This window comes from Cyprinus carpio, chromosome A2 (assembly GCF_018340385.1).
Source record: "Cyprinus carpio isolate SPL01 chromosome A2, ASM1834038v1, whole genome shotgun sequence".
NCBI lineage: Eukaryota > Metazoa > Chordata > Actinopteri > Cypriniformes > Cyprinidae > Cyprinus > Cyprinus carpio.
Genome location: NC_056573.1, coordinates 3,629,330 through 3,767,667, shown reverse-complemented (window position 1 = coordinate 3,767,667; position 138,338 = coordinate 3,629,330). Strand labels below are relative to the sequence as shown.

At 35.3% G+C, this 138,338-nt stretch overlaps 3 protein-coding genes across 3 annotated transcripts; 1 reads left to right on the top strand and 2 right to left on the bottom strand.

The window, feature by feature from the left end:
* Positions 1-4,060: 4,060 nt before the first annotated feature.
* aqp1a.1 (aquaporin 1a (Colton blood group), tandem duplicate 1) lies at positions 4,061-8,529 on the bottom strand. Its single transcript, XM_042769571.1, has 4 exons — positions 8,100-8,529; positions 6,417-6,581; positions 6,112-6,192; positions 4,061-4,591 (listed from the first exon to the last, which is right to left on the bottom strand). Exons 1-4 carry the CDS (start codon positions 8,454-8,456, stop codon positions 4,415-4,417), a joined length of 780 nt encoding a protein of 259 aa, XP_042625505.1. The 5' UTR covers positions 8,457-8,529; the 3' UTR covers positions 4,061-4,414.
* Positions 8,530-42,250: 33,721 nt separating this feature from the next.
* Positions 42,251-113,526, top strand: LOC109078967 (corticotropin-releasing factor receptor 2). The gene is made up of 12 exons (XM_042769564.1): positions 42,251-42,535; positions 42,626-42,745; positions 70,511-70,596; positions 72,458-72,564; positions 73,084-73,198; positions 73,869-74,022; positions 77,791-77,851; positions 78,705-78,777; positions 79,016-79,101; positions 90,336-90,471; positions 106,270-106,311; positions 112,647-113,526. The coding sequence occupies exons 1-12, from the start codon at positions 42,415-42,417 to the stop codon at positions 112,785-112,787; spliced, it is 1,242 nt and encodes a 413-aa protein (XP_042625498.1). The 5' UTR covers positions 42,251-42,414; the 3' UTR covers positions 112,788-113,526.
* Positions 113,527-124,794: 11,268 nt separating this feature from the next.
* Positions 124,795-129,968, bottom strand: LOC109109714 (myosin light chain 4-like). Its single transcript, XM_042769554.1, has 7 exons — positions 129,788-129,968; positions 128,082-128,109; positions 126,891-127,040; positions 126,584-126,757; positions 125,576-125,653; positions 125,256-125,288; positions 124,795-125,025 (listed from the first exon to the last, which is right to left on the bottom strand). Exons 1-6 carry the CDS (start codon positions 129,887-129,889, stop codon positions 125,260-125,262), a joined length of 561 nt encoding a protein of 186 aa, XP_042625488.1. The 5' UTR covers positions 129,890-129,968; the 3' UTR covers positions 124,795-125,025; positions 125,256-125,259.
* Between the last annotated feature and the right edge of the window lie 8,370 nt (positions 129,969-138,338).

The window sequence follows — 138,338 nt, the reverse complement described above, 5'->3', positions numbered from 1 at the left end:
AAAACATGTAAAAACATATTTGACTTCCTCTGTTGATGAGCAGTGTCAAACAGAAAGTTAGGTTGCACTTTATTTTACAGTACGTGCACTTACATGTACTTACAGTGTACTTACCTACATAAGAAAGCACTGGTAATATAAGGTGACTACATGGGGTAGACTTAGTTTAGGGGTTGTACCTAGTTATTACCTAGTTATTGTAATTACTATAATAAGTACATAGTATGTACATGAGTAACAGGACTGTAAAATAAAATGCTACCGAAGTTGTGGAACGTCAAATTTCTGTAAGTACCACCTACTGAGAGTGAATTTGCATTTTCATTCAGCCCATCTGCCATTTTTTATGCATTAGTCTGACACTGAACAGACAAAATTGCATGCAAAAATCAGACCGATTTTGCTGAACTTTTGTGTTGGAACAGGCCTTTAGGGTCAAGCCGACTTTTTATATACTTTCATTTTGGGTTGGTGTGCAATACGCTTGACATGCATATCATCATCAGAAGAGTGCACACATACTGTACGTGCACTGTCCAGTATTTGTAACCGCTTGCACAAGCGTTTTAAATGGTTTTTGCCTTACTTAGTTTGTCCACAAGGTGTCAACCCTGAACTGGACCACTGTTTAACTTGCAGAAGAGAAACGGAGGAGATGGAACAAGAACAACAACAAACTACTGAAGACGGCAAAACAATAGATGTCGCGTTGATGAGTTCATGTGTGAGGGGATTAAAAGACAGCCGCAACTTCTGCAGACACTGGTCAAGGACAAATCTCTATAATGCGCATGTGTCCACACATGCTGCAGTATACTTTGAAAAGCTGTGCATTCAATAGTGTGCATATGTAAAAAACATTTGCGTAATGAAATGTACTTTGAGCTTTAGGGTAACATGTAGGGTTAACCTTGGGAACATTTCTACACACTATTATTTTTAAAATAAGGTTTTGTTTCAGTGTCTGAGATTTTTTTTTATTTTGTCACAAAACAAGTCTTTTGTGCCAACCAGGAAAATTTTGAAAAAAATTGAATCCACCACACAAAGACTACCTCTATAGACACACACACACACACACACACACACACACACACACACACACACACACACACACACACACACACACACACACACACTCATGTTATAATTTGTAAATTGTGTGGACATTCCATAGGAATAATGGTTTTTATACTGTACAAACTGTATGTGTTATTGCCCTACACCAACACTACACCTAACACTACCCCTTACAGGAAACTTTGTGTATTTTTACTTTCTCAAAAAAACTCATTCTGTATGGTTTATAAGCGTTTTGAAAATTGGGGACATGGGTTATGTCCTCATAAGTCCCCCTTTCCTTGTGATACATGTGTCATACCCATGTTATAATACAAAGTTGTGTCCTGATATGTCACAAAAAACAGGCACACACACACACACACACACACACACACACACACACACACACACAGGTCTAGAGACTGATAAGAAACACAACAGCAGTAGTTTTGTAATTTTCCCAGAGATTGTTAGACACAACACAAGATTTGTCATGCACAGGTTTTTTCACACTTTCCAGGACAAAAAATTTGTTTTCTTTGCATGTCACATTTCTCAAGTATGCTCTTCACTGATACTGTTCTCCCCTCTGTAACCTACACTAACTTTTGATCAAAATGAAGTGTGATGGAAATGACAACTCTGATTGGCTGATGGCTGCACCTACTGCTGCATTTGAATCAAAAGTTGGAATATACAAGTTAATATTAACATTTATGCATTTGGCATACACTTTTATCCAAAGTGACTAACATTGCATTGAAGGTCTACTTTCCATCAGTACATGCATTCCCCAGGAACTGAACCCATGAGCGTGGCGTTGCTAGCACTGTGCTTTACTGGCGGAGCATCAGGAGTTGAAATGTCCCATGCATTCCTGTCAGTCACACCACAAGATGGCACCGTGACTCAACAAGAATATTTTATGTTCTGCAAAATCATAATTATAGCAACTGCCCCAAAATCAGTTTATTGTCATTTGCTATTGAAAACTTAAATATCTAATGCCAAAATATGGCTGCGCTTTAGTTTACAGTACGTGCACTTAGTGTATTTACTGAGTAATAACTACATGGGTGTACTGCAAAATTTAAAGGTAAGTACATGGTTATTACATTTATATCAAAAATATTACATAAAACTACAGTAAAAGTAAACTACATATGTTTACATGAAACTGCAAAATAAAGTGCTACCAAAATAATGGTATGAATTTACAAGGAAAACAGGTGCACTTTTTTTTTCTGTATTTACTAGCAGTTTATACTATTTTATAGCACTTACTGTTCAATTATATATTTGTATTATTAATTGTCATGTTTGATTTACTGTTTTAATTGTTTGAATTGAACTGATATATTCTCCTAACCAATCCATAAACACAACAATATCAGATCAATTTGAAATTTACAATTTAAATTTGTTTCAGCATATGCCAAAAAAACATCAGTTCAATTTAACTTTTATAATTTGTAATGAAAAGTATGCTTTTCTAAATTAAATGAGAAAAATACAAAATATTTTCACAAGTGGCCTCAGACTATAAATGTGCTCAATAAGTACACTCTAAGTGCACGTACTATAAACTAAAGCGTAGCCATTATTTGGCATTAGATATTTAAGTTTTCCTTTTGTTTACAGATTGTAAAATTTGGAATACAGCATTTTTATTATGCAAACAATGTATTTAATTGTTTATTATCGGGTTACCCATTCACACTGGTTTACACTGGTTTACACTGGGACTCTGGTTTACTATATGACCTTGGGAACAATAAGGAAAAAGAGATGTGACATTCCTTGGTGTGGAACAGGATACGTGACAGGATAAGATGCACAAAGAAGGGAGGTGGGCTTCCAGGCTTTATCCATGGGGTGGCTACTAGTCTATTAAACATCATTAAACACCGTCTCCAGAAGCACGTGATGGCCTATTCACCTGTATTAAATATTTCCGTACATGTGTGGACTGACGTTTTTGTTTATTGACTTTGAGATTCTTCACATCAGTCTCCAGTTTAAACACATGCAGCACTTTGCTTCCCTCTTAATTCTCAGAGAAACCAATCCGAAAGAATATGATGGTAAATCATTTCCAAACAATATCACCGCCAATGAAACTAGGACAATTTATACATAAATTGTATAAACAATTACATAATTTGAGTAATATTGTTATGCTTGTCTATAAATGTTTGATATTGTGAAATACAAGTTGGTCTTTGTGCATGTGCAAAAATAGGAAAATGAACATTGTTTGGTGTAAGCTGTTCAGGCAGTTCTTTGATAAGCGTCTATCATACACATTTCATATTGCTCTATGGCTTATGTCATGTGTTACACCAAGATATGCTTCAGAATTGCATCAAGTTCACCTACACACATATACAAACATATCCAGGTCACATTTCACTCCAAAATCCTCCCCAAAAAACGTCATTCAAATTGTGCACTTTTCTCACTTTCCTCAAAAACACATCAAATAATGCTTAATTTCAACATTTTGTACTCTCCCCATTAAGACCCGTGCAAGATTAAAGAAGGTTCAATGCATTTATTAATTTAACAGATACTTTTCAAGAAATTCTTGCACTACAGAAATATCAAAACAAGGCTTATCTTTGAAATTTGAAACATTGCTATTGTCAGGGTTCTGTGTCTTTAACGCTCTTGTTTTGTTATCTAGTCTCTCAGTTTGTAGTTGTAGTTCCTGTTTCCTTTCAGTGATTTCGTGATTGTTCTCATTTGTGTCTCGCTACCCTTATTAGCCTTATTTATAGCCCTCTTGTCCCTTTTAGTCCCTTGCCACACGGCAGGGTTGTTTGAAACATTATGGATACATCACCGCCCAAAAAACCCTATATTATCGATTCAAAAAAATGTGCTTGATTGATATGTGATGGTTAACATTTGCATATGTGCGAGTCAAAAACATCAACTAATATTTAACATTTTATCTTTGAATTTCATTTGTAATTTGAAGAGAAACACACATACCTTTAAGATTACACATCCTGAACTTTAATTACAAAAAACACTATCAATGTGTACACATAATACAATACAAAGTGAAAAAAGTTCTGTTGTACATTTTGAGAAAAAGTTGAAAATAGTGAAAACTGTATACATTTCCTGAGGTACATACCAATTCACTAAATAAGGGTAAAAACAATAATACTCTAAAAAAAAACTCTAATCAGTCAATACAAAATACCAGCTATCTATAAAGACGGTTTTACATTTGCAATTCCACACTGTCATATAGTCAATGAATGCTATTTCCCTGTGGAAAAACAGATATATTTACAGATGTCTTGTAGAATATCATACACTAAATACGCAGAGTATCATGTCACTTTGATGACATCTCGACAGCAGGGGGATCGTCAGTATTGACGTCGTAGTCTGTGGCCGGGCCGGACACCAGCACCCTCACGCGGTCAGGGAAGTCGTCCAGTTTAGGGTAGAGCAGGAAGTCATAGACCAGCGCAGCTGCCACACCTCCACACATAGGACCTACCCAATAGACCTGAAAACAGTAGAGAAATCATTAAAAAACACTGACCGGAAACAACAAATATATAGTATATTTGTACTTATAATGTCATCTAAAACATTTCTTGCCAGTGCTGAAATGTAACTCTTTAGAATAGGGAACACTATTAACTAAGAGTTTAATTGGCTGCTTATTAAGAGTTATTAGGTAGTTGTTATGTTTAGGTATGGGGTCAGATAAAGTGATCTAAAATATAGTCATGTAGAATAAGGCATCAATATTTGCTTTATAAGTACTAATAAATAGCCAATATGCTAGTAATATGCATGATAATAAGCAACTAGTTGATAATGAGAATTGGTGCTTAAAATAAAGTGTTACCAGCTTTTCCGAGTTGTTGTTAGTGCATGTACTTTAACGCTAAATTATAAATAAACTCTATAACTTACCATATCATTTTAATAATTTGTGAAAAAAATACTGTTTCTGTTTTTCTACTTTAACGTCTAATGTTTAATTCAGTGTGTTACTTGCCATTTCTTTGTAATGATTTGTGAAATTTACTAGCAATTTCTCAGTGAAAATTGTTTCTGCATCACATTTTGGTTCACTTTAGACATTCTGTTGATTGTAAGTAACTTTGCAAGTACATGCCAACTTATTCTACTAACCCTAACCCAAACCTAATGCAAGTACATGCCAACTTATTCTACTAACCCTAAACCAAACCTAACAGCCCCTTAATACTTTAATGAGAGTTAGTTGAGATGTAGTTGCAAATAAGTCATTCTCCAGTGTAAGTATGCAGTGTAATCAGATTTAATAGCTCATCTCTGTCTGTACCAAACATACTGAAGGTAAGGTATTTGTTCATATCACTAACTCCATCTCTGTGTCTTTGTGTACAAACATCTCATAAACATCTTAAACGACATTTTTGAAATGACTATTTAACACGCCGCATTGCAGGTGAGCAAAAAATACATCTACAGGATGAAAAGATGCACTTTAAAGGGACAGTTCATCTAAAAATGAAAATTCGGTCATCATTGACTCACCTTCAAGTTGTTTCAAATCTTGTTAGATTCTTTCACAAAAGAAGATATTTTGAAGAATATGGGTAACCAACCATGGTAGGGGAAAAAAAAATACTATGGAAGTCAATGGGGACCAGAAACTGTTTAGTACCCATATTCTTTAAAATATCATCTTTTGTATGATGAGTAAGTGATGAACGAATTTTAATTTTTTGGATGAACTGTCCCTTTAAATAGACATCTCTGCATGTGCTATCTGGGACACTATGTACACTAAGTAACCCTTAGCAAACAATACACAAACATGTGATTTAACTAAGTTAACTATAGATTATTCTTGACTAGGCATTCATTTAAGACAATATCATTGTTACTCATTAACTAAAAAAGTTCAACACGAGTCGATTCTGTCGTCTGATAAGATTCTGAATAGTTTATATTTAACATATTCCTTCTCTAGATATTTTCAGATATCATGTATTCATTTTTAAAGGAGAAACTGAAATGTAATTTTACCCAGTGGTTGGTAAAATCTCGAAGAATCACTGCAGGGCCGAAGGATCGGGCCGGATTTATTCCACATCCTGTGAAACTGATCTACACACAGAAAAACAACAGAGTCGTGGGTGAAATAAGCTTCCCATTTTTTAATTGCTTAGGCTACCTTATTTTTATTTCTCTTAAAGCAGAAACTAATTGACATAACTAAACATTGCTCTGTTCGTGTCATGTTGCTTTATGCATTCATATGGCAACCCTGGCAAAAGGTACAACAGTAACAGGAACGCTGATGCAGAAAAGAGTGAATGCTGATTACTCACGGCTGTCAAATGGCCCAGGCCTACGCTGAGGCCGATGGCCAGAGGGGCGGAGCCTGTCACGTCCCGCCTTCTTTTGTCTGTGGTTGCTATGACACATAACACTAGCTGGAAGGTAGCGAAGAGTTCAATACCAACACCTTGACCGGGAGATATATTACTGCTTATCTGTAAATAAAAAGATTTCATTTAGTTAGATTTTTGTGTAAATTCAAACTACTAATCAGTATTTCTAATCATTTATTTGCATGCATAAGCATCACAATCCATTTAAAGAAGAGGAAATGCTCTTGTTCTCTCTTAAAAAATGAAGTATAAGTAAGAATAATAAACATGTAAATTTAAATGCACCATCAAGGTAAAAAATGAAGAAACGATTTTGGGTTCAGCCGTCTGATGTCACGCAGCAATAACATGTTTACTGGCAAAGCAAACAAGTGCATTACGCCTTCTTGACATGTAAAGAAAACATAATCACTGGAAAGAACGCCACCTCTGAAGACGGATGATAAGAGTATCGTTAGCCCACACGCCCATTCACAGTGACTGATTCTGACGCACAGTCTTACTTCAGTTTCAGGAGCAACTATTATAGTTTTTGGTTAATATTTTAAATCAGTTTTTATTTTTTACATTTTCTGTTTTCATTTGAATTTTTGTTAAACTCTTAGTAATTCTGTTTTAAATGTCCATATAGATTTATTAATTTTAATTTTGTTAAAAAAAGTTAAAGTAAACGAAAATGATAAATGTTGCTGAAATCAGCTTCAGAATTTTTTTTTTATATATACTTTATATTTTAAAACTATAATTTTTTTATATATATATATATATTTAAGAAATATACTGTATGTTATGTTTTATATATTAAATATATTTATATATAATATAAAATAAAAGAATATAAATATATAAATGTATATACATGCAAATATTTTCAAAATATATAGTGTATGTGTGTATGTGTGTGTATTTATATATACATAATAAATATACAGTACACAAACATATATCATGTAAACAAAAACTTTTATTTTGGATGTCATTAATCATGATTAATCATTTGACAGTACTAATATATATATATATATTATATATATATATATATATATATATATATTAATGTTTTTTATATATCTATAATTTTTTATTTTTTTATATTTTTTAAAATATTTTTTTACAATTTTGCATATTTTTTTTTTTTATATAGTGTATATATTAATATAAAAATAACCCGGGCACTAGGTTTGTTTACCTTTTTTTATATTGTATTTTTAACCTTTTATCCCCAAGAGGTAAAACAAATATGAACAGTACCAGCATACCATAAAAAAGTAACATTTCAAAGCTGTTGATTTGTTCGTATTTTTGACTTACATAAAACCACATTTAAATTTGATATATTTTGTGCAAGTGCAGAAAAAGTCAGTATTTCTCCATCCTGCTTTGTAACTAATTATTAATTCATGAAATTTAACATGATCTATTTGCTAGACTTAAAATTGACATTCAATTGCAGATCGGCTTATTCCAGTTTGGAGATTGAAAAATTGAAAATTTTGAAAAACATTCATAATGATAATTTTAAAGTAGTAGGTAGACTGAATTGGAACTACGATAAGTGACTCAGTCGTGTAAACACAGCGGGGGTGACTCAGCAGAGAAACTGAAAATCAGCGTACTCACCGTATTCAGCCCCAGGGCATTCCCATCAGTGACGCCATACACGATGCCGCTCGCCAGCGCTGCACCAAACATCTGGGCCACAATGTACATCACAGCCTTCAGCAAGCTGATCTGACAGCTGGCCAGCAAGCCCAGCGTCACAGCTGGATTCAGATGGGCTCCGCTGATGTGACCCAGACTTTGGGCAAGAGTGGCGATGGACAACCCAAATGCAAGTGCCACCTTGACCTCTTGATCTGGTTTGTCATTGTTGGAGTTTCCAACTGCAGCTGTAATGCTGAGGAAGATGAAGAGGGTCATACCCACCAGCTCGGCCAAAACGGCCCTCCAGAACGCCTTGCTCTTCAGCTCCTTCATGACTGGCGGCTCTGGGCACGCGGATGTGTTAGTGTGGGGGTTTCTGAGGGCACTGAGTAAGTTTCTCTGCCAAAAGAGAGTATTTATAGGGCAGGTCCTGCTAATGAAACAGGGGGCGGGTTTCAGCTATAGGGGCAGAAAGAGTGAGTGAGAGAGAAGAGAAAAGGCAGGCAAAAGTAATGAGAAATCCTTAGTTTTTCTTCCCCTTTTTCAACTCTCATTTCTTTAACACTTTAAGTATATCAGAGAAGTGCCTAATCCGGCCTTATTTAAACATCGAGCTCTATTTGATTTGAACACTAAAGCAGCTTAACTTTTATTCTGTTCCAACAAACTAGTGCATTGTTACTATTTTTCACATTTTAGAATAATAGTAATTTCATCAACGCTAAGTTTGGAAACTATGTAGTGGCTTAAAATGTTACATAAATCAAAACTTTGACATTTTAGCTCACTTCGGAGTTTTCACTCTTTGCTGAGATTACTCTGAACTTTCAGGACCACGAGGTACATAAACTAATTCAGCTGTTACCAGACTTTTGGATGGACAGTTTGTAAAAGTCAAACAGAAAAAAGAAAAGTATACTGTATGTAATTTTCAGAAGCGTATAATATAAAGGGGACAATTCACATAAAGTTCACAACATGGGAGTGAAGGTGAGCTTAAATTATTTCCCTCTATTTCACACACACACACACACACACACGCACACACACACACACACACACACACACACACACACACACACACACACACACACACACACACACACACAAAGAGGATGGGTTTTATATGTTTAATGGGGACATTCAATAGGCGTAATGGTTTTTATACTGTCCAAATTCTCTATTTTCTATCCTCTTACCCTAACCCTAAACACCAAAAAGCTTAATTCTGGATGATTTATCACCAAAAATGTCCCCACAAGATCAAAATGACATTTGTGGACATTGTGGGGACATTTGGTCCTCATAATGTAGGCGATACCATGTACACACAGACACACAGAGTTTCCTCTTCACCTCAGACAACAGCAACTTTAACCAACTTTTATGAATATCATTGCATTATGGCATATGCATATGCATTATGGATCTTTTTCTGAGCTGCATTATGTTTATTTTTTGCTGTTTTCAAAGTCAACCAGTGACACCTAAACTTCACACACATTCTTACACATGCTGTATTAATGCTAACTGCACTCAACACCTGATTCTTATTGCCAAAATAAAGTCTTTAGAGGACATCTGCTATCAGAGCTTTGAGGATTTATCTGCTCCTGCTGCAAATGAACTTGTGTGTGCCTTTCCTCTGTAGAAGCACATGAACGTGTGTTTACATTGTTTGTTACAGTTTTGTACTCTCTGTACTAACTGTGAATTAAACTGCACCGGTACAGTTCCTGTCTAAATGGATGTTTTTTTGTCCTTTAAAATCACACTCTACTTCATTTTGAATATATCAATAAGAAACTAGCAATACTGAAACAAAGCCAAAGTGGTCATTTGTCTCTAACATACTGTAGCAGGCAATGAACTGTAATTTGCACAGACACATTTAACACAGATAAATACGGAGTATAAAGAAAGCCATATTCTGGCAGTCTTTGGTAATATAACTAGAGAACATCAGGATCTGCAGAAGACAAACATGTAATCAACGAATGACAGAGTGCTGGCTTTGTAGATATGTCTGACAGAGAACTGTTGATCCAGGGCCTGTGCCAATCAAGATATGACTCATTTGTAAATCACGTTATCTGCATCCTCATAATTATTTTCAAACTATTATCACTACTGTTTGGCTTGTTAAAATGACCTTATTTCAGCTTTATCTTTTCTTGTGAATTTTGGATTTGATTCTATTCTAGATAGATTTGATTCTGTTTTTTATGATTACTATCATAATACTCCTTATGTTCAGTTCTTATCTGAAATACAATTCTTGACCTATTTTCAGCTGTAAAATACTCTTGTCACAGATATTCTCAATTGTCCCTCTAGTTACAATATTTACACTGATATTGATAGCTTACATGAATCATACAGTGTCGCCCTTTCAGATATATGAAGCATAAACAAACCTGCACATCCTAACAACCATAAACTAGCTTTTAATTTTTATAATGCTGCTGACCTATATTATTATTATGTTTAGCAATGTGTCTTTTTTATCATTGCTGTTGGTTTGTACTTTGTGTTCTGCGGAAGGAGCTTGTATCAGCATTAACCAATCTGTAATTATTTTGACATTTTTCAAAGTGCGTTTAAAATCATTTGCGCAGAGTAATGATGTGCACTCAGCTGAGTGTGTTGCGTGAGCAAGAACTGATTAGCAAACATTAGCTCTGAAAACCTCTGTAAAAACTCACTCCCTCTGAGATATGTGTAGGATGAGCAATGGCTCTTTAATGGACTGTACAGGGCAGAAGTCAAAAGGCTCTTCATAAATCTCATGTCAAGCAATCAGAGACACTTGAGTCTCTTGGCTGTGTTCCATTAATCCAGACACTTTGCCTGTCAGATCACTATAAACATGCAAGTCATCATTTTACGATGTGAGGAACACGGCAACGAAGGCTCCGAGCACTGCATGATGATAAAAAATTCACAATCAGTATGCTTTGACTACTATACACTGCATTTTTTATAATCTTATTTTTTAAGGTTATAATGGAAGAATGCTTGCTTCATTAAAAGTCTAAACAACATTATATACAGTGTATTATATACAGTTCGACTCCTCCAGCAAAGAGCAGCTGAAAAATATTGTCTCTGAAGTGTGGCAGAACATCTGTCCAAAAACACTCATATCCTCCTCGCTGATGACTTCAGTGGACTGTACTGAAATAATAAATGATCACACACAGTGACACACAGTGCTTGGAATGCATAGAAGGCTGACATAAAACACACATGCACAAATCCAGACATATAGTGAGAAGATGCAAGCATGTACCAGCGAGTACCATTCACATGATAAGATGGAGAGAAGTAGATGAGATAAGAGCAAAGCATGGGATAGAGATTGTTAAGATGTAATTTATTAGCGGTATTTACTTTAAATAATCTCGTCAAAGATTGATGGTAAATATTAGAATATCTTAAACATAATAGATGGGTTTTGCATTGCATTTTTTTAAGTTTAATATATACTGATCCACTATGTATGAAATGATGTAAACTCATTACACAATAAGACCTGTCGCATAGGCGTAGTCAGATTAAATAGTGAGAGCCCTGAGAGCCATCCAGCCACAAAACACTGTGTGACAGAAAAAAAAAACCCCCTCAGTTCACTAATTGCTCACATGCACCTAATTGCTTCATATCGCCGCCAGGCAGAGGAATGCCTAAACAAAGGCTGAGATCCGTGACAGCTATTGTCTCCATGGGAAATGAAGACTATCCATTGAGAGCTTCAAAAGAGGAGGTTCGAGAGGAAACCAGGGGGTGGAAAAATAAGCATGTGTATTTCAAAGAAAAGAACTGAGAAATAAGGAAGCTGCAAGTGTCTTGATAAACATCCAGAAGGCATGAGCTTATAAACACGCTTTGAGAAAAAAACAAAAAGTTTGCAAAATTGGTAAAATGAGTGGTGCTATTTCTGCAAAAACTACTACCACAATGCTGGGGTGTCCTTGGTGGTTGTTCTATGGCGAGTTACTTTTTCAAATAAATAATAATGCCAGTTACTTTGTTTTTGCATGTATTAACTGACAGCTCTCCTGTCCTCATTTTGAGATAAAATCGGGAGTGTGTTGTGTGTCGAGAGGCGTCTGCGCTGTAGAAACATGATGTTATTGTAGTTCTAGACTAAATGCCAACATGCATCTACAAATCTCACTTGCATAAAAACAGATTCAGTATTCCTCATGAAAGAAAAAAAAAAAACTCCAACATGATGAAATGCAAAACTAAAAATATGACACAAACCTGCAATAGCTAAATATTTTAAATAACATAAATATCCTTTATCCTTTATTTCTTATGTATTAATTCCCATTTTATTAACCCGTGTCTGCTGCTGACCTTCGATGATCCAATTCAACCATCCTAATAAGCATAAATGAGCATCCTATTCTTCATGCAATCTAGAAAGGTTTGTTTGATCTGCGCCCTCTACTGTACAGACGAAAACAAACAAAACATTCAAAAAAAAGATTTTTTTTATATTAAAAACAAACAAAGGCCTTTAATATTTGTTAAAAATAGCACCTAAAAACAAACAAGCGAGTCCAGCCCAGATGAGAACAGTAATGCAAAAGTAACATAACGTATAAATTTCAATTAAAAGGTAAACTAAGCAATGCAATTATTTATTTTTTTTTTTTTTTTTTTGGGAGTAAGGCAGATTTGTAATGTATTACTTTTACTGTAAATTTTAAACCTTTAAAGACAGACCTGTTGTGAGCTTTGAGGTTGTTACTCAGTGGTATGTTTTTGCTGAAGCCATCTGTTCATATTATTTCAAAATATTTTTTAGAATGATCAAGTTTAACAGTGTAATTTGTGGTGGAAAACTACATTACCCATGATGCTATGCATAAAATTCCATCAATCAGACTGTAGAGTCGGTCTCCCCACGCTCTCAAAATACTTAAATATATGTATGCATATTTTGCAATAAACTTAAAATATATTGTGTTCCTAGATATAATCAACAACTATAAATAGCTTTTTATATTTCACCACCTTTTCAATTGTCAATAGGAAGTTTAAAACGTTTTTTATACACCTTGTAGTTGGTGGCTTGGTGGCATGGCTATATAAAACTACACTTAAGAATTTTTAAATTCCCATGGGAAAAAGAATAGGAAAAATTACTTCCCAAAACCACACAGCTGAAAAAGTGTGAAGGTACTAATTGACCCAAGTCAAAAAAAAAAAACAACAACAACAACAAAAATAAATGCGGGTACTAAATAAATAAATAAATAAATAAATAAATAAAAAATTCTTGGTCATTGATTTTAATATAAGGGATCTTTTAGCTTGTTTTGTTGTTAGCCAGGTGACAATGTTTGATTCTAATCATTGATTCATATGATTCAAGATATGATTCATGTTCACTGCACAGATGGTACAGTTATAACAAAGATTCATATGTAAGGTTAGGGATTTGAACTTTTAAATTCACTTTCTTTTTTTGAATTTATTCTTGATAAAAAATACTCACTATCCACTATACTCACTGTCAGCAGAGCACAAAGAATGTGAGCTGTTTATAAATACTGCCGTTCCTCATTGTTTAACGTCTGGATGCTTCAGTGTTCCCGCCACAAACTGAACCCTGTTGTTGTAACGAATGTGCTGGCTCTATCTCTCCAGGATCCTTTTCTCTCAAAGGGTCCCATTCAGCTCAGGATGACAGTGACATTAAACTCCAAATAGCTGTCACGAGGGCCTTCTCTAATGAGCATGAACTTGGCTCTCCACAGGAGCAAATCCTGCTGCCAGAATCATTATGTAATTTATCAGAACATCTGATTCGTTCATAAAGGAAAAAGTAATCTGAACTGACACCACGTCTACATGGTGTCACTCCTGTTATAATCAACAAAACTGTTTACATTGAACTCTAGCATTCTAGTGTTGCCATGTTATGTCACAAGCTCTCTGGGTGTGACACTGAAATGCTCAGATCTTCTTTGGCTAGATGCTGTCCTGTACCAAAACACATCCCATTGTCTAGATCAGGGTTCTCAAACTTTTTTTGGACTAGGCCTGTAAGTTTTTTTTCCCCCTTGGACTCCATTTTAATAGTTAAATTAAAATGTAATAAAAAGCATGTCTAATTATTTCAGATAAAAAACTTAAACAATTTAAAAACACCAAAAAATATTTTCAGGACCATATGAAATTTGTTTTATTTTTTTCTCAAATTCTGCTTTAATGTTCTCAAATGCAATATTTTTCATTTGAATTTTTGACATGTTGTCTGTTTTATTTTTACTGCATTTATAATTTAATACAAATGTATTATTAAAAACAGTGGTAATCAAATGAAGGCATAAAACATGAACAAAGTAATCTTTTAAAATGCAATCAAATTAAAATTTAAAAACTCCTTTTATTTTTTTTTGCCAAACAAAGTGCTGTACTGCAGAGGTTTACTGTAAAAATTAAAACGTGGAATAAAAATAGCATAATTATTCCTTTAAGAATATTTTATAGTTTTATATTTTTATTATTATTATTAAAATTAATGGGTTTTTATTATTATTATTATTACTTTAAAAAGTACATTCTACTGTGCAATAGTAATATATTTGTCACAATTTCAAGTTAAACTGAACTCTTAATTTAATGGGTTTTGACATTCCAAACTCTACAGAAAATTAAATTTTGACTGGATTCTATGATTCCATCCGCATCACAGAAATCATAGTGACCTAATTTTATTTCCCAGACTCCCTGACTATGGCTCGCAGACTCCACTCTGAGAACTCCTGGCCTAGATGAAAGATGTCACCCCAAAATTTTATTTCTTACGTATAAGAAAGCAGTTTTAAGGATTAAAGAGGTATCTGCACAAGGATGCACAGTCTCAAGCCCTTCAGTTCTGATTGTCCTGTCATGCTGAACTGACAAACCTTGATGCTGACAAATACATTAATGGATGAAACTTGCCACATTCATTTAATCACTGTGTACATATATTCTGCCAGATTTTACATTTGACCACCTACCTCAGTAACATTGGTCAGTAGCACTTTCTTTCCATGTCTTGTCATTGGAGCATGAAGTTAATTTTAGAATCTGAAGATCAGTGCAAGATCTTAAGACAGTGTTTAGTCTTACCGTCAGGGGCAGGAAACACTCTCATTCTTTTGAATGGTGTGCAGCTTTATTAGGCTTTTTAGTCTGCCATACTGCGGGCTGTTTATCTCATGTAATCAGTTCAGTAGGATATCCTCTGCTTTTGAATGAAATTAACTCAAATATAGAAAGAAGAAATACTTCAAGTGTTGGTTTAAAATTGTGGGTAGTCATTTCTGAAATACAGCCCCTGTGGTGTCAGTTTTCTGTGTGTTAGAAAACATGCCATCGTAAAAGGTCAGCAACTGCAGCTAAAAACTATTTAAAGGGGATTCATCAAAAAGATTAATTAAACATAATTGTAGCATTCTTGTCACTCAGCAGCATCATTATGTTACTACTGTATATGTGTTTGTCTGCTCATTTTGTTACTGTAGCTACTATCTCTACAAAGCCAACAAACTAGAGATAGTTTTAGGGTGGTTGCCACTTATTTTCTTAGAAAGAGTAGAAGGACTTATAACTTCTATTATTCGTGAATTAAATCATGTATGAACCAGATATCTGTGAATCAACGTTGCAGAATTAGAGTCTAAAATAAAAAAATAAAAAAAACATTTTTAACATACAAAAGCACTTGACTGTGAGCAGTGCTGGGTAGATTACAGTACATGCAAAGTGTAGTTTGTTACTGATTCCAAATTACACAACAAAAATTATAGTAACGTAATACTTTACATTACACATTTTGGTCAATATAATCAAACTACTTTTTGGTTACTTTTGACCTAACACGTTTATCACATTGATATAAATAGGAAAATCTTGTACCACACTGACATAAAAATACAAAGAGACAAAATATATTCCATTTGTTGCTATTAACAACATGAAGTGCATCATATATTCTGAAGTTTTCCCAAACTGAGGTCCATGAAGGAACTGCAGGGGGTTTATGAGTATAACGAGAAGCTAAATAATTTCAAGCACTGGTTCTGTAACTGTGTCCATGCCTACCTCCAATCACTTGTCTGTCAGCAGAAGAGTCATCAACCGCTGTAGCAGAACAGACAGAAGACCAGGGACATCGGAATCCATCTACTTCTCCATCTTCTAACCATGCTGGTTTCGTCTGGACCAGAGGAGAACTGACCCCCAACTGAGCCTGGTTTCTCCTAAGGTTTTGTTTTTTTCTCCATTTCTGTCATCGATGGAGTTTTGGTTCCTTGCCATGCACTGTCACCTTTGGCTTGCTTAGTTGGCAATACTGTTGACTTTTTTTCCCCCACAGACACTATTTGAAGAGACCTGAACTGAACTGAACAATGACATCACTGAATCAATGAACTTACTTTAACTGAAAATAGTCTGTTTACTATTGTCCTCTTTGTCAGAACTGAATTTTGTTTGCATTATTGGCACACTATTTAAAGCTGCTTTGACACAATCTGTATTATATAAAGTGCTGTATAAATTAAGGTGACTTGATTTGACTTGACAAGTTAAGTCCCATTTACACTGGTCCCTTCACTTTTACAGAGCAATAAATCCAGCCACTTACTATCTTCAATTATCTGTACATTATAAAATTGCACCACTTTTCCATGTGTCACTGCTCAAACCTCATCCTTCACTCTCTCAAGCTGGTGAGCTTTTGTGATCTTCCATCACTGCTCCTAGCAGACCGTTCTGTCTAAACCATGCTGGACTCTTTGCATCGTAGGGTTCATTCACTTTTCCCAGACTTCTAATCACATTCACATGCACACTCAATCACACTTGCAATTAAGGACTCAATATATACTCATTACAAACACTTACCATTGTTTAGACTTCCATGACTGTGCTGCCTTCCCAGTGGACATTCTTTGTCTTCTCCATGTCCAAGTCTCGCTACTCATATTTTGTACGTACAAAAATTGCGGCTACGCTCATCCATTGCTGTATACTCCACTGCTGTGGTTACCTGCCTGTCATCTGCACTCCTAATTGCCATTACCTGTTAATTTACTGGTTACAATAATTACCCCACAGCTAGGTTTGTACCACATCCCTGTGTCATTCACCTCCTGACACAGCACATGCTAAATGCTGTGCATACTCTGCTGTTGAAAATCAGCCATTCTGGCATTTCATTTCAAAAATATAAACAATTAATTTGTATCTTTTGCAAAGTTTGGCAGTTGGAATGCGACTGGACAAGGAGAATCTGTAAGAGATCAGTTGAACTACTATCCCGGTCACACACAATACTCTGCCTGATAATATTAGGTGTTTTCACCCTCCTAAACAGTTCGTGTATACACAAACCAGGCCATCCCACAACCAAAATGGCCCACCGGGAAAAGTCCTAGTACTCACGTAGGCCAATCCACACCTGTTTCTCAGTGAATATCACAGTTATAAGGTGACTGGAATGACATTGTTTCTTGAGGTATGTACTGTACTGCAATTAATGTGTAAAAATTCAGTCTCAGAAAAAACATGCAAAAATTGTACCTTCAGTAGTACAACAGGTCGTTTATATACAGTATATATTTAAATTACGTAAATATGTTCCTTGAGGTTCTCTTTTAATTAAGTGATGTACTTATAATGTAGTGTGAAGTTTTTCTTTAAGCAGCACAGTGGGGAAAAAAGTAGTGTTTTTGTTTGTATATTTCTTTATTTAACAGAGTAATCATAATTAACCACTTCTCTTCTCTTGATGTTAATGAAGCCATTTTTTCTCTCTGCTGCTCCCTAACTTTTTGCCTTGACAACTTTTACCCCTTTCACCAGACCCCCTAGCTCTTGGCTCTCAAATGCTCTTTGGAACAACTGAACCAAGCTCAGAGCTGCTGAGAGGAAAAGGCACAAGACAAAAGACCCAGCTGACATGGGCTAGTATCAGTTTGTCCTACTTCTCATCTAGTGTTTCTGCTGCCAAGGACTCTTGCTACCAAAACAAAATCAGCAACACCTCAGACTCCCAGAAACTGCCACATTCTCCTCTCTACTCCCACTCTATTTCCTCCCATTTCTTCTCTTACTGCCGATGACAGATGGCAGTCATCAGCAACCCATTCACTTACCCAAAACCAAATCTTCTTTCATCTTCTTTTCCTCTCCCCACATGGAACCAAGGTTCAGCATGCCATTTATCCTACAATCTGCTCCTTAAACCCAAAGCATTTCCACCTCCTACAGGAGACCCTCATCGGAGACTGTTCTGCTGTCCATAGCTGAAATACTTTCCTTTGCAAGAGTGAACTCCTAATGATCTGTCCTCATTCTAATCAGACGTTCTTTGACACAAAATAGTGCTAGGAAATCACCTGTAATTTAAACTGTGAATAAAATACAGAAACAAATCAAGATTGCTTCCTTTATAATCACTGAAACTGATGATATGATGCTTACTACACTGCACAGCGAATCTTATTTACATCATGTTTGCATTGTGTTTTGATTAAAGCATATGTAAGAATGCAGAAATTGAGTAATTATTATAATTTTAGATTACCAAAGTGATTACTTAGAATTTTAATGCCATTTAGTTTTGATATTAATGCCATTTATTTGGGAATTTTTAACCAAAGAGGCAATTGGTTATTCTCTGACTCTAACTGTTAAAAAAACAAACAAACAAGAACAAAAACAAACAAACAAAAAAACAATGCAGCCTATTCAGTTAGCAAAATGCATAATGCAGACCAGCTAGTCAGGACCAGGAAAAAAAAAATACTTACTGTATAAATGTGAAAAGGATGTAACATCAGTGGCTAAAAAACAAAAACAAAAAAACAACAAATCTCCTCTTAACTACTAAGGATTCATTTAATCTAAAAAAGCATTGTGTGTTAGGTTGATCTCGATCTTTGAAAACGATTGCAAATTTGATTTTATACAATTCAAAAACAAGGAGTTAATATCATATGTTTTAAACACAGTATTAGGCTAAAAACAGTATCTGTTTTTGCTGTATATCGCCAATGAAAATAGTTACAAATAAATCCACAGCAGAAGCATTACGAATCTCCAAGCAACACAGGTGTGCAGTTCCTAAATCAACTCTTGTTTCAAATGAATTATTAAATTAGCCAATTAAATTTTCAATGAAATCGGTTATTAATTCATTCCTGAATGAATCAGTACTTTTGAACAAATCAAATGGTTCAGCGAGTCATTCATTAAGACGGTGACCTGCTGCCATTAACTGGTAAGTTTAGTTTCATATTTAAAAATAATTTATTTGTTCTGATTTCATTTGATTGGTAACAGTCCTGTAGTCTCTTATTATTCTAATTAAATGTATATATTAAATATAGGAATCTTACCTGAAAAATTATGCATAAATGTAGAAAAATCTACTAAAATCTCTTTTTTTTTTTTTTGGTTAATCTGATGATGATCAATGATGAGAGAAAATTACTCTCTTGAGAGAAAATGACTATTTCTTGTGGTTATCTCAATACGATTTGATAGAGGGAAACAAGATACATTTCTAGTTTCAACATTATTGGTTCTTTGGGTATTGCTCATCAAAAGAAAAAAGTATCAGCTGTATCAGACCCCACATTTGGTTTTTGACCACTGAACATTTTTACAGTTTAACAGTTTACTCAAGGTGCCACATTGAAAACCCAATATCTCTTGAAATGAAACTTATAGTGCCTTAAAAATTAAGATGCCAGAAAAAAAGTTTTAAGACCCAAAATCTAAAAGGATGTTAAAGATATCTTTAATCCTTCGTGAGTTACAGGCCCAGAAACTACAGAAAAATCTTAAGTAAAATAAAAGTAAAAACATCAAGAAGAGCTTTTCCCATTTTTGAGTGATCACCACTGGAATATGATGCGACTAAGATTGCTAAAGTAACTGATTTTCACTAATAAACCTACCAATTTCTGTGTAAAAATAACATGATGCTGCCATTTTTCCAAAGTCATTTTTACCCCCTGGAATTTGGCTCAGAATGTAAGGTAAAAATTGTCATTTTGACCCCTCTCTATGAAAGTGGATTACTCAGTAAATATTCATCCTTGTCATTTCTTTCACTAGAAAAAAAAAGTAATAATAATAATTTTTACTCAAGGAGCTCTGGTTGAGTTGAGACGGACTGATCCTACTGTTTTAGAATTATGCAAAGTTTATTTCAGAGCTGTTTCAGCATTCTAGTGCATTCAAAATCTTGGTATTACAGATGTTTGGACCTCTTATTTAAATTTTCTCCATTATTCAGTTTTTTTTTTCCCAGAATATTTTGCAATAACAGCTATATTCCCAAAACAGTTATAATCAAGGAGATCTCTGGGAATGTTATTTTCAAAAGAAATTCAGAAGTCTTTTGTAGTTTATATGCAAACCATTTTGGTTCAGTCAGGAAAAGGTGTTGCCAGATAATCTTACAGCTGGGTCAATGGTTTTGTTTTCACAATGAATGTTTACAAACAAATGCAGCAATAAACAATAATGGCACCACTGAGGCGAGGTCATCACATTCACTCTCTGCCAACATTGTGATCCGGAGACCGAATTGATTTATTTATTTATTTTCTATAAAAATCTTCCTCAGAAGAATGACCTTTACACTTAGAGTTCAGTAAATCAATGAGTCAACCAGAGCTGTGCAAAGATATTTGGGTGGGCAGGTGCTCATATAAAATTGATAAAAAAATAAAGTTACAGACTATTGAAAATATGTTTATTAAAACTATATACTATACGGCCAGTCAAATTAAATCAGTATCAACAAAATTAATCTTTCCATTTTCAAAGTCCATTAGCACTGCATTACAATTGCATATGGCCTAAATAACGTTATGAGATTAATGTTTTAAAGTTAACATTTTGAATATAGAAATATGAAATGTTAGGAAAAACTAAATTATTCTATTATATATCAAATAAAACCACCAGTAGGTGGCAACATAAGTAATTCATAATATCATTTACGATATTATTGTAACGTGAGCTGTGAGCTGCTGTAAGCAGTTAAGAAATATTGCTGATGCAAATATAACTTACAAGAAATAACCCCCATATAGCATACAAGAATCACCTCACAGGAAATCTATACAGGTGGAGCTGGGGAAGATGGAGGGTTTCTGAAGCAAGCTGCAACTGCTACAGCAAGCACTAGTCATATATTTGAATGTTGAGCAGTGCCAGCTAGAGTTTCATGCCAGAACTCTGTATCTGTCCTAAATTTTTTATTTTAGCCATGATGACCTAAGAAATTTGTAACATTTAAGCATACAGTAATAATGAATATACTGCTGCATTAGTGTGGCCTCTTGTATTTTGAGAAATTAGCACTGCATTTTCTGACATCTTGCCAAAGAGGAAGCGTAATCTAACCATATGAGTTAAAGACAGCATATGTCTTGCGTACCCAGCCCAGGTTTCTTACGTAAAGTCTCACACCCTCATATTTCCCGACAATACGTCAAGACACAATGTATGGAAGTGGTTTGCATGTAACCGAGTCCTTCAATTTTGTGTCATTATAGTGTATCTGCTTTTCACATCAAAAACACGAGTCAGGAGACGTTCCCAGAAGAAAAATAACCAGCGTGTACCTTCTGATCAAGGACGAGTGCAATTGAATTTCAATTTCCTGTAAAATGGAAAAATACAATATTCTATAAATAAAACAATGGAAGACAAAATGTTGTGTGTACAAAACAGAAAATAAACTTTACACATCTTTATCAAACTACAAATAAACTTTAAATACATTCTACAAAAAATTTTTAAAATAGTTATAAATAAAAGAACTAATAAAATTCTACAAATGATTTTTAAATACATTTTAAAGAAAAGCATTAATATAGTGATGATTTAAAGAGCTGGGAAACAAAAACATTGATCTTTAAACCTAATGCATCAAGTTCAGTATCACACAGAATATTGCTCCGGTAAGTATAAATACTCACTTTCAATTTTACTTAATTAAAAATATAAAAGTACCTGATTTTAATGTACTTAACTATTAAGAGTACTTGTCAATAATTTACTATATATACAGTACAGTACTATTTTTAATGTTTTTGAAAGAAGTTTCTTCTGCTCATCAAGCCTGCATTTATTTGATCAAAAATACAGAAAAAAAATGTAATATTGTGAAATATTATTACAATTTAAAATAATTGTTTTTAAATTTATTATACTTTAAATTATCATTTATTTCTGTGATGCAAAGCTGAATTTTTAGGATCATTATCACATGATCCTTTAGAAATCATTCTAATATGATGATTCATTATCAAAGTTGGAAACAGTTCTGCTGCTTAATATTTTTTTCAGAACATGTGATACTTTTTAGTGATACTTTAGGATTTGATGAATAAAAACTAAAAAAAAAAAATAAAAAAAAAAGATTCTATGTTTTTAAAATATAAATATTTTGTAATAACAATATACACTACTGGTCAGTAATTTGGGGTCAGTAATTTTTTTTTCTTTCTTTCTTTTTTTAAATAAAATCAATACTTTTATTCAGCAAGGATGTGTTAAATTGATAAAAAGTGATAGTAAAGAAAATATATTATTAGAATATATATTATTATAAATTTGTATTTGAATAAATGCAGTTCTTTTTAACCTTTTATTCATCAAATATATTAGACAGCAGAACTGTTTCCAACACTCATAATAAATCAGAATATTAGAATGATTTCTAAATGATCATGTGATAGACTGGATGTTACATGTGACACTGAAGGCTGGAGTAATGATGCTGAAAATTCAGCTTTGCATCACAGGAATAAATTATTTTTTTTTAAAGTATATTCAAATAGAAAACTATTATTTTAAGTTGTAATAATATATCACAATATTACTGTTTTTTCTGTATTTTTTCAAATTTGAGTAAATTCTTTATGATCATAACATACTTATTTCAAAAACATTAAAAATAGTATGTTTAATGTTTCCAAACTTTTGACCTGTACTGTATATTCTTATACTAGTTCTATATCATTTGACACTGGGTTAGTAGTACAGATTCATGCTTACTTTTTATATTACAGATTGTATGTTTTATTACGAGTCACATTACATGATTTCTCATGAGATCAGGTTGGTTTATGCATGGGCATTAATAAGCATTATTATAAAGTTATTTAAAGTTTTTACCTAAATAAGCCTACCTCAGAGGTGGGTACAGTAACTAAATCTGTACTCAAGACTCAAGATTTTTATTTGTCACACATACAGTTATATACAGAATACAACCAGCAGCCACTCAGACTGTGCAAGTGTACGAGACTGGGGTAAGTGAGATTTGGCCATCAGAAAACGGAAGTGCTTGCCTGATGGCAGCAGACTGAACAGACAGTCAGCAGGATGTATAGGGTCCGTGATGATTTTAACAGCCCTGTTACTGCATCATCTGATGTACGTATCCTGTAGAGAGGACAGAGCAGTCCCTGCATGAGATGCTCTCGGCTATGCTGTTATGTAATGTTCCCATGCAGCATCAGCTGCTGATTTGACTGGTTACGTATGTGTCAATGCCACATTTATGTATATAGCGCTTTTTCTACAATACAGATCATTTCAAAGCAGCTTCACAGTAATAAATTGGAAAAGAACAGTGGCAATGATGCAAAATGCATCAATTATAAAACAGTTTCAGCTGTAAAGCATACAGAAGATAACAGTGTCATTATTCTGCTATATTTAGTAACCCTGGATCACAAAACCGACAGAGACATTTGTAGCAATAGACAAAAATACATTGTATGGGTCAAAATTATAGATTTTTCTTTTATGTCATTAGGATATTAAGTAAAGATCATGTTCCATGAAGATATTTTGTAAATTTCCTACCGTCAATATATCAAAACTTCATTTAAAATAAGTAATATGCATCACTAAAAACTTAATTTGGACAACTTTAAAGGTGATTTTCTCAATATTTAGATTTTTTTTTTGCTCCCTCAGATTCCAGATTTTCAAATAGTTGTAATATGTTCAAATATTGTCCTCCTAATAAACCATACATCAATGGAAAGCTTATAAAAACCAAATTAATATGATAAAAAAACCTCAATTTAAAAAAACTAAACATAATTACATTTTTTCAAAAAACAAATATGGTAATGCAGAATAAAACATTAATATATGTTTATAAGTACTAATAAACAGCCAATTTGCATGCTAGTTAAAAGTGAGAATTGCTCCTTAAAATAAAGTGTTACTGCTCGACTAATAGTATCATTATCCAGCTCAGTTCAGTTCAGGTTTTGCTCTCATTCAATAGTGTCAGTGCAGTCAAATCAATAATATTTCCTGTATAAGTGTGTAACCTTGGTTTTCTGAGTCACCTTTAACACGGTGCCAGAACTTGGCAGTTTTGGGAAATGCACCCCATCCTGACACACCATATTGGCTCAATAACTGGCACAAGTTTGGGAGGGACGAAATGTTTATCCAACCAACTGAATAAACAAAGATGGGAGAAACCTTTGGAGCAGTGGAGCAGAAATCACTTAACCTGTGAAATATTACTGGCAAAATATGTTCTGTACTGAAACTAAATTAAATGTCATCATTTGATATCAGCTGGCAATTTTATTTATATTCTGAACATGCTGAATAATCTAATGAGTCATAAAACATTGGGGCTTAGTTCTCAAGTGTTGGCAGACTAAATACAAGTTCAAAGGAAGAGAGAGAGAGAGACACAATGAATTTCCTCGAGAACATTCAAGTGATAAGGACCCACCAATAGATGAGAGCCTCCGATGGCTTCCCTTCCCATGCCTTCTGCTCCTGAAATATGATCAGAATTGAAATCTTCTAAACTACTTTTTCAGACTCCACATCTTCTAGTCACTTGTGTACATCATAAACGCAATTTCTCATCCTTTTGAACAAATTGCCAATGCTTTGGTACGTTCATACAACTGATTATGTATAATTGTCTGCTGTTTCTTACATTATCAGTTGCTTATGTCATGTTGATCAAAATATATTATAATGCTTCTCTGTTGCAGGTGAATCTTGAATTTCACTAATGATACAATGTAGCGTCCTGTGGATCACCTTCATGAGGCTGTCGGCAACTTCATCAGGTCCAAATTTCTCTGCAAAGGTAGAACAAGTAACACATTAAATTTAACCTGACGTTTTGAAATCAAATAAATCATATTTTCTTGTAAAACATGCTCCGATAATCTTTGTTTTATTTGCAACTTCATTTCACTTTTTTTCATGTCACTCTTGTCCAGTCTTTACATTTATATATGGTCTTAGCAATGATGTTCACTGCTTTGTTTTGCAAAATTAGCTGCCACACATGAGGCTTATAAAGATCTTCAAATCAGGCAATGTTCTGCCTTATTCACATGGTGCACCTGAATGGTTTAGCCACTTGCATGTTGGATGCCAGCTTAGAGTTCATAAATTCAAGTGCAAAGCAGACAGCGAGTGCTGGGACTACCGGTGAGAATATTCAGTCAATGAGAGGTGGATTCAATGATGTGACAACAGAAATAGATTAGGGGAATCTCACAAAGACCATCTCTAGGGAGATTGAATACTCCCTTTTCTCTTGCTTTGTGGCCATCAAGGGCTTTTCACGGGAAGGAAGCAATCTGGAAGCTACTTCCCTCAATTGTATATTTCTTCTTTAAGCAAACAGAAGATGCAGCAACAGTTAAGACCAAAGCCAAAACTGTGGCAATCCTTGGGTTCACCAGTTGTTCAGTTACATTACTGATACATTTATTGTGTTAGTCCATTCAGTCAACATTTTAAGGAACACAAACAAGCTGTTTAAAACAAAATATAAATATATATAACTGCATGCTACTTTTTTTTAGACAAATGATTTAATTCATTAATTTGGTTAATAATGATTCCTGATCAGTGAGAAGTCTCATTTTGTGTGTTTGTGGTGTTGGAGCAACATTATTTATAGTCTACACACAAGTTCTCAGGTTCACTCAATGGACAGCCAATAATGAGGACATTGTTTCACTAGTGAAAACCCAACTTATTCAGTTCTTCTTGGCAACAGAACTAGACAGGAAGAGCCAAATCAACATGAATGAAACCTTGATGTTAACCGACCATTTGCCTGCTATTTGTCAGCGATTCAAAGAGCTATCTTTCTGAACAGTACATGTCTTTGCAGAAATGACACACTAGAAACACAAAGGGAAACACAGGTGCAGACACAGGCTTTTGGGTAGAAATCATTGGAAGTATTTGTCAAAGCACATTGCTGTGACCATTAATGGTATTGTTTCTGAGTGAAAGCTAGCTGTAAACACCTTTGAATTCACTCCAGGCTTTTCACTATACAACAAACCACAGTCTTTCACTGCAAGGGTAAAAGCCAAGCCTTTTCACTTCCATCAGACAGAGTTTGCATCGGTAAAAGCATCTTTGTCATTTCTGTAATAAATTCTTTGATGTATTTTTCAGACATATAAATATAAATCTTCTAAATTGTTAATTTACAACAAACCTTTCACACAATTAATATTGAACCTCTTAACTGTCCCTAAAAAGTAAGACGAAATATTTTCAGTGGACTTTCAATATTTGGACTTCCAAAAACAAGAAAACAAAAAAATACAAGAAAAAATACATATACATAAAATATATATATATAGTATATGACTTCTGCATTAAATACAATGTGGTTTTTGGTAATCGAGATCTGGCAGCAACAGCACATTTTTTCCGCTTGGGTGAGCAATTCTTGGACAGTTTTCCTTGTGCATGAAATTACCCACGAGCCAACACACCAATGAGAACACCTCCATAACTAGCACAGATCTGCAGAATTACCATCGTTTGGAAAGTAAACGATTTACGATTTACAGTTACATGTGTATTCCCCATATTTTATTATGTAAGCTTTATGTTTCACCTCAGATGACGGGAATTTAATAAGCTAGTCCCCTAAACTCTCTCATATGGCTAGGGTTTTCAGTGCATTCACAGCTTACATGGACAGAACACCCCTGCACTACATTTCCCATAATCCTCCCTGGGCATCACCTGCACGCTCAGCTCAATCTTCACACCTGTTTGCCATCAACCTCATCAGTTTCCCTATATAAGCAAGCACCAAACACTCATTCGTTGTTTGGTTTTGTTGCTACTAAGACTGTTATATCGTCTTTTCCTAAGAACGGCTTACCGACGTTGTTTCATACGGAAGGATGTGTCTTGTGGACCTGTGTCTTCAGCGCTGGTCTTCCGCCTGTTCTTCAGCCATGCCAGCCAGTACCAAACATAAGGACTCTTGGTCACACTTTATTTTAAGGTTCAATTCTCGCTATTAATGAACCATTAGCTAATTGACAGTATAGAGCTTGCATGTGACATGCATTTTATTTAAATAATAAAAAATAAAAAAACTATCACAAAGCACTCTAAATGCTACAAAATTCTGTGGTTTGCTATTATTGGTAAGTAAGGTAATTAATGCACACTCTTCAGAGTAAACAGTGTTTCAGCTGCATGTACTGAAGCTGTTGAGTCAATCCTGTCAGCAGTATTGCGTCATTCTAATTTTTCTGAGGTTTTTTTTCCCCTACTGGAGCTCAAAAACAAGAGCTCTAAGAGCGGTTTCACTGAATGAGTTGAAAGAGGCTACCCTGAATTTAATCCTTTTAGCAAGGGGCACAGCGAGACCTTCCATCCCCCATCGCCCTGCAAGAGGAAATCAATGCATTTAACTGAGTGTGAACAATTGTTTCCAGAAACATGAATTCACGAAGGCCCAGCCAGTAATATTCAGAAAGCCGTGCCAAAGCCTTACACCTTAGAACACACCCATTTTATTTTTCAGTTAATTATACAATAGTGCTTTATCAGTTCTCTCATTAATCCTGCACTGGGCTTTGTTGTTTTAAATGCCAAGGACACTCTACGTCACACTGTTTTCTGAGCGCATTGTGTGGAGGAGAGATCTGACTGAATCCCCTCGGGAGCAGCCGCTGGTAGCTTCCTGATGTATAGGACACTGCATACAAAGATGCACGCAGAGGAACTTCTCATTTCCTTGGCTCTCTCATATCCATTGTGCCCTTCACATGTAACTACGTCATTAGAACTTATATGTTCCACCACCAGAGGAACCGCCAACTGTTGCACTACTCCTCCCCTGTTAGTCACTCTGGATGTGTTTGATTTGATTTCTTTCAGTGGAACGCGAAAGAATCACAGAATTCAAAACAACAAATTTTAAGAAAGTTTAAGACACTCATTTCTATAAGACCAAGCGCTCTACAAAAAACATCATAAATGCACCGTAAAAGTAGTCCATATGACTTGTGCAACAACAGAATGAAGCCATTTAGATGTGTTTGAGGAAGTTATTTTCTTATACTCAGGTGCTGTTTGGTTTAAAAAATCTTTTTTTTTTTTAAAGATTAAAAAAAAAAATTTTTTTTACCTTCATTGGAATGGTACGAAACTTGCTATGTGAACACACAAAAAATCATGGATGTAATTTGAAAAGTTTAAAGGGTCCCGAATAAACACACGTACTGCTCATGGTTAAAAATGATGCATTGGAAATGAATGGGAAGTGGAAATGTTTGGTACTGCACCCAAACAAAATCTTACTGAGATCTTACTCATTTTTTAATTATCAACCTCAAATTTGGAACACAACTTGTTTAGATTTGTGGCTTTGATTTTCTCACAGTTGTAGAGTAAAACTTGTTTAGGAAAATACATATTTCGTTTACCCTTTAGAATAGAGAACACATTCACTATAAAATGTTTTCCCTCAATAAATTGCTAATTTGCTGCTTAATATTTATTTAAGGGATCTAAAATATAGTCATAAAGCACATATTAATGCCTTATTCTGCATAAGTGCTAATAAACAGGCAACATGCTAGTAATATGAATGCTAATAAGCAGCTTGTTTATAGTGAGAATTTTCCTTAAAGTGTTACTTATATTTCATATAAAATGTAAAAATAGTAAACTTAACAGTAAACTTAAAATAGTAAAAATAACTTTAAATCAACCTAAAATTAAAACTATATTGAGAAGACATGACTTGTCTTTTTTTTCTGTCTTGCACACTTCAGACTGTGAACATTGTGTTAAAGAACATTTATTTGGGTATTTTAGAAATATGGCCCCTTGTACATTATTGCTTAAACATCAATGCATTATCAGATGAATTTAGTGTCTGTCTCAATTAACTCTACTAAATGATTAACAAAATAATTAGAATATGAAACATTTACATACAGTAAAAGTAATAGTTAGATAGTTCAAAGGCTCTAATACAACAATGCATATGAAATGATGTTAAACCTGAGAAGTACAAGTCAATCAAAAAACAAACAAACAAACAAACAAACAAAACAACAACAACAAAAAAACACTTGCAACCTATTGTTACAAGATCATGCAGTCAAATATCTATATCTTAGTCCATGTGGCATAACAGTCATTTGCAAAACAATGTTATACAACATAACATCACATCAGCAAAACCTCTTAAACTGAAATGAATTAAAACCTTTTAAAACTAAATGAAACAGGAAACAACCTTTAAAAAAAAAAAAGAGGAAACACCCCAACGACCACAACACAAAATCCAGTGTTGCTTTTAGCCAAACTACTAAAAAAAAGAAAAAAATGTTGAAGGAAGGTGTAGAACATAGATGTTGCTCTAACCCCATATCCTGTCATTGTAAGAATGGAACCACGGAGGCAGAGAGCAAAGACCATCAAGCACTTTGGCTGCCCACTAATCCAAATATGTGAGATACTCCTTAAACCCCAGTGAAGAAATAACTTCTCTACACCTGATAAGTGTTTGTCTCTATACGGCCTCTTAGCTTTCACCATGAGAGCATGTGGGCCTCCCAAACTTCTGCATAGGGTCTCAAGAGCAATTACCTGTCAATATATATCACTAACTTTAATTCTGAGAGATGCTTGAAACATATATGCATTTAAAAAAATCTTTGAATGTTTTTGATTACACTGTTAAATAGCCTATTTTCACTTATCAGAACATTCCTCACATTCATTTTCAGCCTATATTTAATGGAAAAGATGTTAAAAATGTTAGAATAAGGTATAAGGTTGCTTATTTATTTATTATTATTATTATTTTATATTTTGTAGCCAAGAATATATGTATCCATTGAGAAACTAACTTATAAAACTACCCTGAGAAATATTCCATAGTAAAATCTAGCATTTGTATCTCCCCAATGGCAAGTGTCTCCTAAATGAATAAATGTAAATATAAATAATATTTGCATTAATGCGTTATGATTAACTCACTTACTCACTCATTGGCACCTCACTCAAGGCACACTTTTAAAGCAAAAAACAAAAAACTCTAAATTGTTCCAAAATGCATTGATTGAGAGCACTCACTGTCAGAGCACCATCTGAACAAATAGGGCTATTGGTTTCTTGTTAAAGCTCTGAAAATATTAAGAGGGCCCCGTGTCCCATCAATCCACAAGTTTCCGTCTTACTACACTTCTCCATGTCTGACTGTTTAGATTCAAAACAAGGAACACAATATTTCCACACCACAGTGAATGATAAAGTGTTTTCCATCTTACTGCATGAGGGCTGAGTAAAGTTATACTTGGTATTTATTTATTTTTTTTAGCCTTATTTATTTACTCAGTCAGTCACACTTTAGTTTTGAATTTATCTCTCACCATTAACTAATTATTAACTGCGCCTTTCCCCTCATTAAACTCCTAATTTGCTGCTTATTAATAGTTAGTAAAGTAGTTGTAAAATTTAGGTATTGGTTAGGATCAATATGGTCATGCAGGATAAGACATTAATATGTGCCTAATAAGTACCAATAAACAGCCAATCTGCTAGTAATATGCATGCTAATGAACAACTAGTTAAACTAAAGTGTTTTTATTTATCTCCCTTTGAAACATACCCCCTTTTTAATTGTCTGCTGGAGGTGAGATCTTGGGTGGCTGACAATGTTTTTAACATTGAATGAGTCTAAAACTGAAATTGTAGTTTTTGGTTTGTAGTTTGTAGTTCTAAATGGGACTCTTTATCTGTGCATTCTCATGCATGTAAAAAAAACTTAAATGATTCGCAGCTTCCATCTTACCTCCCCCCTTTTTTTTGGCATTAAAAGTAATGCTTTGCACTGGATTTCATGCCCTGCTTATTTGAACAGTAAACCCCACCTACTTTGATTTGATTGGCCATCTCAATCATTTTAACATTGATGAGCGCTGAGGCAGACCAGGCTAAAGTTTAATTATAACTATAAAACACTTTTGTCATCTTAACAAACAGACCACTGCATAACAAGAGTGCAGTACAGCAGTGTAAGGCCCTGAACAGACAGAACACGTGTTTTTTTTAATTTTTTTTATTTTTTTTTAATTTTGCAGTGAGAGGTGCCTTTTTAAAATTGTTTTCTATTGGCAGTGAGCATTTTAGAAAATTGTGAATTTTTTAAATGACATATTTTTCGAAACAAGACCATTGGTCCAATTCACAGGAAAGGTGGTACCATCTGGAGACCCTCATGACAAAAATATATCAAAAGAATTTTGATATATCAAAGCATTGTGAAGATACAAACATTTTAAATGGTCAGGCATCACCCACTTTTGCAAATTGACCCATATTTGCCAAACACATGTCCGAACTCTGCAAAACTTGATAGACAGAGACGATAAGATATTCTGAGGACATGCGGCAAGTTCAAACTAATGTAACTCCGCAGCCATATTATCAACCTAGTTGAACATTTATAATCATGTTCTTTGGGTCAAATGCTGACGTTCTTCAAAAATCACTCAGACAATTCAACAAACATGGCCACCAGCAGACAATCAAATTTCAGCACCTGATAACATCCAATCATAACAGCAGATCATTATGAAAACTGACGTTTTGGTATATATTGTCAAAACCGTGCTGTCAACCACAAGGTGGCGCTATAATTAGTAACTTTACGTTTTTACGACTATCTCTGTGTCCATGCATGCTAAGTGGTATAATAGCAACAACAACAACAACAACAACAACAACAACAATAATAATCATTATAATCATCTCCATTTTTGATAATCCCAAATTGCTATGGTCTGTTTACACATTATACTCATGGCCATGAGAAAAGGATGTTGTTCCCTCAACACTGGATCTTGAAGGATGCTGTTACACTGATAAAATGATCTTGTAGCTTCAACATAATATGACATTCTCACAACTTAATATGTCATCGCCTTAACATGCTATGGCATTTCCATGAGTCAATATTTGAAATAAGTTATCTTTTTGGATACTGTTGGCAACATTTTGACATTTCCAAAATAGTACAGTTATCAATATATATATATATATATATTTTTTTTTTTCTACATCCTGTGTGAGTAAAATCAGCAGGTTTTTATCTAATGCAATAACATTAACTAGCATTTCAGGAAAAAAAAAATCCTCTCTGGGACAAAATGACTGGAATACTTGAGGGTTAAATTGGCCATTTAAATCAAGGTTGAAAAATTACCTTTAATTTTTAAACCTTACAGTTATTGTTGTTAAAATTCTATTATAAAAAAAAAAAAATGAAAAAAGAAAAAAAGAAATGCAATGCACCAGTCCTCATTCACTTTCTCAAAGGTACTAGATTGTGTTCTTTTTGTCTGAGCCAGAAGAGAACTGGCGTTACTAATCACAATCAAAGCCATATTTTATATTACTCAATGCATCACAATACAATCACTACTGACCGGATCTACATACAGTAAATACTTTCTGAGAACTTAGATCTTAAATACATCTGACCGCTCACGCAGACATGAAGAAGCTAAAGTACTTCAAAGTGAATGGAAATGTGTTTTCATATTATGACAGAATAATATATTTATATATATATATAAAAAAAAAATTGTTTTACAGTTTTATAATGTTGAATTGTTAAAATAATACAAGCATGCTCTAAAAAGAACATGGAAACCTAATGGTGGTTATATCTCTTCAAACCTGGTATTATTCAAAGCTTAGAGGGTTTTCTAAACCCTTCGTTCCTTTTAAACCTTTCTGATGGATTTAACGAATGGAGGTTCCAGAGCATCAACAACATAAAGTGAAAGTGATGTGACATACAGCCAAGTATGGTGACCCATACTCAGAATTCGTGCTCTGCATTTAACCCATCCTAAGTGCACACACACAGAAGTGAACACACACACACACACCCGTGAACACACACCCGAAGCAGTGGGCAGCCATTTATGCTGCGGTGTCCGAGGAGCAGTTGGGGGTTCAGTGCCTTGCTCAAGGACACCTCAGTCGTGGTGTTGCCAGCCCGAGACTCGAACCCACAACCTTAGGGTTAAGAGTCAAACTTCCCCATCTGATTGTTATCTGATTGTTATCTGAGCAAAAGTGCTGTTACCCAGCCCAGCTCCATCCTCCCATATGTCTGAGACACACAAACAGAAAAAATTACCGGATTTAACGCAGAGCAATTCACAGAATGCCTTGCATTTCTTCCCAGCAGGAAATACACAAAGGCTTGACCTTTGCTAAATGGTGCTTTGGGAATTACCACAGGGGTGTTCAAGCTCGTTCCCGCTACACAGAGCAGATGGTGAAGCTGCAGTTCAGACTTACACACAGCTACACCCGTAAGAGGATGATATGTGATTGCATGGATTACAAACAGCCTTTTCCAGCAAATCTTCAACTGGCCTGCCTGATAGAAAATTTATACAAACAATATGGATGTTTCAATTAATATTATTAGTTATTTTAAAAGAGATTGAAAAAAAAATTGTAACCTATAGGATTAGTTACTAGAACTAGGGAAAAATGAGATAAATAAACTGAAGATCATTGTAAGTGTCGGTTCCCCCCCCACCGTTTCTCAGCCATTTATTGCAATGAACTAGTGTCGGTTTCACAAAGGTGTCCAAGCAGAGTACAAGTGTAGTTCATCACATCATTAACTTTGGACATTTTTCACTAGGAACATCGCAAGTGTAAGAGGGAAACAACCCCAAATTAGCACATACATTATCCAATCAATCAATCAATCAATCAATCAATCAATCAATAAAAAAGAAGGGAATTGTGTCATGTAAGCAAAGTCAGTTGGTTTTAATGCTAGTTTAGTGCACTTTACAAAGTTAAACTACTTACAACCAGAATGTATGCCCTACAATTTTTCATCTCTATGGTAACACTTTAGTCCACTTTAGACATTTTACTAACTTTAAGTAACTTTGCAACTACATGTTTAATATCTGCTAACACTTTATATTGCTGCTCCCCTACTGACAAACCTGACATACAAAACTGATATTCTACTGACAATAAGAAACTTTGCAAGTACATGTGAAGTTGTTCTACTAACCCTAACCATAACCTAACAGTGGACGACAGATATGTTTTGGAGGTGCTTGGGATGATACACTATACTGCAGTGCAGCCTTGTGGAGAAACATAAGCATAATTGGGCAAGACACTGAAATATGGCAAACATAAGTTTCAGTTTTTGTAAAGTATTTTACATTAAACTGTGTAGTGCAATGTATATAAACAAACATATATATATATTTCTCTGGCACATAATGTATATAAACAAATACACTTACTAGAACTCCTCTTTAGTTGTACATATATTTAATATTTCTCTTTTTGTCTGCATTTCACCTCTGCTCTAACTTGATCTATCTTAGATTTTACATTTGGCATTGTTTGCTATGAATATTGTTGTCTCATCACAAATCGCTGGTGATGTTCCTCGTTGGTCAGTTGATTTGAATACAAGCATCTGCTAAAAGAATGAATGTGAAATTTTATATTAAAATGAACATCAATGAATAGACTATGTCAAAATTAAGACACTATCTATTTCTAACTTCTAATTCTAAATTCCCTAAAGCTAATTCTCATGTAAGCGTGAGTGCTCATTTGACTAATTAGATGCTTACCCATTTCAGGCACATCGTCCCTGTTATGGGAAGACGTGATTATTTTCTGCCATTACAGATCTCTGGAGTCACACTCTTGAAGATGAAGTTGATGAGTGCTGCCTCTACCTATGCAGAAGGATTAAGCAGAGCTATGGGAATTTAATAATCAGTGTGCTTTCCTTAATATAAATAGCTTATTGACCCGCTTGTCATTGGGCTTTAAGTTTTTTTTTTTTTGCTAATTAACATGCATAACACACACAAGTGTGCTTGAAAGAGCCATATTAATATCACAGAAACAAACACATCTTAAAGAAGCACTTTATACAACCTCCATCGCTCACAAAATATTCTGAACGGGTCAGTTGACTTTCAAGATGACATAATAGAAGAAAATGTGTAGTTAAATTCTTTAATGATAGGATGAACTACCTGTCTTGTGATTGTAAATGACATACAATATAAAACAGTATATAAGAAGACCAGTACCTTATAATAAAACCATCTTATGTTAAATTTAATGCAAAATTAGTTTTTGTGATTTGAAATGTTTCATTGGAGTGAACAATTGCTGTTTATCTTTTATTTCCATATTAAATGTGACTTCTCAGACTGTAAGGATCTCTTTCCGGTTCCTTCACAATGACACACATGCAACATTTTTATTTTAAACATATTCACTAAATATTAATATATATTTTACATATTCAAATGGTAATTTCACCTTTATGTTGTTATTATTCTACATCAGATTATTTCTTCATTGAACACAAAAGTAAAACAAACAAATAAAAAAAATTATACGGCTAAACTTAATTAATTTGTGTTGCACATTTTAGTCAACAGAAGCTACCACATTTCTAATAGCAAGCACTGAACAGGCACTGATTAATAACTGCTCCAATAAGTGTAAAATTCTTGTAAAAACACTTACTAATTAATAAATCTCTTCACTATGGTGAATACTATTTTAGTGCTCCCCACAATTTAGTTTAGATGTTAAAATATCTTGTTAGAGAATTAATCAGTAATTCCCAGTCACATGAATGGAAAATGACCAAAAAAAAATTATGTAATAATTTGAGAACAAGACTTCCGTGTCTCATTACAGTCACGAATGCACAAGACAATCTGTACCTTATGACTTCAAATGTATTTATAACCCTCGTGTTTCCCATCCAGCTTTGTTCATTGTAACTCTCTGTTGGTGAGTTTCTTCTGTTAAGGTTTTCGTAAGTCTTATTATCGTATGGTTCTATTTATTTTCAACTTCTCTTTTGAAATTCCTCTCTTTTGTTGAAAACAAATTTATAACCCATTCTCATTTCAAACTTGGGAAGATATTTGGTGTGTCTTGTATTTTGAAATGCTGGTTATAAGCGACTCAAACTCACAGCACTTACAGAGATGGAGCTCATGCGGAGCAGCATTTACTGTGAACGAGACACTGAAAACACACTTATCATGAGTGCCTCGTGAAAAGATTACACATCAGCACGTCAGATTACATACTTATGCAGTCTTTGCAATTTGATAATTGCGCTAAACCATTTCATGTTCTCTGGCATTGTTAGAATTAATTTTAAAAAGTTACCGGGCAACTGGTGAGTAACACCGTTTCATATATTTGCCAATGGCAATTTTTACTCACATTTAGTGCTTCGTGAGTGTTAATTTTAAGCCCTGTATGTATTACTGCAGTTATTTTTTTTAAACACTTTACTGTATTGCAGCAGTCAGAAAACAAACAATTGATGGAGCCTTGGCCAAAATGATTGTAAAAGATTACCAGCCATTTACAACTGTTGAAGATGCTTGTTGAAGACACCTTTGACCTCAGAAAATTACCACACAGGAAATTTACATCTTTGTGTATTGAGCCACTTCAATGAGACTTCAACAGAATTGTCAGAGGATAAGAGAGTGTCAGGGTCAAAGGTGACTGCTCTTATATGAATGCTGGGGTATGCAATCATCTCAAAGAGCACACAGGTTGATGATGAAGGCTTTACAATTGTGCAACAACCTCCGGAGGCTTCTTTTGGAGAAGATGTCTACATTACAAATAGCGTTATGAGCCTGGCAACACTACTTGATCCATGTTTAAAAACGGTTGTCAAATGCATAGACTGAATGTGCTGCAATCATACGAGCCGAGACAGTCTGAAACAAACAGACCATCCAAATCCTCTCCAATCACCTCATCACAAGCAGAGTCAACAGGAGCTACAGGCCGCCATGCAACACACTCAGGTCTGTTTGTGTTAGGGATGTCCCGAGATGAGACTGGAAAATTCCAGTTGAGGTTCAACAGTACCTCAGTGACCCAGATATTTCTCACACACACACACACACACACACACACAGCTTTACACTATGCTCTGCATTTCTGTACTATTCAAAAGGCTGTCTATCCACATCATCATTTTGTCCTGGAATATTTATGCACTCCTGCCTCCTCAGTCCTGTGTGAGAATATTTTCAAAAAGGCAGGGGGAAGTAATAGGAAGGAAGGAAGAAAAGAAAAGAAAAGAAATAGACTCAGCTCCCAAACTATTGAACACTTGGCCCCCTTTTGACATTTTGACTAGAAGTAACTTTGCAACTAACTCTAATTAGAGTATTACTAGTCTGTTAGTTTAGGGTTAGTAGAATAAGTTGACATATACTTGCAAAGTCAGTAGGATGTGTGTGTTAGGGGAGCATCAAAATAAAGTGTTAACATTAATCAGACAGTCTAATAATACTCTAATGACTAGTTGACAAGTAGTTACAAAGTTATTAGGTGTGTTCGACTTGAAGCACGGCTACAGACAACGGTCATTGACAGTAGCCGCTTGCAGTCCGGGCGGACTTGAAAACAGACACATCCCGACATTTTATCCTACCCGTCAGATTTTTCCTACCGGGGTTTACTTTTTCTCATGCTGAACAACATTTAATGTATCTGCATTACTGTAAGTGTAGGTTTAAAGTTGGGATAGGTGTAGACTTTAAGTTAGAAAAAACATATTTATTGTTGGTTTCCTGCAGCTGTACCCCTTCTAGCTACAACCGCGACCATAACACATAATTACTGTATTTGTATTACTGTAAGAGTAGGTTTAAGGTTGTGGTAGGTGAAGATGTTAATAAACCATAATTTTACAGGTAGCATTTTTCGTTGTTGAATTGTTCTACCCACTGTTTTAATGGGAGGTAGCAAAATCTGACAGGGTAGCACCACAGACTGTATAAAAACATGGACGTAGTGTCCAGGACGTCACCCGTAGACTCCTGAAAAGCGGTTTTGAAGCTCAAAGTGTGCAGAGCGGGCTGTTGCCATCTTGGCAGCACATCACCGCGCGACTCTCCCGGATAATCGAAAATGGGCAAAAAGGCGGGAGCTAGTTGCTGAAGCCACGCCCACCTAGTGCGACGGCAGTGTCAGCAGCAGCAATCCACCTGTCACTCAAGTGGCCACGCCCTTAATTATGCAGAACTTTAAGGCTTAATATAATTTAAACGGATGAGGTTATAAAAAAAAAAAAAAATCACCCCGTCACAGTTGTCATGAAGGGCAAAATTAGCTATATAGACAAAAAACATTTTTTGAACCAGGCTGTAAACATGTTTTTTGTTTCTACTGTAAAATTGAGCATTTTAACATAGGGAGTCTATAGGATTAACTCCCTTTTGCAGCCAGCCTCAAGCGGCCAGTCAATAAATTGCAGTTTTAGTCACTTCCTTGTTGGCTTCATGAAATATAACATCATGTTTCATCCCGGGTAACACAAGTCGACAGAACACCGTCTCAAGTCAAAATTTCTCATTTTGTCATTATACAAGCAGGATGGTTGGTCGCTATTTGTCCCACCCGTCCTCTATTTACGGCTGGGTAAATAGTGACAGTGACGAGCGCTGCATTTTACAGTTATCAACTAAAAAAAATTAAAATAAATAATAATAATAATAAAATAAATACAAAATGTAAAAAAAGAGGCCAAGGGCAAATGAAATTGTAATTATTATGGCAGTGCATCAAAATTCAGTGTCATAAGTTTGCCAAAAAGAACATAGAACATTTTACGCACCTTTTACACGTTGTAGGGAGCTGGTGTACATTTCTTTCATACCAGCTAACATTTTAAAAATACAAACATTTTCATGAATTCGAAAGTTTACGTCAGAACGGCTTTACAAATGATTTACAAAAAAATTTGTTCTGCTCGTGTTTCATGAATGAGGCCCAATGTGTAAAGGGACCATTAATTTAAAGTGTTACCATTAATTTTGGATTTTTTTTTATATATATATATATATATATATATGCCTGCATAAGCTTGCCTATGAAGAGGATTAGATCTAAAGCAAAAAGCTTGTGTGAAATAAGCTGCATGTGTTGATTAAAGCAGATTAAATCTAGCATTAAAGGGGTCATATGATGCTGCAAAAAATAACATTATGTTGTGTATTTGGTGTAATGAAATGTTTATGCGGTTTAAGGTTAAATAAAACACATTTTCCACATACTGTACATTATTGTTTCTCCTCTATGCCCCGCCTTCTGAAACACATCGATTTTTACAAAGCTCATGGCTCTGAAAAGCGAGGTGTGCTGTGATTGGCCAGCTATCCAGCGCGTTGTGATTGGCCGAATCCCTCAAGCGTGTGACAGAAATGTTAGGCCTCTTAACATACTGTGATGCCTTGTCCGGCCGGAGCGATGAAACATAAAACCCATTATAAACATGATTTCTAGTTGTGTCTTCTTTTGGAAGGCAAAAACAAAGTAGTTTCGCTTTCTCAACAAAACAGCGTCACACACCATGGCCTTGAGTGAGCAGAGGCGGGTGGCTTGAGAACGGTGCGGCCGGCGGATTCTACGAAAAGGAAAATTTTAATCATATGAATTTATCATATGACCCCTTTAACAATTAGGCAATTTGTTCCAGATTTTTTTTTGTTACAGCTGTAATCCTGATAGCAAATAGTATTTAAATAGAAAATATATCTTATATTTTCTGTGAGAGTGCAGACCATTAAAATGTTTGTCCAATCATTGCCTTTGGTCAGAATGCAATGATTGAATCTTCTACCTGCCCGTCAAGGGAACCTACTGTATGTATTTGCGTACCTCCGGCCAGCCAATAGCGAGAGTTTGAGGTATGGCAACTGTACCAGACTAAGCCAGAGGGTGTTTAGCTGGTGTGGAAAAATAAATTCAGATTTTGTTACAGAAATGTAAGCCAAAATTAGACGATTTACCAAACTTGTATAACTTACCAAAACACAGAGAGACAGACAACAGGCTAAAAGAAGGGTAAACATGCTTGACTTCAGTGGACATTCATCACAAAAACCAATAACAAAAACAAGAAGAATATAAACACACACATTCATCACAAAAACCATGACTGAAGACAGGAGGGCTATAAATACACATGAACTAATTAGTTCAAGTAACACCTGAAGGAAATTATGACAGGAAACAGGAACATCAGGGGCAGGAAACAGTGAACAAGAGTGAGGCTATGAAGATAAATGAACTTCAAAATAAGAGGCATGACATAAATTAAGGACATGAACCGAAAACATCAAAAGAAAAAAAAAAAAAAGCAGAAGGGGCAGCCTGTGGTTTCAGGGCACAAGAGTGAGAAAAGAACATGCTTTTACACACTGCTGCAGGGCTCTAAAAATGCTCTCTGATCACTTGTAGATTTGCAAGTGTTTGATCCCCTAAATTATGCGACACTGATGTAGCGTTCAATTTCTGTATCTCAGCTCTGGCTGCTTCTGCTCTTTGAGAACATGAGACTACATGCCGACTTCTGAAGTGTAAAAATACCAGGAGGAAACTGATTGCATGCCCTGGAACAAATGTAGTGGAATGACAGCATCTCTGATCATCAACCCATTCTCCAAATCTGACAATCATGTGATTCAAAGAAAGTCATTATTCATTGCATTAGAAGTCATTATTCATTGCATTAGACAAAAAGGACTTTCTGTTCAGCAATGCATTTTGACTAACACTCCAAGACATCACACACCCTGCTTAGTGATACTCTTTGAGAAGAGATTTCAATTACGTAACTAGGACCTGCTCGAGTTCATTAGGCTATAGCCTACTAAAGTAGATGTTATGCCATAAGGGCCTAAAAATAGTCTAGTTACAATAACTTCAGCCAAAATTACAAAAGAAACCCGTCTAGGAGTAGTTGTGTTGAGAGGAAACTTTTTAATAAAATTCACTGTTTGGTGCCCCTAGGTGTATGAGATGATGCCCCCCCAAGGTTTTGTTATTATATTTAATATGTATATATTATAATCTTAAATGTTACACTGATTAACCCACCAAAATGTACTACCTAACTGGGATCCCCAGGGGACAAGGTAATGGTGTTACAGGACTAGAAATTAGTGTTAGAAAACTGATCATTATTAAAGCTTGATCATAACTAGACTTTTAGAAACAATTAAGAGAAAGGAGGGACCTCTGTGGTTAGCTAAGAGGTTAAATTTTAAAGTGATTTGTCAGTCGCTGAAAGAGCTAAATTCTTTAGTTTTTGTTGCTTATAAAGGTAAACTGCACTATATATATATAGGTCTGCTTAACAAAACCAGACCAACTGGTACTTAAAACTAGCATTTCATGGGGAAATTGCTATCAAAATCATGTTCCAGAGGGTTCCGGTATGAAGGTAGCCCAATTCCGTAGAAAAACCATGGACTGGTCAACATTGAGCATATCAAATTTAATTTCAGATGTATAAATGTGTCAGATATGAGGGACAAAATTAATTCCCCCTTACAGTGTAAAACGCTTTATCTGTAGCACAGCCACTATATAAATGTAACTATGATAATATAACATCATTGATAGATAGACTATATTAATCTATCCTATATAGTATTGTGGTTAATACAGATTTTTAGTTATTAATCCTTCTCCAACTACTTTTGATAACACAATGTTCAGTGTACTGTACACGTGATGATTTATCTTAACATTTCAAACATTTGAATCAAATTGATAACAAAATATCTTACGACGTTAACGGGAAGCATAGAAGAAAATATTTTTAGAGCGGCCGCTTTGATCCTCGACATTTCATTATGACATCACCATCCTCCCGTCAATGAACGCGCGCACAAAACCATCCCCAGGTTTACTTGAATCGCGCGGTCACACGCGCGCCGGCAGCGTTTGTCATCAGTGAAGAACAGACGAAACTGTCTCAAGTTGACAGGGAGGCAGACTCATCGCTTCTTCTACACACTGAAGCCTTTACTTGCGCTTGATCATGGATGCGTCCCTCTTTCAGTTCTTCATAGAGGAATTCGGCGACACCAACTGTACTCTTATGGATGCTTTTCAGGACACTTTTTACGAGAATTCGTCTTTTGTGTCAATGAGTGTCGACGGTGAGGATTACAGTTTTTTGTTAGCGGCGCATGTGTTTTATTCAGCGCTTTTAATGCACATTAATCAACACAGGCTGTATTTTCCTCCAGGTCTCTATTGTAACGCCACTACAGATGAAATCGGAACTTGCTGGCCAAGAAGCAACTCTGGACGAATAATAGAGCGACCGTGTCCGGAGTTCATTAACGGCGTCAAATACAACACCAGTAGTAAGTGGCTCCTATTGGCTTTTCTTGTTCATTAAAAACGTCCGAGGATAAGGTTGCTGGATTCAGGTGCATAATTGTTAGTCTATTTATCTGATGTTCAGTCCTTCAGTCAGAGTTAATATAAAAGGGGCCCCACAAAGTGAGTCAGTGAATTTATAGATAGAGGCATACATTTAATATCTGTTTTTAGAACATTTAAGACTTATACGACTTCATGGACATGTATAGCTTTTGTTTTTTTTGTTTTTACAATTGTTCTTAATATAAATTACATGCTATATACATATATTAATAATTTACACAACTGTTTGCTCTCAAATGTGCTTCTGCAGACAATATTATCTGCCCAGCCACATTTTTTTCCTTTCATTATTAATGTGCAAAATTTAGCAGAACAGTGAAATTCTCCTCACACACACATCTGGTTTACTATCGCTGTGCATGGGGACTTACCATGCATAATGGATTTTATACTGTACAAAATTGCATTTTCTATTGCCCTACACCTAAATCTGCCCGTCACAGAAAATTCTGAAATTTTTACATTCTCAATTCTTTGTGTGTTTTTTAAAGCTTGTTTTCTGATGGGGAGCTCAATATAGGTGCCCACTGTGGCACCAGTCCCCATGAGTCAGTGTGCATTCAGGTTTAAGTTTGAACACACACACACACACACACACACACACACACACACACACACACACACACACACACACACACACACACACACACACACACACAGAGGACGGAAAAGCTGTCTATTTTGTTGCATGAATTTTTGTGAGATTTTTCATAAATGTGAGAAATATATGCAATTGTTATAGTTACATATTTGTAATATGTACAGGGGTGATATTTGCCCCTGAAAACCAATTCTGGGGCAAATCTCACCACTCACCACAAAAGAATACCTTTAGACTGTTACACTCTTGTGAAAGGAAGGTGCACAAAGATGAGGGTATAAGTCTTGTATGGTCCAGCGGGAGGAGGAATTCAGGATGGTGGGGAAACACAAGCAGCATACACAACTAATAACCAGCAACTGAGAGGACTAAACAAGAAGTATTTATACAAACATAAGAGAACAACTAATGACTTAATTAACAGGACACAGGTGAACAGAATGAACTCATCAAGGGAACCAAGGAAAACTAGGTCAAGGAACAAAACTAAACAGGAGAACAGGAAATGAAAGAAACACAACAAAAGTCCATAATCGTGACACTGACATATATTTAAGTAATTGTCACTCATGCTCATAATTATGTAATCATGACCTCATGATGTTCAGATCATGAAACATTACACTGTAATTCAAAACGCAGACATACAGTATTTGATACAATCTGATCTATAAGTAATCTCTGTAGCATTAGACATTTTCCAGCTGCAGTTTTATCATTGCATTTTAATATGACTTATGATAAAATCACTGAATACATATAAATGTGGATCTTCCAAATGTCTCTTATCTTCTGTAGTAGCTGGCAGTTATGATCACAAATCAGTATTTAGCGGTTCCCTCCTGTGAGCTCGCACAGCATGTAACTTTGTTCAGTGTATTGATGTGATTTTCACATTGGAGGATAATACAGGGCTCCTAGGCAAATTTAAGCCTTTCACTGCTGAGCTTTGAATGTATATTTTAAATAGTAAAATGTCTCTCTGTTTGCTCGTATATGGTTATATTGCAATCTTATTGACTCTTTTTTTTATTCACAAAACTGGCATCTTATGCACTGGCATCACTAACCCAGTTTACCACCTTGATGGGATAGCGCTGTGCCATTAGCACTCTTTTCTGCACAAACAGGCCTCCTTTCTGTGGTTTATAATTAGGTTTATTATGTGTTTGATTCACAAAGGTCTGCATGCCACGGTTAATGTTTCAGACGTTTATTAAAAAGGATGCTCATGCTCATTTTCTAGCCAACATGGCAGCAGTAATTTTAACAAATGATCAAATGATGAAGAAAAGCATCATAACCAGCAGATAATGTGTTTGTAGCGTTACCTGATTTACATGATTGCTTTAGTGTAGTGGGTGCTAAAAAAAACAAAACAAAACAACAACAACAAATGTAAACAATGCTATCACAGTGTGCACAGAGCATTACTAGAAAATTCCCAGCAGAATGCATTACCTAATTACGATCACATTATTAAGTTTGGTGGATGTAGAAGTTGTTTATCAATGAAATCATATTTGCTTTCACAGACGTAGCTTAAAATGATGAGTCAAACCTAACTGATAACTGGTGTCACTAAACCCTTCTGCTGTGTTGAGCCGCTGCCCGAGGCATTTTCGCCTAGCACTTGTGTCTAACCCTCCTGCTGGCAAGATCCATCCAGCTGTCTAGTGCTGTCTCTCGAAGTAATCCATTGGATCCTGACCACGGTAGCTAAAGGCACAGATACTCAGTGTTGGATTCTCCCTCTGCCTCACTTTCAGAACTGCATGCAACAAGGTTATTAATTTATAATAAAGTAAACTTAAAAGTCATTTAAAATTGTTTTGTCATTAACTAATCATTTACTAAACATTAATATAAATTTGTAGATAATCTTATTTACATAAGTGATATGTTAACATGTCACAAATGTTTTGTAAGTAATCTAAAAATGTTTTCGTAAATCATCACATGATCATAAATCATTAGTAAATGATTATTGATGAGTTATTTACTGATATATTCTGAACCACTTAATTTACAAATTTGTTGTAGTATCGTAATATTGCAAAACATGCAATTTTTTAACGAATAGTAAATTATTTGTTTATTCTTGTAGCTCAACCAGTAAAGCATGGCACTAGCAATGCCAATATGGTGAATAAAGTTTATTGAATATATGCAGGCAAATGTCAAATCTCAAATAAAAGCATTTTTTTTTCCATCAAAATTTTCAGTTTAAAAATATGGAAAAAATATTTATTCTTAAGATTCTGAAAATTTTTTATACTGTTTGAATTACAGTAACATACAAACCCGATTCCCAAAAAGTTGGGCCACTGTACAAATTGTAAGTAAAAAGGGAAAGGAATAATTTACAAATCTCATAAATTTATATTTTATTCACAATAGAATATAGATAACATATCAAGTGTTGAAAGTGAGACATTTTGAAATGTCATGCCAAATATTGGCTCATTTTGGATTTCATGAGAGCTACACATTCTAAAAAAAAGTTGGGACAGGTAGCAATAAGAGGCCGGAAAAGTTAAATGTACATATAAGGAACAGCTGGAGAAAAAAATCCCAACAGAGTGGCAATGTCTCTCAGAAGTATTGGGTATAAAATGAGCCTCTCAGAGTGGCAATGTCTCTCAGAAGTCAAGATGGACAGAGGATCACCAATCCCCCCAATGCTGAAACGAAAAATAGTGGAGCAATATCAGAAAGGAGTTTCTCAGAGAAAAATTGCAAAGAGTTTGAAGTTATCATCATCTACAGTGCATAATATCATCCAAAGATTCAGAGAATCTGGAACAATCTCTGTGCGTAAGGGTCAAGGCCGGAAAACCATACTGGATGCCCGTGATCTTCGGGCCCTTAGACGGCACTGCGTCACATACAGGAAAGCTACTGTAATGGAAATCCCAACATGGGCTCAGGAATACTTCCAGAAAACATTGTCGGTGAACACAATCCACCGTTCGCTGTTGCCGGCTAAAACTCTATAGGTCAAAAAAAGAAGCCATATCTAAACATGATCCAGAAGCACAGGTGTTTTCTCTGGGCCAAGGCTCATTTTAAAAGGACTGTGGCAAAGTGGAAAACTGTTCTGTGGTCAGATGAATCAAAATTTGAAGTTCTTTTTTGGAAAACTGGGACGCCATGTCATCCGGACTAAAGAGTACAAGGACAACCCAAGTTGTTATCAGCGCTCAGTTCAGAAGCCTGCATCTCTGATGGTATGGGGTTGCATGAGTGCATGTGGGATGGGCAGCTTACACATCTGGAAAGGCACCATCAGTGCTGAAAGGTATATCCAAGTTCTAGAACAACATATGCTCCCATCCAGACGTCGTCTCTTTCAGGGAAGACCTTTTTTATTTTCCAAAATGACAATGCCAGACCACATACTGCAACAATTACAACATCATGGCTGCGTAGAAGAAGGATCCGGGTACTGAAATGGCCAGCCTGCAGTCCAGATCTTTCACCCATAGAAAACATTTGGCGCATCATAAAGAGGAAGATGCGACAAAGAAGACCTAAGACAGTGTGAGCAACTAGAAGCCTGTATTAGACAAGAATGGGACAACATTCCTATTCCTAAACTTGAGCAACTTGTCTCCTCAGTCGCCAGACATTTGCAGACTGTTATAAAAAGAAGAGGGGATGCCACACAGTGTTAAAAATGGCCTTGTCCCAACTTTTTTGAGATGTGTTGATGCCATGAAATTTAAAATCAACTTATTTTTACCTTAAATTATACATTTTCTCAGTTTAAACATTTGATATGTCATCTATGTTGTATTCTGAATAAAATATTGAAATTTGAAACTTCCACATCATTGCATTCTGTTTTTATTTACAATTTGTACAATGTCCCAACTTTTTTGGAATCTGGTTTGTATTTTATTTTATGATATGCAATGGTTTCCATGAGAATAAATATGATTATCAGGTGCACACCAAACATAAAGAATATTAAAATGTTATATATCTAAAAAAACTAATCGTGTCATGTCAACAAATGGAAAAGTCATGGGATCCTGGGATCATGTGACCTGCCTTAGATTGTCTGCTATAAATAAAATGTCATATGCTTGGAATAATATGAATAAATTCATATTTAATAATATCCTATTTATTATTTGATTATTTCAATCACCAGTTTAAAAATAGGAAAATAGACACTTGTAGCATTATAAGTTAATGCAACCTCTTATTTACGTAGGGTAAACATAAAGCTGCTTGGTTTATATTTTTATGTATGTAATTGTGGGCCTATATAATACATATTTTAAAATGAAATTGCATACGTGTTGCTGTCATAATAATGACCCATTTCACATGTTTATGTGCTTTCCTTCTCTTTTGGGGTAACTCTTACCCTACCAGCGTTTTTTAAGAAAAGTTGTCAGCCTTTTTGACGATTTTTGCTAACATTTGCAGGACCGCTGAATATTTTCTTCTATGAATATATGAACATACTATACATCAAAATACAGATATGAGCCACTGCTCAACTACAACAACAAAATATTTTATCTTCATCTGTTCTTTCTTTATTATCACTTGAACATAGGAAGTTTAGTCAAAAATACAACATTCTGGACAAAAAGCGGAGAAAAAAAAGCATTTTTATCAAAGGAGTGCATTTTCAAGCAGAATACACTGTTTACACGCTCGTATGTGTATTTATGCACACTCACACAATGTTGGTAATATTGTTGACTTTGCTCCACAAAAAGTATTTGAAGAGAACTGAACTGAAAACCTCACTGAATCAACGATGAACCGACTGAAAAATAACTTATGAGAGATAATTCATAAATTCTGTCGCTATCAAACTAGCTGCGATTGAGCAAACAGCTGCTTACCTCCAGTTCGCATTGCAGAATGGACATGAGACGTCCGTGACCTTTCTGTGACATCATGTGCATCTCCCTCAGTGACTAAATCATCCTGATCAGATTCAGAATGATTAAATGATGAGTGATCAGACTCATCAGCACCTGATCAGCCTTATATCTCTGCATTTTTCTGATATTTGACCCACATTCTCGCTACACCTTCCAGTTTGTGCCAATCGCTGTGGATGTGGATGTGGATTCAGACGGCAATTAAATTACCACATGACCTTGGTGTTTGTCAAAAAACAGTAGGCAATTGGATTTTTTTACTGTTTTTTATTTTTTATTTTTTCACAGTTGGTGGAAGAAACACACAGGCATTCTGGATTCGGACGGCAATAAAATCACTGACTAACCCCTGTAGGAAAATCGCTTACTTCCCCATAAAAACAATTATCATGCGAATCAGTCTTTTGCCACATATTGATATATTGATTACTATGAAATATACAGCTTTTAATGGTAAATACTAGTATTCCATTTGTTCACCTCAATGGCTGCTTAAATAAATGTTAGACTTGACCCGTCTCTGATTCATTAACAGCGATTCTTTCAAACAATCTATTACAGGAACCAAATCCATTAGGGAACCCGATTCAGGTATCTGGTGTCAGGGTGAGCTACTGTAATAGGTCAGAAACAGCTGAAGGTAATGAGACAATAATAGAGAAAATGAATATCTAAATAATAATTATTCTTATAAACTCCAATTCAATAAAAATTGTCGTGGAAATTCTAATTCAATAAAAATTTGTAGAGACTAAGAATGAAACACCAAACAGAGTTTTGTCTTTGTATTGCTTAAATTCTCTGCAGAGAATGATCTGGTTTACACACAGAGTCTGTGTGCAAAGAGATAACACAGACTCAAAGCCCACTTTTTATAGTATGTAAAAAGAATACATTGAAGGACATATTAGGACCTTTGCTCAGTGCACATCACCCCATAACACATGCACATTACATGGTAAATGTCTGGTTACTCTCAAAACTGCCCGTCCCTGTTACACAGTTTCCCCTTATACAGTATGCTGTTTTTCAACCTAAAGCATTTTCGTCACAAGTTACATAAAAAACTCAATATCCCTATGGACTATATACTACCTTGATTATTGAATGTTTAAAAAGATACTTAAATGAGAGGAATGCAATCAATGCAAAATTAACAAAATAAAAAATTTCCATAACACTCCTCCCTTTTGATCATTATTGATCACTTATATTGATTAATGTAGATAAAATTTTTAAACACATTACCCTTATAGTTCAAGCATGTAAATTCACTAGGATTTAAAATATCATCACTCTCATAAGGGTGAAAAAAAAAAAAAACATTTGCATTGTTTTTCATGGAATATAATCATTCCTAACATATAAGAAACCTATAAAGAAAACAAACAACCCTTATATTTGATTATAGGTAAAAATCTTAGTGTGATATTCAAACAGAAGAAACTTTCTTATCTTTCCTTCGGGTTGCATCATCACGTAACACGGACACAGTTTTATTTAAATACATCTCACAATCGGCATATATCCATGTTTCAAATCGCACACACCTGTTTCAAATATATTGTTTTCAAATTAAATGTCTTTTGCCTGCTCATTCATCTGTTAAACAAATAGCTGTTGAACTTCTTGGTTTGGGCTCTGTTGTTATCAAATGTACATTGACAACAAGCCTCTAGTGATATTTAATATTTAAGATATTGCTCTATTAAATGGCTTCATCATGGTTGGTCACTTTCAGTGACAGTTTAGTTGACTGACTTTGGAAAGCTCTTTTTTCAGCTTAGATACTGTAAATTGCAGTTTGGGAGGCTAAACTTAACAACAACTATTCAGATAAGAATACAAACACTTAAATTGAATTATGACACTGTTGTCTTCTGTAGAGCAGGCTTTATAGCCGAAACTGAAGTTGGTTTATAATTAATGAACATAGCAGTGTTGACAGTGGTAATGCTTTGAAAAAGTCTGTATTGTGTAAAGATCTACATAAAAAATGTGACCCTGGACCAAAAAAACAGTTTTAAGTGTCAGTTTTTCAAAATTGAGATTTGTACATCAAATGAATAAATCATTTTTCCACTGATGTATGGTTTGTTAGGAGGACAACATTTGTCCAAGGTGCAACTATTTGAAAATCTGGAATCTGAGGGTACAAAAAAATCTAAATATTGAGAAAATCACTTTCAAAGTTATCCAAATGAAGTTCTTAGCAATGCATATTACTAATCAATAATTAAGTTTTGATATATTTAAGGTAGGAAATTTACAAAATATCTTCATGGAACATGATCTTTACTTAATATCCTAATGATTTTTGACATAAAAGAAAAATTGGTAGTTTTGACCAGTACAATGTATTTTTGGCTATTGCTACAAACCCTAGCGACTTAAGACTACTTTTGTGGTCCAGGGTCACATATAAATGTGACTTGAATGATACATACATAACTATCAAAACTTACATATATCACTACTTAATCAGTGTGTGAACATACAGTTCATCTCACCTTATTTTATGGATCTGCACCTTTAATAACCAGATTAAAATAACAGTGTCCACTAAGATGTCAACAACTGTAAACAGTTTCTCATAAAAAAATTGCTTGCCCATTCAATGCCAACATGAGCACCATCTATAGTATGTAATACATAAAGCCTGTAAGCCATATTATTCCAGTGATTGAGGCAATAGCCAGTAGAAGTCTAGTCATAGCAACAAGCTAAACTTCTTTGCAATAAGGTTTGTTCCCTATTGCTTTTGTTGTGTTTTTGGTGTATATATAAAAATCTAACTTCTTAATCTCTTTACTGTATTTTCTTTAGTTTTACTCTTCCAATTTAAGCCAGGAGTGCATCCAAATTAGGATCAGTAATCATTTAATTTACCATTAGTTATTTTGATAAAAGTGATATAGAAGCTCAAACTTTAGTAAATGTTCATCTTCAATTTCCTTTTCAATATCTAAGTTGACAGCAATCAAGTCTATGAAATATTTCACTCTTTCAGAAGCTCCCTCTGCTTTGGTTTTTTCTCTAGACTAAGTCCCTGGTTTCTTCTCAACATAATCACACCCCTGCTGTGCTCACTTCACCTCCATGGATGTCTAATTTCATTAGCACCTTCTGAGAAGTATAATGTTCTCCTTAGCAGCCCCAACAAATAAATTCAAGTTTGATTATTAAATGAATTATTCCTTTATATTCTCACTCTCGTGTTCCAAACCTGCATGTTGCAATTTTTATTCCATGGACTACAAAATAAGAAATTTAAACAATCTGTTTACAGCTCTTTCCATATTACAGCGATGATTTACTGCAAATATTCTCTGCCACTGCAGCTCTCAGTTCCCATTATTTATCCACATGTTCAAACTTGCATATTGTGCTAGGTAGCATCACACACAAGAGCAAATAGTGTTTAGTGTCAGTGATAATAAACCTGGCATGGATTATCAGGACCAATGAGATTTCAGGGTTTCAGCTTTGGTGAAGATTGTCAGCGAATTTACATTTGTGGAGCTGCAACTGGTTTAACCACAGATGATTATGCTTAATAAATCGAGAGAAACAGAACCAATCCGATACAAAAATTCTGAGTATCTGCCGATACCTATCTAATACTAGCACAGTTTTTTTTTTTAAATCAATGTAGAATTTCTGTACCTCTGTGTGTTGACCTGATCACCACTTTTTGGTATTAAACACAATCTACTAAATATAGAAAACTTCATTATACAGAAAAATAACCAATGAAAAATATATATAATCATAATCTATGACAAAAATACTGTTACAAACTAGGTTAGTGGATAATTCAGCAGCAAAAGTTATTCTAGGAAAATTAAAAGCGCACAATAAGTTTATAAAATCTAAGTATTTAGTGGGGAACAAATAAAAGTGAATAAGTGTAGGACTAAATCTGGTAAAATGTTATACACTGCTCTTTGTATTGTTGTAAAATATATTCATGAAAAACAAGTAAATATATTCATATATAAATATGTACTATAAAATTAAAAGTAGTTTCTCTTAAATGTATAGCACAATTATGAGGCAGCAACATATGATAGATAGGACAGAACAAGAAAGGCTATTAACAATCTTTCATTGTGCAAAAGTATTATAATATGAAAGGCAGAGCGGCCAAAGTGCTTCATGCACATCCCGTGCACAGAATGACGTGCTTAAAGCAACATAGAGTCACAGCCAGCAGAAAAGTTTAAAGCACAATGGGAAGAGGATATTGATGCAAAGTGAGAGAAGAGTTTATGTCAACCTGAATTTAATGACTTTAATATTCATTTGTACCACACACAAAACTATGGAATGGCTTCAGAAGACTTGGGATTGCATGGAATCTTTATGGAAAATAATGTTTTTGTGCCTTTCATGGTGCTTAAAGAGGTCATATGATGCTGCTAAAAAGAACATTATTTTGTGTATTTGGTGTAATGAAATGTGTTAATGCGGTTTAAGGTTCAAAAAACATTATTTTCCACATACTGTACATTATAGTTTCTCCTCTATGCCCCGCCTTCTGAAACGCGCCGATTTTTCGGTCTGAAAAGCGAGGTGTGCTCTGATTGGCCAGCTATCTAGTTCATTGTGATTGGCCAAATGCCTCAAGCGTGTGACAGAAATGTTACATCCCTTAACATATTTTGCCGTCTCGTAGGCCAGCAGCATGAGACTCAGTCCAGCTGCTCTGTTTGTGCACATCCCACCATCGGTTCTCTTTTAGCAGTTCAGTCAATGTACTGTTAGGAGTAACTGAATAACTCGGAATATTTGTTTATTTCACGTCAGAGGGAATGTAATGCACATTTATAAACCGAATAACTTAAATAATTTGTGGATTAGTCCACACTGGAGACGTGAACCATTTCAAATGATTCAGATAGATTTGGTGAACTGGTTCGACCGGTTCACTTACAAGATCTGGACATCACTAGATGAGACAAAACAAATAAAACCCATTACAAATGAGGCATTCATTGTATCCAGTGGGGACATAATTACTGATTATATTGACTCATACTGTCTTTTTACACGTTGCGTTGCGTATCGTAATGCGTAAACATAAAACCATGTCTGCATTTGTGATCTGAAAAACAACAAACAACAAGCCTACTCTGCTGCTCAAAACTTGTGTTTGAATCATCATTGGCAAATTATTTAAATATAAAAAACATACTTACAGGCTGTGAGTCAGAAGCGCCAGACTGTCCTTGCTAAGTTTGAATTGCCCAACTTTATAGAAACAGCTGTTGTGCCACAGACGCATTGCAGGCTACTGGTTCAGGAAACAGTCCTCATCCTCCATAAAATGCGCAGCACACATTTGAATATTTGGGTTGAACTGTTCTGGAACACTGTTAAAATACAACTTAACCACTGATTTCTAGTCATGTCCTCTTTTGGAAGAACAAACAAAGTTTCACTTCAACAAAACACACAATGACATGGCAGCTGCGGCAACAGGGAGAATAAACGTTATGCCTTCTTTCTTTGCGTGAACATTTGGGTGGCATTATGCAAATCTTCCCACATACTGACGTAGAGATGTGGGGGCGTGTTAGAACGAGCTGTTTTAGGGGGTTGTGGTTGACCCTTAACTTTTATAAAGAATATCTCTTTGGGTTTGAAACTTTAGTCTTTGTAACTTTACAGATCTTCTTTATGCACCAAGAGCTTGTAACACTCTAAAAGAGAAAGGAAAAATTTAAATCGCATCATATGACCCCTTTAACAATAACACAGAATAGTATACGCACAATTAGAGGTCGACCGATATATCGGTCGGCCGATATATCGGGCCGATATTCGTCATTTTTTAATATATCGGCATCGGCCGATATCCGTGTTTTAGTAGCGCCGATTTAAATTCAGGCACGTTCGGCGGGCAGCCCCGTGTTATTGGTGCGGTGGAAAGTGCTGCTGCCGCATGTGAAGGACCCCAAGCCAAAACTTTTTGGAAGATACAACAACAGTCCTGGGAGATAAAGGTAGTCAGAGAATTTCACTCTGTAAATGAGGTGGAGTAGGTGGCAGTTCTCACAAACACTGCAGCGTTACTCCGCCCCGCTCACAGACAGCACCGTGCTCAGAGAGACAGCTGTCCTAGAGCAGCACAGCACGGTGAATGACATTTGTTCGGAAGCATGGTTTGATGCAGACAATAGCCAGGTTTCCATCCAACTCATTTGCATTTAGGGATGTCAATATTTGATCATTTCCATGATCGATCGTCGTTTAAATTAACAATCAATGAATAAGCTTAATGCTGCAAAATGCGTCTGCAGCGGTATTATTATGTGCAAAAGCCACTCGGAAAAAAAAGCTTTCTCACCCGAATTAAAGGGGTTTTAGTCCGAATAAAATGCTAGTAGCAGGACTGTAAAATGAATATGTGATTATGATCATTTGATAAAATGAAGAGAGCGCGCTGTACTTTTGAGATCATTTTACTTTGTTGATTGTTTTCCGTCAAGGAGACAGGATGAATGCGCCTCTTTAAATGGTTTCGTGGTGCTGGTTGTTGTATTTTAAAATGCAATTGCAATGTTTTCAAATGACACTATATAGTATTAACAACAAAATTCTCCCAAACGTAACTGTGGCGCTTGTGGCTGTGCTGCGCAGCAGTCAGTGAACCGCTTTTTTTCACATTAAACATTTTATGCGAGTATTAATGACCAGTACTTTATTTGATCCTGTTCTGCAAAATGTTCGATTTTGAATTTTTGCATTCCGGTAGGCATATTTGTTTTAAAAAATCCTGCATTTACAGTGCATAAGATCGTGACAGTGGGTGTGTGCGTGCAGACGAGCATGAGCGAGCGCGGGTTTTGGCTAGATGTATTTGGAGGTTGTTGCTCACGTCTCGTTCTGCACATATCCAAATGTTTCAATAATCGCAATGTATCTGAATGTTAAACTATAATATTTTTTAATTTTTTTTAATGTAAACTAGACGGAAAAGATCATCCTCTTCACATGAGTAAAAACGTCCTTGGCATAACAGCAGAGTGGACCGGTATACTACGGTCTATTTAAACTGACCAGTGTAACTTTTTATATGTTTGGTTGACTGTACTTTATTTTAATAATCAACAGACTGCGATGTAAATTTGAAATTAGAATGCACATTAGATGTTCTGTGTCATTTATACCAAACACAAATGTGGCTGGTTGCTAGTGTGTTTGCAGCACTACTATTATTAATTTTTTATTTATTTTATTTTTTTATATTTTCAGTTTAATTGATTTTTATTTGTAAAATTTTATTTCTTTTATTTAAATGTATATTTAAGTTTACATTTATGTTCCAACAAACTTGAAAAATTCTGCTTGATAAATGCTTGATAAAAAATTTTATGTAAATGATTGACTTTTATATATATATATATATTAGGGCTTACCTGTATAATATATTTAATACTTGGTCCGTTTATTGATTTGTTTTGGTTAACTTTAGATAAATTTTTTTTTTATTTGTAATACCATGGAGTGCACAAAATTAAGATTCGAGAGATGGTTCAAGTCAGTGCTCAATAAATGATGATAAGTTTAGAAATGTTGTGCATCCACTTATTATTAGTGTGACATTTTAGCATGCAAATGAGGGGAAAAACTTCAAGATATCAGCCCTAAAAATCGGCAGCACATATCGGCCATCGGCTGACCCTGACCTCTAAACATCGGCATCGGCATCGGCTATAGAAAAACCCATATTGGTCGATCTCTACGCACAATATCAGTCTATTCTGACTGATAGTGGATCTGGCAGAACCAGTGCATCCCTAAGTATATCCAAACATCTGTAAGTATATCCAAACCATCCCTAATTGTAATACAACTTATCGTGCAGCCCTATTTGGACGGAAACAACACCGACTTGAGCTAAATACGACACTGTTGTCTTTTAGATCTTCTTTACAGCATAATCTCCATAGTTGAGTTTCCATAATTGATTCTGCTGTTTCCCAGTTTATCACTGTGGAGCTTCTTTGACACAATCTGTATTGTATGAATTGCTATAGAAATAAAGGTGACTTGATTTGACTGGACATGCCTAGTGTAGACAGCTCAAGCTGTTTTAGCATGACAAGGGATGTTCACATGCACAATAGGGTGTAAGTGATTTATCTTTGACTTTTCCCCATTACCTAATGAGTGCTACAACATACAGTATAATGGCACTATTATGTTTTATGACTTTGACATGTCAGTAACTGAACTGTGATAACTGTATTTTAATCGCTGCACTAATCTCTGATTCTAAATCTGTTTAATGACTAACTCTGTATCAGACAAGGTGCATTTTCAGGTGTACAACGCTGTAATGCTCAGATGTGACAGAAGCTTGTACTATTAACCCACTAGTAAAAAATTATTTATAACCGTTTTTACTGTATGTGATTTTGTTTATACAAAATCTGCACCTCTCATCCTTTTTACAGGTTAAGCATTTTAGTTTGAATGTGGATCAGGCACATTTTGAGGTGGCTTAAGCTCTCGGGCTTTGACAGAATTGCTATAGTCCCATGACAGAGCTGGTGGTGAGAAGAAAATGTAAAAATAGATTGAGCTGATAACGATGTCTATATTTAAACAGCCTTTCTCATCTCCTGGTTGGGTTTTTTCCTTCCATTAAGGTTCATTTCCAGCCTAGCAAATCAGCAAACCTTTAAGCATCTTCTCAATTACCAGTCCTCGAAACCATCCTGCTGAAAGAATACAGACACCTAATCACTAAATAAAATCTTTGTTTGTTAAATGTATGAAACATCTTCATGTGACCTGTGATTATTCTGCTATGAGACCTGTATGAGGGGAACTGCATTCATACAGTTACTAAAGATCACTTTGAAACCAAGTTTTAGAGAATAATTGCAAAAAAATAAAAATAAATAAATATATATATAAGTAATTAGAAGCCTTGGATCAGATGCCAATTAGTGTGATAGTTTGTTAAATATTACAATGATATTCATTTGTTGGTCAAAGACAAAAAAGATGTTTCAAACATCAGAACAATAAAAGTTTAATATAGCGTTATTTTTTCCCCTGTACTTTAAAATGTATCCTATTAATTAATTAGCAAAAAAATAATGACTCTCTTACACTTTTACCATGATTTACAGAAGACACCCATTAAAATGTCATTCGGTGTACCAGTAGTTTATACACCAAAAGGTCTTGTCAAGCATTTTTAGAACAAGAATCGTTAGATGACATTAAAAGACTCTTGTTTAAGAATCACAGTTCAGCCCCAAAAACGAATTCATTTTCATTTTAAATATTTTCCAGTCTTTGCCACTATTCTTCAAACCACTAGGTTTTATCTATTTGCCAGGAATTTAGTTTTAATTGCTTAGAATACAACAATATTTAGTATGTGAAAATTTTCTTTTATATATTTTAATAAGTACAGGTCAGAATAAGTATGTAGTTTAATTTTTACATAAATACATCTGACATTTTATTTTTTAAAAAAATTATTTGAAACATTAAAGTTGACACTTTACTTGAATTTAGTATGCTTTTTATATATATACAATTACTTTAGTAAATTTAATTTGATGCTGACACCAAAATGGGACGTCTCGTCTTTGACACATTCATACAATTATGACTTATTTTTTTTTATTTTTGGTTGAATTATTTCTTTATTGCGTCCTGCAGTATGTATTATCCCATTACAGAGTGACTTCTATCTATATATTTTATTATGTTTTTATTATGATTAGTTTTGTAAGTTTATTTTACAGTGTAACCCATTACGAAATATTCACACAAACAACTTAGTATGCAAAATTATTGACTTAACTTCTATTTACAAAGAATTGAATCAGCCTACCAGAATATTATTACTTGCTTTTTGCAGGTGTGCTACCGCCTAACTCGATAATAAATACCCTCTGATGATCTTTCTCAACTGTTGTGATTTTTTTTTTCTTGCGATGGCCAATGTTGGATTAACTTTTACTGACACCTACGCAATAATCAATTTATTCTGTAAGGATTTTCAGAATGGGTTGTTTGAGTGAATATTGAATGCATTTAAAAAGCCATTTCTTTAAAATGATCATTAGTTAATCCATAGTAAGTAAGAGGTTAAGTTAGTAGTTTCCTTGTCAGCTTTAAGTATATTTATACAGTTCAGACTTCCACCTTCAGCACACAAAGTGGATGGATTTTAAAAAAGCAAGCTCTAGAGTCATTTGTCTTGTCATTTTTGGTGCAGGTTTTGTTGAAAGAATGCCAGGTTTTAAGTTGTATGTACATTGCTAATGGGATTTATGGAAATGGAACATTCAATCAATATGTCCATCACAAGCGTCTTTAAGTTTGAATTCTCCCTGTGTGTGTGTGTGCCTGTGTGTGTGTGTGCGTGTGTGTGTGTGGTGTTACTGCAAGCTTTCTGTGTTTATCCACTATTTACCGGATGCTGGCAGCACTCAAAATAATGAATAGATTGTGCTTAAGTCCAGACTCAGGTAAGCTGTTATGAACTGCCACTTTCCAGTTTGCTTAATAAATATTAATGGCAGCAGAAGATGTTGCTAAAGAGGTTTATGCATCTTTTAAAGATGCCCTTAACATTTGTGCTGGTTAATGGCACATTCGTTATTCCAAAATTTTCATTTATATCTGTGTTCTTCAATGAAGCACGAGGTCCTTGATTTCCTGCAGAATACAACCCCTGGTGTGTCATTACGAAACTGAGCAGCCTTCAAGATACTCAGCCCTTCCATTACAAACAAATAAATAACTCTCAAATCTGACATTGCTAATTTGGTTGTCTTATTTGTCATGTTCCCAGGTGCTCCACTCCTTTTATCATTCCCCTCAATTGCTAAAGAGGATACCACCTGGTGGTTGGATAGCTTTGTCTTTCCTGCCTGCATGCTTACTAGAGTTTGCAAAGAGAACCTGCAGCCGTTTTGATGTTCAGTTTAGAGAGAGAAAAAAAACATATTCCTGTTATCTGTTTGTGTATTTTGTATTTGTATTTTAACCTGCAGCAGGGGTGTTTCCATCAAGGAGGAAAGAAAATAATTCAAAGTACGAAAATAAAACAACACAAGTATCACAAAATATGACATTAAAAAGTGTATAAGTCAATCATTTTTCTAAAGTAACACTGTCCATCAGTGAAACCAGCAGGTAAAGTTAAAGTGTTCCCTGAGCCCATTGAGTTTATCAACCAGGGCTGCGTGAAACCTTGTGGTGCTTGACGTAATGCCAGGGGGTCCGTATAAAGTATGAATTTTTGTATATTTGTATATTTTGACATGACATGTTCCCATTAAAAAAATCCCATAAAGCTGATGAAATGGCCAAATACTGGACAAGTCAACTAACTTGAACTTGAATTATACTTGATTGCATTTGGTCCTCACTCCTCACAAAGACATTTAATGTTCTGGGTGTCCTTGAGGATGGTTCTGAATTGGACTGGGGTCCGGTACTCAAAAAGGTTGCGATTCACTGGCCCTAAAGCATGTGGTGGGTTTGTTGGGGGTAATTAAGAATGAACGAGGGAGAGACAGGTGAGAGGCAATGCCTCCATTGCGCTTTTAACACGTAGCAGGGATGAGGAAGGCATTTGAAATACAAGTGAAGATAATCCAAACAGATATGACAGGTGATAAGAATCCAAACATGTCACATAAATCCAAATAGAGAAGACAATAATCCAACAATAATTCAAAAAGGCAAAAGCTTTACCAAAACTAGTAAAGACAACGACTGTCATCCAAAGACTCAAACATAGGTGAGTATACACAGGCAAACAATAAGGCACAGGTGAAACTGATTGGACTCTATAATAATGTAGGCTTCTGAAAAAATCTGAACTTTTGCATGTTCGGATATGATCCAGATGGGTTTTTGAAAATCTTGCAAAAAAAAAAAACCTCACATGAAATCAGATTTTTTCAAAACTTATTGAAAACACAGTTTGAAATGAGTGCCTGTAGCACAACACATAATGACTCGTAACCAATGCAGCACATGCAGATTATTTTTTTAATGTCTGGACACACAAATCTGATTTGTTTTCTGGCATTACCGGGTCATGCAATCCTGCCTGTTATTCACAAATCAGTATGAATGAACAAAATGATGACGTTAATGGGAAGACTAATTAAAAACTGAACAACACTCTTAAAAGGTTTGTGAATGTGTTAGTCCTACGAACACAGAAAGTGTGTTGAAATTTTTTACACACAAATGTGTTATAGTAACAAAGTTTGTCAAGTATGTGATATTTTTGATCCATTTAAATAAAACTTGTATGCAATAAAAACAACAAACCCACATGTAGTATATACAGAATGTATTGAACCTGCTACATTGACATAATAAGTCAAAATTCAAGAAAGCAAACAATCAAAATATAGAAATTTAAACATTAAAAAATGCTGCTTGATTGAAATGTTCCTGAAGAGTTAATGGTTAAGCAAGTGTGTACTCTGAATTTAAAAATGTGGTATTTGACAATATCTTAAACATCAATCATTTTTATTTATATATTTTAATCAGCATACAAGTGTTGGCGAGGGTCGGTGAGATGAAGTCTGTCACGTCAACAAATGCTTACCGTGCATATGTGTAAAATGCCTCTCGACCATCTACAAATGATCAAAAAAGTTATTTTCAAAGTTTCTAATGCCAAATAAAAACAATTTTTTTCTTACTTGCACATATGGAAAATATCCACAGATGATGAAAAACTGAAGTGCGAGGAGACTTGCTTGTGAGAAGAATAACGACTCATGAAGCGACACAAACAGCAATGTGATTGGCTGATAATTAGCACATACTGAGTGGGACACAGTGTGTATTATTTTTTTTAAAACACATTTAACACAAAATGAGACAAAAAAACGTGTTAGTCGTAATACAAAAAATGTTTCAAGAATAAACATCCTTTTGGAGAGCGAATTTACAGTATCACCACTTTGTCGTGGAAAAAACTTGAAATGGCCTGAAAACATGATCTGTGGGGTGAAATTAAAGCCATGTCTCTGCGTCTGTGACCAGTGTTTACCGAGCTTTCATGCCTGATGATATGAAAATAAGCTGACTATTAAAAAAGAACTAAACATTAGTAAAAAAAAAAAAAAAAAATTAAAAAAAAAAAAAAAAAAAAAAAAAAAAAAAAAAAAAAAAAAAAAAAAAAAAAAAACAAAAAAAAAAAAAAAAAAAAAAAAAAAAAAAAAAAAAAAAAAAAAAAAAAAAAAAAAAAAAAAAAAAAAAAAAAAAAAAAAAAAAAAAAAAAAAAAAAAAAAAAAAAAAAAAAAAAAAAAACGTTTTTTTATAGTGATAACTGGGACATGAATTTTACATATAATTTATAAAAAATAAACAAATAAAATCCGTGAGGACTTTGCCTCCTCATTTCAGAGCACTCTGTCTCCGCCCTGGAGATATGCCTAGAGTCACATGGGTTAAATTCATGCGAGTCGACATGTTTGGATAAAAAATGGTAATGAAAGTGGTTGCAACAGACTGTAATCTGCTCTTCAAATCTTCAAGCAAAAATCTGCCATAATCTTTGCCATAAACTTTTTTAACGCTATTGGAGTATTAAAAAAACATTTATGAGGCAGTTGTTGTAAGATCTCATTGGTGATTTCAAATATGAAATTTAATTATAAGCTTGGTGAACAGTTTGGGAGAATTTGATGTTTCCCCATTCAAAATGATACGAGCTGCACCTGCATGCCCCGAGAGGCATTTCAAAGAAGGCTGCTGAGCGAAATGACTTATCTTAAAGGGACTTTGCCCTAATAGGTCTAAAAAAAACAACTCCAATTTTTAACTTGCAACCATGCATTTAATTTGTGGTAACATGTCCCCTGAATAATTCTATAAAAATTATTATATTCCAACCTCTCAACTATTTCAAGATCTCACAAAAATACCCATGGATTATTTTCAGAGTGTATGTTGTGCTTAACAGCACCTCTTAACATTGGTAAAAAACAATGCAGACTCTTATTGCTAGTATCTTGTACTCGGGTTTATGTCATTTGTAGTTGAGGAGATTGAGGACTGTTCGTGAGCTCAGTCAGGTTAATTGTTGCAAAATGTATTACAGCACTCCCTCTACTCCTCATATATTTGTTTTTTGGAAGAAGTGTTTCTTCATGCCCTTTATTCTCTCCTATAGGTAAAGTCCTTTATCTCATTTTTTTCCTTAAATGTCACAGTGAAGGGTTGAAAGATGTTTTGAGAACATGATTTATTGAGGTCAGTAAAAACTTGTTTATGACAATAAATTCTTTGTCAATAATTTAAACTCTACTCGATGGATAAATAAAAGAAAAAGATGGTGGGTTGGAGTTTATTTTTATTTTTTTATTTATTTTTTTACCAAGTGCAAAGGGACAATAGTCAGAAGATGTGAAAGCATCTATTGCGAAAACAGTCACTGCGGAGGAGAAAGCGTTTAAACACCATAGAAAATATTCACCCTCCTTTAAAATAATCACATTTTGGTTGCTTAAATTCAATTCCTTAAATTAAGACATAAACTACTGATGTCTAGTGGGTATAATGGGGGGAAAGTGAAGCTAATTGCTTCAGATGGAGAAAATGGAGAATGAAGCCCCTTTTTTTATAAGCCCTCTGATTTTATAAGTCTTCCTGGAATTTTTATCTGACCACCAGTTAATTTTAGCATTGTTCAGGGTCAGTGATGATTTAATTGGATGAATATTACCAGTTAACTTTGAAGATACATTTTAACTTAAAATAATTTGATTTGAATTTACAAAATATTTTTTTCGTGATGTTGATAAAGGAAGGATCTTAGCATGCTTCAGTGCTAAAATAAGCTAAAATGATGCATGCTGGAACATGCCAAAAATTATAAAACACTACAAAGTCTACTAGAGCTAAATTAAAAAATGATTAACAACCCCAAGATTGCTGTTTATACTTCCAAAAAAAAAAAAAAAAAAAAAAAAAGTTTATCAAGCTTAAAGTCAGTGGTATTGTTGATTCTGTGATGAAAACATTTTGGATTCTTGTGATATGCATGACTCAGTAGTTGAAAACAGGTTAAGGGTCAGATTATTTATTAAGATAAATAAATTACAGGATAGTGTTTCATACGCTGTCAGCTCAATTCTGTGAACCAGTAGATTTAATTAACTTACAGTGCTGTGGGTCTGTAAAAAATGGGATGCATGGGGTGCAAAAATGGAGAATGCAGTACATAAGGGCATCGTACAGGGGGAGGCAACTATGCCAAAATCATTCCTTGAAAATCATCTTTAATAAAATGTTAAGTAATCAAAAGCTTATTCATTAAATGAGTAGCATTTTTAGATTAGTTGAAAAATAAAACATTTAATTACGAAATTACATATCAATCACTCACATTAGCTACTCTGTCACAGTCACATGACATGCAATAAAATTGAATTGTGGATGACAAATTACAATTAAGAATATTTTTTTTCAACTTCTGTTTCTATTGAAATTGTGCAGATAAAATTAATGTATTGTTTAATAATTAAAATAGTTGTATTGGTTTTTACATGGCTGTTCATAAAAAATGTCTTAAAGACTTGATATATAGCATAAAGCATGTATAATAATAGCATATTAGTTTTAAGCATTTATAAAAATATATTTTTCGTGAGTTTGTAACCACTGTTTCATAGTATACAGCATATGCAAACAGTTTCATACTTAAAGTTAACATTGTAATAATCAATTTACTAGGATAATGAAGAGATGATAGAAAATGACAAATCAGGTAAAAAGAACAGGTAGGAATGGGTCACACAGGACATTAGAGATTGCAGGTTAGAGTATTGCAGATTCAATGTATATATTTTGTGATTTATTTTTGTATTTTGTTGAATGGGCTTTTTCAGCTATGTTGATCCAGTGGACGAAATAAGCTCACACAAAATTCATATGCTTGCAAAATGAGATGGCAGAAAAAGACGAGGTGAGCAGCCACTTTCATTCCTGCAATGATAGCCTCAAGACCTCCGCAAAACGCTTTGAGTTCACACTAGACGTCAGGACTGGCGGAAAAATATTGTGCGTAGTGTTTACATGTCCGGTCAGGCGGTTTTCAGTGTCTGTTTGAATGCATTCGACCACATGAGCATCCACACTATGGGAACAATCCAGTCTAATGGAAGTGGTCGAAAGTAGAGAAGCTCAAAACATTTTACACCCTGTTCACACCTGTATTTAGTGTCATCTACTTGTGATGGGATCGACCAAAACACATCTTAATACTGTTAATAAGCGTACATCAGATATCAGTGATGGAAGCAACCACTTCCATTTTTTTTTTTTTCTGTAAATCCTTTCAATGCCAACTCGCTATTAATTTTCTGGAGCTCAGCCATCCAACTGCACAACACTGTCAACACACTCTCAACAGGTACTTGATATCCTTATAAAAATTTTTTTGTCAATTAAACTTTTAAATATTCACTGGCTCCTTTTTTTCTTTTTTTTACAGAACATGTAAGTGTAATCAAGTGAGAGAAACACTGAGTTATTGATCCATATTGTTAGAGTTTTCAATAATTACTTGGATTTATGCCCAGTTACAAAATCACTTTTTATCTCTTTAACTTTTAAACACTGTGGATGGCTCAGATACTGCCTATTTTGGACTTTGTAACCTTTATAGGGGCATGTCTTTTTTTTTAATTGTTTGAATAAGTTCTTTGATGTTCAATAATAATGTTAATACAGTTTTTTTTTTGCATAAATAAACAAATATATAATCAGAAAAACCCTCATTCTCACCCTTTGTCTGAAATATTTCTCCTTTCAGGCTTGTCAGTAAATGGTCACTCATATGATTGGCTAACGTCATTGCATAGGACAGAAGTACTTTCAGGAGCGGCAACCGATAGGAGTGAAGACTGTCAGTGGTGCTCACATGTTACCTGTCTTGAGTGCAAACGAGACAGGACAGATAATTTATGGCGCAATTTCACTGTTCTGTATGATTTGTCTGTAAACAGACATCAATATAATAAAATGATGCATGAAAATGAAAGTGTCAGCAGTCTCAGTGAGTTTGATTTATACATTGATAGTTCTTGTTGATTATATAATGCAATGAGCACTTTAGCACTGATGTAATTCATATTAAAAGTTATCTCTGCATATTATTATTGTATGAATGAGTCATCTGAAATTGTATATTGACAGATTGTTTATCTGGTGAATGATTTATTGACCAGCACAGCTGTAGTTTTTATAGGCAAACAGCACTCTCCAGCAGCAGAATGTTACTTTCTTTAGTAACAAGCAATAATTCCTAGTCAAATCAGAATGATATCTTAGCTTTTCTGTCCTTATCATGACAGCGACAGCACTAGGAACAACACATACAGCAAAACATTTGCTGCTCTGACCCCCGACGCATGTGCAGGGCATCCAGGTTCAGTGACTACAAGCCAAGCAACTCCACTCCAGCGGTCATGGACGTCTCCTTCCTTAACGAGCTAAATGACTTTTATGCTCGCTTCAACAGCGACAGCAAGGAGACGGCCACCAAAAACCACACACTCAGCAGACCACCAACCTCTCAAACTCACCTCCACAGATGTCCACACTGCATTGAGCCGGATCAACGCACACAAGGCGCCGGCCCGGACGGCATTCCTGGACGTGTGCTTAGAGCATGTGCAGAGCAGCTTACAGGGTCTTCACGGACATTTTCAACCTGTCCCTCACCCAAGCAACTGTGCCAACATGTTTTAAGTCCACACTCCATTGTGCCAGTACCGAAACACTCCTCCCCGATGTGCTTAAATGACTACCGCCCTGTAGCACTCACACCCATCATTATGAAGTGCTTCGAGCGATTGGTCCTAGCACACCTCAAAGACTGCCTCCCACCCACACTGGACCCACATCAATTTGCCTACCGCAGAAACAGGAGCACAGAGGATGCAGTATGCACAGTGCTGCACTCTGCACTCACACACACCTGGACATAAACAACACATATGTACGGATGTTGTTTGTTGACTTCAGTTCAGCATTTAACACCGTCATTCCCTCCAAGCTGACCACAAAACTTGGAGACCTGGACATTAACAACCTCCCTCTGCAACTGGATCATGGACTTTCTGACCAACAGGCCTCAGCATGTTAGGTCAGGCCACACCTGCTCCACCACCATCACACTTAACACCGGCGTACCACAGGGCTGTGTGCTGAGCCCATTCCACTTCTCCCTCTACACCCCACAACTGCAAGCCTGTGCATGGATCCAACTCCATTATTAAGTTTGCAGATGACACCACAGTTATTGGCCTCATCAGTGACAATGATGAGACTATCTACAGGGAAGAGGTACAGCACCTGGCCACATGGTGCGCTAACAATAACCTGCTCCTTATACACCAGTAAGACAAAGGAGCTCATTGTGGACTTCAGGAAGAAGAAAGGAAGCACGCATGACCCCATCCACATTAACGGGATGGTTGTTGAACGTGTCTCCAGCTTCAAGTTCCTGGGAACCACCATCACGGAGGACCTGTCCTGGACCACAAACACCTCCAGCCTGGTCAAGAAGGCTCACCAACGCCTCTTCTTCCTCAGAACATTGAAAAAGAACCAGCTGTCTTCAGCCATAGTGGTTGAACTTTTAACCGGTGTGCGATCGAGAGCATCCTGACCAGCTGCATCACAGTCATGGGAACCTGCTCGGTGGCTGACCGCAAAGCACTGCAGAGGGTGGTGAAAACTGCCCAACGCATCACAGGGACCACCACTTCCTGCTATTGAGGACATCCAGAGGAAACGCTGTCTACGTCGAGCTCGCAGCATTCTTAAGGTCTCCTCTCACCCTGACATTGTTTAACCTCCTGCCCTCCGGGAGGCGCTTCAGGAGCCTCCGGACAAGGACCAGCAGATCCAGGAACAGCTTTTTCCCTACAGCCTGTCTCCTTGCTGAACTCTGCCCTTGACACCCCCACACCATAACACACAGACTCCTCCCCCACTTCATCACTACATCTGACTGATTATTTATTTATTATTTATTTATTTACACAAGCAAAAACAGCAAACTGGCTATTACTTGCACTACTGTCTGTTCATCCAGGAACACTGAATAACCCATTGCACACTGAAATATTTTTCTATGCACTTTACTTCCATTGCAATAGTGTAAATTGTTCATATGTTCATAGTTCTGCCTATAGTGTACATACACTTCACATATTTCATCTGTATAGTATGTTCATAGTACACCTATCTTGTATATCATGCTGATAGTATTTAAAAATCTGTAAATTTTGTCCATAATACTTATCTGTATAGTTATTGTACATATTGTAGACCTTGTATATTCTGTACTTACTGCTTATTGCACTTAAAGTAATATTATAAACAAATAATTGCAAACTTCTTTTTAAAAATTTTTAAAAAAATAAACAAAAGTCAATAATGGTGATCAAAATATCATGATAGCGACAGCACTAGGAACAACACATACAGCAAAAAATTGGGTGGGAATGAGGCTTCAGCCATTAAGCAATTAAATGCTGGTGAATGTTGGATAACACAACATCCAAACCAGCCATTTTTGGATAACAACCAACCATCATTATTATTACACAGCTCCCAGGAATATTTGATTCTGATTGGTCAGTCACAACATTCCGAGGTGTGTTTATTCCCTGATATCAACCATCGTTCATGTCGGGGTTTATTCTGCAATAACAACCGGTTGGATGTACATTATTCCTTACTTAATGTATTCAGTTAATAACGGTTGACATTTTTGCTACAATACCACGTCAATAAATAAATAAAAGAACCAAACTGAGAAAACTTGCTGTCATTGTTTTTTTTTTTTTTTTTTTTTAGTATTGTAGTTAGTTATTAATAAGAGGGCACGGATGCAAAATTCACTTTTACATGGTGTGTGTATTGTACACAACCACCCTACAATGATAATCATCCACCCAGTGCTTTTTTTTTTTGAGCTGTAAACATTCCGTCATTGTTTCAACGCTGCTGCAGGTGTAGACAAGATCGGCTCCTGAGCGATTGAGGTGTTCTGTTGTTGGATGTAGGAATGAACACAGCATTCATGATTCACTCCCGATGCAGTGGACACTGAAGACGCAGTGGATTACTTTTGTTTTTGAAGAGAATACGCTCCTCGATCTACCTACATGAGTTTATGTCTGCGTGAATCATTTTACTCAAGACTGCTTCTGAATGAGGGACAGTTCAAGGCAGGTTTTGCTTAAAAGTTCAAACTCAAGGAACTCAAGTTCTCACTGTTAATAATCCAGCTGCACCTCCAGAAGTAAGTCCCACACTTTATATTTCTTGTGATTATTTGCAAATCGCCTTTGCTCTTTCATGGAAGAGAGGGGTGTGGTGAGCAGAGCTCATTATCATTTAAAGAGACATGCACCAAAACAGCTCACTGTGAACAGAGCTGAATACCACAAAGAAAAAAATCAACTTCCTAACATGACCACTGAGGAAATTTAACCAAAGTATGTTGCAGACAGTTCACGAAGACCGTAAAGAATCATACAAATTTGTGGAAAATGGGCATCCGATGTCCCCTTTAATGTAAAATGAGAGTTCAATCATTAATGTATTTTATTTATTTATTTATTTTCAATGAAGACTTTGAAGTCCTGTGAAGACCTTCAGCATCATCTTCGCTAACTTCTAATTATATCATATAATAATAAAAGAAACATAATCGCTAAATCCTAATACTTAAAAAAACAATTTTGTATTAAAAAAAATCAAAAAATATAAATAGAAAAAAACAAAATGGAAAAATATCATAATATTAAGATGTAAAGGAGTATGTGGAGATTTTGTATTAATACAAAAGCAAAAAATATAAATGGAAAATCATGAGATGGGAAGATTTGGTGATTGCTTGTATCTTAAGTTGTTATATATAGACTGATTAAAAGGGTTTAATTGTCTATTTCAAAGTGAGAGTGAAACTCTCTCTAAATTCCTTTGAGTCTTATCTTGTTGATGTGTCTTTGCTGCTTTGGTACCCAGAGGCCTGGTTCTGGATCTGGGTGTTAGTTGCAGCTTAGGGGAAATTCCTCTGATACCTAGTTAAGTTGATGGGTGATTAGTATTGTGGATTATTTATTAAATATAATAAATAATTGTGTGCACCAAATGACTTTGCCACAAAATCACCCAATCACCATGGCCAAAAAATTATTACCTCAAAAAATTTAAATCATTCGAGTGTCAAAAACTGTACACACATTAGCATGCTCAATGTCTTAGCATCATGCTGACCAAGTTTGGTGACAGTCTTATGAATCATCTAGGGGTAGTATTTAAAAGTTTTTAAAAGCTTTTGTGCAAGCCTAATGCCTGATGATTCTGGTCTGTACACACATTTAGAGGTTTTTGAGAATGTAAAGGGCCGCAAAAGCCCCCAAAACTTAAAAATAAATTAATAAAATAATACTTATAATCCTTAGGAAAATAAAAAGGGTCCTGTGTACTTTCAGTGTTTGAGTATTAAAAACTGACTTCATTCAGTATGGATAAAAACAGCTGAGTCCTTGTAAATTCTGAAGCCTCTAATAATATTAACAGAACATATTAACAGGATTTTGAAAAATCTAATTTATTACGTTCACAAGTGCAGCTTGGAAAAGAGATAAGAATTTTTCATGAAATGGGAAAAAAGGGTGAAACGACCAGGGCAAAGCAAGACAATTTAGGCAAGCTGGATTTTCTGATATGCAAATGAACACCTAGGAATAAGAAAAAAGTAAATTCTTCTGTGCATTTGAATATTACATGTTCAAATACCCAAATGGAAAACAACATATCAAATAGGTGAACTCTTAACTGGAAGGTTTACTCTAGATAGAGCCAGCAGCCCTTGAAATAGGGTAGAACTTTAAATGAGTCAGTGCAGCAAGCTGTTTTATATTATACGTGTGCATTCAGCAAGTTCCTGAGTTAGGACATTTTCTTCAAAGAAGTTCTTGACTACCAATTTATTTTAACTTGTGAATTTGACCTTATTATGACCACTGAACAATGATATATTTCAGATGTGCAACGACAAAAAGGTGCCTTTTGGGGCTTTAAGAACTACACTGACTTATGAACTTCTGCTTTCATTCTCTTCTCTGCAGGAATTGCTTACAGAGAGTGCTTGGACAATGGCACATGGGCACTGAAAAGTAACTACTCCAACTGTGAGCCCATTTTAGAGGAAAAGGTGGGTAAATGTGCTCTAAGCCTGAACTTTATATTCTTTCTTTCTTTCTTTCTTTCTTTGCTGAAGATAATTATTATTAAATACATAGCACATCTAAATGAACATAGAAGTCCTGTTTTGTTGCCTTGGGAGTGGAAAATGGTTGATTATAAGTATGGACATTTTTACTGCTTGAGATGTATTTTGATTTTAATTTTAGGCTTTAGTGATATCCAAATGATTATTGATAATATTTCATTAGTAAAAAACACCAAAAACAAACAAACAAGTATAGCTGCAAGCAGAGATGATGGGCCTAAGCACACAGAAGATATGAGACACTTCCTATTTCCCTTTTTTTTGCCATAAATGTATCACCTTGCCACAACAAAAAAACTTGAGATATCAAAAAGCATATGACTGTTTCCTTCCTATTGCATTTCTAGCATCCTGGCTCATGTGGTTGCCAGAGTGTCAAGGGATGACCTTCCTCTTTTTCTTGAAAAGAAAGTTTGTCTCAAGCGAAGCACTTCAATTTACAATTATCACAGTTTGAAACACTTAACACACTTACAGTGAGAAGATAAACTCCACTTGAAGTGAGTTTCTGAAACACAATAAAGCACTGAAGATAGCATGGGCAGATAAACCGTCTTCCTGAAGAAGAGAAATGCAAGGAGTGACGGGGCACGTACTTGTAAGGCAGAGGTGATTCTAGTGCCATCAGGTAATGGATTGGCATGATGCTTTATGGGTTTCAGATAATCGTCACACTTCACTTCAGCGGTTCCTACAGCATCACCTACTGATGTAGCGTCCAGTGACTCTATGAAAGGGAACTCGTTCTTTCATCACTGATGTCTGTTCATTTTCGAGAGTGTGGTTATTTTTTGTTTTTATTTGTTAGCTAGATAGTTTGCTGAATGAAATACTCACTAGTCTCGTTTTAATGTTGTGTGAGAAATTGCCAGTTGTGACATTCATGGTTCACCATAAATGCTTAGATACCTTTTGGCAATACATATAGTTTCGAATACAGCTTCAAATATGCCTTTGCATTAAGTTTCAAATACTGCTGCCAAGTGAGTTACAGTAAATTTGGCACCCTTTATTTGACTTGTTTTCCCACAGGGAACTTCTCCCAGTGTTTACTCTGCTGTTGTTTCATGTTTGTATATGGTCTGGAATATGAATATATGTATATTTGAAACTTGAATAATGTTTTTCATACGCCAATAAGATATATATTTTTTTAAATCTTGTGCATCATAAATATATATATAATATATAATGCTACACAGAAAGCAATCCAAATTGTTTGTTTGGTTTAAATCAGATACTGTAATGCTATTAATGTCAGTGATTTTACTTTGTGTTGTTTTCAGAATCCACAATGCCTCTGGCTTAGTCTGAATGACATGCAGCATATAATCAGTTTGGCCCGATTATTTTGCTATTGTCGCATTGTATAAAGCAGCTCATATTTGACATAAGAAACTATTAAGCATATACATAGTATTGGATGCTGTGTAATCAATATAAATTATGTTTACCCCATCTTACTTGATCATGCATCCTTTAACTTCTCACTTCACATGACTTCTGTGTGCAAACATTCTGCAGAAGGACAATTGGATTCCTTTAGAGTTGTGTCACAGTTTTGTGACCTCATTCAAGGACTCCTGAGAAATATATAAATTAAACCGTTTCCAGTCTTTTGGAAGCTTCCATAAAATACTGGTCACTGAGTAATACACATTGATTTGTGCCATAATTGCAATCATTTATTACCATATCATACGCTTGGACAATGAATTCCTTCTTTAATCATGACAGAATTAATCATGAATCGGGTTTAATTTTTTTATTTTTTTTCTTACAGAGGAAGTACCCCATGCACTACAAGATAGCCCTCATCATAAACTACTTTGGTCACTGTATATCTGTTGGAGCTCTTGTTATTGCCTTTATTCTCTTTCTGTGCTTGAGGTAAGTGTGTCGGTGTATTTTCAGCACTATAGTGTGTGAGTTATACCTTGTGCTGAGGCCTTGTTTAAAGTTAATAAATGTTCATTCAGTGCAGGAAAAATTTATATTTCAGGAAACTTAGATTTTGATAAGGATCAAATATATGCTAAGGATAGTTTATGTTATTATTTTCTCTTAATTGCATGAGCTAAGGTTGCTGGTTGAGATGCCTAAACATAAATATTTTGATCATACCACAGAGTCACAGTGTTTCCACTTTTCAGGAAAAATCAACACTCGAGTCAAAAAAAGAAAGAAAGAAAATAAACATTGTTTTTAAATAGGCAAACTTTATAGAAAGTGTTACTGAAAATTTCCTTAACTACATGTTCAGAATGATTAATCTTTCAGAAATGACTGTGGTCTTTGCACAATCACGTTTCCATGCATATTTAATTCCTTAATCAGCTCATGCAATGCTAAAACTGTGTCACAGTGTAATTACTGAAATGATTGTTTCATTGATTTATCAATTCAAAGCATCCGATGCCTTCGCAACATAATCCACTGGAACTTAATTACGACTTTCATTCTGAGGAATGTAATGTGGTTTTTGCTTCAGCTGATTGACCAAAACATTTATGAGACGAATGAGGTATGAAACACTTTTAAACTTACTTATCAGCTTATTAGTATGTAAACCAATCAGCAGGTTTCTATCATTTACATGTATAGTGTTGGCCAACGATTCCTCACCAATATTGTTTTCTGTATTACTGTAATACTGAAGGAATTGCATGGGGTAGTTTTTTTTTTTATCTCTGAAAAAAAAAACACTCTAGTGATATTTTAGTCTGCTGGTATCTAGTGCCTCATTAGAGACTTCCAGCATTTTTATTTCAAACTTGACAAAGTAATCGACAGTGAAGAGAAGAGATCAAAAGTCCAAAATACTTCATTTTGCAATGTTTAAAAATTTACACTTTAGGTATTAATACATACCACTTAGGGGTAAATAAGGCACAAAGATGTACCTCTTAGTTTTTGTACCTTACGGCAATGCATCAGTGACAGTTTGTACCTTTTTCTGAGAGTGTACAGTCAAAAAACACATTTGGTGGATGTTTTTTTTTTCAATGAGTTCATGTTGCAGTATAGCACCTTATAAATCACATTATAAAATGTTTGAAAAACCTGGGACGTGAGGTTGTTTTAAGACCTATAATAGGTTTCATTTTAGTATCAAGTCTGTAAAAGGTTTGCAGTGTTGTAAAACATCTAAATGTTCACCTCAATTAACACCCAGTCCCTTTCTCTCCATACAGCCCTGGTGTCGTCTTATAACAACAATCTATAATTACTTTGTGGTGACCAATTTTTTCTGGATGTTTGTGGAGGGCTGCTATCTTCACACGGCTATTGTGATGACATATTCCACAGACAAGCTTCGGAAATGGGTCTTCCTCTTCATTGGATGGTGTGAGTTGATTTCTCTACACAAGTCTGCTTATTTTGAAAGGCCTAATCATCTGCAGTTTGCATTGGCTGTGAATAAGAGAGCTGAAATGTAGTCTGCTATTCATTTTGGTTTATTTGGAACATTAGTGTCAAATTATTAATGAGAACGTAAAAATTTGCTATCCCCATTTTTGATGGGATTTTTTTTTTTTTTTGACACAGAATAATTTTTTTTTTTTTTTTACATTTTCAACATCTTCTTAGAAGTAGGGCAAATAGGTTATTATCGAAATGGTTTCATCTGGATCTGCAAGGCTGCAATTTCCCAGAAGGAGCTGAAGATGGTAAGAGATAAACCACAAGAGTCAATTTAACCGCTGGCATCTCGGCTTAAAGGGATAGTTCACCCAAAAATGAAATTTCCAATGAGTTGTTCCAAAACTGCATGAATTTCTTTCTTCTGATGAGCATGATATTTTTAAGAATGTTCGCAACCAAACAGTTGATGTAGTCATTGTCTTCTATAGTGTATAAAAATATTACATATCATAAAAACAGCTTAATCATGTGACATTTGCTGAACTAAGGTATTGATTGCATTGAGCTGAAATATCAACTTAGTGCTGTTATACAGGTCATGGTAATTATACAACGTTTCCATTTTTGCTTACATATTGTATAATTTTATTATATGCAATATGACATTTTAAACATCTGAGCTCTTTATAATTAGAAGCACAACACAGCACAACCCAAAACAACTGCAAGGTGGCAACATTACTATTTTAAAAATGAGAGAATTTCATTGTCTTAAATAACAGATGGCATGCAGTTGCAGTAGTTCATTCACTGAGTACTTGAAAGATTCTGGCACTAATATAATTAAATGCTATAAAGTGTTTAAAGTACAGTATAGATTATTGTGAAGTGTACCACATGATATTTGGAAGCATGTATTACTGAGAAATCTAAATGCCATTTCAAGGACTTAAGTAAACGGTTTGATATTTGACATTCACAGCGTTCTTAGAATTTGTGTGGAACTAGTGGATTCTGGGAGCTGTCTGTAGGCAGCAGTCCAGCAATGCAGTTAAGCACATTCACGCCATGTACACACTGTAAATTTTCAGGAGTGACAACCATGTTTAAAATACAGTATAGTGTGTGTATGGAACAGAACTCACTCTTGAAACTGTGATGACTGACACCGTTGTAACCATAGCAGTCAGCGCCATCGTGTTTTATTCATGTTTAGAAGGCTGCTTCACAGAGTATGCTTTTTAAGGGTTGCCATGTCCACTGATTATAAATGACACTTATTAAGTGTCTTGGAGCTTGTTGTTTGGGCTCGGCTCATATAGTGATCCATTTTATGGTGATAATAAAGTTGGCAGGTGCAGGACATGATATTTTGGTGTGTGGATTATTTCCAAGATAACACGTTTGGATTTTTACTGGAGTTTATTATAGGCTTGTTCTCATTTGCTTTTTTTATGTTAAGATCTGGCAACACTGAGTGAAGATGAACCTCCTTCCCTGGGATTTCTTGCATCACAATTCTCATACATGATGTTCAAATACATCAACAACAATTTGTTCAGTTTTGTTCTGTATACACTACATAGAATTTCTGCAAATGCGGTTGTCACTATCTGCATTTTTCAGCAGTCAATTTGAAAAAAAGCAAAACAAAACAAGACAACACAACAACAGTATTGCATTATGGCCCCTGTAGCATGGTTTGAATAGTTTGGTTTGAAGGCAAAAAGTCATGAGAGGAGGTAATGTTTCCATCATGCTATAATCGGCTCATTAACCTGTATGTGTCATAATGCCTGCCTATCATGTTTGTAAATTGCCATGAATCAGTCAAACAAATTAGTGGAAATGGAGGGACCAATTACACAACGCACCCACTCAGACTATCATTTTTAGTCACAACCAAATGAAATTAAATTTGAAATAACTTAAAACATGAGATTCTCTTTGAGTGAGCTGTTTTTTAAGAGCTCTCAGCTCTGGTCAGTCAAAGCTGTGATGATCTGAATACTGAATACTTCTTGACTAATGTTCAGAATAGAAGGTGACTATTAATAATAATACCCTGTTTGATATTAACCAACAGCAGTTGGAAGTCACAAAAAATATTTGTGGCTATTGTATTATTATCTTTAAGTAATATGAAAATGTTTAAAAATGCATAACCAATAAGACTTTGAATTTTAAGTAGAAGCCTTTTCTAAAAATATACACTGCCGTTCAAAAGTTTGGATATGTTGAAGGATTGATAAATTGATAAAAAGTGATAGTGAAGACTTGCATTGTTGCAAAAGATTTATATTTTGAATAAATGCAGTTCTGTTTAACTTCTAATTCATCAAAGAATCCTGAAAAAAGTATCACAGGTTCCAAAAAATATTAAGCAGCACAACTCTTTGCAACATTGATAATAAATCAGCATATTAGAATGATTTCTGAAGGATCATGTGACACTGAAGACTGGAGTAATGATGCAGATGGAAATTTAGCTTTGCATCACAGGAATAAATTATATTTTAAAGAATATTAAAATAGAAAACTATTATTTTAAATTGCAATAATATTTCACAGTATTACTGTTTTTACTGTATTTTTTAACCAAATAAACCCAGCCTTGATGAGCAAAAGAAACTTCTTAAAAACACATAAAATCTTGCTGATCCCAAACGTTTAAACAGTGATATGCATATTTACTTAATTACTGAGGTAGAAATGGAGCAGCTGTGTGATACAAGTGAAAGCGATTAAAAAGCTCAGTATGGTTGTTGAGATCTGAGTTATCGGCATCAGCTGCATATTACAATATGAATATATTTGGTTAAGTAGATTCAAGTAATTTGTGACAATATTTCTGGCTCAATATCTAATGTGTTCTGTCATCGTTGAACAAATTTAGCCGTGTAGTTTGGAAATTCTACTTTTTCTTGCTGTCTTTCAGCAATCCCAGTAGACACGTTTAATGGCTTCTACATGTGACTTCCTAAAAAATTCATGATTTCTTGCTCCCTGCTCATTTGGGTGAAGAAACCATTGGCCTCTAAAGCATTACACACAATACAACCCATTGTTTAGCATGGCTTTGTTGAAATAAGACTGACCTACAGAATGTGTGATCAAACACTTCAGAGAATGCTTTTGTTTAGTATGGTTGTGTCCTCTTTCCACATCATTTATTAAAATACAGGAGGAATTGTGCACACTGATAGCACTGTTTATTTGCATGTGCTGTGCAAGTTTACTATATATTCAGTATTGACCTAAATAAGCCCAAAAATTAGTATTACATGAAATCAGCAGTGTGCAATGCTCAGTTTCTGAATGTAAGAATGTTCCCGATTTGAACACTCTTCTTCTGTCGTTTGATCATCTTTTGACGAATGCAATGATCAAAACAAAATGCACATACATATCCTTTTCATTTCTGTTCCCCCATCTTTCTGTGGGCAGCAATAGCTCAGTGTTAATTGTGGCAGGCAAATGGTGCTGACATTTGGGAATGAGGTGTATATTTGAAAAATCACATAAACTTCCCACAGCTCAGGTTTAGGCATTTAGTGCCTGATTGAGTTGTGGGTGGTTGATGTATAAAAAGCTTTTTGCACTGAAATATTGTACAGAAAAATGGCACAGCTGTTTAGTACATTTCAATAGGTAATCACCTGTTGGGAAAACAATGTTTAATTCCCATGTTTTTGCATGTGCTGTCTGTAAAGTGTGATTTGCCAACGCATGCAATCTTCCCTTTTTCAGGTATACCATGTCCGATAATTATGGTGTGGGCCATTGGAAAACTTTACAATGAAAACGAACAGTAAGTAGCTGATTTGCTGAAAGAAATGATTATGATCGGAGTGAAAGAGTGTTGAACATGATAATTGTAGAGTAAATCAGGCAAGAGATGTCAATTAATAAGCCTGTGATTGGAATACTTGGAAATTAGTGGAATTTCATCCAAATTAAATGTTTATAAAACTGAAAGAGCAGTATGCAAGAAATAGGTGTACCCTTTTTTTATGTTATAGCTAAGAATATAGGGAAAAAAGCTGTTAGAATAAAAACCTGTTCATAGCAACGAAATTGTAAAAAAATCACTGCCACAACACTGTGGCATTTTGAATTGCTGTTAGTGAATTGCTGTGCAATATAGAACACCCATAAAAAAAAACCCCCCAAAAAAAACATCAAATAATTTTTATTTCGTAAACATAAGTAAAATTTGAGTATATTTTTTTCAATTATCCAAATAACTTTATGTAATAAGTATACTAATAGTTATACTTGAATGTGTACTATTTCAATACTTCAGACTAAATTTTCCCACTTTTTAGTGCACTGTTATGTGTAACAGTAATACAATTTTGTAAACAAATACTCTGCAAAATCAAATAATTGCATTCTGTAATGTAAGTTAATGAACTACTGCTGAATTTACAACATGACATTGACAATGATACTGAATAAAAATGTTTTTTATGTAAAATAAAATAAAAAAAAGTTAGAAAAAAGTTAGATGTAACTTAATGTAACTCAGATGTAAGTGGTCAAACTTACTCCCAATAAGTATTGAAATAGTACAGTTCAACCCACTGTTAATTATTTACAAAATAAAGTTTACATATGCTGTGAAAAGTAAGAACACACTCAAGAAAATCTCTTTGTTCCAGATGCTGGTTTGGGAAGGAACCTGGAAAGTACATAGACTACATTTATCAGGGTCCCGTGATTTTAGTTCTTCTTGTAAGTATTATTGTATTATTGTTTACCTCTGATTTGTGGTTGCCAATTCCTCCAACAAGTGGAGGAACAGTGTGAAGAATTTGAAATAATGTGAATAAAAATTAACTCTTAAACCATTACAAAGACTGAGATGAGCAAAATGTAAATGTAATTTAAATATTATGTGCAGAAACATCAAACTGTTTCAAGAATATGCACAATCACTTACCTACATCTGTTTTTTTTCTCCCTGATATAGATAAATTTTGTGTTCCTTTTCAACATTGTGCGAATTTTAATGACAAAACTGAGGGCTTCAACCACATCTGAAACAATACAATACAGGTAAAGATCTTTAACTAAATACTGCTCACTATAACTGTAATGAGCAAGAGTAGTGAGATGTGTTTGCTTAGGCTGAATGACATCCTATTTCATGTTCAGTAGAGGAAAATAAATGCTCTTTAATTATTTACTTACCCTCATGTATTTTTTCGAAACTCTATAGATTTTGTAAGCATCTGCACATAGTGAAATGTGGAAAAAAAAAAAAAACCCATTGAATGCAGGTAGATTTTAGTGGCATCTGTAGAGTTGATTCTGTAAGTCACTGCACTGACTTTTTTTTTATATGTCAGATGTGGATCAAAGAATATCCCCAAATGTTTAAAATCTTGCAATTTTTTTTAATTTTTTTTATCATTATCTAAGATATCAGATTGAATGCTTTTTAATCGTAAAAAAAAACATGCATGCAGTTCTCTGGGCATTTAACATTAGACAGCATTGAGTAAGCCAATCAGAGTTTGTTATATATATCACAGTGTCATCTGTAATATATAGAGGTAGTATATATATCTCGGTGTCATGTGCATACATTTGAATATTTGCATCAGGACAAGCTTTTGAAAGATTGTTCAGATACAAGCAAAAGAGTAGATGCCCAAGCATACAGGTGCTGGTCATATAATTAGAATATCATCAAAAAGTTGATTTATTTCACTAATTCCATTCAAAAAGTGAAACTTGTAGGCTATATTATATTCGTTCATTACAAATAGACAGATGTATTTCAAATATTTATTTCTTTTCATTTTAATGATTATAACTGACAACTAAGGAAAATCCCAAATTCAGTATCTCAGAAAGTTAGAATATTGTGAAAAGGTTCAATATTGAAGACACCTGGTGCCACACTCTAATCTGCTAATTAACTCAAAACACCTGCAAAGGCCTTTAAATGGTCTCTCAGTCTAGTTCTGTAGGCTACACAATCATGGGGAAGACTGCTGACTTGACAGTTGTCCAAAAGACGACCATCAACACCTTGCACAAGGAGGGCAAGACACAAAAGGTCATTGCAAAATGGGCTGGCTGTTCACAGAGCTCTGTGTCCAAGCACATTAATAGAGTGGCGAAGGGAAGGAAATGATGTGGTAGAAAAAAGTGTACAAGCAATAGGGATAACCGCACCCTGGAGAAGATTGTGAAACAAAACCCATTCAAAAATGTGGGGGAGATTCACAAAGAGTGGACTGCAGCTGGAGTCAGTGCTTCAAGAACCACTACACACAGACATATGCAAGACATTGGTTTCAGCTGTCGCATTCCTTGTGTCAAGCCACTCTTGATAAACAGACAGTGTCAGAAGCGTCTCGCTTCAAAAAGGACTGGACTGCTGCTGAGTGGTCCAAAGTTATGTTCTCTGATGAAAGTAAATTTTGCATTTCCTTTGGAAATCAGGGTCCCAGAGTCTGGAGGAAGAGAGGAGAGGCACACAATCCACCTTGCTTGAGGTCCAGTGTAAAGTTTCGACAGTCAGTGATGGTTTGGGGCGCCATGTCATCTGCTGGTGTTGGTCCACTGTGTTTTCTGAGGTCCAAGGTCAACGCAGCCGTATACCAGGAAGTTTTAGAGCACTTCATGCTTCCTGCTGCTGACCAACTTTATGGAGATGCAGATTTCATTTTCCAACAGGACTTGGCACCTGCACACAGTGCCATAGCTACCAGTACCTGGTTTAAGGACCATGGTATCCCTGTTCTTAATTGGCCAGCAAACTCGCCTGACCTTAACCACATATAAAATCTATGGGGTATTGTGAAGAGGAAGATGCGATATGCCAGACCCAAGAATGCAGAAGAGCTGAAGGCCACTATCAGAGCAACCTGGGCTCTCATAACACCTGAGCAGTGCCACAGACTGATCGACTCCATGCCACGCCGCACTGCTGCAGTAATTCAGGGAAAAGGAGCCCCAACTAAGTATTGAGTGCTGTACATGCTCATACTTTTCATGTTCATACTTTTCAGTTGGCCAAGATTTCTAAAAATCCTTTCTTTGTGTTGGTCTTAAGTAACATTCTAATTTTCTGAGATACTGAATTTGGGATTTTCCTTAGTTGTCAGTTATAATCATAAAAAAATTAAAAGAAATAAACATTTGAAATATATCAGTCTGTGTGTAATGAATGAATATAATACACAAAGTTCACTTTTTGAATGGAATTAGTGAAATAAATCAACTTTTTGATGATATTCTAATTATATGACCAGCACCTGTAGAGCCTTGAGGAACCCCTCTCTTAAGGATGAAATCAGATCCTCAAAATCAGATACGACTCAATCCATTTTATTGCATTAACTGTGAAATTAAAATATGATAACTTAGACAATAGTTTATTGTGGTTTAGAGTGTCAAATGCCTTACATATTTCAAGGAAAACAGAAACTACTTAAGTCTTTAAGTTTGAAGTCAAAATTTCTCTGCATGCCACTATATAGACACTAAACCTGTTATCTGTTCTAAACACAATCAAAAAAGGTAATCTTTATCAATTTTTTAAAAGTCTTTCCACTATTTAAGTCTGCAGTTTTAGATTGGAGACTGAGGATTTAAAGGTGCAATTTTTTAAAAGTCTTTCCACTATTTAAGTCTGCAGTTTTAGATTTTTTTGAAGCTCAATAATATTTGAGGTGAAAGCATGACTTTCTAATGTGTGAATGTATCTCAGGGCAATACTTCAGTCAGAGCAGGGAATAAAAGGAATCCTTTCATCTGAGTTTGCTGAGAATGCATTTGCAAACTTTGTTGTGGCGTTTCACTTGATTTCCTAAGTATAAATGGAGTGAGTCTGAGTCTTGAGGACAAGCTTATGTATAATTTATTCTCTTTTCTCGAAAAGGTTAGGATTTCAGTGTTGCTTGAATTTCAGAATTGACAAGAACTAGTGCTGTCAATCAGTTAAAACTACTTAATCGCACCTAACATTAAAGCTTTTAAATATACTTTTTTATTGCACTAATTTTACATTAAATCTTGAAGTGAAAGTAGAAACAAAGACAGTATATTTTTAATATTTGTTTAATGGCATTAATTATCACTTGGTAGAGTATCACTGATACCAATGCTACTGATGTCTCTATGATTTTTTATTCTAATATTTAACCATTGACTTTAGCTATTTAACATTACAGTATAACTGAGTGTTATCAATTTTAACATTTATTAGACTTAAAAAAAACAAACTTAAATTAAGTGAACTTAAAACAATCTTCACACAAACCCATTATAATAAATGTCATATTAGGTACCTGTGCCCTTCAGCAAGTAGGAAATATACAGAAATTGAATTGAAGTTATCAAACACTAAATTCAAAATTCATTATAGATTAATCCTTAAAGCTACAGAAGTTACTGATTTCCTCTTTTTTTGTTCTTTGATTAACAGACATCTTAACAGCTGGTTATGAAGTTATTTTGGCTGCTTTAAGAGCTGCCACTGCTGAACATGACACTGTCAGTAAATAAATTCTGAATCCAGTAGCAAATGCAGTAAACAGTTTATTGAACAAAGGCAGAGAGTAAATAGACAGGATGGTCAGAATCGTGGGTCTCAGACAGATGAGCAGACCTTGGCTGATGACTGCTGATGCAAACGTCCGGGGAAATCCAGAGAGAGAATGCCAAGCACCAACCAGGAACAAAACAAAACACAGGGAGCCGGAGAGCGAACTGGACGGAACAGAACAACAGCAGGTGAGCACACCAAATGATCTGACAAAAGACAAGAGCAAACACATAAATAGCAGTCCTGATGAGCTTCAGGTGTACTGAGTTGATTAGCTCATCAGCTGATCAACGTTGCCGCAGCAATGAGTGCTGCCAACATTTGACAAGGACACAGACAAAACAAACAGGAATGAACGCACAGACCTGTGAACTGTGACAGTAGTTCTCCTAAGAGCGCCTCCTGGCGCTATCAGATGAACCTACCCGTCGATTGTAATCATCGATAAGAGATTGATCCAGTATGTCCCTTGCGGGAACCCAACTTCTCTCCTCCGGACCGTAACCTTCCCAGTCCACCAAATACTGGAATCTGCTTCCCCTCCGTCTCAAGTCCAGAATACCTTTGACCGAATAAACGGTTCCCCATCTATAAGACACGCCGACTTCGACTTCAGATTCCAGACTGGGAAAAATTGGTGGCTGGTAACCTAATCTACACTCAAATGGAGATAGGCCTGTAGATGACACTGGTAATGAGTTGTGTGTACTCCACCCATGAAAGTTGCTGGCTCCAGGAGGAGGGATTCTGAGAGACCAAACATTGCAACACCCGCTCCAAATATTGATTGGCCCTCTCTGTCTGACCATTGCTCTGAGGATGAAAACCAGAGGAAAGACTAACTCGCCCCGTGCAATTTACAAAACTCTCTCCAAAATTTTGACACAAACTGAGGCCCCCTGTCGGAGACCACGTCCCTCAGGAGGCCATCAATATGAAAGACATGATCAATGCCAGCAGTCGCTGTCTCTGTGGCAGAGGGTAATTTAGGCAGAGGAATGAAAGCCGCCTTCGAGAACCGGTCCACTATGGTCAAAACCTACCTGATGTACTCAAGGTTTTTGTGATCGGTCCAGACTATGAAAGGCACCCCCAACCTTCCAACCAATGGTGCCACTCCTCCAACGCAAGCTTGACAGCCAACAACTCTCGATTACCAATGTCATAATTTTGCTCAGCTGGAGACAAACAATAAAAAACGTGCAAGGATGGATCTTGTCGTCTAAAGAAGAACTCTGGGAGAGAACTGCGCCCACCCCCACCTCTGATGCATCGATGAGAATGGGAGCTGAAACATATCGGCTCTTGAGTTGGGAAAAACTGCACTGGCTCCTTCAGACCACCTTAACACCGTGTTGGTAGAGGATCCTCAATCTAATCTGTAAAAACCAAGGTGCTGTTGTAAAGAGGCATTCAGAGGGGCGGCTAGCTGGCTGTAATAGCTAAAAATATCCACCTTAACACCGTGTTGGTAGAGGTCAAGGCATTCAGAGGGGCGGCTAGCTGGCTGTAATTGTGAATAAAATGCCAATTAAAATTTGCAATGTCCAGAAACCTCTGCAGGGCCTTGGAGGAATCTGGGGTTGGCCAATCTACTGAAATGAAAAACACTTTTCGGGATCCATGCGCACTTTTTCCAAACTATAATTCCTGGACTCCCTCATGATGAAATGTATCCTAAAAAATAACAATAAATGGGTAGAAAATCAGATTGTATCATGGAGAGAAGAAGAAAATATTTCTCCGCCTTGACAAAAAGCCCATTCTCTAGCAGCCTCTGAAGCACTCGTCTGACATGCTGAACATTATCATGGAGAGAAGAAGAAAATATCAATATGTCATCCAGGTAGACATAAAGGGGCGTTGGATAGCCCAAATGGCATAACCTGATATTCAAAGTGCCCCCTGGGGGTGTTGAAAGCAGTCTTCCACAGGGGCATAGGCCCCAAACCCACTGGCTGTGTTGGTTAGGAGGTTCAAGGACATAATTCAGAGGGCGGCTAGCTGGCTGTAATGTGAATGGCATAACCTGATATTCAAAAAAACACATTCTAAGGCTGGGGGTGTTGAAAGCAGTCTTCCACTCATCCCCCTCCCTGATGCTGACCAAATGATAGGCATTGTGAAGGTCCAACTTTGTGAAAAGGGAAGACCCCTGCAACTGCTCTAAGGCTGAAGACATCAACGGCAAAGGATAAATATTCTTAACCGTAATGTTGTTCAGACCCCGATAGTCGAGACACGAGCGCAAGAAACCTTCCTTCTTTTCAACGAAGAACCCCGCACCTGCTGGAGAAGAAGGGAGAATGAGTTTGGCTGCCAGAGAATCAGAAATATATTTCTCCATGGCCTCCCTTTCTGGAGCAGAAAGCAAATGTAACCTGTCTTTAGGTGGAGACGTACCTAGCAATAAGTCTATGGCACAGTCATAAGGACGATGCAGTGTAAGAGAAGCCGCTCGGGACTGACTGAACACTCCCTTCAGGTCCAGGTGCTCTGTGGGCACGTTAGACAGGTCCATGGGTTCATCCTGTAACACAGAACAAGACACAGACGAACAAGCAGAGACCAAACAAGCCCTGTTGCCAGTTAATATGAGGATTGTGAAGCGTAAGCCAAGGGTGTTCAAGAACTACAGGAGCAAGGGGGGAGTCAATTAGCAAAACATGGATCTCTTCCTGATGGTTGCCTGAAGTGGTCAGACTCACTGGCCTGGTAGAATGAGTGACGGACGGTAACAATTGTACGCCGAGGTCGTTGACCGAGATGGGCTGGGTGAGTGGGACAACAGGAACCTTAAGTTTGTGAGCAAGACTAATGTCCAGGAAGTTCCCTTCAGCTCAGCAAGGCAAAGCAGTTGTGATGAGAAGTAGCCCGTTGCAGTCTTACTGGGAGGAATGTGGCATATAAGGAGGATTGCTCAAAGGCAATAGCACCTGTCAGTAACCTCGACACTACTGACGGGCTCTGTCTTTTACTGGGCATTGAGCAGCAACGTGACCTGTAGCTCCGCAGTATGAACACAAACCCTGAGTCCTTCGTCAATCCTTCTCCTCCCAGGAAAGTCGAGTTCTTCCTACATGCATGGATTCTGGATCAAAAGTGGGGCTGACCGTAGCATTGGAGGGAACTGGAAAACAAGTGCTGCTCTCAGGAATCAAGCTCTGCTGAACACATTGATCAAGACGTTGCAAACGAGCATCCACTCTGATAGCCAGTTCAATTAAGCCATCCAAGTCAGTGGGTAGATCCAGCGTGAAAATTGAATATAGTCAGCCAACCCATGCAGGAAACTATCCCACTGTGCCTCCTCATTCCACTTGCATCCAGCAGAGAGCGTGCGGAACTCAATGGAATAATCTGTGACAGAATGACTTCCTTGTTTCAAATCCGCCAGCATGCGAGCAGTTTCGCGACTGGCAATTGCACGGTCGAACACTTTAAGTTCATTTGAAAACATTTGAAATGACGAGCAACATGGATGCTTATTTTCCCACACTGCTGTTCCCCAAAGTTCCGCTCGACCAGACAAGAGGTTGATCACCAATGCCACTTTAGATTGCTCTGTGGGAAATGCTAATGGCTGGAGAGCAAAAAACAAAGAGCACTTAGCCAACAATGATCAACATAAATGTGGCTCCCCAGAATAAGAGGCTGGTGGTGGTAGACGCAGCTCTACATGACAATCGGCGTGTTCTGTAATAGAAGGAACAGACAGTGGATCTGGCACAGTGGGAGACGCTGTAGCCTCGGTCTTCATCTGCTGCAGCTGGGCAGTTAACCCGGACACCTGCGCTACCAAGGCCTGGACCGCACGGCCAGTGGCAAAGATCTGCTCTTCTTGCCTTTCCATTCTAGCATTGTTGCTAGAAAGAATATCTCTCAACTCTGAAGCATTCGCTGGATCCATCTTGGTCAGATCGTTATGTCAGGAAATAAATTCTGAATTCAGTAGCAAATGCAATAAACAGTTTATTGAACAAAGGCAGAGAGTAAATAGACAGGATGGTCAGAATTGTGGGTCTCAGATGGATGAGCAGACCTTGGCAGCGAGGAGACTGCAATGGGCTGGGCAATGACTGCTGATGTAAACGTCCGGGAAATCCAGAGAGAGAACGCCAAACACCAACCAGGAACAAAATAAAACACTAACCCTAACCCCTAACCCTAACCCTAACTGGATGAAACAGATCAACAGCAGGTGAGCACATCAAACGATCTGACAAAAGACAAGAGCAAACACTCCACATAAATAGCAGTCCTGATGAGCTTCAGGTGTACTGAGTTGATTAGCTCATCAGCTGATCAATGTTGCCCCAGCAACGAGCGCTGCCAACATGTGACAAGGACACAGACAAAACAAACAGGATTGAACGCACAGACCTGTGAACTGTGACAGACAGAAATACATGCATTGTATTTCCTCACATCTCTTTACCTTTTCTGACCCACTTTAGGTCTTAAAGTCTCTACTGCTGTGCTGACAAATTGAATAGTGTGTGTTAGATTACGGAGACAGTGCTGGTCTGCTCCAGGACAGTTTGGAAAACCAAACTCATTTATACTTACATACATGTATAGTTTTAAGGCAGCTTTAATCACCTTTTTGGTAACTTCATGACTTAACTGATGACATAACTACGACATTACATGATAATCATTAATACGAAATTATTTTGCCACGTCTTCTCCTGCTTCCACTTCCTGCCTGCCATGCTGCTCAGTGGTTTGCGATTGTAGCTCCGTGTAGCTTCGTTTTTTCTGTTTGGAATCTCTATCTTACTATCACTCTCTGTTGTTAAAACTGCTAAAATATAACTTACAGTAATTAACACCATACTTCTGATATTATCTAACAAGCTAATTTTACATTGTTCGCCTTTTGATCCAAAACACTAGAACAGTGCATTAGCATTCCATTAGTCTGTTAGCTTGTCATTTGTGCCTACCGTTTCTTTTCTCTCTCTCACTCTGCTTTTCATTCATTCATCAAACAACTGTGGTAAGTCGTAATTGTTCAATAAACATGGTAATGGTTTCTCCTGTTGATAATGAAAAAGATGCATTGGGATCAGCATTTATAGGCATTCTAAACACGTGTCAGGACCTACTTATTGTCTTAATCACACGTGGAATTGATGTTAATGGGGTTGTAATTCTGCAGCAGAGTGATGATATCTCAGATCATTATCTAGTCTCGTGTATAATCTATATAGTTAAAGCTGCAAATTCAACTCCTTGTTACAAATATGGTAGAACCATCACTTCTACCCCAAAAGACTGCTTTGTAATCTTCCTGACTTGTCTTAATTCCTCAGCAAATCCAATAGCTCAGAAAAACTTGTTGTTGTAACAGAAACTGTGGATTCTCTCTTTTCTAGCACTTTAGATATGGTTGCTTCTTATGCTTAAAGGTGATTAAGGAAAACAGTCCCACACCGTGGTACAATGAGCACACTCACCGAGAATTGTATAAACTTGTTAAATTATCTAAATCAACAACATGTATGTTAGACCCTATACTATCTAAGCTAATAAAAGAGGTGCTTCCAGAAGTCATAGATCCTCTTCTGAATACTATTCATTTGTCACAGTCATAAGGATATGTTCCAAAAAACTTCAGACTGGCTGTTATTAAGAATCTCATAAAAAAAACACAACTTGATCCTAGAGAATTAGTTAATTACAGACCCAACTCAAATCTCCCTTTTCTGTCAAAGATACTAGAATAGGCAGTATCCTCACAACTACCACAAATGGTATCTGTGAGGATTTCCAGTCAGTATTTAGACCGTATTATACTGTAGTACTGAGACTGCTCTCATCAGTGTTACAAATGACCTGCTCTTATTATCTGATTGTGGCTGAATCTTTCTATTAGTGCTACTGGATCTTAGCACTGCTTTCGACACTATCGACCACAAAATTCTTTTGACTAGACTAGAAAATAATTTTGGCATTAGTGAAATTGCATTGACATGGTTCAAAACATATTTATCTGACCATCATCAGTTCATAGCAGTAAATGACAGGGAGTCATATATATCATAAATGCAGTATGGAGTACCATAAGACTTCGTACTAGGACTGTTGCTTTTCACACTTTACATGCCACTCTTGGGAGATATCATCAAGAAACATGGTATTAGCTTTCACTGTTATGCTAATGATTAACTGTTAGGCTGCATTAATTAGGTCAACCAGAACCATGAACAACTTCCCATAACACCTGATGTACTTGTTACATCGTAAGAAGAATGGCATCTACACTACTAGTCTGTTTCATTCTTATTCTGAGGTCACCGTAGCCACCCAGGTCCATTCTGTATCCAGTCCAGATGGTGGATCTAGAGACGACTTCTAGAGCCCTGAATGTCAGTGTAGACCACAACAATTAGATGAGCCCTAGAAACAGATTCCCTGCGAAGACCTCATCACCTAGACAGCCATTGGCACAAGACCACAGGATCCAGATGAGTCCTGTGCACAGTCTGACTTGTGTTGCAGCCTGGAATTAAAACACGCCATGCTAGTTTCATCTGGCAAGAGGAGAACTGGTCCCCCGACTGAGCCTGGTTTCTCCCAAGGTTTTTTCATCATTTTTGTCACTGATGGAGTTTTGGTTCCTTTCCACTGTCGCCTTTGGCTTTCTTAGCTGGGGACACTTAATTTCTGGCAATATTGTCGACTTGATAACACAGATACTATTTGAACTGAACAGAGCTGGATGATGACACCACTGAATCTTACTGATGAACTTACTTCAACAAAAAAGTGTTTACTATTATCCTCTTGCATTATCGACACTGTAAAGCTGCATTGAGACAATCTGTATTATATAAAGTGCTATATAAACAAAGTTGAATTGACATGACTTGATATAAGCTACAGAGCGTGCCACTGCATTTGTGTGTGTATAATAAGATTATAATAAGATTTCAGCTTAGAACTGAGCACTGGACAAAAACTTTGGCATTAAAGAAATCAACAGATTGGCTGCTTTGTTCAATGCCATAAAAAAAAGTAATCTTAAAAACTTGTAAACAGAAACAGTTTATGCTCTCCTGAGCGAAAACACATACTGCATACGCACTGGATACAGCTTCAACTGAGGGCTCTTGCTTTCTTTAGCGTTTGCTTTCTCTGTACGGGCCTGAAGGGAATTTATTTGGGGATGCTTGACATCAAACAGTTGGACTGCGGGTTCTCTCTTTCTCTCTCTTACTGACGCACAAAGACATTTAATGTTTATCAATAAAATAGTTTCCGGAATGTTGGTCATAACCAAATAATTCACATTCACACGCGCTTCCATTTGTGGTTCCATTGGAACCTTTACATTGTACAGAAAGTTCTTAGTAGTGGAAAAAGTTTCTTTAGATAATAAAAATGTTCCTTACACTAAGACAAAAATGGTTCTTTCAGGAACTGACCACTGAAATATTCTTTGGGGAAACAAAAATTACTCTTCTATTGCATCACAACAAAAAAGGGAGGTTTTTGTAGTGATGCAATAGAAGTCATTGTTTGGAGCCTTTATTTTTATGAGTGTATCAGCTGCTATATTTAATATGATGTCTGCAACCATGGGACATTTTAAAAGTTCAAATACAGTAAACATAGCTAATAGTTGTCACACAAGTTGAAATTAGGGAAAGTGTCAAATCAGTTATGTGGCAAAAAAATAATAATTTTTTTTGCTCCCTTTTCTCTCTTTCTGTGATTGCAGGAAAGCGGTGAAGGCCACTCTAGTGCTTCTGCCTTTACTCGGTATCACATACATGCTGTTTTTTGTGAACCCAGGCGAGGATGACATATCTCAGATTGTATTCATCTATTTCAACTCATTTCTCCAGTCCTTTCAGGTCAGTCATACATTATGTCTGTACAGATATTTTCATGTCCATATTACTCACATTTCTAGAACTGCAGTCACTGTAGTTCAGAGAAAATTATGGTGTAAAATAAAGATAGTTATTGTAATGTTTGCTTTGAATTTAAGTACCTCATAGTTGACCTGAAAAAAAAAAAATCCTGCAATGCAGGGCTGCAATAATAATTACTACTACTTCTACAACTGCTAATTACAAAAATGTATAGTATAATCAGTACTAATCATGAACATGTACAGTACTGTGAGGATTCTTGTCCCTTTTTCTGCCACTCCTATTTCCCTATTTCTTCTTTGATCCATGTTTCCAAAGAAAAAAAATAAAAACACAAAACATAAAGAAACATAAAAACAACACCAAAACAAAACACATGACAAATCTTTAAGCTTAAAACTGAAATTGCAATTAGCTGTGTTTAGAATGATTATTATTTCATTTTGTTGTAAATGTTCTGCTAAGATATAAGATATGTACTGTAGGCTAACATAATTACTGATTGCACATAATTAAAAAAAATGTTCAAATATATACTACCATTCAAACGTTTGGGAGAGGTTAGGTTTATGCATTGTTTTTTTAAAGTCTTTAAAAAAAGTAATATTATGAAATATTATTACTATTAAAAGTAATGTTTTTTTTTTTCTAATTTGTTTCAAAATAAAATAAAATATATATAAAAAATACATATGTTTCTGTGATGGAAATGCAAATTTTTGTTTTTAATATATTACTACAGTCTTCGGTGTCACTTCAGAAATTATACTCTTATGCTGATTTAGTCCTCAATAAAAAAAGATGCCAATTGTTTAAACAAACAAATTTAAACTTGAAATGCAGTTACTAAAATCTGAAATGTACAGTATCTACCAAATCAATCTACTGAATTTGCGCTCACTTCTTAATTCCATATCAATTTTTTTTTTTCAAAACACTACATACAGTTCTCTGTATTAAACACAGATTCAAAATCTCAAATTCAAATCAGATTCAAATTTAAAATATCTTTAGTCACAGAAAACACAATCTTCCTGAATGTGCTTTATGTACTGGTTTTCATTTTTTCCTTCCATAAAATCATTGTTGCTAACATGAAATGGAAACATTTGGTTTAATTGCCAAAATACAACAGCATTATCTTCTTTCAGTTTAATACTTCAACATTCAGTCGGTGGTAACTTTACTGTAATTTAGTATACACAGTTATCACAATAGATATTCCACTTATATTTTCCAACCAAAATGACAAAAGCATCAAAGAACACTTCAAAAGGCATTATGTGCAGGAAAAATATGTTACAATGTTTTCACAACAATACCACGGTTGCATTTTGAAACAAAATAAATTTTCATCAAAATCACACTGAATATCCTTATTCATGGACAGTGGGAAAACTCTTCTGGCATGACTAACCCAGGCTTAACATTGCTCTGAATTTGTCATTGCAAGATTTCCACCTCCATGTAGAGAAGTATTACTCTATTTGATTGAGGAAAGGGGAATATGGTGTAAAGTAGAGACTCATGAACTGAGGATGAGCCTGAAACTATTTTCAATAAAGAACTGCAGAGTGGAAACTGACAGTGTCCCACGTAATTATATAACCCATGTATAACCCATGTATTCATCCTGACGGCCTGCTCAAGTTAATTTAGAAAAGTTAGAATTTTGTTTGATCTAACAACTGGTCTACAGCCTGTCACAGCATATTCACATATAGCCACACACAATGAGTTGTTTCCCTCACATTGTCCAGGCACTTGTATGGTTGCCTGTTGGCCAGTTAGGTTAAGCCTACAGCTTGTTTTTTGGCAGACTGAAACCCTCTGCAAAGAATAGTTGATATTGGTAGTGTGTAGTACAGAACTGTAAAGAGCATTCCTCACATACGTAAAAAAAATTATATACCACAGCGCTGTACCTTTAGTTCACACACACACACACACACACACACACACACACACACACACACACACACACACACACACACACACACACACACAAAATATGTTAATTTACTCACTCTCAGGCCATCCACGATGTAGGTGACTTTTTTTCTTCAGTAGAACAGTAAATAAGAGTTTTAGCAGAAACTGTGGTCCTCTGTTATTTATAAAGTGCAAGTTAGCACCTACTGTACATGTTTTTGAGAATAAAAATAAAACACATATCAAGGAGCACAAAATTAATCCCTGTGGCTCCTGCCGATATACTGAGGTCTCATGAAAAGAAACGATCAATCTGTGCAAGGAACTAAACATTATTTACAAAATTACCTGTGATCCTTAATTCTTTTTGGTGAACTAATTGAACCAGTTTGAATTGTCATTGCTTTCCTCGAGAACCTGCTTTATTTCAGACAGCTGTATGCTATTGGTTTCCCGACCATTTCCACCACAGCCGACTCCTGCTGTTCAGTCAGTACACTTGAGCAGCAGGTTGTCTCCTGTCAGTTCTGAGACAATATGTTGTAAATGTTATGACTATAAATGATATATATTATTGTGTGACAATTACATTTTGTTCACTATTCTATACAGTAATGCCATTTACTGTACTGCAAAAGTATTGCAAATTGTTCCTGTAGCAGACTGGTTTTCTTGGCTAAATGTTCTGATGATGGAGCTGACAGCTGACCTTTGTAGGTTAGTTTGAATTAATTTGGCAAGCTTCTGCCATGCTTCTGATAACCACATGGTCAATGATGGCATGGACTTCATTTGAAATGACAGTATGTTGCTTTCTGCCTACATTCCTCTAATGATCACTTTTTTGTTGAGGCCCACGGCTTGGGACGCCTGCAGGATTCTCATCCAGTGTATGCCAAAAAAAAAGAAAAAAAAAGGAAAAGAAAACAACAACAACAAAACAAAACCCAGACAACAACATGAAAATAGCTGTTTTACAACCACCGTAGTTAAAACTTAGTCCCACTGTATAAAATAAAATAAAATAAAAAAAAATAAATAAATGGGCACAGTAATAAAGTATAGGCTTTGACTGAGCTGTTTTGTTACCACCATGCATGAACATACCCATATTTTTTTCTGAAGTGTGTAATTAAATTACTGAAATAACTGCCTAATAATAACTGTACTTTGGTGCTGTAAAGATATTGTGCAGTGCCATACAGTGTACAATGTTTTATCTGAGCTGATCAGCAGTCCAACAGTGCTTGTCAATGTCAAAATGACTGAGATAATTTATCAAATCAAAGAAGGCAGGCTTTGCTGTTACCATTTAACTGTGAGCATGATATCAGCACAACACTTTCGTTTTAATATGCCCTCAAACCCTATCAAGCGCTGTTTTTGGACCTCTACATACTGCCATCAGCTCTTTGAATCAATGATGGTTTACCAAGCAAACAATTACGCTGCAATGGATTGAAATCTATACAAGTTGGCAAACTTACAAAATCAGCAGGGGATCAAATAATTATTTTCCCCACTGTATATGGTATCTAACTGTGATAATCAGTAAACTATAATTATTAAGATTTATTTATTTTAACACAACAGTACACATTTGGATGTCTCTATTCTGACCCAAGCATTTCAGGTCTTAGAGCCCATCCACACGGAGACGCAATTACCTTTAATGTAAAAATTTTGTATCGTATCAGAATTTCGTCCAAACGGATCTGGCATTTTAGAGCCTGAAACCTCTATTTTTTGAAGGCTAAATCTGAAAACGACACTCTTGCATCTTCTACAGCCGATCTGTTTATTTTGTGAAACGATGATGTCATCACCCCACGTCTCGACCCTAGTCAGACACTGCTACATCACGTAAAATCAACAACAACAATGGCAGACTACATTCTTGTGTTTGTGCTGCAGAAGCGACTGACCCTTTTAGCTTTACTAAAGCAAAATCCAAATTACTAAAGCAAAAATGTTCGTATACAGGGCACAAGGTTTATGCGCATGCTCCAAGTCTTCTTCTCTAGTTTTTGGTGTATTTTTTTTTTAGAACGAGGGAAAAAAATCTGATAAGGATTACTCTGGCTTCATGTGGATGTGTCCTTAAAGTCCCTACTAACAAGCTGATGAGTTGAATCAGGTGCGTTTTGTTAGGGAGACATATAACGTCTAGAGTTGTACGTACTTCAGGAGGACCTGGATTGGGAATCACTGCTCTAGTTTATACCTTCCCAACATACAATCATCAGAGTAGATAAAAATCTATAGACAACTGCAAAGATTAGCTCAAACCCTGATCAAACACAATTGAACCAGCTAATTAAGATCTTCAGGAGCACTTGATAATTACAGACATGTCACGGGCGGTAAGAGAGCACCGAGGAAAGACAGGGTCTGGGTCCAAATGCAGGAAAGACATCAAGACGTTAAACAAAAAGGCCAACAAGGCAAAACAAAACAGATTCAGGAACAGAATGCATTAGACCGCAACACAGTGGATGTATCCAAAAAAATTAAACAGCAACAATTACTAATACATTTACAAATAATTCAGCCCGTGTGCTGGAGGGGGACCTGGGGACTGAGGCAGAGGCGGTGGGATGGGGACCCAGGGCAGAACCAGCAGCCACCACGGTGGTGTGTGTAGAGCTGCCACCTTGGAACGGGCAATAGCGAGCTCCGCTGCTTTGAGAAAACCAGAGGCGAGTTCCACCAACTTGGAGGAAGTGTGAGCAGACATCACCGCTTCAGGAAGGCCAGAAGCAAGCCCCGTCGCCTCAGATGGAACATTAGCAGGCTCCGCTGCTTTGGGAAGGCCAGAAGCAAGCCCCGCCATCTTATATGGGAGCATAAGCGAGCTCCGCTGCTTCAGGAAGGCATGCCACGAGCTCCACTACCTCAAAGAGAGTACCAGCAGGCTCCCCTACTTCAGGAAGGCCTGAAACGAGAATATATAGTCTGTGACAATGGGGAACAGCTGAGGGTGTAATGAGTAAAGAGGTGTATGGAGTTTGGGGAATGGAGTCCGGGAGGATGGGAGATGGCGACCTCTGGTGGTAAGAGGGAGAAACGCAGGGCACGGACTTATGGCAAGACAGGTGTGTTTGATTAGGGTTGAAACTGAAGTCTGCAGGTATATAGATCTCTAGGAACAGGATTGGGCACCCTAGTACTAAGAATTAAAAATATTATATTATATAAAAAAAAAAAAAAAAAAATAATAACATACAAACCCTCATGATATATTATATATATACAACGATCAGCCATAACATAAGAACAAAGACCACAATAAAGAATAAAACAGAGAATAAACCAAACAGAGAAAAAAAAATGAAAACAAACAATTAAAGACAAAAACAAAGATTATCTTTTCATCACGGCACCTGTTAGTGGGTGGGTTATATTAGGCAGCAAGTGAATAACAGCTCTTGTGGGGTGTTCCCAGGCTGCAGTGGTCAGTATCTATCAAAAGTGGTCCAAGGATGGAACAGTGGTGAATCGGCGACAGGGTCATGGGTGGCCAAGGCCCATTGATGCATGTGGAGATCGAAGGCGTGTGTGGTGCGATGCAACAGACGAGCTACTGTAGCTCAAATTGCTAAAGAAGTTCATACTGGTTCTAAAGTAAAGGTGTCAGAATTCACAATGAATCACAGTTTGTTGCATATGGGGCTGCATAGCTGCAGACCAGACAGAGTGCAGATGTTGACCCCTGTCCACCACCGAAAGCACCAACAGTGGGTATGTAAGCATTACAACTGGACCACAGAGCAATAGAAGAAGCTGGCCTGGTCTGATGAATCACATTTTCTTTTACATCATGTGGATGGCCAGGTGCGTTTTCCTCACTTACCTGGGGATCACATGGCACCAGGATGCATTATGGGAAGAAGTCAAGCTGGCGGAGGCAGTGTGATGCTTTGGGCAATGTTCTGCTGGGAAACCTTGGGTCCTGCCATCCATGTGGATGTTACTTTGACATGTACCACCTACCTAAGTCATGTTGTTGCAATTACAACTGGATCTAAGAGTGTAAGAGTAATTATCCTGGATGTTTTTTCACAACTGAGTGGGTTATCAGTCTGACAAACAATTAGCACAAATAAATTTTGGGCGTGCTTACAAATAAGGTCTGATTCATGTGAGGCCCCTCCTCGCAAACTTCGCAAATCTTCTGTCTAGTGGAGTCCACAATAGACAGGTCAGGATGCTGGGCTGGTTCTGATGAAGTCACAGCCTTCAAAAAAATGATTTTAGATTCATTCTGTTACATCATGTGAATGGCCAGGGGCTTTTTAAAAACTTATAAGGAGCCCGAACTTGACTGGAGAAATAGACTTGGCTCTGGTCTTTGGCCACCAACCACTGAAATCACCATGCGGTTACGTAAGCATGCACCCGACACTAGAAGAAGCGGGCCTGGTCTGAGGAATATGTTTTCTTTTACATCATGCACCAGTTTTCTTTTACATCATGTGATGGCCAAGGTGCGGTTTTCCTCACTACCTTGAGATCCGTATTGGCACCAGGAGGCATTATGGGAAGAAGTCAAAGCTTGTGTGGATGTTACTTTGACATGTACCACTACCTAAGCGTTGTTGCAGACCGTGCACACCCTTTCATGGAAAACGATATTCCCTGGTGGCTGTGGCCCTCTTTCTGCAGTGCCACAAAGCAAAAATGGTTCATGAATGGTTTTTAGGAGCACGACAATGGTTTTGAGGTGTTGACTTGGCCTCCAAATCCAATCGAGCATCTGTGGGATGTGCTGAACAAATAAGTCTGATTCATAGAGGCCCCTCCTCGCAACTTCGCAATCTTCTGTCTAGTGGAGTCCAAAAATCAACAATTCAATGCCTTAACTGCATAAAAATTAAAAAAAAAAAAAAAAAAAAAAAAAGTTAATGAGAAAGTTTAAAGAAGCCTCAAAATAAATGATTTAGATTCATTTTAGGGATTTGTTTGTTTTTACTCATGTGAAATAAAGTACGAAATTATGAGGGTCAAAACTTATAAGGAGAAAGAAGAGGGGGATCTTAGAAGAAATAGACTTGGCTCTGCATGGGTGCCGATGTTGACCCCTGTCCACCACTGAAATCACCAACAGTGGGTACGTAAGCATTACAGCTGGACCACAGAGCAATAGAAGAAGCTGGCCTGGTCTGATGAATCATGTTTTCTTTTACATCATGTGGATGGCCAGATGCGTTTTCCTCACTTACCTGGGGATCACATGGCACCAGGATGCATTATGGGAAGAAGTCAAGCTGGCGGAGGCAGTTTGATTCTTTGGGCAATGTTCTGCTGGGAAACCTTGGGTCCTGCCATCCATGTGGATGTTACTTTGACATGTACCACCTACCTACCACCAAGTCATGTTGTTGCATATTACAACTGGATCTAAGAGTAATTATCCTGTAAAATTGATTGGTTATCAGTCTGACATACAATTAGCACAATAATTGAATACATTTTATACTAGATCTGATGTGGAGGATTTTACCAGTGAAATGAATGGATTGTGACAATGTGTAATAAGTGTAATAACTTTTTAGTCAGCTGGATGTTATACAAGTGGTGATGAAATCTTCTGGCCCAGATAAGTTTGAAGGACATCGACTGAAGACATGTGCAGATGAATCCTGTTTTTTTCCCAGAAGTCGCTTATTCTTCAGAAAAGACCTCATTTTTGCAAAGAGGCCATTGTAGTGCCTGTAGTAAAGATAAGATATCCAGAAACATCAAATGAATTGAAACCCGCTGCATCCTTGGTGATGAAATGTTTTGAGCAATTGGTCAGGTATGAACTTTAACTGGCTATTCAACGTTTTTTAGATCCCTTGCAGCATTGACAGGCTAGACAATGATCTGCCTTAATAAATCTGATTACAAAAGACTTAAAAGGAGGTAAAAACTTTTTTGTAGACTTCTTTTAGTTAGGAAATTGATTTCAGATTTTTAATGGGAGTTTTGTAGACTTCTTTTAGTTAGGAAATTGATTTCAGATTTTTAATGGGAGTTTAGGATAAATCTGTGTTCTTTTGCCCTTTCTTTACATTTTGTATACAAATGAGTGTGTGAGCACTCCCGAAAAAAGTAACTAATTTCATTACTTACTTAATTTTTATGTAAAGTAATGTGTTACGTTACTTTTGTGATACTTTTTCTCATCTGGGCTGGTCTTGCTTGTTTTAATATATAAAAAAGTTCTGTTTTGCCCAAATGTAAAAGCCCTTTCACAGCAAAAGGAAATGAATAAACCTCAGGCTAAAGGAAATGTAAATTCACATCTTTACAGTAGAGGGCGCAGCTCAAACAAACCTGTCAGCTGTATTGCTAGTCAATAAATGGGAAAACAAGGTAACTGGTAAATTAAAAAGCAATGCATTACTTTACTAGTTACTTGAAAAAGTAATCTGATAACGTAGCTTGTGTTACTTGTAATGCATTATCCCCCAACATTGGACACTGTTTTTGATTGTTGAGTAGGGATGCAAAATGTCATGTAGTGTGACAATGCTTTTTGTGGATGTTCAAAAGACAAAAGTCATGGTAATTGAAGATCCAGCCCTCCTGTTCCACAACCACCTTACATAAAAGGTCAAATGGTGGAATGGGTTTGCAGCTACAAATATCAAAATATCTTATTATTGACAAGATGCGTTTTGATGTGCATGCTGAGGCAGTATGTATGAAACGCCAGCGGCTTTACTCTATGCTGAGGTTCACTACATTTAATATTAGCAGGACTCTCATATTATAAATCTAGCAAGAGATATTCTTGGCAATCCAAACAACACACTGTTTTGTAAATTTGTAGCATTTCCTTCCGCCTAGACTAACAAGCAATCCGTATAAGCAGATTTTGCCCATATGTTTTGGGTTGCCCTGATTTTTTGGACTATTTAAAATTCTGTCAGAGGCATATAGTAGGGAAATCAGGCCTTTTTAAATGGCTGTTTTTGGAGTGCCAGAGAAAGGTGTTGTCAGGTCCAAAAAATATCAAGATACTGCCCTTGCATGCAGAGCCATTTGCAAGATTTAATCTGAGAGTACGGACAGAGAGGGAAAATTTAACAAAAACCAACACTAAAAATTCTAGCAATCAACATATGCTCATGTTAAAAATTCAGCTGAGTGAACTTTCTGTCCAGCATTCATGTAACTATGTAACATATTTTGCAAGAACAAGTTTTATGCAATAGATCTAGTTTGTTAATAAACACAAAGCAAAGCAATACTATTTAAATTTACCATATGTTATTCATATAAATTTAGATTTACTAGCCATTCTCATTCACTCTCAATGACTCACTCATCCATTAAGCGGACTCAGGTACAGTTCGCACCCTAGTTCAGAAGACAGCATTCAGATCATTCAAACATACTGAAGTCTGACGCCTATTAAAAATCAGGTGCACACTCAAATTGTTAGTGTGAAAGCATCCTTAAATACACAGACCAAATGAAGATAATTAACACAGGTGAATTAAAAAAAACTAATCAAAGGATGACAGAAACTAGGTCAAGTCAAACATGAGGGAAGAAAACAAACTAAAAGTCCATGATCATGACACATACAGCCATACAGCTGCAGGTTCCACTGTTGCATGTGTTTTGGTCCGGAGAAGAATACTTTTTTCTATTAAATTTTTCTATTAAAATAGTAAAAAATAAAATATCAAAATAATTATTCTATTTGACTATAAATCATCGGGTCCTCTTGAACTGCAAACACAAATGGAGGAAGTAGATCACAAAGCAGCTTTTAATTAGAGTCCTGATTCTGTCATAACCTATTCAGTTTAAACCACCGTTAGTGGCTTATTATTAATTAACTAAGTTTCTAAAGCAAATTATATCATAGCATACAGTATTTATATGATTTGGCAGTGTGGCCAGTGCTCTGCTATGTTTCATTTTGCTGTCGATAGTTAGAGTGGGCGAGAGTTTGCTATTCTGAAATGCAGCAAAAGTGTAGGCACACAGAGCATCTCAACATCAGCTGCCCGTCACTGAATTAATGGCTATGTGGGAGTCAAGGCCCTTGTTATTAGATATTTATTTATTTCCTTCACTGTGTGTGGTAAAATGATGCAGCAAGCCTCTATTTTTTATTTAAAAATAAACAGTTAAAGTAGAAAATGAAAATAAAAAACTTGTAATTTTCTCTAAATTATAAAGTGACATACTTACAAAAAAGCAAATAATAATTTACCATAAAAATACAGTTGTCAAGTCAAATCACCTTTATTTATGTAGTGTTTACAGTACAGATTGTTTCAAAGGAGCTTCACAGTAATAAACAGAAAAATAACAGAATCCATGATGCAAAATGCCTCAAATATGAGACAAATTCAAGTTCTGCTGTAAAGCAGCTCTAACAATATAAATGGTGTCATTAATCAGCTCCAGTCAGTTCACTGTTGGTTAAGTTCAGCAACTGTGAAAAGTTCATCAATTATGAAACAAGTTCAATTAAACTATAAGCAGAAGAAAATTGTGTTATTATTCAGCTCAAAACAGTTCGACATTAACTTCAATAACAGTGCTGATGTTGCAAAATTCGTCAATTATGAAAAGAAAAAAAAATGATTCAGCTATAAAGCAACTCAACAAAAGACAAGAGCTACAGTACATCATCAAGCTCAGTTCTTGTCTGATAGTGTCAGTCCAGTCCAATCAATAATATTACGGTTAAGTGTCTTTTAAACCCCAGCCCTGGCAAAGAATTTTCTTGTAAAATATAATTCTCACTGTATATTGTCATTCATATATTTTACATTTACTGTAGACTGGTTGTGAGGAAGTGCACCAAAACAAGCAATTCAAGCTCCACTATGGTACCACAACACTTGGGTTATGATCTTTATTGCAGTTGCCATCTTAGTCCTTTTTATTTGCATTTTTTCCCATTCACTCATAAGTCATGAAGCCATACGTTATTATGCTGTCTTGTTTTTGCTCTTGGTTCATGACTAACTCAGCATACCAACTCCAATTCCAGCCCACTTCCCATTGCACCAATTCCTGACAAAATCCCATTGCCCATTTTGATTTTGTCAAAAACATACACACATTTAGTCTTTTATGCACTTATTTTAAGCATTTGATACAATGCTTACTTGCTTGTGCTTGAATGTGTGTGTGTGTGAGGTGCTAAAACAGACCTCACTGGTTCTTGCAGATCACACTTGTGCATCTTCTTGTTCTTTTAATGGCAGTTGGCAAACCCACTTTAAGGCGCACACCACCTCTTACTCCATGACACCGGCATGACAGCTGATGTAAAATAAGGATCAGGCTTAGGAGAGCCGATACCGAACAGGGGAAAAAAATTAAATAAAAAAAAACACTTGGATGCCAAATTCCGATCCTTGAGATCTGCTCTAGAACTACAAAGTAATTTGTGTATATGGCAAGCTGCTTTTACATTTAATCTATAAACCATACTAGTATCTATTTTCATGCTACTAGTACTTATGTTTTTATGTACTAGTATCAGAATAACTACTACTGCCCGTTCATTTGTAGATATCTTCAACCTCATAAAGAGCTAATGATAACACGAGTACCTCTCAACCGCCCAATCAGAATTCACATGTTAATACAATACATTAATATACTGAATGAAATTGATTATTAAGTAGGCCTAACTGGCTTTGTATGTTAACTTATCTTGCTAATTGGTTACCATGAAAACTCAAGGAAAAATATGTTTTATATGATTTTTATTGTTTTCACAATGTCAAAAAGATTTTTTGATTTGATTATTGGCAGTTAAGTAGATCCAAATCCAGTTAATGCACACCAGCCAAGCAACCACAATACCCACGACATCCACCATAAGAGATTGTGCCTTTTTGGAGAGTATTTATAATTCCTTACAGTAAACCAAGGTCTTATTATTGGCGAAACTACTTCGCTTATACATTTACTGTTTTCTGCCTTGTTTCTAGGGGCAGCGTCTCTAATACAGCTCATTCGCCAGTGATGAATCACTGGGACAACAATTCTAATGAATGAACAATAACATTAAAGAAACATGTGAACTGCCAAACAATGAAATATAATGGGGAAAATAATAAAATTATTCTTTCTTCTTTCTGTCTTATTAGCATACTGAGCATAAATGCAAATTAAAAAGTACTAGTGTCTATTTTAGACTTGTGCCCGTATTAGTTTTGGTACCAAATGGTTCCCGGGCAAATTACAAATCGAAGTGATCATCCCTATCCCCTTGGAGTGGGACTTTGGATGTTCTGGGAAGCTGGGATGTTCCCGTGACAGCGCATCCATCAGCAGATGTGACTGTTTTACTGTCATAAATGTCTTTTCATTGTTGTTTGCATAACTGTTGCAAATAAACATACATTTTATATTTTTAAAAAGTTTTTAAAATACACTATATAATATATAAAAACTATTATATACAGTATATATATACATGTATATTGATTTTATGTCGGCGTCCATCAGCGAATCTGCTGACGGACACGTGCTGCGTTGTGACGGGAGCATCCCAGCTGAAGATAATGAGGAAATAATGTCGCTCCATTTGCCAAGTGCATTCCTAACCACTACATAATGACATCCATGTGCCCTGCTCACTCCAAAGTCCCCACTCCAAGGGGATAAGGATGATTACTTCCATTTGGAATTTGCCCGGGAACCGTTCGGTACCGAAACTAATACCGGCACAAGTCTAGTCTATTTAGTCCAGGATGTCTTTGGTCTAAAATGTTACTAGTAACTAAAAATTAAGTACCAGTTCCAATTTTTCTTAACATAAAGTATAATTAACAATTAAGTGCTGTGAAACTAATACTGGCATAAATATAACTAGAAAATACGACACTTCATGAGCTTTTACAATAATTGTTGTTGAGAATGTGATATTGTTATTGAATTGATTCAACACATTTTTTTTAAGTTGATGTGGCAAATTCTCTAGTTCAGTCAACGTACGAACTAACTGAAGCAGTGAAAACTTAAAATGTAAAGTTGAATGAACAAATTCAGAAACTGCAAATTGTGTCAACGTAATATTTCATTACAATGTAGTATCTAATGAATAGGTACTAGTAACTTTACAAAAGACACTAGTACCTAAAGAATAAGCACTCCAAGCTAATGAATAAGCACTAGTACTTAATGGAAAAGATGCTAGTACCTAAAACATAACTTCAAGTAGCATGAAAATACATACTCGTATTGTTTATAAATTAAATGTTAAAATGGCTTGCCACATTGCATAGATTTAGTCCAATAGCATTTGAAGAGAGAGCGAGAGAGAGAGAGAGAGAGAGAGAGAGAGAGAGAGAGAGTGTGTGTGTGTGTGTGTGTGTGTGTGTGTGTGTGTGTGTGTGTGTGTGTGTGCGTGCGCGCGCGTGTGTGTGTGTGTGTGTCAGATGACGTCTTCCTTCTTTTACCTCAGGAACCAGTTATTGAATTTGACCTTAACAGTAAAGCAGCAATTCAAGAGAATTGCTTCATTAAAAAGTGTAATTATGGAAATGGGTGGGGACTCGTCAACTGACTGACAGATTCGTGAGATCTGAAAGATTTGTGAGAAATTGGACAATGTGCCTCTAATGAGTCTCTTACTGTTTTACAACACAAGAAAGGCACAAATGTAGTAAGATACTGTACAGCTGTAAAAGACAGACAAGAGTAACTAAGACAGCACAACTAAATGAATGCAATGAAAGGAACGTGCATGAGGTAGATGTTATCAAGTAGATGTTATCACAGAGTTACATCATCTTATGGGAAGATTAAACAGTTTTTTCTCTTCACAGACTGAGAATGTAAAGAACAATTAAATAAAATGTGCCATAAAACATTTAAATTCGAACATGAAGCATTGCTCTCCTGGAGCACCCAGAGGGTCACAGCGATATGGGACATGCAGATGAGGCCCTGCGGTGGGTGCAGAAGGTCCTTAACAATCTGGAACATGCTGATGAAAGTACCCTGAAGTGAAGGTTTACTTACTGGAGCTTGACTTTGTTGCAGCTGTGTCTGTATTGTCTTCTCCTCTCAGGGCCAGAGGCTTGAGAACCTGAATAGTTTGCTTTTGTGATAGACTGTCAAAACGTGCTATGTCTGTCTATAAACTGAAAGCACAGAACTTTTTGTGTCTGTTAATGTCTCTTCTCAATGGACAGAGACTCAGAGCATAGAGTGTTTTTACTACTTTATGATATGGAGGAGATGCAGAGAGTTTGGTTAAAACAGTGAATTTATAGTTTTACCTATGCATCACACACTTCTCAAAATACCTCAAAATACCTTTTACCAGTGTTCTAAATATATATATATATATATATATATATATAGTCCAAACATGCTGGAAGAATGTTGAACTATCATGCACACCTTCTGAGTTTGAGTACAAACAGAAGTACGAAATGGATTTGTTATAATCATGTGTATACGCATATCAGCATCATAAGGCACATTAAATTTTCCACATTTCATTAAGCAGCACAACCATTTACAACTCATAAAAATAATAATCAAAAATTTTTCTTGAGCAGCAAATCAGCATATCAGAATGATTTCTATATGATCACGTGACAATGAAGAATGGAGCAAAGAAGCTTTGCCATCACAGAAAAAAAAATATTTTTAAAAATATTTAATAATATTTCACAATATCACAATATTATTTTTACTGCAGTTTGATAAAATAAATGCAGCCATGGTGAGCAGAAGAGACTTTCATTTGAAAATCTTACTGAAAAAAACAACAACATTGTGTTACAAAAGAATGCTAGAAACTATAATGTATTTTCACGGGAAGTGAAATGGAAAGCGTAGTGGCACTTGCAGTTTACACTCTGTCCATAACGGACATGACTGATGCAACACATTACATCAAAAGCACATAGAGCTCAGTATAGTCAGTGAATCTGTCTACACTGGATGTGCCAAGTTGGCAACAGCAAACAGATGACTATTTCTATTTCTGAAAACAAGAGAACAAATTATAACTGCCATCTACTTTACAGCAATGTCTTTATATATAAGATCTTATATGTATTTCTACTCAAACTGGTCTCTGTAACATGCCAAACTTGTGGGAGGTCTCGTCCATTGGGTAAAGCTCCAATTATTAGCTATTAGGGAAAGCCTAATAACGGAAAGGTTGCTGGTGTGTGTCCTTCATGGGATGATGCATGAACCATTGCTTTTATGCAATCATTGTGATTTCCCTAGTGTGCTTGGTATCATATTTACTGAGTGCAATTCTGTTTACTCTTGTGTCTGTCATGTGCACCTGAAAAAACTGTGGAGATGTCGAAATTGCACAAGATTTTGTGTGAGAGATTTGAGGACCATTATTGGTCTTAGGTTGTGTTTTCAGTGGGATCTCTTGCTCTCATTCTGTTTGAAGAGGTCTGGAGTCTATCTCCTCTTCTGCTCTCATGAATATTTTAAGGGCTTCAGTGTGGAAAATAGGTTTGTTTCCCCAGAGAACATTATTTCCCAGCAACCTTTGATTGTTCGCTGTAGTCGGTCTTCAGAACTGGAGCTGACACCTTAACAACATGTGCCAATTATTCTTGGATGGAGCTTTGTTCCAGGGAGTTCTTTTGTTGTTGGTGGTGTTTTTGTTTTTTGTGAGAACATGCCTGTGGTATAAGACCCACTGTCAAACCACCATACTGTTGCACTTTACATCCTAAAAAAAATATTACATTTTGTGCTATGGACTACTGTTTCTTGTGTCCATCACAATGACATATTTAATTGTTATCTTCACATTTAGCAATGTTTTGTTAATTAAGGTGACTGTTTAACTGATGACTTTTTTTTTTGTCTTTTTTTTTCTAACAGGGATTCTTTGTGTCGGTATTTTACTGCTTTCTTAATGGGGAGGTGAGTCAATCATGTATTTAATTTCATGGTTGGACAGAATTGGAAGATGACTATCAATATACAAGCCCTTTCCACAGCCATATCACCCCGTCACCTTATCTGTTCTCTGCCACCCAAGTCTATTATTATGTGGGAGGCTATTTACACTGACTCGCTTCACACCAACACCAAAAGGAGCAAAGCAATTTATCAGCACCCTGAAAACTGCTCTCTTTCAGTAGGGCCATTTTTATTACTTTTTTCAGTCACCTGTAACGGTATCTTCTTAATATCAGTATCACTTGACACATCTGTCATTTTCTCCAGAGATTTTGCTTTTCTATGTCAAAACAGAACGGTAAAACTGATAATATTTGTGTGGGTATAGCTGGCTCACATATAGAGTGTGTGCACGTTATTAAAATTTCTGCATTGTGGGAGAAATTTTGTGGAATTTAAAAATAATTTAAATTAAGTGGACTCACTTTTATTGGTAGTTGACAGCATTATCAAATTAGCCCAAATATGGTTACATATGCATCAATAGCTGTCGCTATGGGAACCTGATTGTCTGAAGCCTGTATGGAATCACGCCAATTGATTGGCTGATGATGCTTAAGGAATGTGTCACCAGTGCCTCAAAAGGACATGCTTGAGTCATATACTGTGTATATATATACAAATGAACTAATTAAAGCTTTGTCATTTAGAGCTGAATCATTATTTGGGTTCCCTGCCAGATAAACATTTATTTATTCTTTAATTTGTGTATTTTTAGAATGTTATTCTGCAGTCTAATGGCCTCTCTTCATATCAGATTTTTATCTAGGGTAATAATTGGATTTTTGTTATGACCCCAGGCAAGATGGAGAATACTCTTCTTCAAGATGACTCTGTCAATCAAGCTCATCTTACATAATATCTAGACCGTCAACATCAAATCAAACCAAACCGTGTCACTACCAACTGTCGTTATGTCAGCTGTGTTTAGATGGAGGCAAAAGCATCCTCTCTCATGACTGACCGATTAAATGAAGACAGGTTTAAAATGAAAAACCTAAAAAATGATCATCCAGCTCTTTTTTCAAACGCTGCTTCTTTTTAATAAGCATTTCATGTAAAACTTTTAGATAGCTACAAATCAGGTCCATTTTACTCTAACCCAGGGTTGGCAACCTATGGCACATGGCCAACACTGGGACACAGAAAACTACATATCGACAAACATTTTGAGATAATCATTCCTCTTAGTCACACAGCCTGTTAGGAGCTATAAATACTATTAAAATGTGAGAATTAAACTGTGCTAGTCTACAGATGCACGTGGTTCCAGCAGACTATTTGTGTGACCGCTGAGCATACGAGGTGCTGCAGATCAATGCTGCGCTGTGCTTTCGCATAGGTTAGGTCCGTTTAACTTCAGTCACGCTATAAGATTGAGTGCATGACTGAGTGCATTACAGTTCATTCTGCATTAGTTGCTCTTAGCAATAAATAAAATACCTCTATACATGCTGGTTATTTTTAAGTTGGTACCAAACACAATGACATAACAACATTCTCACACACATACAATGGTGTTCAGTAGGGCCACACTGTAAATCTGTTACTCAGAGTCTAATTTAAACATTAAAATAAACAAACCTTCAGGATTTTGAAAAGTTTAAAAAACAATTAATGAAGAAATGCTTGCATTATTTGTATGACAATCAACATTTTATTTTAGTTTCATGCATTTCTTTTTTACCAACACTTGAATGTGGGCAAGTTTCATTAAAAAAAGGCACATTTTAAACAAAAAGCTGACAAAAATGAATTTTTGTCAAAGACTACGTCTCAATCAGATTCAGAATGATGATTAAAACATTGATGGAAAAGATCGCTTCCATTAACACCTCCAAAGCTTCATGGTCCTAAACCACTTCCTGGGTTGATATTTCACTTATTAACTTTAGTCAGATTCAATTTATATGCTGTTTATTGTTAAATAATCACATTATTTTACATATTAATCTGCTTACATATGCAATCACTTGTTTCTGCTTCTTCTTCACCTTATTTTGATCCAGACATTCAGTACTCTTTCAGAAGATATATAATAGCCCCCCCTAATGTATAACAGTGGAAACACAGAAAGCCAGAAAATTCCATCAATGGTGAAGAAAGAGTTAAAGGGTTAGTTCACCCAAAAATGAAAATTAGGCTGCGTTTTATTCACCCCCAAGGCATTTTAGGTGTAAACGACTTTCTTCTTTCAGAAGAATTAGATTAAAGTGATTATTACATTTTGAATATGTTCAATTTTTTCTAACAAAAACGCATCGAGTCACTACAGGAGGACTTTGTTCACCCCCCGGAGCCATGTGCAACACATTTCTTTTTATGGAAGGGCGCTTTTTATTTCACGTCTTTTTGACTGAAGCAATGCAACACCCACTGACTACAATGATTGAGCTTAAAAGATCAAATACAATTTCTAATATAACTCCGACTGGATTCGTCTGAAAGAAGAAAGTCATATACACCTAGGATGCCTCAGGGTTGAGTAAAACGCAACCTAATTTTCATTTTTGGGTGAACTAACCCTTTAAAGGATTCCTGCCGGAAAAAAAAAAAAACACTCCTAGTAGTGAGGCTGAATGCCAACCCATGTGCCTCAAGGAAGAGAAATCGCTTTCTTAACCTACTGTGACATTCTTCATTCACCCCTGTTGTGGCCATCAAAACAAGCAAACAACTTAACAGATTTATGCCACTGGCTCATGTGGTTAACATAAATCAATAACATTCTCACAAGACAAAGCCTGTGCAGTATCTCAGCCTCCTTTGACTCAAAGGTCGAAGAAGAAAATAATTCAACACCACAACCTGAGAGTTAAATGTTATGAAGGCAACCTTAGATTGCTTTGGTTGAAACAAAACCTTCATCTGATCAGGAGACAAAAATTATACAGGATGGGCTCAACGATGAGGGCTGTAAATCACCAATCCTCTTAAGGGATGTCAAGGCCAAAAACAAGATACTCTGAAGAGTCAGATTTCTCAGGTGATTGAATGAAGGCCATGGTACACCTTCTAGGACAGCGGTTCCTAACACCGGGGTCGTGACCCTCACTAGGGACCACTTAAGGTTTACAAGGAGTCATGAGTAGGATGGTTATAAGTAGGGATGAAGTGGAAAAAGTTTGACGCAAACCTCGATAAAATTCTTGATGGTCATTATGTCTGTTATATATTTTATTTATCATTAAAACCTTTTTGCCATGATTTGAAAAATTCACACGAAATACTGTCCAACATTAAGCAAAGATAGTAACAGTCTGATGCAGACACAGCATGCAGTGTAGATTTTGCCCAAAGGCTTGTCACATTTGCTCAAGAATAATCTGGCAGCAAATTCAAAATCTAAAAAAAAAACTCAACATAAAAATGCAAAAAATCAGCAAATGTGGGCAATTAATCTGTATGTTAACTAAACTAATCAATCAACCAAAGTCCCATCAAGCTATAACATCTCAAACTCAAAATCAGCTTCACCATTAAAGCTACTGCCAGGTGAAATGAATAACATTGTTTGTATCGTTACAATGACATCTGATATATTAGGCAGCAAGTGAACAGTCAGTGCTTGAATTTCATGTGTTGGAAGCAGAAAAACAACAACAACAAAAAACTTTTATTGTGCATGTCCTCACTCATAATAAAGTCCGCTGAGACACACACTTTCAAAAGGGCATCACGTTCTACCATGAGGAAGTATAAAACTACTTTACGTGGATTGCTGAAACATGATAAACCATCTTCCTGAAGAAGAGAAATCTGAGGAGTGATGTTGCAAGCGCGTGTTTTTGAGGCACTGGAGATGCAGGGCCTTGGTGGGCGGAGCTTGCAAATTGTCATGATTCCAAATGGGCTTCAGACGTTCATCACACCTGGAGGGTGTATGCATAGTTACTAATGCATGCTACTAATGCATGCTGCTAAGGAAAAATATGAAAGGAACCCATCTAACTTTCTTTTTTATAATTATACAACACAGTGGCACTATAAACGTAAAAGAGGTTGTACACCGAATGTTAAGTTAACAACTATTTGTGACAAATATCATGCAGTTTATTGGAAAACTGTGCGTGGTGCTCTGTGGCCCACCGGGAATTTGAACAGCCTCTTAAGTCATAGCTGGGAGACACAGACAGACATTGATGGTGCCGCCGATGTGCTAACGACAAACAGTTGTACTTTTCACATTTTTACTGAATATACTGAATAATCATTGTCAGAGCAGGGTATAAAAAGTAAGTAAACTCTTGAATTTAGTAACTTGTCAGTTCTCTTTTAACAGAAAAACCTGCTAAGACCCTGCTAAAAACATTTTCTGTAGTTATTCATTTATTTATTAATTTATTTTGGACCATGTCTCCCCACAAATCTGTTTCATTTTATTAATATTTCTAGGTTGTCTTGAAAGCTCTGCTCTCTTTGGGTTATGCCACAACATCTGAATTGGCTTAAGGTCAGGACTCAGGAAAACATATTTTTTCTTTTTCAACCTTTAGTTGATTTACTTGTGTGCTTTGGATCACCTAACCTTTCTAAAGCTTGAAGTCATGAACTGCCCTGACATTCCCCTGTAAAATCCCCTGATAAATCTTAGAATGCATTGTTTTTTTCAGTGCTTGCACAGTGTCCAAGCCCTTGAGCAAAGCAGCACTAAACTATATTGCTCCTTCCAGCATACTTCATAACTGGGAAGAGGTTTTAGTGTTGGTGTCCAGTGCCCCTTTTTCTTTAAAAAAAAAAAAAAGAAAATGTGTGCATTATCAGTAATGTTCTGAACTGCCTTTGCTTTTGGGTCCTTTGTTTATTTTCATGATACATTTTTACCAGTATTTCTTTAGAGCAACCTTTAGGTACCTTTATTTGAAGGGCAGGACACCTGTGCAGTTCACACATCCCAAGTCCCTTAATTTTATTAATACATTAAAGCTCTTTTGAGAGTTATGCCCTGTCAATTGAAAAGTACTCAAAAACATGTTTGTGTGTAATTAATCATTTATTGTGTTTGTCTTTGGATGACCTGATTTGAAAGATCAAGTCAAACTGCCCTACATTCATGGTAAAATCCCCTATAAATCTTAGAATGCATTGTTTTTTTCAGTGACCTGCACAGTTCCAAGCCCTTGAGCAAAGCAGCACTAAAATCTATATTGCTCCTTCCAGCATACTTCTAACTGGGAAGAGGTTTTAGTGTTGGTGTCCAGTGCCCCTTTTTCTTTAAAAAATAAAAAATAGAAAATGTGTGCATTATCAGTAATGTTCTGAACTGCCTTTGCTTTTGGGTCCTTTGTTTATTTTCATGACACATATTTACCAGTATTTCTTTAGAGCAACCTTTATGTACCTTTATTTGAAGGGCAGGACACCTGTGCAGTTCACACATCCCAAGTCCTTAATTTAATACAATTAGCTTTTGAGAGTTAGCCCTGTCAATGAAAAGTACAACTGTTTGTGTGTAATTAATCATATTGTGTTTGTCTATGACTGATTTGAAGATCAGAAGCTACAGCATGGTTAGAAAGCTTTATTATTCATTATTAGCATTCCAGTGACCTAACGTTTTTTTGAGTAAGCTATATGAAAATCAAGATATTTTCACATGGTTCACAAACTTATTCTTGCTACTATATATATATATATATATATATATATGCATACCTTGATTTGCTTACATATATATATATTGCTTACATATATATATATATATATATATATATGCATACCTTGATTTGCTTACATTTTTTAAAAACTCTCTTTGAATTTAAAAAAGTATCCATCATGCCCCAAACAATTCACACCAAATTATTTAGCAGACACTTCAATCAAAAACAAAATTAAACCACAATCACAAATATTCAAATAACACAATTTCACCCAAAACAAAATGTGCTCTATTCATCTTATAAATGAAAAAAAAAAAATAATACAAAATGTGCTCGTAAATAAAAGTTTCAGAGATAAGATGCAGTTAAGTGCTCACGGAAGATATGTTTTATGCAGCATTGTTTTCTAACTGATAAAAAAAAATACTGCATTAAACGGGTAGCAAAACTAAAATGAACTGTAAGATGCAATCGTAAGATGTAATATACTTAAGCTTAGGATGCTTTTTGGAAACAGGGTTCAGCGATGTTCTAGCAATCGTATAGCAATGAGTTATGCATTTTAAAATGCATAAAAAAAGTGTAGTATGTTTTACATTCCGTGGAATTCTGCAAATTGCCCTTCACAATCATTGAAGAAAAGTGGCTGCAAGTAAAAAAACCATGGATTGCATGTTTTTTTTTTTTTCTTTACAGGTACGTTCTGCAGCCAGAAAGCGTTGGCACCGCTGGCAGGACAAACACTCGCTGCGAGTCAGAATGGCGAGAGCCATGTCCATCCCCACCTCCCCCACACGCATCAGCTTTCACAGCATCAAGCAGACCACGGCCGTCTGACCTTTACGCAATAGCATTTCCTCTTTTATAATTCAGCCACACAGTTGGACTGCAAGTGGCATGAGAGACCAAGTGATTGTTTTTGGCCTTTGATGTTCTGGAGTGTGACATCTGACAAGCAGCTAATTTAATTTATATCTTTTGTTTAATTTTGACAATGGCCCCTGAATTGAAGGGTTTTAACTGAACTGATGAAATGTTTCTTTTCACTCAGTAGTTGCAACCATCCAGAAGACCCTACCATCCCTTTTGTCTGTCTGTGTGTGTGTGTGTGTGTGTGTCTATCTATCTATCTATCTATCTATCTATCTATCTATCTATCTATCTATCTATCTATCTATCTATCTATCTATCTATCTATCTATCTATCTATCTATCTATCTACCTATTTCCCTGTCAGCATTTTTTTTTAAAGTTTCCAGCCACCTCCAGCATTTTGATTTCATAGCCCCTAGAATATTTTGTTGTATGAATATCTGACCATGCAATGTCAAAAGAAATAACAGAGCCTCTGCTTTAAAAACATTTTTTAAAAAATTGATCTTCATGCATTCTTGTTTGATCTACACTTGTATGTGGGCAGGTTTTATTTAAAAAAAAGCAACATCTACGTCTGGATTGCATTAAGAACAATGATCAAGACATACTGTAGATGGAGTAGATCGAGATGCTGTAGTTCATCAACACCCACGAAGCTTCACAGTCCTAAACCACTTCCTCGTCATCATTTCATTCACAAATGTTATTCAATAAAGATATACATTACTATGTAATGTAATGTTTGATGATTGCATTATTTTACATGTGCAATCAATCAATTCTTCTTCCTCTTCACTTCTTCTACACAGACATTAACCAGACATTAATTAATAATTTATAAAATATCAAACAGCAAACACAAAAAAGCACAGAAAACCAAATGGCAGGGAAACAACTAAGCACTGTCTCATAAATGATGGAAAATTGGCCTGGAAAGAGTTAAATATTCGTGGTAGCTGACTATGCCACCTAAAGTTGGTAAAGACACTCCAGGAACTCAATAATCATTTTTTAGGGCAGGGAACGGATGAGCAATCGGGCAAAAAAATGTATTATATAAAAAAGTCCCAGAGTTCTATTATAAAAGGATTTAAAGTTCAGTCCACACTTGGCCATCTGAACCACACTATGAACTAGAGTCTCCAGATCTCCACACCAGCAGCAGATATGGCAACCTCTGCTATCCAGTCCAAACATTATCCAGCACCTGTGAAATACATCAGCATTCAGTCTGATATCTGCAGTAACCTGCTGTATGTCTTAATAACTGGTCATCAACCTGCCTCACACGCTGAGCTCACAGTCAAACAACAAATGGAGCCTTCATACATTCAAGACTTGCAAGGGCCAGTGCTTCACAAGACTTGCAAGGGCCAGTGCTTCATTTTTCAAGACACTTTGCATTTGGTAGAACACTTGGAATATATAACCATCTGGCGAATATATATGGCATGAGTCATACACCAACATACAAAGATACAACTTCACCTCTTTTCAAAGCCATAATCTGGATGATTTCAACCACCACAATCTTCATGACCACAAGGTTGTTGTTCACTGCCATCATCTGGATGAGTGCAAGCAGGACATTTTTCTTGTCCAGCCTTGGACTTCAATACAAAATCAAAACTAGCATGCTGGGCCACCTAACATTGTCCTTTCCCAAGCTTGGCTATCTGCAAATAGGCCACCAGATTGTTATCCATAACCGCAGTAAACCTTGAACCAGAGTGGCAAACTTTATGTATGTATGTATGTATGTATTTTTGTTTGTTTGTAACACTTTCCAGACTGATGTATATAATTCACCTTCTTTCTCAACATTTCTGGAGTTTCTTTCACCTTAGCCATAGTTTGTTACTGAGTGAGACCTTTTAACCAGCTTCATGCTGTTAAAAAAAGTTCACTTTACAATAAGGTTCCATTAGTTAATTTTAGTTCATGTATTAACTATAATGAACAAACAAAGAACAATACATTTATTACAGTATTTATTAATATTTGTTAACGCTAATGAAAATACAGTTGTTCACTGTTACTTCATGTTAATTTACAGTGCAATAACTAATGTTAACAAGCACAACTTTTGTATTTAATAATAGATTAGTAAATGTTGAAATTAACATTAACTAAGATTAATAAATGCTGTAAAACTACTGTTCATTTTTTAGTTCATGTTAACTAAAGTAGTTAAATAATATTAACTAATGAACCTTATTGTAAATTGTTACCAATTTAAGTGTTGATTTAAAGGGATACTCCACCCCAAAATTAAAATTTTGTCATTAATCACTTAACACTTTTTGTAAGACAATTTTGTAACAATTCCTTTGTCAACAGTCTCCTCTGTGTCTCTCTGTATCGCTGTATGCTGCGTATGCTCTTCTGTATCATCCACGCCACAAGGATGGGCGGGTTTCTTTCAAATCAAAGCTAAATACACGTAGAAACAGCGCATCCTTGTGGCGCGGATGACAAACGGTGATATACGCAGCATACATAATATGATACACAGAGGAGACTGTTGACAAAGGAATTGTTGAATAAAGTCATTATTTTTGTTTTCTTCGCTTACAAAAAGTGTTCCCGTCGCTTCATATAACCCAGATTGCACATCTGATGGCAGATGGACTATTCATTCCGACACTGTTATTTACTTGGCAGTCTATGGGACAGTCACAAGCCTCCCGGTTTTCATCCAAAATATCTTAAATTGTGTTCCGAAGACGAACGAAGCTTTTACGGGTTTGGAACAACAACACTTTAATTAAATAAATACAAAATTCTCAATTAGCAATGTAATAACAATTCAACTGAACAGAGCCTGCAGTAATCAGGCCTAGTCAGGCTAGTCAAGCTGAATGCAGTTTCTTAGATTTGGAGATTATGGGGTGTTTACATGAAACCGTTTTCAACTAAATATGGAAAACTTAAACCATGGTAACCACAAATTACCCATGGTTTTGTTACACTTACCATAGTTTAACCATGGTATTTATAGTAAAACTGTTGTTATACAAATAGCAATCAATCAGCCAAAAAAAATAAAAAATAAAACATAGTGCATACTGAAGTTTTCAAGTGCCATTTTCTTTAGAAAAAAAAAATGTTTTTATGCATTTTGGCCGTTCATTTACATTACAACTAAATGTATGGGGCCTGAAAATGCAAACTTTTGAAAACAGGTTTTAAAGTGCAAGTTTTTGAAAACGATGCCATTATTGTCTGTGTAAACTATAAAAACGCGAATTTGTGGAAACTGTGATGTATTATGTGTTCAGTCTATAGGGATGTGCGCAGGCACATAGTGTTTCTTTATAAAACTAATAACTTTAAAAACTTTTTAAAAAATTACATCGCCATCTACTGGCCTATCATGAATAATACAGCATTTTTAGTTGTTTTTGCCGATCCCTGTGAAAGGTGATAATTTTGACAATGTTGTTTGACAACTTTTCAAAAACATAGAGGGAAAACGTTTCTATTTTTAGTACAATCATTGTTGTGTAAACATACTAAATAACTACAGGTGCGAATACATTATCTGTCTATCTATCTATCTATCTATCTATCTATCTATCTATCTATCTATCTGTCTGTCTGTCTGTCTGTCATCTTCAAAGCTTTTTTAAAAAATTGTAAATGCAACATCAAGTTTAGCTCCTTTGGTTTATGATGTATGTGATTATATAAGAGAAAATATAAAATATGTAGGGTTTTATTACTCCTAGACTGTTGGTCTAATTTGCATGAAACTTTCAACCTAACACCCTCATAACAACAATACAACCATCAAAGCAATACTAAGATATAAAGAAATTGAATGGTCAGGTGTCACCAGTTTTTGTAAATTGACATATATCTGCTGAGCACAATGTTCAAATTTAACAATACTGGATACATTGCTGACCAGTTATTCAGAAGACATACAGCAAATTGTGTCAAATTCCAGCCATAGGGGGCGCTACAACCGAAAACGCTTGTAACACCACAGCCATGACATTAAACAAGTGGAAAATTTATTTTCTTCCTTTTGGGTCACATGCTAACATATTCTTTGAAAATCACTTGGACAATTTAACAAACATGACCGTCAACAGCCAATCAAATTTCAGCAGATGGTAGCCTAATGTCAAATCAAAACGAAGACCATTATGAAAACGGACATGTTCTCTAGTAAAATATACCAAATCTTCTGAAATCAGCCACAAAGTGGCGCTATAATATGCAACTTAATGTTAAAGTCAAAGCAGGCTAATTCTAAATTCAAAACACTCTAATCTATCCCTCTTAATACCAACAAATATCACCCACCATTCCAAATAAAGTTTATCCACCATTCTAACCTTCTTTTTTTTTTTTTTTTTAAAGACACTTACTTTTTTAGTAACTCCTTCTAGGCCATTCGTAACATCTTCACAAACTTTGTATATGTATAGACTGTACGATTTCTGAAATATCAGTCATTTATATAAATGGGAATGATAGCTAAAGGTCAGATTACTTATGTTCTCCACCAGAGGGAGCCACATGACAACAAATCATTTTAGGTCTCAATGATTAAAATCTGTGTAAATGGTTTAATACATTGACTTGTACTAAATAAATAAATCTAGTTTTAGTTTCATAAAGTTTAATATTTTTTTCAAAATAATAATAATAATAATAAAAATTCTGTGATCTATGAATTATGTAGGTAATAGAGGGGTGAAACTTTCTCCTGTATATCTGCCAAAGACAATACATTTTGTATTTCATTTCATTTTAATTTAATTTTGTATTTCAGAATGTTTTATTACCATATTTTTTATTTGTTTGCTTGTGTTTGATTTTCAACATACTTTGTATATTATGTATTTTCTGTAATTTAATGAAAAAACCCAAATGCCTTAAATTGTAAAAGTATGAGGATGTAAACAATATTCTTAAATGTTACACAATCAGTGTTATTGCTCTGTTTTAATATAAAACATTGCCGGAAAAAAGAGCCTCTCTTGTCTCATGACACTTCATTCATGTAGTCATTAGCCAACATTAGCTGCTGATTACATCAGACTGATGCTCTGTGCAGTATTCAGGAGACTCTTTTTAATGCCTCTAAACATACTTGACAACAACATATCAGTAAAATAGTATATTTTAAATATAAAAAAAGTTAGTTTTTAAGAAACATTTCTGAAAAGCATATGTCTACAATGTATATCTGACCTCAAGGAGGGTTAAATCTTGGTTTAAATACTTGGTTTTGATTAAGTCAGGTTTATTATTATTGTCTTTAAACACTGTGGTCTTTGGGACTCTAAACATAAAGAAAATCACACGTAATACAGCAAACTCAATTTGTCATAGCAGAAACTTACACATCAAATCCCATTTTCCCAATGTCACATTTCATTTTTACACTTTTTTATTACACAGTTTACCAATGCATATTACACCCCTTAACATAATAAGCGAATGGGTCAGAATCAACAGGGATATTGATGCAGGTTTGTAAAAAAAAAATTTTTTAAATAAAGTGAAAAAGAACATCACATCCAGATGATAGACACTGGCGTATCTTGGGAAGACAAGTGTCAAGTTACTGTATGTTATTCATATGCTGATTTCTCTGGGTAAGTTTTTTTGTCCAGAAAGGAAACTGAGCATAAATTCATCATTTAACCACCTTTTCACTCACCATTAATAGGACATTTGACATATTTAAACTACAGTTACAACTACAGTCATTATAACATAACGAAAACCATAATCTCAAACAATAAATATAACAATAAATACAATTAAATTTAAACTGAATGCTTTTAAATGCACTTTAATAGACATATCACTACCACAGTGCTTTAAGACATATTTGGAAAGTCAAGACACTTTAGGAGATTATTGGACATTTCTGGTTGGCAAAATTTTGAACTTAAGGGGAACTGCCTTCATACTGTACAGCTATTATTGTCATTGCAAAATGTTTCAGATAATGTAAGTGCTGAGAAAAAGATACAGGGACCACTTGGTTTGAAATTTTGTTATCTAATGCAGTAGCATGCATGTAGCCATGGGTACAGAGCATTACTCCAGTGTGTAAGCATCCATAAACTGGAGTATGAAGCTATTTTAGTAGCAGAAGGCATGGAGAATGACTCATCCCCAGTGACCCAAACATACTGCAAAAGCCTTACTGGCGTGGATTAAAAACTCTAGTGGATTAACCGAGACGGTTCAGCCGAGACCAGACTGCAGTGCAGAGCATTAGCTCAATGACATCAATGACATCTGGGTACAGTTTTATTAATATGACAGACTTATACTCATAACATTACTGGCATGTGGATCCGAAATAACTAAAAACCATATAGCAGTGGAAGATTGCAACCGAGATTAAACATGTTGGCCAAATCTGAAATATCAGAACAACATCTCAATAAAATCAAATAAATATGACAAAATTATAATCAAAAATACATAAAAAAACTTGTACAAACATTAAATATCAGATAAAATCTGAAATATCAGTCTAAAAACATGATAGCAGTAAGATTGCATTAAAAAAAAAAAAGAGAAGAGGGAAGTACTTATATGTAGAAGGTGCACAATGTCATTCACAAAGATTGTACACAACTGAGAAGAAAAACTAAGAAGAAACATATATATATATATATATATATATATATGTGTGTGTGTGTGTGTGTGTGTGTGTATATATACAGTATATATATATATAAAAGTGTATATATATATAAGTGTCATGCAGGGAATTCTCGGAGTGTCCATTTGCAGTTTTTCAAAATGACTTTTTCTTTTTCACTTCCAAAAAAAACAAAAAAAAAAACAAAAAAAAAACAAAAACGCATTTTACAGTATTTCACTGTAAAATGGCATTAAATGTAATTACAGTTATTCACTGTATATAGTATGGAAACTTACTGTTAAACTATTAACAGCTTTTTACTGTATCATTTTTACAGTCTTTTACTTTTAAAATTTTTTACATTGAACCTCTGAATGTGTCTTTTGGTATTTTTTATTCATTTATATTTACATTTACATTTATGCATTTAGCAGACGCTTTAATCCAACGGGACTTACAGTGCATTCAGGCTATACTTTTTGGTTTTTTTTACCAGTATGTATTTCATTCTTTACACCAGCAAGCAGACAGATAATGTCTCTAATCCAATCACATGCAGCTCATCAACTTATTCACATTTGGTTAGATTTGGTGTCTTTGATGTCCAACCCTTATCTTGATGCATCTTGGTGAGTTACAGTAATATGAATTTTTAGGTGAACTAATCATTTAATTGTGAATAATTTTGTTTTAAATGCAGCATAGACAATGCAGTGTCAGGTCATTCTATAATTTAGTGTACATTTCATGTCCATTAGTGATAATTATAGTTTTTTCGTTGTTCTTCAGAGATATCATATTATATTCATTAACAGAATATGTGATATAACAATTGTTTGAAATTGCCTTTATGTCCCCTTAAATTAAATTTTTTTTTTTTTTTTTTTTTTTTGCGATGTGTGCTTTTTGAATCGGTCTCTTGACTTCAAAATATTGAATAAAAATGTTAAAATCAAGATTATCTATATTATTTTTTTCTACAATCTAAATAGACTAAGCTTAAATTACATTTTCTTTTAATTTCTTTCATTTTACTCATAGCCACAAAAATTCTGTCAACTATGTTGCTAACCAAACACTCCCCTAAAACAAAAAAATGGTTTATCATAAAACCATGTGAGCAGTATCATGTGATGTAATTTTCTATTGCGGTGGACATTTTGAACACTTTATGCTAAATGTCCTCTTTGTTTTTTTTTTCAATATTTCATGTCCAGTGACCTGTTGTCAAGGAGAATATTAATTGCCCGTCTACTAGGTTGGGTACATTGACATGGTTTGCATTGTTTTAAATAAATATAAAAATTTGAGGTTAACCTGATCAAGAAAATAACATCTGGTTGGCCAGACAAGGCCTGCCACTGAAATTATGAGTCAAAATGGTGAAATTATCAACTGTGTTACCTGAAAACCCATACATTTTGTCCGTAACATAGTTGACTCACCACCAGCAAAAACATATTTTTCTTTGTAATGTCAAAATGATATTTAATGGTTAAGCTTGCCAACTAGCAGATAAAATATATCAACTGAAACCAATAGTTGTTTTACTGGGAAAGCATTTTGTTTTTACAGCTTTTTCTTAATGTGAAAAATGTTCCTTCAATTATAGAATGCTGCCATCTCTCATACATGTCAAATATGAAATGTTACTGATAAACACAATATGATTTGATATTCTCCACATCACTGCAGTTCTGTTGTTTACTTTTTTCTTTTTTTTTCATTCATATAATGCACATCTTTCTCTGACAAACACAAAAGAGCATTTATTCACTGTAATCCTGTGAGAACTCTGGAAAGAAGGGCTAAAAGCCAGATTGCATTTTAGACATGCTTTTATATCTATAGCAGAGAATTTAAAACTGTGGCATAAATCTGTGCTGCTAATAATCCTCACTTGCCAGACACACTGCTGACCTCAAATACAAAGTCCACAAGCATCACCACATTGTTTTATCTGCATGACAAGTTACAAATCCAGGCCTTTGTTCATTTAAAAGCATGTTTATATTCCATATTAAACTGGCTATCAGCCTAAAGACCCAACCGTGAAGGACACTTTCATGTGCTTTGAACCTGATGTGATGACTTTGAGTAAAAGTGCCAGTGCCCTTGATCACAGAGGACCCGCCTGAGGCCTGACATAATGGAAACTAAGCTGTGAAATTGCAGGAATGAGCCAGAAGGACGGCACACTTTTGTGTGGACATGGCTTTCATGCACAGAACTCACTAATGCATACACATCTACATTTTAATGTTTGTCACTGTTTGTAAAAACACATTTTTAGTCCTTTCCAGAGCATCTTGGCAGTGGATTCTGTAAAATCTCAGGTGTTGAGAACATCGAGCACCTATTGCTTGAACCTTAAATTCATTTGAAGGCCATTTAACATGATTGCTTAATATTGGGAACATTTGACATTTTGCAATATCTTGACAATACATTTTACATTTTAAACAATTTGAAGTTCTGAATACTAAAGAACCTATCATTATTATTATTATTGTTTTATTTTAATTATTTATTTGCAATAATCATTTACAAAACCAGTTAGGCACTTCTGTAAGTCTCTAGTTTGTGTATGATGCATGTCTGCCATCTAGTGGCTACATTTGAGAATAAATACAGTGTTCACCGCTCACTCACTTCACTTGACGAAATGCATTAATTTGGAACACTCTGCAACCTCATCAAACACTTCAGTAAATAATATGTGACCCTGGACCACAAAACCAGTCATAAGTGTCAATCTCTCGAAATTGAGATTTATACATCATCTGAAAGCTGAATAAATAATGCTTTCCATTGATGTATGGTTTGTTAGAATCGTACAATATTTGTCTGAGATACAACTATTTGAAAATCTGGAACCTGAGGGAGCAAAAAATCTAAATATTGAAAAAATCACCTTTAAAGTTGTTCATATGAAGTTCTTAGAAATACGTATTACTAATCAAAATTAAGTTTTGATATATTTACAGTAGGAAATTTACAAAATATCTTCATGGAACATGATCTTTATTTAATATCCTAATGATTCATACAATAAAAAATAAAAATCAATAATTTTGACCCATACAATGTTTTTTTTTGGCTATTGTTACAAATATACTAAATTAATATAAATTACTATATTTAAATGTGCTAAACTGAGTGATAAATGTCTGTTGCGATGTTTAATATGAAAATAAACATAATCACTGCTAAACTGAGTGATAAATGTCTGTTGCGATGTTTAATATGAAAATAAACATAATCACTCATAAAAAAAAATCCAACAAAAATAGCCATAACTTAAAAGACAACTCCACATTCATACAAAAGACCAAAGCCAAATAGATTAATCAATCTGTATCCAAGTTTAGCTATACCTTCATGGTGATTGTTTTACAAAAGTCCAATGCCAAAGCGATCAGGAGATAAATAAAGCATTTCTGAATTGCTCATTAGCGACTTTTCTTCAGTTATCTGCAGTTATGGTAAACGGAAATATAGCAGCACTTAATGTGTTCATTTGTTTATCCGTTCAACTTTGTAAGTCTTTGTTTTATGATAAAAGAATATGCGTTAAAAGAACAATATAAAACAGAATATCTGACAATAAAATTACAAAAAGTTTGACTATATTTGATCTAGATTCTTTTTCCATTTGTAAATGTTGAAATTTATCCGACACAGTATTCCATATGTTTTGTGATCATCACGCGGATCTCTTTTAGAGAACATTTTCAAGGGGTTTTGAAAGGATTTTTTCAAAATTTTAAATTGGTGAGGTAAAGTTGACTATTTAGAGCATATATAGAATTTAACCTGATGGAAGAGAGGTCATTATGGTTGAACTCTTTACAGCTTTGATGAGAGTTGAAATAGAATTGATTTTATAAATAGAATATGATTTGTGTCAATGTTTAGAACAACGTTTAGCTTCAGAAACACAAATGTTATTTATTTGAGTGATGATGATGTATTAGTGTATCATTTTTGCTGAAGATTTTTTTTTTTTTAAATATTAATGCTTTATTTTTGAGTCAAAAGTTATATTATATTGAACTGAATTATTTTTAGTTATCAATTATAAAACTTTTTTTATGATGTGATGGTAAAATAAAAATGTTTTAAAAGTTAAAAGCCAAAAGTCTCTCTCTTTAGTTAGTATATATATATATATATATATATATATATATATATATATATATAGATATATCAGAAATATATATATCCATATATATATAGATCAGAAACGCAAATACACTTCTCCTTCTTCTTCTTCTTTTTATAACTTCAATTTAATGTGTATGTCAGCAGGGGCAGGATAATGGAACACCTCCATTGCTTCACAACTTGCCAGATTGTGGGAGACAGGGTTCATCCTGTTAATGCAAGTTAATACAAGGGTGCTAAATCAAGGGTTGATGTGAACTCCTCTGCTGCCGAAAATGAGAACATCACCACTGGGCCTGGCACATGGGACGACCCTGATTAAAAACTCGATAGATTGAGGAGTGTCTCGACCTTATCTCGACCTATCTATCTATCTATCTATCTATCTATCTATCTATCTATCTATCTATCTATCTATCTATCTATCTATCATCCATTTTTTTAGTAAGGAAATTACGTTCAACAGCCATGAATAAAACCAAAACATTTGATTATTTTCGCAGAAATATTACAGACGTGTTAAATATAGTAATATGTCTATTTTATCATGTAACATACATTGAAATTGGGAGAGCAGACCACAAATGCGCAGTATACAGTATGTTGTCTTTTTTTCATACGGTTACAGCGAAATGCAAAGAAACTAACAAAAAATAAATAAATAATAATAATTAGGAGGAAAAGAATGCAGAAGACTGAAAAGAGCTCTTCCATAAATATTCTTGTTATACCATGTCACGTTTAAATCTGAAAACAGAACATAGAACAGTTACAGCTCATTCTGTCAAACTGACAGGTAAGGATTATTTGTAGCACAGCTTTATGATTTGAAATGATTTGTTTCAGTCTTTTTGAGTGGATCTTCCGCAAACCGGAAGAGCCTCCCATAATTTAAAACTCAGTAGGCTCGTTAGCAAAAAAGGTGGACATTCACATGCTATTAAAAGCAAATTTCAGCACCTAATTTATCCCCCTATTTAGTTTACCATTTGTGTCAGTAACCACTCAACTGAAGGAGGGCATCATCATCTCATTAACAAACATGCTGCCATAGACTTTTATTTTAGTGAAAACATGTCAGAAGCACTCATTTCATTAACTCCTCCACATCACACATCTAAATACAAGTGATAGTTTTCCAAGAATAGTGAAATGAAAAGGATTCAGAGAGAGGAGGCTGTTTAAACCAAGCATGACATTTATTAAACTTTTTTTGTTGTTGTTGTTTTTGTATTGACAAACAGGTATAATGCAGGTGTAACAGACTGAGGAGAAACACAAAAAAGGAACGTTTGAGGACAGTGGACCAATGGCAGGAAACACCTGTGTGGGTTTTAATTTAAAAAAGAACAACGATGAAATAAAATCAACATTATGTTGTATCCTCAACTGAAGTGTCTTGATCATCTGAAGAAAAGGAAAAAAAAAATAACAATCAACACTAATAATAATATTCAGTGCACATGCATTAAGATGAGAATCAAAGTGCTTTATAGAGTGGAATTATTTGAATTAAACACCTAGTGATGAATGCACACCAAAACAACATCTCAAAACATAAATGAATAGATGAATCAATCAATCAATAAGTAATGATGCATTGAAGACAAAGTGGAAAAAAAGCTGGTTTGTCTCACCCATTCAGCCAGCCATGATGTGTTTTACAAAAGCTGTGGGAGGAAAAGAAAAATCTAAATCAATATTCTGTGCTAATGCATATTTAGTTTATACCATTCTGAGCCCAATTTTCTGATTTGGACAAAGTCATGTGGGTATAGCTGTTTTCACTTTATAAGAGAAAAAAAATGAGACACATACAAAGTCAAAGATTGTCTTTGATGAGACATTGTCATCTAGAGGTAAAGAGATCAATCGCAAAGGTAGCACATATTACTGGCCATGCTGACATTGAATGAAACAGCAGGTGATGGAGTTGTTAAAGTGTGTACAAACCCACCTTCGTAGTTTATACAGCCGTTTGCATCCTCCTGCCCAGCCATCAGCTGCTCAACCTCATCTTCCTTCATCTTCTCACCTACAGAGAAGACACGAGCACACATTCTCACCAGAGATTCACAGTGCTCTACACAAAAGCAGGACTGGCTTATCATCTTGGAGTTGCTAGTCTGATGGCAATGTATTCCAAGATATACAGTACAAGTTATGGGGTATTTGATTTTTTTATGATATATATTAAAACTGTAGTGCTGTCTGTTGTTTAGGCTGAGAATTATATTATATTATATTATATTATATTATATTATATTATATTATATTATATTATATTATATTATATTATATTATATTATATTATATTATATTATTATTATATTATATTATGCTTGACATATTATACAGAGAACACATCCAGTCAAAACCATGATTTTGAGGAATTAAAATCGTTTAATAATTTAATAATAATAGTAATAATTGTTTAATAATCACTTGATTCAATAAAAATATCAAAAATTTCTTCCCAATAAAAATAATATATCTTTTTAAAAAAAAAAAAAAAAAAAAAAAATAAAAAAAAATAATAAAATAAAAATAATTTTAAATGACCCAAGGTTATTATAGTTAACCAAATCAAAAAAAAAAAAAAAAAAACTAAAAAGAAAAAAATATATATATTGTAAATAAATGAACATTAATAAAGTAAAATATAAACATCTTTTTATTTTAGAAAGTTTCCAAGGCAACATTTTTAATTTTAATGTAGTATAACTTTGATGTACTAAAATAATTTAAAATAAAATGTACAAAAAAAAAAAAAACTTTAACTAAACCTAAAATGGCAACATAAAAATAAAAACTGTTTCAAAACTATAATGATATCTTAATGATACAGTGGGAGAACCCAATTTTAAGGCTAAAAAAGTACTTCCAGGAATTTACTACAGCAATTTGCATATATAAAATAATATTAAACTAATTTAGAATGATTATTTTATGTGTTGAAGCTTACCCAGGGTAGCGAGGACGTGTCTGAGTTCAGCACCCATCACTGTTCCATTGCCCTCTTTGTCGAACACTCTCAGGCCCTCAACGAAGTCTTCAAATGTGCCGCGGTCTTTGGCCTTGCAGATGTGTTGATGAATGGGCAGGAACTGTTCAAAATCCAGCATCTTCACTTGCATTTCTGCCAACAAAATAAGCAAGATGAATCTCTGTGGCATGATCGAACTACACAGTTTGGCTCCTGGAATTTGAGAGTGGGCAGTAACACTTTGTGGCGTTCTGAGGGACAGATTCTGTCAGGGTCAGGGTCTCACCTTCAGCTTTGGGTTTGCCTAAGACGTGCATAACTTCAGCGTTGGTAGGGTTCTGACCCAAAGCCCTGATCAGATCACCACACTGAGCGTAGGTGATTTTCATCTCGTTGGTTGGCGTCCTGTCAAACAGTTGGAACGCATCCTTGAAATCTGCAGAGAAAAAGACAGTCGGACTTGAGTTTCTCACACTCCAACAGACATAAACCCTCTACGCTGCCAATGCTTTAGATCACTGGCAGGTTGAAGTCTCTGTTAGATCTCTGTTCTGGAAATATGGTGTTGAGTTTTAATACCATCCCATTCCTTCACTTTTTGCCAAACTCAAAACTATGTGAATCATCTGCTGTGGTGACCCCTGTATGAGCGTCTTTCTTCTGTTCAACACAAAAGAAAACATTTTGAAGAATGTTGGTAGCCAAACAGCTGACAGTAGCCACTGAGTTCCATAGCGTGATAAAAAGTATTATGGAAGTCAATGGCTGCCATCAACTGTTTGGTTACCAACACTCAAAACTAACAGCATAATTTGTACATTACTTTGACACAGTCACCACAGATAACAGATCACTCTTCATTATAATGTAGAAATATTCATTTTCTGCAAAGCTGCTTTGAAATTATATATTTATCACGAAAAGTGTCATGCAGATAAATGTGAACTGAAAGAGAGAGAGATAAGATGCATACTCATCCAAAGACATTGTTGCTGCTGAAGTGAAATTGTTTGCATGAAAAATATCGATTGCACTTTATTTTACAGTATGTGTACTTACAGGTTACTTACCTAAGGAAGTTCTGGTAATACAAGGTAACTACATGGAGTTGGGTTCAGGGTTAGTACCTAGTTATTACATAGTTATTGTAATTACTATAATAAGTACATAGTGTGTACATGAGGAACAGGACTGTAAAATAAAGTGCTACCAAAATATATATGGAAAAAAATTAAAAACAAGTTGCATAAGTTATAAGATTTTGTTTTGAGAGGATATATATATTCCTATTTTTTCCCCCTTTGATCAAGCACAAATCTAAAATTGTTAAATGTATAAAATGCATCTTGTTTTAATGATTTATTTTTATTTTTGTTGCAAGCATTGGCAGTTTAATTAAGGACTTTATTAAGGTTTGCTCTAAATGTACTTTTCAAGCACAAGTAATATTGAAATGCAAATAGAAAATCTGGCTTACCCTCAATCTGCTCAGCAGTGAATTCAAGCTGCCAAGAGAAAAATAATAATAATTACACAAAACTCTGAAGTATAATAAATTACATACATGACTATAATGAGATTACATGTGATTATTAATATTTAGGTGCTATTTGTCCTTCAGGGTGTGACCCATCCTCAGGACACACACGCAGCTGTCAGTGTCTGCACACTCACCCGGCTCTGGTTACTCAAATTCAATCCTGTTTGTCCTGTGACTCATTGTTCAAAAGAATTTATGAGCAACCTTGAGCCAGAGGGTGTGTGTGGCCCTGCGGGTGTACACCCGATACCCCTTTTGTCATTACAGCACAAACTATTACCAGTCAGGGTTAGCAGGCTCAGACAGTGATTGAAGGCTGCAAATGCATGACACTGACAATTTTGTCCATATAACTGAAGAGATACTGAATCGTTAATACATATTGCCCACTGAAACATCACAAAATCAATGCCACTGGATGCAGGAAATTATAGTTACTGTAAATGATGATTCTCAGGAATCAGAGATCATTAGAAATACTGCATCTCTTCTAGTTGAATGACACGCTTACTTTATGTCTTCAACAAAATCTGTAGAAATTGAGAATCTGCAATGGTTTCATAATTAACAATACCGTAGAGTTTGGGTGGTCCATTCTGGAGCAGCGTAATCAAAATCACATTGTGTGTGGCCTAAACCTCAATGGTTGGAACATATATTATGGCTTCTCCTAACCCCAAACCTTCAGACTATGGAAATGGGGTGTAGAGTGGCAATGCTGACCACTAAAATGGCTTGTCTGAAACTTAAGCTTTACTGTCAATTTTCTACCGTTGCACTAGGAAAACCAAATATTTCTTGACCTTTTAAAATAAAAAAAAATATGAAATATTCGGAAAGTGATACGCCGCTGGGTATGACTGATGATATGTTATATTTATATGCTTTGAGTTTAAATATGTGGAACTTCGGCGAGTTGCTAAAACATTTGGATGTGGGAAAGACAGAATACCGAATTCTCAGACAATTACAAAACAAACACTGACAATTGTTTAGTTCAAGCAAATGGCTTTCCAAATCACTTCTGAGCTCTGCAGATTAAACAAATATGTATGCAACACACTGCCAAATCAGCAGACTGTGGAAGATAAGAACTTGTAGATGCTCAGCCAATATATCTGCAGGTTGTTCTTTTGGACGCACTTCACCTTCTACATCGAATGGTGTCTCTGATATTGCTCATGGACAATAATGAAAGCAACAAGAGCATAGCAGTCGTCTGTGAGAAGATAACATTTGTCATCAAGTCATTCAGTGGAGGAACTGATATCAAGATACTCTACATTCTTAAAAACCGAGGTTCCAAAAGACTGTTTTCACCGTGATGCCATAGAACCATTTTTAGTTCCAAAAAGAGCAGTGAGCAGCTCTAAAAACAACCATTTTTTTCTTAGTGTAAAGAACACTTATATTCTAAAGAATCTTTTGTGCAATAAAAATATTCCAAAGATATTAAAGTTTCTTAAACGATTGGTGACCTTAGTCATACTAGACACCATATTAATTTTGATAGAAATGAAACTGAACAGTTTTGAGTCTCAAATGCTCACAAAATGTATCTTCTGGCATCTAAATGCTCCACATCAAGGCATAAAACAGTGCAAGCCACTGATGGTTTGCAGTCTCTTCTGCAGAGCTAGTACCTTGACTTCAGCCGGATTAAACTCTGGCTCCTTGGGGGGCTCAGGCTCTGGGGGCTTGGGTGCAGGTGCTGGTTTGGGCTCTTCCTTCTTCTTGGGGGCCATGGTGATGGTTACGATGCAACACAGAGGGATGGAGACAGCACAGGGTCAGACACGCTCTGGGTACAGGACTCTGCTTCTGGAGGGCACTTTATCCTCGGGCTGACAGGTATGCCCTGCCCCCTTTTGTCCAAGAAAGGTGTCAAATACAAAGAGGAACGCTGTAAAAGGACATGGTCTATGGCTTCTATTTGAGACACATTGTCCTCTCACAACAGACTCTCTCGTCTATCTGTACTGGGCCATGGGGGCTAAAGAGTTTGTTAATTTAGCTAAAAACTTGGGATTATGGATTTTGGTCATCTTTACAGTCAACGTGAGAGATACATGAGGTCACTGCCTATCGTTCAGAGTTGGGCTTGAGTTCTTCATAATGCATGCCACGTCTGAATCAGTTTTCTTTCCAGCTTCTGTTCAGGAATAAATTGGAACACAAGGGTGGTACCCTTATTTTTCCAATTCAATCAGGCACTAAAATGTTTATGAGGGTCCTAATGCAAAGTAATTTTTTTTTTTTTTTTTTTTTTTTTTTTTTTTACAGTTTTTATATTGATTGATTGATTGAGAAACAACCTGTACATTTTAGTTCATTAATGAACTATGTAATTCTTCTTTGAAATCAGGCTGTAAACCTTTTGTTTCTAACATTACTTTTTAAAAGTGTAGATGCAAAAAGATATGCTTTTCATAGCTGAATGTAAATAAACAATATATGGTGCTATAAGTGGCAAATTATTACTCATCAGTATTCATCTACAAGATGTGAAAGCTCTGAGGGATTTTCTGCCAATCATGAAGTAACAGAAAAAAAATAATTTCTGTAGCAAATGGAGCAGAACACTAATTAAAAGTTAAAGTGCATAAAATACATAACCTTATTTACTTTCCTGGGTCTAGCCAAAAATAACTGTTATTAACTAATATATATATTAATTTATAGGGACTGTTAACAAGGTGGAAACTATGAATGATGAAAACATTTGACAGTATGTATTCTGTACAAAATGTTGCAATTTACAGTAAATGCATCTTCAATGTGGTAACAATGCTCTGTAGATAATATAGAAATAACAGTAGCACTTTACTTAAGCCTTTTAGCAAATCCATTACAAAGGTATTCATAATGTATGTTGTAATGCACTATATGTTTTCATAAATATTTGTAAAAACATTAAATGCGTTATAATACATGAAGGTTTTCTAGTGGAGGAACAATGAATAGATGACTACTATTATCTATCACTGTGTAACTGTGGTTACAATTATTCATGACACCATAAAATGCATTATAAGGTTTAGGACAAGGCATAATTAATTTTTATTTTTTTTTATATATGAATAACGGCCATTGTATATCAGCTGAACTGTACTATTTATTTATTTTTTTACTGACTTTAAGTGCTTATATAGAAATTGATTTGATTGTACTGATTTTCCACTATGCTTGACACTTCTTTGAACTTAATATGAAGTTCCCTTCCCAGCCAACCTGCCACAGATGGAAAGAACCGTGTGCTGGTTGTGGGTATAAATGGCTTTAGCTTTGCACAACAACACAGGCTGTGTAAAGACTATATCAGGTGTTCAGTGCTGAATGCATTTTAAACATGAGGACACAGAAGACAAGCTTGTAAACCATGCGAGATCTGTTTAGAAAGTTATTTTGGCAATGGCCTGTTGTTCACTTGGTATGAACCCTGGGAGGAGTACAGCTGAATTACAATGCCAATTGTCATTTGACCCTCTGTGAAGTGACCTTCACGTCTAAAAGCAGCTGCTTGGGATCAGCAAACAATTTACAAAGGCAGTTATGCAAAGATAGCGAAAAGCAGCATGCATAGGGCAACTCAGAAGCAATTAGAGTAACCAAAAAAAGAAAAGTAACATTTAATGCTATTTAGTTCTAATTTGCAGTGATGGTTAAGCTGAAACATTATTAAACTAACTCCCATGAAATGAAGAGGGATCATTATGTATAGTCACATACCGTAGTATAATAAGCACATATGAATCAGAGGTCTCAAAGCTTCTCATTGTTTAAACTAATGATTTTTCAGCTTGATATAATTCCTTCTGAGCTTATGGCTCACATTTATACAGGGTTGAAATGTTTCAAATGATTACATACAGTACCCCTCTTCAAAAGTTTAACAAAATACATAATAAAGAAAAAAAATATATTTATTTATTTATTTATTTATTTATTTTTTACCATAGACAGCACAAAATCTCATATCAAAACTTTTTTATGCTGTTTTTAAGTTTGTACTGTAATTCTGTAATTTATTTTGAATGTCAACTTTTGCAAAATTCAGCCAGTTAATTGATCTAAAACAGTATCTCTGGAAAATAGTGATCTGTGACATTGTGTTATGCTGAATATTTTTTAATTGATGGAATATTTGGTAACACTTTAGAATAGGTAACACTTATTCACTATTAACTGCGACTTTTCCCTGAATAAATTCCAAAATTTGCTGCTTATTAATAGTTAGTAAGGAAGTTGTTAAGTTTAGGTATTGGTTAGGATTAGGGATGTAGAATAAGATCATGTAGAATAAGGGATTAATATGTGCTTAATTACTATTAATAAATGGCTAATATTCTAGTAATATGCATGCTAATAAGCAACTAGTAATGAAACACTAAAATAAAGTGTTACCGAATATTTTATATGATAGAATAATTTTATATTTTGTGCTATAACAACTAAATTAGCAATTGTTTCTATGTATTTCTTATAATAACATATTGGCTGATGCCTCATCATCCTGCACATGCTAAATTATATCCATTGCAATTTAAAAGTAAATTCACATTGTTCTTAAGGGGGGCATCTTGCCCCATTTTACCCTATAAAAATGATATGCTATACTATTGCAAATATATAATTAGAGAGACATTTTATGTATAAAACACAGTTATATTTAATTAATATTTCAAACTTGGATTAAAATACACAGTTTTAAGTATGTCTATTGATATGTCAGTTTGTAATGTGATGTATTACATTTTTATTTGTTAAATGAATTCATTTTGACAAATTGATTTTTCTCTCCTAGTCCTTCAGACCACACTGCGTGTCATTGCTGCAGCTTGGAGAGGATCTGAAATGAACTTCAGCTAAATAGCACTGCCTCTTAGAACCTGTCCTTCAGTGCAGCAATGATCTGCCTGTTCATCTCCCCTGGTAGCTCAACCGTGTGTGCAGGTGAAGGAGGTTTGATTTCATTTCTTGTTGTCTAAACTTATGTCCATCTACCCATCTAAACTCTACCCGAGGTTAAAGTGTTGCCTAGAAACTGTGACAGCTGCAGTTGATGGGCAGCTGTAACGTTTGTACTGACTGGACTTCTTTGATGGAAACCAGTCTAAGCTGGTTGGCTGGTCTTAACTGGTTTAAGCTGGAAGTATCTGTTTTAGCTGGTCTCCCAGCCTGAGCAGCTAAAGAAGCGGTCAAAAATCCTCTAAAACCAGCCTTCAAAACCCACAACCTTTTGCGCTGCTAACGCAATGCTCTACCACTGAGCCACAGGAACAGGTATATTATTTTTTTTTTTTTCCCCCAGTGGGATTTTATGGTGGGAAAAATGCTAAAAATAAAAAAAAAAAGTTGCATACGTAGGCAAAATAAAGACTAACAAAAATAAACAATTTATAAAATCACATCTTGGTTATATATGTCAACATTCAAACTGCTTTAAAGTGTTTATATATATATATATATAATATATATATATATATATATATATATAATATATATATATATATATATATATATATATATAAAAACTTAAGATGTTACAGAAAGTTGAAACCTAGTGCTTGCATTGAAAAGTGTAATCTGACATTTTTTCCTGTTACCTGCACACAATGAATCTATGGCCATTATGGTCTGCAAAGGTCACATTTTATATTTGGTATTTACATTTATGCATTTAGCAGACGCTTTTATCCAAAGCGACTTACAGTGTATTCAGGATATACATTTTTCTGCCAGGTGACAAATACTTAAATAAAACCCACAACCTTTTGCGCTGCTAACACAATCACCAAACACTTATCCAAAGGAACAGGTATATTATTTTATTCACTATATATTATTTTGTATTCACTATGATTTTTATCATACAATAACAAATACTTAAATAAATACTTAATATCTATTGACATGCTATATTTATAGTATTTTGGCTTAGCATAGCATCAAAACACAACAATTTATGAAATCAACCATGTTATTTTGCTCCAAACTCACTGTAGCATCTGTGTTTGAAATAACTTCCTTCTGTGATCCGATGTGGCTTCTTATGACAGAATGAGGCAGAAAATCCATTAGTATTCTACATTGTGATAAGGGCTATGTTGATTAGCACTGCATTTTAAATATACCTTATTATAATGAAATTCCCAAAATGGCTTGAAGAACACAGATAAACCATATGCTATCACAGTATGTTTATTGTCTTCATGTTTCATCAGTCATAATATCTTGATCTGGTTTTTTCAACTACAGCAGCAATAGCTCAGAGCCTATATGGTATTACAACGTGATCTCATGAGATCTCAATTATTTACATTTTCACAGACACTGAAATGTACAATATTGACATATTTACAGCATCTAAACCTACAATACTGTCGTATTGACGACACCTAAAACGTAAATTATTTACGGATGAACAACTTTACAGACTTACAAATGAATCTTTAGGAATATTGAAATTGCTGCATTGTCATTATATTATATTGTATTCAGTTGTCATATTAACGACATTATGTTTTCAGCTGCATTTATTAAATTAAGTTTACTTATTCACTTAATATGAAATTATGTTTCATTCTGTTTTATGTGATTTCTGCTGCCAACTTGTTTCGAAGAATACATATATGTTAAACAAGACTACACTTTAAACCCTAAAAATTAATAACATTTTTGCAATCGTTTAACCATTACTGATCATGCAATATTTACTTTGTTTGCCGTGGGACACAAAAGGCGTTTTCTTAGACATACTGTGACTGCTCTTTTTTCTCCAAATGAGCAAACTTTTGGAATAAACAGCTTGAGGGAGTTTGTTAGTAAATGTCACAGTGTGTAGCACGTTAGATAGCAAAAAAATAAAATAAAAATAAAAACTTATTTTTTTTTTGTTTGTGTGTGTGTGTGTGTGTGATGTCCCAAATGTTGTCACATCTGAGCTGGATAATGCTGTTTCCGCTGCTGATTTGAGCTCTTCTCTGTTCAGGATGGTGGGGGCTGATGTTTGGGGTGAAGCTACTGATCCTGGCACAGCAGGTGATGGGACGTTTTCCAGAGATTATGTTATGTGACAGGGATCAGCAGTTTCAGAAGGGAAGAGCGTCACCTACTGGCCCATTTGTGCCACTTCTTAGCTTTCAGACCCCTGTGTGCGTCTCACAGAAATGATTGTTTTTATCAGACCGGTAAAACATTTAATAATAAATAATAGTTGTTAAACCTAATGTGAAATTCCTCAAGTGTCACCTTGTCATTCTGCAGTAGCTACTAGTGATCTTGACCATTATTTCACAGTTTTCTTTTTACAATCACTACACATTTCTCAATACTTAGGTCACTCTTTCCAAACCTCTTCACAGAGGTCTATATGGGCTTAACTGTGGATCATTTATCATTGCTTTGGCACAAAATGCATTCAGTGACTACAGCTTTCAAATTACATGAATTATTTTCTCACTCAGACACAACCAATACCAAAACTCTATGCACTATGCATGTTAACATACTATTTACAAAACTGGTAAACATGCAGTTTTTTTCAACTGCTTACATTTTCAAAACTTTGCCTCTTTTTTTTTTTTTTTTTTCCAAAACTTTACACACAAATCCAAGAATTGCAGACACAAAATATAAAATGCATCACTTGCAAAACACATCTCAAAAGCGAACATTTGTCTTACGTTGCAAAAACCTTGATTATATAATATATTATATAATCCATAATATTATATTTTTGGATATAGCATATACACACAGTTATTCAAAACCTAAAGCTCTTCTTTCATGAGCTCGTATGTACATTTCTTTTCAAGGTTGAAAGTAGAGAGATGTTGAAAAATTCATGGTAAACACAAAAGCAAGATTGAAACCAAATTTTTTTTTGTTTTTTTACAGTAAGCATTTGTGAATACAGTATTACACAGTACAAAAGAAAAGAAATACATCAATCATGTGTAGTTGTGTATATGTGTATTTATAGACCTATTCTAAAGCCATGATTGCTTGGTGTTACATTTTTTTTCAATTGCTAACATCCTTTTGCCCAATCTGTGGTCACATTTTCAAAACACAATACACAATTAACACAACATCAGTCTATTGTGACCATACCTTTAACACAATTCATGTTGTTTTTCACACAATATTCAGTAAATTAACATATTTCTAAAATGCTTAAATTTTCTTTTCACATAAGCTTACCCCATACCAAAATCACAGATCTTTCTTATCTTTTTTTTTACAAATGCTTAAATAAATGCATGATAGAAATGAAGACCTAATGTTCCAAACTTTAAATATACTTCAAATCCTCCACCTCCAAAAAAACAACAACAAAAAAACTGAAAAAAAAAATATATCTCTATATAAAATATTGTAACAACTGATAAGCATTTTTTAAGATATTTAGAAATAGATCACTAAAATATTTAGAAAATAGCTGATTCCAGTCTCAGTGGGAGGAATGGTCAGGTGTTGATGCTCTTTCCATTACATCAACATAAGAGTAAAAACAGACCTCTTTGAATTGGTTTTGTGGATGCAGAACAACACAAAGAACCAGAGTTTATATTGTCTACATCCAATTTAATTAAATGGGTTTCAGTTGAAGGTAACTAAATTACAAAAAACAATGGACTTTTATATTGTCTACAGTATATGCAGATAGAACTGAAACATGTATGTCAAATATGTACAAGAAAGTAATGCAGTTTTTGTAAAGCCATCAACTGCTAGTATTTTGACAGTCACTGTGATATGATTCGCTATATGTTGCTATTGGAAAGAAAGGTAGTGCTAATGTTTTGTCCAAATAACTCAATTTTGAATTGGGTTTGCTGTGTTTTGATAGAGTTAGTATATGTAGAAAAAAGGTATTCAGCATTTTGAAATGTAGAGTTTGTATTTATTTAACAAAATTTGATTTTGGCCAGAAAATTAACTATTTGGCTAATTGTGTGATGTAGGTGTGTTGCTGTGTTAAGAGCTTAGAAAAAGTACTGTACTTTAAGTACTGGTAAACGCTTGTTAGCAATTGAAAAAAACTGTAAGTAAAGCAATGAGTGTTTGCACATAAACTGATGAATTAATGTGGCATTTTGATTGGTTGTGTTTGAAAAAGAAATCAAGATACTTCCTGTTAGATTTTTGTGTGTTACATAGAAAATTGTGTGTTGTGTTTTGCAAAAAACTGTTTTATGAAATTGAAAACTGAGTCAGAGGCCAAGAATTAGTGTATGGTTTCTGCAGATTTGGTGTGTGCTTCTGATGTTTGAGTGTCAGCTTTTAGAAATTGTGTGACAAGCAAGGATTTTGTGCATAAGCAGTTGAAAAAAACTTAGTTCAAAACCAAAAATAATACAAAAAAGTATAAGACAGAATTTTGCTACATTTCTACAGTAATAGCATGTTAAAGTATATTCTGAATTTTAAAAAACAAATATTATATCAAAACAATTTGTTATAGCTGAACACCTACGCAGGTGTACGTCTTTCAATTTCATTACCATCTGTATACACAAGGGGAAAACAGAGGAATGATTTTATACTGTAATGTTAACATGACATTTACTGCAGTGAATTATAAGCAGTAGATAGTGTCGCTCTTGTTTTTTTTTTTTTTTTAATAAATTTCACGAAAGCAAACATTGTATAATGCTATCTGTTTTTAGTGTTTTTAGGTCATTGTTTTATGATTGACAAAGTGTGTTTGCCGGTTGAAAACCTTTGTTAGTGTTATGGACGAATGAGTTGGTTTCAAACGTGTATGAAGTGTTTTGAGATAAGTTTTAGTGCATTTTGAATGTAAAATTAACTGCTGTGCCAGCATTGAAAATTGGTCAGGAGAACTGTGTGGAGAGATTGGAAAAAGTACTGAGAAATGTGTCATAGCGATTGTAAAAACCTGTAAGTTGAAAACGTTTTATAGTGGTAAATGGTCAAATCTAACAACAGATAAATACACCTTTTTAAACATATCATATCAGCTAATTTTTTAATTATGTTAGTACAACACACAAAAATCACAAAGTGATCCTTTTCACTACAGATAAAAGATTCATCCATCCATCCATTCTCTAAACTTCTCGCCCCTATGGGGATGCTGTAACCAATTCCAGTGTCTCGGGCTGCAGACGACAGAAACACACTTGACAGAAGACCAGTCCATCAATGTTTGCAATTTGGGAATAT

What these genes read in the sequence shown, in the direction of transcription:
- aqp1a.1 (XM_042769571.1), bottom strand. Translation starts at nt 8,456, where the DNA reads ATGAAGGAGCTGAAGAGCAAGGCGTTCTGGAGGGCCGTTTTGGCCGAG. An exon ending in ATGCCCTGGGGCTGAATACG is followed by an intron (nt 6,582 to 8,099) that starts GTGAGTACGCTG and finishes TTTTATTTACAG; the next exon opens with ATAAGCAGTAATATATCTCC. An exon ending in GCCTGGGCCATTTGACAGCC is followed by an intron (nt 6,193 to 6,416) that starts GTGAGTAATCAG and finishes TTCTGTGTGTAG; the next exon opens with ATCAGTTTCACAGGATGTGG.
- LOC109078967 (XM_042769564.1), top strand. Translation starts at nt 42,415, where the DNA reads ATGGATGCGTCCCTCTTTCAGTTCTTCATAGAGGAATTCGGCGACACC. An exon ending in AGCCCATTTTAGAGGAAAAG is followed by an intron (nt 70,597 to 72,457) that starts GTGGGTAAATGT and finishes TTTTTCTTACAG; the next exon opens with AGGAAGTACCCCATGCACTA. An exon ending in TCTGAAACAATACAATACAG is followed by an intron (nt 79,102 to 90,335) that starts GTAAAGATCTTT and finishes CTGTGATTGCAG; the next exon opens with GAAAGCGGTGAAGGCCACTC.
- LOC109109714 (XM_042769554.1), bottom strand. Translation starts at nt 129,889, where the DNA reads ATGGCCCCCAAGAAGAAGGAAGAGCCCAAACCAGCACCTGCACCCAAG. An exon ending in AGGCAAACCCAAAGCTGAAG is followed by an intron (nt 126,758 to 126,890) that starts GTGAGACCCTGA and finishes TTTTGTTGGCAG; the next exon opens with AAATGCAAGTGAAGATGCTG. An exon ending in ACACGTCCTCGCTACCCTGG is followed by an intron (nt 125,654 to 126,583) that starts GTAAGCTTCAAC and finishes TCTTCTCTGTAG; the next exon opens with GTGAGAAGATGAAGGAAGAT.